The sequence below is a fragment of the Chiloscyllium plagiosum genome, unplaced genomic scaffold (assembly GCF_037043375.1).
Source record: "Chiloscyllium plagiosum isolate Xiang-an unplaced genomic scaffold, Cpla_swu_hap1 HiC_scaffold_12, whole genome shotgun sequence".
NCBI classification, from domain to species: Eukaryota; Metazoa; Chordata; class Chondrichthyes; order Orectolobiformes; family Hemiscylliidae; genus Chiloscyllium; species Chiloscyllium plagiosum.
This window is the reverse complement of record NW_028270150.1, coordinates 36,579,846-36,707,272: the sequence shown is the minus strand read 5'-3', so window position 1 is coordinate 36,707,272 and position 127,427 is coordinate 36,579,846. Positions and strand designations below refer to the sequence as shown.

At 40.3% G+C, this 127,427-nt stretch overlaps 1 protein-coding gene, 1 long non-coding RNA gene and 1 other non-coding gene across 4 annotated transcripts; 2 read left to right on the top strand and 1 right to left on the bottom strand.

The window, feature by feature from the left end:
• Positions 1-7,118: 7,118 nt before the first annotated feature.
• Positions 7,119-125,775, bottom strand: tfg (trafficking from ER to golgi regulator). 2 transcript variants are annotated; one of them, XM_043701129.2, is made up of 8 exons: positions 125,646-125,775; positions 90,478-90,678; positions 89,036-89,119; positions 65,622-65,768; positions 61,053-61,220; positions 44,347-44,487; positions 11,353-11,436; positions 7,119-7,972 (listed from the first exon to the last, which is right to left on the bottom strand). In XM_043701129.2, exons 2-8 carry the CDS (start codon positions 90,665-90,667, stop codon positions 7,593-7,595), a joined length of 1,194 nt encoding a protein of 397 aa, XP_043557064.1. In that variant the 5' UTR covers positions 90,668-90,678; positions 125,646-125,775; the 3' UTR covers positions 7,119-7,592. The 2 variants fall into 2 exon arrangements, with proteins under 2 accessions (XP_043557064.1, XP_043557065.1); XM_043701130.2 differs by lacking the exon at positions 11,353-11,436.
• On the top strand, positions 17,274-56,195 carry LOC148148516 (uncharacterized). Its single transcript, XR_015758830.1, has 3 exons — positions 17,274-17,396; positions 54,489-54,585; positions 55,659-56,195. It is a non-coding gene; the product is annotated as an uncharacterized LOC148148516 (long non-coding RNA).
• trnak-uuu (transfer RNA lysine (anticodon UUU)) lies at positions 46,654-46,726 on the top strand. The gene has a single exon. It is a non-coding gene; the product is annotated as a tRNA-Lys (tRNA).
• Positions 125,776-127,427: the final 1,652 nt, after the last annotated feature.

Below are 127,427 nucleotides of genomic sequence, written 5' to 3'. Positions count from 1 at the left end.
TGATTGGTTGAATATCAGAATGTGAACACACCTCACATGATAGAAAAGTCCAAAAAAGCTTGAAAGAATTCATACAAGACCCAAGTTCACCTGTTCAACCACTGAATTGAAGAATAACCATTACTGTACAGACAACAATGTCTCAGCACTGCAAAATCAAAAGGACAATGCTACTGGTCTATCAACTTTCTGATCTAGACTTTTGATCTTCAGAATTTGGTTTCCCATGTTTGTGTCCTTGTTTTACTAATTACACAGGTACTGAACTGTTTGTCTTTTGTCTGGCTTGATTGTCAGAAATCTCACACCAGGTTATAGTCCAACAGGTTTATTTGTGTGCTTCCCTCTCACTTCACTTGACGAAGGGGCCAAACTCTGAATGGTTGTGATTTCAAATAAACCTGTTGGTCTATAACTTGGTGTTGCATGGTTTTTGACTTTATCCACCCCAGTCCAAAACCAGCACCTCCACATCATGGCTTAATTGATTTTGTTTGTCTGCGTGCATATTGTTTAATTTGTACAATTGCTATTTCATTTTCGTTGTTCTTGATTATTGATGCAGTTTTCCAGTGAAGTGGATATTTTGGACCAGAACAAAGCAAGACAGGTGTGAAGTTGTGAAAAATAAAAAAGGTCAGATACCAGGTTTTCCATACTAAAATAATGAGAAGCAGCTGAACCCTTCTTGCAGTTGGAAGAGCTATCCGTGACAAATTTGCAAGTTTCAAGTAAACAAAAAAAAAACAGCAGGTAGAAATATGACAGACCAGGTACTCCAAATAGTGAGGCATCAGAGTCAGTTAAGATTTAGTTGAACTCTGACAAAAGAATTTATAAACCAACTAGCTTTTCTGAAGAGGATGAAGGTGAAAATCGAAAGCCTAAGTGTTTCCACAGCAATGAAATTGGACAATGATTCCGAATGCAAGAACTTGCACAGGAAGGCTGTAGGCATTACTGGAAGTCATGAAAATAAATCTGAAAAGGAGCTCAAAATGAAAATACCACAGGGAACAGGAGGTAAAAACTGCTGAGTGCAGGTAAGGCAAATAAAGTAAATGAGACATATGAATGGCTGTATATCAAAAGGAAAGATAACCCCCTTTTCCTTCAAACGATGCAACTGAATCCATAATTATATTAAAGGACTAAAGGTCTTTTTCTAGAGTAGGATATAGTTTGCCCCCAGGCAGTTCACAAAGTCAAGGCGCTAGTAAATGGACAGTTGGTGAATATAGTTTATTATCATCTTATAAAGTAAAATTTGAATGTGACTAGTTATTTCAAACAGAGGCAGCACGAGTTGTTAAGAAATCATAGATGCATTTGACTTACTCTTTAGAAATAAGACCATAAGACATAGGAGCGGAAGTAAGGCCATTCGGCCCATCGAGTCCACTCCGCCATTCAATCATGGCTGATGGGCATTTCAACTCCACTTATCCGCATTCTCCCCGTAGCCCTTAATTCCTTGTGACTTCAAGAATTTATCAATTTCTGCCTTGAAGACATTTAGCATCCCAGCCTCCACTGCACTCTGTGGCAATGAATTCCACAGGCCCACCACTCTCTGGCTGAAGAAATGTCTCCGCATTTCTGTTCTGAATTTACCCCCTCTAATTCTAAGGCTGTGCCCACGGGTCCTAGTCTCCTCGCCTAACGGAAACAATTTCCTAGCGTCCACCCTCTCCAAGCCATGTATTATCTTGTAAATTTCTATTAGATCTCCCCTTAATCTTCTAAACTCCAATGAATATAATCCCAGTATCCTCAGCCATTCCTCATATGTTAGACCAACCTTTCCAGGGATCATCCGTGTGAATCTCCGCTGGACACGTTCCATGCCAGTATGTCGTTCCTGAGATGTGGGGACCAAAACTTGGCACAGTACTCCAAATGGGGCCTAACCAGAGCTTTATAAAGTCTCAGTAGCACATCAGTGCTTTTATATTCCAAACCTCTTGAGATAATTGACAACATTGCATTCGCTTTCTTAATCACGGACTCAACCTACATGTTTACCTTTAGAGAATCCTCAACTAGCACTCCCAGATCCCTCTGTACTTTGGCTTTACGAATTTTCTCACCGTTTAGAAAGTAATCCATGCTTCTATTCTTTTTTCCAAAGTGCAAGACCTCGCATTTGCTCACATTGAATGATTCGGCTGGAGTGAAATGTATACCTTCATTTATAATCATGACAAGTCCAAATCAGGTTAAAGAGTCCTAACAGTTAAAGGAACAATTTCCAGGTATTTTCCCATACATGTGGTGCTAAATAAAGTCCATCATAAGAGGTCAAATTAATACCACAAACAGATGTTAGAGTATCCAAAACATTGGAGAAATACATCAAACTCTCAAAGCAATGATTACAATCTATTGTCATGAACGTCCACAGGATTGAGACAAAGAGATGGATTTCTTACGCTCTGCTACCAGAGAGTCCATAAATAAATCTACGGAATTTAGTCCATTCAAAACTGACATGTGGTCATGAGGTAAGAGCTTTATTAAATTAATTAGATTTTTTAAAAAGGCAAATAAATGAATCCTCAATATTGGATTACATGTTCATGTATCAGCAGACAAACATGCTATAATTCAAACTGTTCAAGGAGATGAGCTATTTAGTGCTATTATCTTTACAAGGTGAACCTCTGAAAGGGAAAAAAAATCACAACACCAGGTTATAGTCCAACAGGTTTAATTGGAAGCACACTAGCTTTCGGAGCATCGCTCCTTCATCAGGTGGTAGCGGAGGGCTCAATCCTAACACAGAATTTATAACAAAAATTTACAGTGTGATGTAACTGAAATTATATATTGAAAGTCGATTGTCTGTTAAGCCTTTCATCTGTTAGAATACCATGATAGTTTCACTTCTTTCATGTGTAAATCACAAAACCTTTTTTTAAAAAGTTGCATTCTCGGATTAGCTGTTAACAATGGTGATAGCTAAACAATATGTTGAAATTGTTAGCCTTCTGTGTTCTCAGTCTATGCCATGATGTTTAGATTGATTCTAATCTAAAAAGTGAGATAACGGAGTTTTACATGAATTTATGCAGTTTTTGAGCAAAGTACAATGTAACCCTGCAATCCTTGTACTTTGCTCAGAAACTGCATGCATTCATGTAGAACTCTGAGCTCAAAAACTGCATGAATTCATGGAAAACTCCGTTATCCCACTTTTTAAGTTTAGAATCAATCTAAATATCATGGCATAAACAGAGAACACAGGGGGCTAACACCTTCAACATATTGTTTAGCTATCACCATTGTTAACAGCTAACCCGAGAATGCAACTTTTTAAAAAAAAGGTTTTGTGATTTATACATGAAAGAAGTGAAACTATCACGGTATTCTAACAGATGAAAGGCTTAACAATCAATTTTTCAATGTATAATTTCAGTTACATCACACTGTGTAAATATTTGCCATAAATTCTGTGTGTTAGGATTGAGCTCTCCACTACCACCCGATGAAGGAGCAACACTCCAAAAGCTAGTGTGCTTCCAATTAAACCTATTGGACTATAACCTGGTGGCATGTGATTTTTAACTTTGTACACCCCAGTCCAACATTGGCATCTCCAAATCATCTCGGAAAGGGAGATTCAATGGTCCAATAAAGGTAATTAGGACAGTTATTAACAGGACTTATCTGGTAGATAATCAAGATTACAGGTAGAAGAATCCGTAATGTTGCAAAAATGTTGAAGCAATATCATCAGAAGGAAGAAGACAAGAAAGAGCAAGTATGTCAGGAGGTAAGAGTAGTGGAGGTTGACATGGACAGCAAGAGTGACGTAGGATGAGAGGTTATGATTCACAAAATGAACCTCCTACAATTCAACTTACCAATATACAGAAATATTGGGACATATGTATAACACATGTTCATACTTAGCCGAAAATCAATTGGAAGGTTACTTAAAAAATTCAAGGAAATCGAGATACACCTGGATGTATTATGTTAGCCAGACATGATGTAGATTTGAGAGAATCAGTCCCAATGAAATGCTATCCTTAATAGTTAAATCCAGAAATACAAACTCAGGTAGAAATAGTAATTCAATACATTCTAAACAAAACTGATTGAACCAGTTGAACTTCACAGTAGTGTTACTTCACAGTAGTTCTGCATTGATTACAGAAAAGTAAGTGTAACAGCAAAAATGGACTTGTACCCAATTCCTTGGTTGGATGATTGTATTGATAGGGTCAGCAGTGCTTCACTTAAGAGTTATAGAGATGCACGCACGGAAACAGACCCTTCGGTCCAACTCATCCATGCAGACCAAATATCCTAACTTAATCTAGTCCCATTTGCCAGCACTTGGCCCATATCCCTCTAAACCCTTTCTACTCCTATATCCATCCAGATGGCTTGTAATTGTACCAGCCTCTACCACTTCCTATGGCAGTTCATTCCATACATACACCACCCTCTGCATGAAAAAGTTGCCCCTTAGGTCTCTTTTATATCTTTTCCCTCTCACCTTAAACCTATACCCTCTAGTTCTGGACTCACCCACCCCAGGGAAGAGACTTTGTCTATTTATCCTATCCATGCCCCTCATGATTTTATAGACCTCTCAGCCTCCAACAGTCCAGTGAAAACAGCCCCAGCCTATTCTACCTCTCCCTGTAGCTCAAATCCTCCAATCCTGGCAACATCCTCATAAATCTTCTCTGAACCCTTTCAAGTTTCACAACATCCTTCCAATAGGAGGAAGACAAGAATTAAGATGAATCTATTAAAGGAATACTGACAAGTACCACTGACATCAAAAACTCATGAAATATAGACCTTTGACATAATCTATATGATATAATAATGTATAGTGATGCCCTCTGGTTTAAGAATGCTCTAGATGCATTTCAAAGACTAATGAATCAAGTCATAGCTAAAGTGCCATACAGTGCATCTTATTTAGACAGTGTTAGAAACACAAGTACCTGGGAAGAACATGTAAAGCAACTAGAAGACCTATTTAAACAACTACAGTTAGCCAGCTTAGTAATTAGCTTGCCAAGAGTGAATCTGCAAAAGCAGGGCATGGGCAAGGGCAAGGGCAAGTGCAAGTGTTACCAAGAACAGCAAAACTGAAGACTCAAATAAAATTCCCTGTTCCTAAAACTAAGCAGGAAATCATGAGATTTTTAAAAATATGTAGATTTTATCTGAAATTTGACCCTAACTTCAACCGACAATAACAGACTGGTTATGAAAACAGGCAACAATGGTATAGTCAGCAGATTGCCAATCAGCCTTTGGGAAACTGAAAGCAAGTCTTCTAAATGAACAGCATGAATGGCATTGGCCACCACGACAGTATGAAGTATGTTAAAATGGTTATTAATGCCAGTGACCGTAGGTGGGGGTAGGCACATTGTTATTGAGAGATGAAGAATCAGCAATAGAGAAGCCAGTTCTGATGCAGCTTACTGATTCAACTATTCAATGTAAAAACTTCAATTGCAGGAAAAGATAGTGTTATAACTGATCATTATCAAGAATGTGATTATATTGAAAGAGTTGAAGAATTTGGGAAGTAAATAACAAGGAATTGTTGAAATATTGCTTAAGGAATAAATGGGGATAAGTAACAAATTTTGTTGTGTTAGATTTTCTCAATGAAACACATCTAAATATTGAATTTCATTTTGTTTAAGGGTGGCACTATGTAACACAGCACATTTTTAATGGTTTGGAATTATAAACTGAAATAGAAGTGGGATTTCTATAACTGGATACCAGGAAATCTGTTTACAACTTGAAAAACAAGTATTACATTTTGTTGAGGTGTACAATACAATTTTTTTTGGATACTAAAGTGGGAGAAATAAAGAATGGACAACACCTAAAATTGTTTTGAACCCAATCCACAAAACAGTACCTGGATCTCTGAATTAATAGTCCATGATAATACCACTCGGCCACAGCCTCCCTGTAGTTATTTTTGTAACTACTAAAACAACTTTGGTATGCTTTTGTCCTGAATAGCAGTCAGGCAAAGTTGGTTTGTGGTGCTCTCATTGGGATTTTTACACATTTTGTCATGTCCCATTACTACACAAGTATTTTTTGCCAGTACATTATTCCCAGTTTAAATCACGACAATAATTTGAAGTGAAGTTATTTTAGATCAATTTAAACTCCTGTGTAAATTCATCAGATGTTATAACACTTTATTATTAAATGAAGATTGAAGACTAATGCTGCTTAAAACTGAGAAAAAACATACATACATGTGAACATGCAGATTCATTCATATACACATGTAAGAACAAAACTTGAACTTTCATAAAATTAAGGTGTCCCAATGCCAATTACATCCAATTAAATATTTTTGAGCTGGAGTCACTGTTCATGTCAAGAATGCATACCTCCTCTTTTTTTTTTACAAAAGTTGCAAAAGCATATATATTTGCATCAAAATAAACTGGGCAAATACTTCAGTTTAATTGTACAAGCCAAAACAGAATTGAGCCACAAGAGGTGTAGCAGCGAAAGTACAGCAGGTGTCTCCTTGGCTTCCATAATATCCTCTATGCCAATACTGCATTTTCTGAGCATATGCCTCAAATAAATGCAAGGGAGGAAATGGAATTAAATAAAATTAAATGTTCAAAAAATGTGCAAATGCTTTGCTAGAAGCTTAAATATATTTCCAAAGAGGCTTTGGCAGTTTGATGGGTTAGGAAAGTAACACAGCACAATTATGTAGTGAAGTTTAGAACTTTAGGAAGTTGGATAAAAATTTTACAAGAAAATACTGGAAAAAGAATGACTGCACTTTGGGATTTGATCAAGGACTCTGTCGGCATTAAAGGTGCGATGAGAAACAACTTCATCTTTCTGTGTGAATACAATCTGTTTCACTTTGCAGAGGAAAAAGAAAATTGATGTCCTGATCAAAATGGTCAAAGACAGGAGACGACTTCTCCCCAACCTGAGATCAAAGTATCAAAATTTGAAAGCACACCAATCATCAGAGAAATTCTTGTTCTTTTTCCTGAAAACTAAATAAATTAACAAAATACAAATGTTATACTGAACACAAATTAGAGCCCAGACAAAAACATAAATAAATGTTTAAAATAAAATTATAAGTTTCAACATCTTTATTAGTTTCTAAGTGGATGTTACTTTTTTGTACATGTTAACTTCTAATCTCAATTTAATCAGGATATCACTTAGTACATATCGTTATTCATTTAACAATAAAAATGAATCACATCCATGGTCTACTTCCAAACTAGAGTTAAATTTCTTTGTTCTTTCGCCAAGGCAGTCTACAAAGTCAAAATCACTTAACACATTTTTAGGTTGTGTCTCAATAAAAGTTCTTATGCTATGATGCTGATACGTTTGAAAGCAGAAAATAGGAGAAAATAAATCTATTTGGTCTCTTTCCCCAGCGAACGAAATCCATTATTCTGAAGCTACTACAAGGGCTTGCTCTGCTTTAGATTATAAATTGATTTCAATCACGTAGTTTTGGACTCTCTTTGCATGGATGGAAATTATTACCTAGCAGCTGTAAGTAGACTTGCAGCTTTTCCAGCATCCCTAGAGTCTTACCGATAGCCTGGGCCAGGTTGGGTATAACCCTGAGCGAATGGGAGACGATTTCGTGCATATGGATTAGATGCAGACGGTGGTGGTGTCACATTGCTCCCTGGGGATGGTGTGAAACCCGGCCTTGGTTGGTAAGCCCCTTGTTGATTTGGACCTATACCAGGCTGGGAGGTAGGTGGCATTGTGTAGTTAGCAGGCTGAGAAGCTTGTGTTGTATAATTTTGTGGTGCATAGGAGCCCCCTTGGTACTGCTGAGTAGGCTGTGATGGTAATTGCTGGGCTTGAGTGGAGAATCCAGGTGCAGGAGCTTGGGATGCTTGCTGATTGTAAGCTTGGAACTGCTGAGCTTGCTGCTGGGAGGTTGGTTGTTGGTTATAACCTAGAAGAAAAATATAAAAATAAGTGAATGTCACCATAACTAATACACCAACAGAATAAAAAGATTCACCGAGTACAGTTTCACATAAGCAATTTTATTGATCTTGAATTTGTTGGCAGGGTTAAACAAGGGCACTTGCTGCTCACCTTGATACAAACCCTGCTGAGAGATTCAGCAATTTCCCTGGTGAGAATTTAAGTTTTAACACCATGGGCTACAACCAACTGTTATCTCTCTTGGAGAAACACCTGAATGAAACAAGTGCCAACTGATTCCTAGTTGTATGCCCATTAAAAGCAACCACATTTAAGTCAATCTCACACTTAGAACAATTTCTTGCACAATCTTTTTCAAAATGAAAAGTGTGAACAGCAAACGCTGCTGGTTTGATAAACTGTCAGTTTGTGTTCAGAATCATACCAATTCTGGATGGTCTATGCTATGCAGTAAATATGTCTAGGTTCAGTAAATTCCAGCTCAAACAATTATCAAAAAAATTGGATTTTCACTTTTATGCTATTCTACTATTATTTGGAGTAGTCCTAAAAGCTCTTCAAATTAATGAGCATTTGCAATTCTGTGTATTATACTTTGGGAAAAATATTAAGGATCAGTTATACTCGAAACATCAGCTCTTTTCTCTCCTTACAGATGCTGCAAGACTTGCTGAGATTTTCCAGCATTTTCTCTTTTTTGGTACACTTAATAGATGTATTCAAAATGAGGGACACTAATACAGCAGAACAATCTCACACACTTAGAACAATTTCTTGCACAATCTTTTTCAAAATGAAAAGTGTGAACAGCAAACGCTGCTGGTTTTCCTGTGGCAAATTGACCAGTAACTAGAGATTACCAGAGGAGCAAGCAGGACTTCTTTGTTTAGAGATAATAAGTGTGTTCAGATCTGGAAAATGCCAACTAAAAAGGGGGATGGAAGCACATCCTTTAGAATTTGCCTAAGGCAATTGGCCATACATTTGCAGGACCAACTGCAGGGTTGTAGGAAAAACACTGAGCAATAGGGCTAAATTAGACAGCTCTTTCCAAGAACTGGTACAGACAATACAAGCAAAATGACTTCCTGTTCTGTTAGGAGATTCCATAATATTCCTTTGAAATTCAGCTAGCATTATGCAGGCTGAGAGGCTTTTTGAGCGACAGGTCAAGGTGACCCGATGACCCACTGACCTTGAAAAAGTTGCCTCAATCCTATATTCTATATTCAAGAGTTCAATGCGTCAAGAGTCTGAATTCAATCGGTGTTTCCAATGTAATATTCTGACATGATGAAGGCTATTCCCAAACCCCTGACTTTGTACTCACCTTCCATCACTTTTTTTTGTACTGTAATCTTCTCCATATGTGCTTAACTAATAGGAAGTACATAGGTGCAAGACATGTCTGGTTCTGAAGGTTTAGCAGGAACCCAGACAACAAATGTATCCTTTGCAAGTACTGCTGGCTTGTAAAAATGTCTTCTTTATATTGAGCTAGTTTCATGAGCCAACAAGTAAAAAGCCCTCAGCGTCCCCATAAGTGCTCACAAAATTCCAAGCAGTGATTTCTCCTCATTCATCTTGATCATTGAACAATGAGGTATCCAAGAAACATGGAGGGTAAAAAAATAACTATGTACACATAGGACAGTCAAGACAAGTGCAAGAATCCACTAACACAGAGTGTGAGCCAGTTGAGGAAAAGTAACTGTAATCAAGCTTTTTCTTCTCAGACCTCACAATCAATCTTCAAAATTGACATTTTTTTAATTGAATTAACGTTACTTTTAAAGCAAGACAAACTACAGCTAAAAAGGGAGCAAATGAAACATCTCATAATAACTCAACATTGTTCTGCCAGGCTAAATAATAAGAAAAGCCTTGGGCATTCATGAATTGAAATTACAAAGAATCTAAGCAGGTGGAAGAGTTGCAATGAATATTATTCCTGATATAAACGTTGAGTTACTATGAGATGAGTCTGAAACTGCCAGTCTTTGGTTTGAACTTTTGCTTCCTTCTGAATGTGGTACTTTAAATTTATTTGATTAGATTAGATTAGATTCCCTACAATGTGGAAACAGGCCCTTCAGCCAAACAAGTCCACACCAACCCTCCAAAGAGTAACCCACCCAGACCCATTTCCTTCTGACTAATGCACTTAACACTATGGGCAATTTAGCGTGGTCAATTCATCTGACCTGCACATCTTTGGACTGTGGTTTATAATTCCAAACCTTGCCTTTTGATTGCTAGATTGACAGATTATTTGATAAGTCCAGCAACTGGAATGTTTTGAACATTACCATCAACTCTTCAAACAGCACACAATAATTATACTTCATTTTGTCACCATATGCTTTACACTCGTCTACATTAAATTTGGTCTGCATCATGTGCTACCCTATATGCAGTTAGAAAGCAGCCAACCCTTAAGGAAAGGGACTTACTCCATGATGGCGTCCATTCTCTGCAACATGAAGAGTTGTGAAGTTAACACACAACCACTGATGACGAAAACAGTACCGGAAAAATTACTTGGATGGGGTCAAGGTTACACTTGTTAATGCTAGCAATATCAGCACATTCCTGGCAGATTTGGCTCAGTTTGCCTTTTTTTGGAATAGTAATTTTCAATTATTTTAAAGCAACTCAATCATGTGGACAACTGGCTATCCTGGCTAAAAATACTTAACAGTAGTTTTAATGATGTATCTACTTAGAGCTTTGTTTAAAAAAAGTGCTCCAAGTTCACCACACAAAAACATCAAGGAATGTCTTTTGATACAAAGAGAGAGAAAAGAAACAATTCAGCTCAAATGGCCAACTGCAAAGTTCCATAGAAAGCTTTATTACTAATTATAAATAATATTAGCATAAATTCAAAGTCAGACTTCCACACACATACATGAAACTGCATCTTAAACTATTTTGCTTTTAAATTGGCAGTCAGTAAAAAAGAAGTCTGTCCACAAGTAAGTGATGCAGGCACAATGATTTAATATCAAAGTAAATACCTTAGTATAGGTCCTTTGTGATAGAAAAAAACCCTGCTACATTACCTGTTATTCTGTTCAATGAGATAAGAGTTATTTTCATGTAATTGAGCCAAAATGCAGCTAATCTCTCCCTCTTTATTGTACTTTGTCATACTCAACTTTTTTGTGAATGTTAGCTTAAATGTTTATTATGCCACATGTTAAATTGCTCATTTGTGCTTTTTTAAAAAAGAAATACTTAGCTAGATTTCTGCCTTTTTTAATTTTTGAGCTCAATGATACTAAACAACAAACAGTTAACAAAAGCTCCCCTTTGATAATTCCAAAGAATTTAAAACTCAGCAATGCTGACGACTTTCTTCCTTTATTGCTGCGTCCTCACCTGGGTACTGCAGTCCATACTGTGCCTGGGCCGGTGGTTGTTGAGGTGCATATCCTGGTTGCTGGTACTGCTGATACATTTGACCTATTTAACAAAAAGTAATTGAAATCACACACCACCATTATGTAGTTAGAATTAAGATTAGGACTAGGACTACATTTGCACTGTGACTTTAACATTAAACTGAACCGCAAACCCACACAGAATTCCACCTACCTCCACAGTGAAGGATTTTTTTTTAAGATTAGATTCCCTACAGTATGGAAACAGACCATCTGGCCCAACAAGCCCTCACCGACCCTCCGAAGAGTAATTCACCCAGACCCATTCCCCTACCCTATAATTCCCCTGACTAATGCACTTAACACTATGGACAATTGAGCGTGGCCAATTCACCTGACCTGCACATCTTTGGATTGTGGAGGAAACAGGAGCACCCAGAAGAAATCCACACAGACACAAGTGAGAATTTGCAAACTCCACAATGACAGTCATCCAAAGCTGCAATCAAATATGTGAGGCAGCAGTGCTAACCATTGTGCTGCCCCATGCCCACCTAAAAATGAGGTCTCAATCTGGTCGAACTACAATATGGGACTACATGCATGTTAAAGGGCTGGAGAAGTATGCAATAGAGCAAGGCAATCCCACAACTAACAGATCAAAGGTTTGCACCTACTACATCCAGTCATGAATACTGGTAGACAAAAGAATGGACACAGACAATACAAACAACCTTGCAAATAGAAGATTGCAACTTCAGAATCAACATATTCATTTATTTATCTCAACTGGCCATAAAATCATGCAGAATAATAAACAACAAACATGATACAGAGACCACACAAATATCCTTAGCTACAACGTTGGGAGAACCCAGCATGTAGTGCAAAAGGCAAAGCTGAATCAGGTTCCTAGCATCACAGATGCCAATCTTCAGCCAATTTTATCTACCCTACATGATATTAAGAAACAGCTAAAGGCAATGGAGCGCGCAAAAATTGTGGGGTCTGACGACATCCTGGCTATTATACTGAAGATTTGTGCTGCAGAACTAGCCACACTATGCTAAGCTACGACACTGCAATCTATCCAAAAATCTGTTAAATTGCCCTGACATGTCATGTCCACAAAAAGCAGGACAAATCCATTTGAATAAATTAGTAATCCATCACTCAACAGCAAAGTGATGAAATGGGTCATTAACAGTACTATTAAATGCCTCCGCTTCCCATGCTCAATTTGTATTCCACTGGAGCAACTTGGCCAAGGCTCATTTGGTTGTACCTTTCAAATTCACAACATCTACCGTCTAGAAGGACAAAAGCAACAGTGCATGGAAACACTATCACCTCCAAATTCCTCAAGTCATTCACAACCTTAAATTTAAACAACATGCTAATTCTTATTTGACCAGTCAATTAACCCTCATTTATTCTTATCATATATAGTGTTGTTTTCACCAACATAGCTTACTTAACATTCAGTCACATTAAATTCCATCCTATACTGCTTGTAGTTCACTTAATTTGATCAGATTTTCTGAAAGTGCTCTCTCATCGTTCAATGGTCTCCTCATGCAATGGTATCAAAAATATGATTTATATAACCCCAGACGTTAACAATTGTTTCAGAAAATTCAGGCATGTGAAATACTTTTAGATGTAGAGCAAACTTAATTTTAACTGGCACCTTATGTACCAGCACTCTTGATAAAGTGGCAAAAATTATACACCTCGGATACTGAAGTTTGCTATATTATTCTGTCCAATTATTATAGATTTTTGAAATTTATTTACCACATTGTAAACATACTTGTTGTTCAACTGAATGGCCACACAATATAGTTAATTGAATTTTGAGTGTTTATTCAAATATAATGATCCACTAGAATGTCTGAACAGTCAGTTGAGGGTGTGAGTGAGAAAGCTCTTTGCTGTTAAGTTTTATTTGAGTGATTTATGCTGTAGATAAAGTACAACAATGACTCCCTGCATTATGTTTCTAATACTTAGTGTATGTTTTCACATTGATTATGTGGACCCCTTCATTACCTGGAATATTTGTTCAACTGGCACAATCCTGGTTCGAGAGGTGCCAGCTAATAAAATTGCTTTGTTATGTGCATGTACACATATAATTATTAGAATTATTAAATATGGTTAAAATGGTGCTTTCGCAGCTCCATTCATGGCTAGTCAGCAATTACCAAATGTACATATTGCCACAAAGACACAGATTTCTCACACACAAGTCAAATACTAGGAAGAAGAAAATATCTCCAAATCGTTGGATCAAGGTGCTTCACCAGCATCCAAAATCTTTCCAAACAAGAAACAGTCATCCATCTGTCATCAAGTATTCACTAGCTCCATTCAAATTTACCTACTGAAATAGCCAGCACTGTTTCCACACATTCAGCATATAAATACTTGCAAAATGAAATTGAAAAAAAACATGAGTTACCAAACTTTTCCTCTAACTTATTTCCCACTCGTCAAGTTTGATTCTTGTATCATATGGAAAACTAGGAAAACAAAATCTATAATGAAAATTATGATAAGTATTTGGGGATTGACAACAAAATGGGTCAACAAGTAGTTAACAACAATACCAGACATTTGAGTAAACAGAGGTTCACGACCAAATTAGATAGCTATGAAACTAGAAAATAACAAACCTTTATTATCCATTACTTTAAACAAACTCAGACACGAATTAAAAAGGCAGAGAAAAGGTCAAAAAGAGAAAGAGATTATCACGATTTCTATTTGATTTGAGCAAGCCAATTAAAACACTGAGTTCAAATTGTACGAGTTTATTGTTGACTTTTCTACAGAGTACAGCTTCAAGCGACTGCCAGTTTCATCGCTTCTACATTACTTGATTTTTTTTCTCGTGGCGTTCTTTACTGATTGACTTCTAAACATAATCACGTCATACAGCAAAGCTTTTAAGCTTTTAATTGTGTATTTAATCTCCTGCTTCTCTCATGCCAGGTTATTCTGATTTGTGTTTTACTCCTCAGGTCTAATGTTTAGACGCTCTGAAACAAAATGTTGACTGGTCATTTCCAGAGGATCATGGTGGGCAGTTTTGATCTTCATACACAAGGAGAATATTGAAGAAAAAATTTTACAAGACATTTACCATATCGATATGCTGAAACTGTCAGGTAAGATGGAGCAAGATGCACCTGGAGAAGCTTGTGCATGAGTTTGGAGTAAGGAGCTTATTTATTAATTAGCACATTAATGAATCAAATTTTAAAAACTAGGAGAAATTCTTTGAACAGAGTGGTCAATATGTGGATCTCACTGCCATTTGGAGTAGTTAAAGCAGGTATCAATTTTACTTTTAGGGGAAAGCTTGAATAATACCCAAGGGAGAGGGGAAAACAGGGTCCTAAAGGCAGAACAGACAAAAGTTTATTAGAGTGCAAGAACACATTACATGTTTACTGCAATTCAATTTATTTCGTGAAAAGATTTCCATGATACCTGCTTATTCTTAAGATAAAATAGATTTAAGCAACTTGAATTTCACCAAGCACATTTTGGAATGTTGAGAATGATAATTAGATAGATTGGCCCAAGAGTGTTGAACACCAAGTCCAGTGCTGATTGAAATTACTTTGTATGTAGAGCGGTGGCTGTGACAGAATTGTTGTATTGTTAAAAAATGACAAGATGAAAATGATTGATCTGCTGAGGAATAAAGGAATGTATTTTCCATGATGAGACTTAGGGTCCAGCATTTCTGGATCATCTCATACCCTGTGAATGCTATGATGGTTCAAAATGGGGTCTGGAATAAATAGGCCTTGGTCCTAACAGAGGGTAACAAGCTTTAAATCTAAAGATGCAAGTTTCTTGAAGAGAGAACATGCATTTGTATAGTATTCGATGTTCCCAGACAATCCAAATTGTTTCACAACCAATTAGGTGGCTCTAAACTGCAGCCATTTTGTAACATAAAGAAATGCCAAAATCAAACTGCGCACACACAAGATCCTAAATTTAACAGCATAGGAAATCAGGAGGCTCTGCTTTCTGTGATGCGAATTGAGGACTTGCCAAGACAGAACTCCCTGATGACATTTTTCAAATTGATTTTTTTTCCCCCTGTGTACCAGAAGGTTAGTTCAGGGTTTCAACCAAATAAAACACATCCACCAGTGTAGCACTGCCTTAGTACTGTACAGAAGCACAAGTCTAGATAAGGCATTGTGTCTCTGCAACGGGTCTTGAACATAACCAGGCAAAAGTGAGGACTGCAGATACTGGAGATTAGAGTCGAGAGTGTGCTGCTGAAAAGGCTCTTCCTGATGAAGGGCTTTTACCCGAAATGTCGATTTTCCTGCTCCTCGGATGCTGCCTGACCTGCTGCGTTTTTCCAGCACCACACTCTCAACTTGAACATAACAATGTGACTCAAAAGGTGAGTGTACCGCAAAGGCATCACTGAGACCAAAACTTACTTTAATGGTTGCTGGAATAACAGTAATATTGTGTGATGGAGATGTGCTCCCTCATTTATACTTAGAGTCATAGAGCTGCACTGCATGAAAACAGATCTTTCAGTCCAATTGGTCCATGCCGACCAGATATCTTAATTTAATATAATCCCATTTGTCAGCATTTGGCCCATATCCCTCTAAACCCTTCCTATGCATATACCCATATGATTAGGAAAGGTTTAGAGGGATATGGACCAAATGCTGGTAAATGGAACTAGATTAATGGAGAATATTTGATGGCAAGGACGAGTTTGACCGAAGGATCTGTACAGCTGTCCCTCCTGTAGAGTTCTATGACTTCAAATATAAATGCGGAAACTCATTAGACCACATCTCCATCACACAATATTACTGTTATTCCAGCAATCATTAAAGTAAGTTTTGGTCTCAGTGATGCCTAAGCTTTCACTCTTACCTTTGAGTCAAATGGTTATGTACAAGCCCTGCTGCAGAGACACAATTTCTACTGTGATTGATATGCTAGTTAAATTAAGACACATGTCAGTACAAATGGTATTCTGTACTATGCAAACACAACACTGAACATTGATAATCTTGATCAAATCAGTTAGTCCAATTAATTCATCTGGATTGAATTTATACTGTGTGGTTCATTTATCCCTTCACAACACATCATAAATATCATGACCACACAGCTGGAAATTATAACAGCAATCGGCACCGTTTATTAAGTCTGCACTGAACACTACAACATTGGTCTTAGCACTTTTGAGAATTTAAGACTCTCAAAACCATAGCAGGATAATTTGGTAAGTCATAGTTTAAACATGGAGGCTGGATAGCTCAGTTGACCGGTGCCAACAATGCAGGTTTGATTTCCAGTTTGTCCAAGTTAGACTTAGGATCTTCCTCCTCATTCTGACACAAAGTGGAAGGTAATGGCAAACCACCACTGACAAAGTAAATGCCAAGAAAGCAGCTCAAGAGGAAGCAACAGCAGACAATGAGCCAGGAATCTGCCATGAGACAACAACGATTGTATACTGAGTCAATTTCAATGGTACTATTTGTTTTCTTACAAATATTAATCCCAGGTAACCAATAACTTTGAGGATGCTGCAAATTTTAATTAAGAATAGAAGGGGATCTTCCTCTCCTCTCATGAGGCGAATGCTGCACATTCACCTCTAATGTGGACCACATTCAAATGGAAATTAGACATTATGTTGCATTAATTCTCCCTGCTTCTACCACATAAACATTTTAACATCCATGTTATACTGCGCAGGCCACTGCAGAAGCAGTCAAAAGTTTGACCTTTTGGGTTTGGGTCATCCGTAGTGCTGCTACCAGCTCAAACAACCACAATTATCGTCCTTTATACAATGATGTTACTACCTTCCATCCCTAGGGTAAATGCCAAGCTGTTGTCTCCTTATCTGAGGAAGAATGTTTGGGATATGGAGGGATTGCACAAAGGATTACCAGACTGATTTCTGGGATGGCAGGACTGAAGTGTGAAGAGAGACTGATTCAGTCAAGACTGTATTCACTGGATTTAGAGGTATGGGGGGGATCTCACTGAAATGTATAAAATTCTAATGGAAGTAGACAGGACAAAAGCAGAAGGACTTTCCCAATGGCAGGGGAGTCCAGAACCAAGCATCACAGATTAAAAGTATGAGATAGGTCAGTTAGGACTGAGGTGAGGAGAAATCTCTTCACTAGAGAATGGTGAGCCTATAGAATTCTCTGCCACAGAAAGTGATTCTGTCTAAAGCATCAAATGTTTTCAAATCAGGATTTAGATATAGTTCTTAGCACTAAAGAGATCAAAGGGTATGGGAAAAACCAGGAACAGGATACTGAGTTGGATGATCAGCTATGATCATAGCGAATGGTGGGGCTGAATGGTCTGCTCCTTGTATCTGCCTTTCGATGCTTTAGCATTGATTCCATTTCCTGATCACTACATTCCAAGTCAGAAATCTATTGTTTAAAAACAACTGTCAGAATTGTTTTGAGGAGACCAAACAACTAATGGCATCAATTTAGAACAGTGCTTTGGGAGCAAAAACCTAGGAGATATGGTACTGATATTTGAATCTTAAAAAATAAAATCTATAATATTAAAAATCATTTTTTATGAGTTAGGTAAATACTTATATCTGCAGTCTTTTTCTTGTTTACACACCTGTAGTTTGTGATTTGCATGCAATTCCATAACTCAAAATTTTACAGTCAAGATATGACTTGGCCCAAGCATTCTGTTGAAGAAGTTACAGGTCAATGTCAGACAAAACCAGATGCTCCAGATGGTGGTTAAAATAAAGCAGGGGATTCATCCATCGTATTTTCACTGGACATCTGAGATTCTAAATTGCAAGTGGCAAGAACACTCATCCAACGGTGAATTGAATCCTTTTTAAATATGAAAAGCTGACAGTATGCTAATAAACATTAATGTTGTGTCAGCCCTCTGTCCAACTCCTGAAGCAACTCCTATTCTAGAAGGCCTGCTCCTTCCCCAAAAGCAGATAAATCTATCTGAACAAGGAACAGCAAAGTCTCTCATGAATTCATAGAATAATAGAATCTTTATTGTGGAAGGAGGCCATTTGGCTCATTGAGTCTGCACTGACCCTCCAATGAGCATCTACCCAGACCCAGGTCCCCACTTTATCCCTCAAATCCCACATTTACTGTGGCTAATCCACTTAGCCTGCACATCCCTGGGTGCTATGGGGCGAAATGTTATACCTGAAACATTTTCTTCTCTTTCTGATGCTGCCTGTCTTGCGTTCTTCCAGACTCCTGCTCGTCTGCTTTGGATTCCAGTATCTGCAGCTTTTTTTTGTCTCTAACAGGACAGTTAGCAAGGCCAATCCACCTAACCTGCACATTTTTGGATTGCAGTTGACTGAACTGACTGAAGTCATAACAGCATTTCCCTTGAGTGGCAATGCTGTTGTATTGTACAGACTCCTGACTAAACCAGTGTACGGGCAAAGCTAATTCATTTTGAGACATGCTTTTAATACCTGGAGATTAAAGAGGTGCACAGATCACTTACAGGGCTTTTGCATTGCTTTCCTTTCACAAAATGGAGTTGATGGGTCACTGTTACAGACTAGAAGTGTGTGTCCAGCGAGTTCCGACAGGAGTCAATGTTAAGCCGCTTGCTGATTGAGGTTTATCTAAATGATTTAGACTTAAATCTAGGAGATGACACAAAAACTGACGGAATGATAAATAGTGAGGAGGATAGCCTTAGATTACAGGAAGATATAGACTGGTCAGATGGGTTGATCAGTGGCAAATGGAAGTCAGTTCAGATAAGTGTGAGGGGTTACACTTGGGTATGACAAATAAAGCAAGCTTAAATGATGAACAACAGAACCTTGAGAAGCACAGAGGATTACAGAGAACTTGGTGTGCATATACACCAGTCCCTTAAGAGATCAGGTAGGTGGACAATGTAGTTAACACAACACAAGGGGAGTCCAGAACTAGACAGCATAGGTTTAGGGTGAGAGGGGGACAAATTTCGAAGGGACCTAAGGGGCAACTTTTTCACGCAAAGGGTGGTACATGTATATAATGAGCTGCCAGAGTAAGTGGTGAAGGCTAGTATAATTGTAACATTTAAAAGGCATCTGGATGGGTATATGAATAGGGAGGGTTTGGAGGGATATGGGCCAAGTGCTGGCAAATGTGACTAGATTAGATTAGGATATTTGGTTGGCATGGACAAGTTGGACCGAAGGGTCTGTTTCCATGCTAGACATCACTATGACCCTATGACTCTACGAAATGCCTTCATTAGCCAAGGCATAGAATTTAAGCACAAGGCAGTTCTGCTGAAAAGGTATAAAACACTGGTTAGACCACAGCGAGAGTGTGTGCAGTTCTGGAATCCACACTATTGGAGTAATGTGACACCATCGGACAGGGTGCCGAGGAGACTTATCATGATGGTGCCCAGATTGCAGAATATCAGTTATGAAGAAAAATTGGATAGACTAGGGTTGTTTTCCTTACAGCAGAGGAGATCAAGGGACGACATGATTGAGATGATGTATAAAATATGAGCATAGGAGAGCATAGACAGGAATAAACCTTTCCCCAACATGAAGGGGAAATAAAAGAGCATCTTTTGCAAATTTCTTACCAGCACTTCATTACCTTACCTAGAAATGGCTCAATGCCAAGCTACGCTTTAGAATACCCTTTGCTTAAATGGATTCAGCTTGACTTCAGCTTCCAAGAAGTCAAATATGCTAACTTGATATGCAGATTCTACAGCTAATTTTACATTTTGAAAAGTAATCAGCTAATGGAAGTGAGAGAAGACTGGTGTCATGGAAAAATCCCTGGCACATGATGCAAACTTATAAGCCAGAAACTGGAAGTTACATTGGCAGTCAACCAGGACCATTGATGCAGGGTTTACAGCAAAAAGATCTTTTACAGATTAGACTATGGAAAGTTATTTATTGAAACGGATTAATTTTGAACAAAACTTGCTCCATCAAAGTGACCATGTGATTTGTTTTATTAGAAACAGAAACCAAATAAATTGTGACCTAAAATATAAATTATCAAGTATACTGTCACTTGATATAAAATATAATTGATTTAAACCAGTGTTGGCCAAATCAGATCAAACACTTAGATTAGATTAGATTAGATTAGATTAGATTAGATAGATTAGATTACTTACAGTGTGGAAACAGGCCCTTCGGCCCATCAAGTCCACACCGCCCCGCCGAAGCGCAACACACCCATACATTTACCCCTTACCTAACACTACGGGCAATTTAGCATGGCCAATTCACCTGACCCCTGCACATTTTTGGACTGTGGGAGGAAACCGGAGCACCCGGAGGAAACCCACGCAGACACGGGGAGAACGTGCAAACTCCACACAGTCAGTCGCCTGAGGCGGGAATTGAACCCGGCTCTCTGGCGCTGTGAGGCAGCAGTGCTAACCACTGTGCCACCGTGCCACCCAGTGGCATCTTTTTCACACAATCCAAAATAGACAGAAATGGCAAATCAAGTGTACTATAAATCTTGGACATGAACATGATTACCCATTAGCACTTGATAAGAACTGGGGACATCATAATTTACTGAAAGCAAATACAAACAAGAGCCACTTGACCCTTCAATCCAACTCCACCACTTATTAAGATCAAGGGAACTCTGATTTTAACCTCAACCCTGCAGTCCTGCATGCCCTTGACAACCTTTCATTCCCTTGGAGGTCAAGAATCGATAAACCTCGGCCTTAAAAATAATAAAAGATTTTGCATCCAAAGATTTACAACCCTCTATTTACTTTTCCCTTGTCTTAAATGTGTGACCCCTTATTTTTAAACCGTGACCCCTATTTTTAGATTATCCCACAAGAAACATCCTTTTCACCTCCAACTCCATCCAGTCAAGTCTCCTCAGGATGTTTCAATTGTCACCTCTGACTCGTCTCGAATCCGGGGGATACAAGCCTAGCCTGTCTACTCTTTACATATAAGGCAGTGCTGATTTGTGCAATATTTATGTATTCTCTCTTTTAGCAAGTATATTTTGAGCTTCATGCCAACTTTCATCCACAGAGTATATCTTGACAAAGTTCCAGAAATTATTTCGACCACACAATTGCATGGCAAGTCATAATTTTGTTTAAGGGTCCAAAGAAAACTTCAATAAACAAGCTCAGATTTTGAAAACTGTAATACAGGAAACCATATTATTAACTTAGTTTCTAAATGATTAAGAGTCAATGACCAACACGATTTGGAGATACTGGTGTTGGACTGGAGTGTACAAAGTTAAAAATCACACAATAGAGGATCCAAGAGGGCAGCGATCTGAGAAGATCACACTGCAGAGCTCCGCATTGCTTTACAAGTGGGATGAACCTTTAAGCCATCCAACCCAGGCCATCGCGATATCTTGGGACTCCGGAAAGATCGTGGAGTCCCAAAAACTTCTAAACATTAACTTATTTGTGTTTCCAGCCATCCAGAGATGTCGAAAAAGGGAGGAGGTGCATCTGAGGCAGAGTCTGCAGCACAGCCTGCAGGATCCTCTGAGTCGAGTACTTTCCAGGCCCTGTTGAATGAGTTCTCGAAATCTCGCGAGGTGCTGGGGAAACGAAATGAAAAGAAGCTGTCTCCAATCTCTCTCATGCTGCAGAAGCATAAGCAACAACTGGGAGACCTGGAGAAGAGGATATGGTGGAGCACAGGGTCACAGTGGTGGAAGCTGATGCCAGTTCATCCAAGGATAGGATCCAAGCCCTGGAGACGCAGGTCCGTAATTTGCGTGACCAAGTGGATGATCTTGAGAACAAGGGCAGGAGAAAAAGAACATTCGGATCATTGCTTTGTCTGAGGGTAAGGAAGGTGAGCAGCCTGCGGAATTTATTGAGGATTGGCTGCCGAAATTCCTTGACTTGGAGGCTGGCACAAGAGGATTGAAGATAGAGAGGGCTCACTGCGTTGCAGAGTGGAGATCAGGCCTGGGTCAACGTCCTTGTCCTCTCCTGGTGCGGTTCCATCATTACTGAGATAAGGAGAGAGTCATGGAGGCGAAGCATCCGAAGGTCCTAATTTACGAGGGCTCTAAGATCATTTGCTTCAGGTCTTCTCAGTGGCGGTGATCCAGAAACAAAAATCTTTTAGACTGTGTCAAAAGAAGACTGACAGAGCTTGGGTTTCAGTACTCCGAGGTATCCAGCAGTGCCTCGGATCACTTTAGATGGAGCCATACATCTCTTTGACATGTTGGAGAAGGCAAGAGACTTTGTGGACAAACTAACCTAATTTGAACAATTTTAGCATATATAAAGAGTGTTGTTTGTGTATGTCTTTATCGTTTTGGAAAAGAAATGGAAGAAGTCCAATTGGAGCTTAGTCTTTCTTTTTTTCGCTATTGATAATAATTTGGTTTAAACTATGTTTGGCGGCAGTTGAGATGTACATTTTCAGTTTTTAAGTTAGGATATACCAAAGGATAGGGGTATTTATTCCCTTTTTTTTCAAAGAGAAAATGTTTTTATTCATGATGGTATTCTTATGGGGTGTTTATTCTTTTCTGCTTGTGTTTGCAGTGCGGCTCTTGCTAGGAGAAGTGAAGGTGGTTGGGATGTCTAGATGCCTACTTATGGGCAGTTTGGGATGGATATTTGCCCCCTCTAGACAGGGGGTGAGTTCCCCTACTCAGCGATGTTGGCGCTTTATATGTCGGTTTGTTTTTTGGATTTTGTTTTTTTTATTCTCAATAGTTTTGTTAAATGTAGTGGTTTTACTTTATGCAGTTTTTCTATTTGGTGGATCATGTGACACTAAGGCTCAGCTGTTTGTGGTTCAGGTTCCTCCTCTCTGGAATTTAAATGTTATTGCAGAAGATTATGGCTAATGATTTGATTAAATGGTGTACCTGGAATATCATGGGAAGTCACTCACTGATTAAGAGGAAGAAGGTACTCTTGAGTCTAAGAAAGAAGGTGAATATTGCTTTGTTACAGGAGACACATTTGGATGACAAGGAGCATTTGGAGTGGCTTTGACTGAGTTTATTTTTCATCACTGAATACCAGAAGTAGGGAAGTGGCTATATTGGTTAGGAAGAATCTCCCATTTAAAGACCCATACGGGAGGGTTTGTAATTCTTACAGCCCTGATAAATGGGGAAGAATATGGTGTTTTAAATGTTTATTGCCCTCCAGCTCATCCCCTTAAATTTTTGGTAGAGGCTTATTCTAAACTGATAACTCTCGAGTCCTGGCACATCATTATAGGGGGAGATTTTAACTGCTTCATGGATCCCACAATAGACAGGTTGCCTAAATATCCTGCGATACCCTCTGTTCAAACTAAACAGTTAGTGGGCCTGTGTGGAGAGTTAGGGTTGGTGGACATCTGGAGGCGTCTCCACCCTACAGGTAGGGATTTTATATTTTTCTCCAATCTGCACAGATGTCACACCAGGATTGATATTTTTCTGACCCCTGCAGTAACCCTGGATTTGGTGGCATCTTGTGCGATTGGTAATATTACCATCTCTGATCATGCTCCAGTGTACCTTATGGTTAAGATTAAGGACATTACAGTGGGTTCGAGGTACTGGCAAATCCTCAAGGATAAGAAGTTTGTGGAGTATTTCTCTCGGGAATTTCGGGTGTTCGTAGACATCAACACAGGCTTGGTTGATAGCTCATCCGTCCTCTGGAAAACTACCAAAGCCTATGCTAGGAGGTTAGTTATTTCATATTCCGCCAGTAGGAAGCGGCAGAAGGGTGAGCAGTAATGTCTCCTTGAAGCACGGTTAAAAGCAGCCGAGAAGGCCTACTTTGACAGACCCTCGTTGGTCAAACTACAAAGGATTATGGCACTATGGTCTGCATTAAATTCCGTGCTCATGCAGATGGCAAAGAAGGAGCTGGTTTTGCAAAGCAAAGGTTATATGAGCAAGGTGACAAGCCGGACAAATACTGTTCAAAGTCCATTTTATCCAATTATCTGGAAAAATTAAACAAGATCTTCAAAGATGGGAGGCACTTCCAGTCTCGTGGTTGGGTCGGATAGCACTTATTAAGATGAATATTCTCCCCTGTTTGCTATACTCTATACAGATACTTCCCCTGATTTTCAATAAGCAAACACCCAGGAGACTGAATGGCTGGTTCAGCTCCTTAATTTGGCATCATAAGTGGCCCCTCATTAAATTAGCCAAACTGCAACTGCCTCTCAGACTGGGGGGAGTGGACCTTCCAGACATTAAAAATGACCAATTAAGCTCGCTTTTGTCCTACATCAGTGATTGGGTTTGTGGAGATCCTCCTTCAATATGGCTAGCTATCGAAGCCTCCCAGGCAAGGTGCCCCCTTACCAGTTTGCTGTTTTTGTACAAAATGAGGACAGTTAGGGAAGACTGCCATAACCCAGCAGACATCAATACTGTTAAAGCATGGAGGGCAATTCTGCAGAGGGAAGGCAATATTGGCAAAACATCTTTGTTTACGCCTATAGTGGGTATGCTGGGTTTTCAACCGGGTATGATAGATTTAGGATTTAGACATTGGGCAGCTAAGGGTGTGTCTTGCATGGGTGATTTATTTGAGGGAGATGTAATGATGTCCTTCGATCAGTTAGTATGGAAGTACGAGTTATCTAACCGAGATCTCTTTCGTTTTTTTTTCAAGTTAGGGATTTTATTCAAAAAAAAAATACAGAGAGGGTGCTAAGTGCTAAGGTTACCCTTTCTGTCTGAGGGTGCCTCCTCAGATGAGTTTGATCGACTCTGCAGGATATGGGAAAGAGAGCTGGATGTTGAAGTCTCCTAAGAGGCATGGGAGGATATTTGGGAGAATGCAAGGAAGATATCAATTTGCAATAGGACTCATGCTTTACAGTTAAAGATTCTCCACAGGGTCCACTTGCCTCCAGACTGTTTGTCAAAATTTAAACCAGGGATATCTTCAGTATGTCCCAAGTGCAAGGGTCTGTACGGGTACTCTTACCCATTGTCTCTGGTCTTGCGATAGGCTTCAAACATATTGGAGTGCTGTGGCGGGCACATTGGAGAGAATTTTGGGTGTAAGGGTGGAGAAGGACCCTCTCTCTCTCTCCTTTTCGGCCTGCCCATTGTATTTCCTGCAGACGCACATAAGATAAAACGTTTCAATATTCTCACGTTCTGTGTAAGAAAGAATATCTTGCTAGGTTGGATATCCGAAAACTGCCCCCCAGGCCTGTTGGGTTGGCGGAAGATTCTTATTCCCCTGGATTTTCTTACAATATGGTACACCACAAAACTGAGAATTTTTATAAGACATGGCAGCCCTTTTTGGAATACCTTGACACAGATTTATCTGCCACGTTAACAAGGGCTTTTACATAGCCGTAACAATTGTGTTTCTCGAGTCCAATATCTAGGGAAGAGGAACTGTGAACATATGAGCATTTTGTTTGGCTGGGCTGAGTTATTACTATTTATTTGCTTCTTGTTGGTTATTTATTTATTTAGTTAAATAGCCAGTTTGGGGTTTTTTTTTAAATTCTATATTTATCTATATATGTTTATACATTTGTACATGAGAGTGGGTTGGGGATATTTTTTGCATTGGTTTATTTTGTACTGTTTTGAATTGTATTGTTTTGTACTTTTAATATTAAAAAAATCTATTTTTTCAGTAAAAGTATTTTTTTAAAAAATCACAACACCAGGTCATAGTCCAACAGGTTTATTCGGAAGCACTAGCTTTTGGAGCGTCGCTCCTTCATCAGGTGATTGTGGAGAATGGACTATAAGCTGGTGTTGTGTGATTTTTAACAGTGATCAACACAACATCCAAGCACAAGACACTTTGGGATCCATTGGCAGCAGAGTCCCTAAAAAGACAAAACTACGTTGACCACAATGGCTTACGGCAAGCTGTTAGATTGGATAATGGTCACCCACTAAACAATGCACAATACGGAGAGCTTGGTGGTAGAAGTAGACCTGTTGAGCAGCCAAAATTAAAGTACAAGGATTAATGCGAGTAAGATATAACTTTATGGCAGCCTGACTTAGATAGGTGGAAATGGTCAGCACTGATATTCCTACAGGGTAAAACTGAAGTGTGACAAATTGTGCCTCCATATTGCCTCAGAAAAGTGCCGTCTCTGGAAAGAACATGCAGCAGTCAGCAGCTGCATTAGTGACAGATGACCTATAATTCCCCTACTGCAACTGACAGCTCCTTACTTGAATTGGACTGCTCCCTCTTGAAGACAAGCAGTAGGTATGAATCAGTGGCAATGGTACAAGGCCAAAAAACAGGTTAAACTGTGCTTTGGCAGGAAGAATAGAGGAACTGAATATTATTTAAATGGAGAAAGACTAAAGTGCAGCATGGAGGGATTGGGAGTCCTTGTGTATGAATTACAAAAAGCTAGCATCAAGTTCAACAGGTAATGGGTAAAGCAAACAAAATGTTGGCCTTTATTTCAAAGGGAATGGAGTATAAAAGTAGTGATGCTTCAGACCACTGCTGGAATACTGTGAATAGATTTGGCCCCTTTATCAGAGTGAAGATATCTAGCATTGAAGGCAATCCGGAGAAGATTTACATATCTATCAGGTATGGAGGGACTGATTTAGGAGATGTTGAATAGGTTGAGCCTGTTCTCACTGGAAGTTAGAAGAATGAGTGATGATCTTATTGAAACATACAAAATTTTTAATGAACTTGACAGAGCAGATACAGAAAGGTTAGTTCTCCTGGTGAGAGTATCTAAGACCAGACAGTATAATCTCAAAATAATGGGTTACACACTTAAGATAGAGATGAGGAGGATTTTCTTTCCTGATAAAGTAATGAATTCTTTACTACAGAGCGCTAAAGAGGCTGGGTCATTAAGTTATTAAAGACTGAGATAGATTTTTTAATCAGTAAGGGCTTCAAGGGCTATAGGAAAAAGGCTAGAAAGTAGAGTTGAAGATTATCAGATGAGCTTGCAGAATTACATTTTATTTTGCTCAAAAACTGCATGAATCCACGTAAGATTCTACACGCCCCTTTTTTAGAAATAGAAATCAGTCTGAACATTGGGGCACAGACAGCCAGACTTTAACCTCACACCTACAATGAATTATCTGAGCTGACATAGCACCTATTGTTACCGTTCACTTGAGAATGTAACTTTAAAAAAAGTTTTGGGATTTACTTAAGAACAGAAACCAACATGGCTATTAGATTAGATTAGATTCCTTACAATGTGGAAACAGGCCCTTCAGCCAAACAAGTCCACACCAACCCTCCAAAGAGTAACCCACCCAGACCCATTTCCCTCTTACTAATGCACTTAGCACTATGGGCAATTTAGCATGGTCAATTCATCTGACCTGCACATCTTTGGACTGTGGGAGGAAACTGGTGCACTCGGACGAAACCCACGCACACGGCGAGAATGTGCAAACGTCACACAGTCGCCCAAGGCTGGAATCGAACCTGGGTCCCTGGAGCTGAGAGGCAGCAGTGCTTACCACTGAACCACTGTGCTGCCCAAGTTCAGATTTCACTTCCTCCACGGCTGTGTCCCTCCTAACCTCTGTAACCTAATCCAGTCTTACAAGTCTCCCAGAATACTGTTCGTCCAATTCAGGGCATTTGTATATCCCCTCAGCATTCACGACCAAACTTATTGCAATTTCTGTCTGAAAATTTTTGAATTTCCTCTTTAAACTCATCCTCCATGAGAGACTTAAACAATCCAGGTCTTCTTCAATATATCAACTCAGTTGCATCACACTGTAAACTTCTGCTATAAATTCTGTGTCTTACGATCTTATACTCCATAACCACCTGATGGAGGAGCAGCATTTTGAAAGCTAATGCTTCCAAATAAACCTGTTGGACTATAACCTAATGTTGTGTAATTTTTAACTTTGTACACCCCAGTCCAATACCAGAACCTCCAAATCGGATCAGCCATAATCTCATCAAATGATCAAGTTTGCTCTATGAGCGGAATAGTTTTAAAAAAAGACTAGCTCAAAACAGACAACAGTCTTGAAATAAAAGAAAACACATAAATCTAATGTTTAAAACAAAAACTGAGAAATGTTATATACTCATGTTCCAACAGGATTCTTTAATTTTATAAGTTGACTGAACTGTTTTGGTTTTTTTTAAGTGTATGTGGAAGGGACACATAATTATTATTTTATGAGACAGCATTATACTGGAAATACAAAGAAAAGGAAGTGTGGATTTTTGTACATGACAAAAAAAATTCTATTCATCGGGATCCTCACAGAGATGGTGAGGATTACAAGCAACATGCTTCATATTTTCTAGAATTTGTGTGCCTGCATTTATACTGATTTATAAATGTTCACATCCATGAAAATTCAAAACAGATTGTAATATGCATTTCCCTATAACTGGGTGGGGCATTCTATGTGACTGTGACAAAGGTTAAACTATTCCACATCATAGTTCTCAATCTTTCAGTTCCTTTTGTCCAGTTGACCCCACTATCATCCTCCAACAGCTTTAGCCTGATTCTACTCTTACCTAACCATACCAAAACAAATCACCTCTGATGTCTTATTTTCTTCCACCGTTACCTCTGCTATCTGCAATAGGATCTATAGTTAGCTCCCCCACTATTTCTCATTTACATGCTGCCTCTTGATGACATAACTTAAAACATAACAGTTTTCACATTATAGTGACCTTGCACAACTATAAGTTACCACTAGTTTTCTGGCTCTTGCATTATCTAGATTAACTAAAATTTCCTTGAATTAAATATTGGAAGGCCAAAGCTTCGGTTCCCACTATAAATTCCATCCCACAATCAGCTGCTGTTCTGACAAATGTGCAAGCTCAGATCTGCATTTATTTTCATTATTTCCAAAATATTTCCATTCAGAATTTGCTTTCTCCAATTCAAACCTTCTAAACTACTGTACATTTTACATCTATTTAAATTTTTGACTAAGAGTTAACAAATAACAATAACTCTGAATTCTGAAGAAGGGTCAGAAACATTGTTTTCTCTCCACAGGTGCTGCCAGACCTGCTGAGTTTCTCTGCAATTTCTGTTTTGTGTATTCTATTGGGACAATCTTGTTCACACCTTGCATTTAAGACCATAAAACATAGAAACAGAAATTATGCCATTCAGCCCATTGAGTCTGTTCTGCCATTCAATCATGGCTGATAAGGTTCTCAACCCCATTCTCCCATAACTCTTGATGCTCAAGAACCTATCTATCTCAGTCTTAAATACACTCAATGATCTGGCCTCCAAAGCCATTTGAGGCAATGAATTCCAGAGATTCGCCACTTTGTGAACTCCGCTCATCTCCTAAAAATGGGATGCCTTATTATAGTAATCCACACTGCTCCTAGGATGTGTGGAAAATTTAGTCAAGCCCCCTCCCTCACTTCTTCCAGCACGCTGATTAGAATATCACCAGGATTATCCGAATTAAAATGAAACTTTTAGCCTGGGAATCATTTTTTGACAAGATGCAATGTCAATTCACTCTATTTAACAAGACATCTTTGCCTGAAAGTTTATACTTACTGAAATACTGTTGCAGTGACTTTAACATTTTGGTGGCAAATCACTATCAACTGACAAAGTAGAACAAATGTGATTCTGGACTTCATTGTTAGTAACAAAACCAGGCAATTGGTTGAAGTAATCGTGGAGGAGCACTTTTCAGACAGTGAATAAAGCTCCTTTGATTCAAGATTGTTATGGAAAATGACAAGGATGGGCCTGGAATCAAAGTTCTAAATGGGGGGGGGGGGGGGGGGGGGGGGGGAGCGATTTTGATAACATCAGGTATGATTGGGTCAAAGTGGTCTGGGAGCAGGTACTTTTAGGTAAATCTGTGTCACAGTAGTGGGACACATTCAAGGAGGAAGTAGGGAGACCAGGATCAACATGTTCCAATAAAGACAAAATGTGAGACCAATAAATCCTGTGAATTTTGATATCAAGGGATTGGATGAAGAGAAAAAGGGAGACCACGGCAGAAACTGAGGGCTCAAAGCAAAAGGCCTAGAGGAATGCAGAATGTACAAAAGGAAACTTAAAAGGCAAATCAGGCAAACAAAAAAATGGCAAGCAAGAATAATGGCAGGCAAAATAAAGGATAACCCTAAATTACTTTACAAGTACCCTAGAACTCTGTGGGAGGCTAGAGAAGTGATTGCTGGGCCTCTTGCTGAGATATTTGTATCATCGATAGCCACAGGTGAGGTACCGGAAGACTGGAGGTTGGCTAACGTGGTGCCACTGTTTAAGAAGATGGTAAGGACAAGCCAGGGAACTATAGGCCAGTGAGCCTGACGTCGGTGGTGGGCAAGTTGTTGGAGGGAATCCTGAGGGACAGGATGTACATGTATTTGGAAAGGCAAGGACTGATTAGGGATAGTCAACATGGTTTTGTGCGTGGGAAATCATGTCTCACAAACTTGATTGAGCTTTTTGAGGAAGTAACAAAGAGGATTGATGAGGGCAGAGCAGTAGATGTGATCTATATGGACTTCAGTAAGGCGTTCGACAAGGTTCTTTCCAATAGGAAGGAGACTAGAATTGCATGCAATATTCCAACAGTGGCCAAACCAATGTACTGTACAGCCACAACATGACCTCCCATCTCCTGTACTCAATACTCTGACTAATAATGGGAAGCTTACCAAAAACCTTCTTCACTATCCCATCTACCTGTGACTCCACTTTCAAGGAGTTATGAACCTGCAATCCAAGGTCTCTTTGTTCAGCAACACTCCCTAGGAGTGCTAAGATTTGCTTTCCCAAAATGCAGCACCTCACATTTATCTGAATATAACTCCATCTGCCACTTCTCAGCCCATTGGCCCATCTGATCAAGATCCTGCTGTAATCTGAGGTAACCCTCTTCGCTGTCTACTACACCTCCAATTTTGGTGTCATCTGCAAGCTTACTAACTGTACCTCTTATGCTCACATCCAAATCGTTTATGTAAATGACCAAAAGTAGAGGACTCAGCACCGATCCTTGTGGCATTCCACTGGTCACAGGCCTCCACTCTGAAAAACAACCCTCCACCACCATCCTCTGTCTTCTACCTTTGAGCCAGTTCTGTATCCAAATGGCACGGGTTGGACCGAAGGGTCTGTTTCCATGCTGTATATCTCTATGACTCTAAGTACTTTAAATAAGGGAAAGAGGAAAGCTCATTAAGAACCACAGTGGCAATTTCTGTGTGGAGCCAAAGGGTGAAGGTGAAGCTCTAATTCAATATTTTGTGTAGGCGCTCACAAGTGAGGTAGACAATGTAGGTATATAAATCAGGGAGAAGGACTGTGATAGACTTAAAGAAATTAGCATAGAAAGAGAGATGGTTTTGAGCGGTCTGGCAGGCTTAAAAGTAGATAAATCACCATGGCTGGATGAAATGTATTCCAGGCTGTTGAGTGAGGGACATTGGTGATAGTTTTCGATTCCTCTCTTGTCACAGAAGAGAGGCCAGAGGACTGGAGGACAGCCAATGAGGTACCATTATACAAGGAAGGAGTCAGAGATAAGGCAGGAAACTACAGGCCAGTCAGACTAACCTCAGTGGTGGTGACACAATTGGAAGCAACTCTGAGGGACAGAATTAACCTGCAATTGAAGAGGCAGAGATTAATCAAGAAGAGTCAACATGATTTTGCTCAAGGGAGGTCATGTCTGGTCAATTTAATTGAAATTTCTGAGGAGGTAACCAGGTGTATAGATGAGAGCAATACATTCAACATTCTACTTGGATTTCAGCAAGGCTTTTGATAGGATCCCAAATGGATACTGGTAAAAAAAGTAAGAGCCCATGGGACCCAAGGAAATTAGGCTAATTTAGACTTGAATCATAGGAGGGCTGATCTGTAAGTTCACAGATAACATGATAATTGGTGGGGTGGTAAATAACAAGGAGGATTGCCTTAGATTACAAGAGGATATAGATAGACTGGTCAGAGAAAATGGAATTCAATCCAAATAAGTATGAGGTGAGGCCAACTGCTGGAAAATGAAGTTAGAATAGTTTGTTTTTGACTGGCACAGAGTCAGTGGGCCATAGGCCTTTTTTTTGGTGCTGTAGATCTCTATGACTCTATTACTCAGCGCATTCATAAATCAGAATGCGCTTGTTTTCAATGAGCTGAGAGTTTTGGCCAGAATAAACACTGAATTTGCCATTTGAAATCTTCCAAAGTCATGGCCAGGACATCTCAACTTACAATTTAACCACCCTTAGTTGATATGTACCTTTCTCAACTGTCAATTGTAACATCATGCCATGAGTGCTGAGCATACATTGTACTTTAATTCATGTCTGAGGAATAGCCAAACAAAGCAATAGCTGTCTTCACACGAACATTCCATTTTTCCCCTCCTTCACATTTCCTTCTCATCATGCCTCTTTGGCTAGTAGCATTGAGTCTTTGTCTCATAAACCACGGTATAGCTGCTGGGGGATGGTATCAAGATTCATTTTCTTTGTAGCAGCCAAGAGTACTGAATAGTTGTACTCTGCAATAGAGTTAATGCTCATATGAAAGCATGGAAATAAATTGGCTTCAGGACCAGGTCAAGACTATAAAAGGAACATAGCAGCTATGTTCTACACATTAACCAAATAATACATGAACAGATAGTCGAAACAGGAATAATGCAACAATATCTGCTCAGTAGCATAAAATGAAATGTTTACCATCAATTCTATCATTATTCAGTGCTGACTGATAGGTCGATCTTCAGAGGCTTTTGAATCATTAAATACTAATGAATCTGAATGAATGGCTGAGATCTACATAGAGATATGATGGAAACATATGCAATGGAAATACACAAACCAAATTCTATTGTCCTCCTGCTTATCAAGCAGTGTAGGAAATGCACTTCAGAAAGGAAATGTTAATATCTTATAGGTAGATTCTATCAGTTTGCTTCTTACTTGGCAAGGTGCTCTTACGCATTATTCTATCAGTAAATACATATCGGAGCTTTACATCATCAAAATGAGCAACTTTGCTAACTAAGATTCAGGAGAACTTTTCTTTTACATATGGTTGCCAGCATTAATTGCTGTTAATAGTCAGCTGCATTGCTTTGGATCTGGAGTCACATGTAGGCCAGGCCAGGTAAGAACAGCAGATTTCATTCCCTAAAAGACACCAGTGAATGAGACTTTTTTTTAAAAAATGGCAATTGACTATGAGGTGAGTTTTTATCAAGTGAATTCAAATTTTACCACCTATCATAGAGGGATTGGAACCCACGTCCCCAGAAAATTAGCCCAATATTCAGAATTGCTAGTTTAGTGACATTGCCACTAAGCCACTATGTCGCCTTGAAGTTGGTCATGGTCCAGAACAGGCATCCCAGTGTTTCCATTACAAAAGAACTTCGATTATCTGGCATTTGATTATCCGAATATCGGATTATCTGGCAAGATCGCAAGATACTGATTCCCGGCTAAACTATGTTATCTGGCATTCAATTATCCAGAATTCGATTAACCCGATTGAAATACTGCCTGCCCCTGTCCTTCGGATAATCGAAGTTCCTCCGTACTTGATAATGCAGCTCGGGAGTATGTTAACATTCTATATTAATGCCCAATAAGCCATGTACAAAAACATAAAGTTTTAGGTCAGCCAGTAGTCCAATTGCTTATGAACACAAGCTGGAACACTGGGAAAAGCATTAATAACAACCCAGCAATTCAGCTGTACTTTAGAAAACTTAGTACCAAAATTCCATCTTCCAAATTACTATCTGAACATTTCTCACAAGGCGAGGTCTGTCAGGCTAGGTTTGTATCAGAAGTTCAGATGGGTAAGAAGTAACTTGATTGAATCATAAAAGATTCTGAGGGTTCTTGACCGGGTGGATGCGATAAGAGTGTTTGCAAAATTACTTGGTTGATGAATTCCACTGTGTACATCCAGCTCTGCACCAACTCCCACATGTTCTTCACTTCATCTTGCATGCTAATCTACATTTTTTTTCCATTAACAAGCTGCCTTCATCATCAATTTCAGGGTATTGCCACAAATGAGAAACAGATCTTAAAAAGCAGGAGAGATTCAAATTGCAAGTTAATGTCTGGAGGCAGGGCAGGCCCGGACTAACAATGCTTCCTTGAGTGCAAACATCTTTATAAAGAAAGCTGTCCATTCCAGGATATTCTGATGGCAGTGAGTAGCTTCAGGTATGGTGAATAGTAGATACTTAATGAGGTAAATTTGGTAAGATATGTAAAGAAAATTTGCTAGGCCTCAGAGATAAACCCAACAAAACTGGCACTCAGCCAAACAAAACCATCATGCCATGTTTCACCATCACTCTCATTGTCAAGCTTGCTGTCTATTTTGATGGTCGTATGTATTCCTGGATTACCATTGAAATTCAACCTTGAGTTTCCCTGAAATAAAATCTATATTCAGCTGTTTTCTATAATGCTAATGTTGATGCAAAGAAAAAGCAAATATAAAATCCCACAATATCTTACACACAGCTGGATGAACATTCAGCTATCTCGCCTGTGTCAACTCACCTGACCTTTTCCCAAGTCTGGACTATCTACTTGATATACTACTTGTCTATCAAGTATCTTATATTCATACATAGCATCCTTAACATTGTAAAAACGTCTTAAGACCCCCCACAAATGTCAAGTATTTTGCCGAATCAGAAGTTATATGACGACAGGTTTATTTGAAATTACAAGCTTTCGGAGTGCTGCTCCTTCCTCTGCTGAAGTTAGGTGAAACACGCTTCATCTGATGAAGGAGCAGCACTCCAAAAGCTTGTGATTTTACATAAACCTGTTGGACTAAAATATGGCGTCGGGTGACTTCTGTTTTTGTCCACCTCAGTCCAACACTGGCACTGCCACATCAAGTCTTTTGAAGGACAACTGTTTTTCAAGAGACCACTCAAACAGTGGAGGTAAATGTGAAGGGGTGTAAAGGTTTAAAAGTCCTTGACTAAGAAGGTTGTGCACTCTGCCACCAAGTAAGGCTGGAAGAGATTGCAGAGTAGGCCAGGAGATTTATGCATTTTTTTGGCAGTGGGTGATGGGTGGATAAATCAACTGAATGAACTGCAGATGAGGACAAACAATGTAGATTAGGATGCAAGAGGAAGTGTAAAGCATGTGGGAGTTGATGCAAAACTGGATGTACACAGTGAAATTGATCAATCAAGTAATTTTACAAACATAGACCTGACATATAGATAGATACCTTCGAAAGTTTAGTGGCATCAGAATCCCTGTAAGAAGTCCGAAGGTCTGTTCATGGCAGATATTTCACACTGTTCTTCATTTATGTGTTACATCACCAGATCCCTTTATTGTATAATCAAGTATATAAAAAAAACACTTCATTCAACTTACACAGGGTATGTGATTCCTTTTTGCTTTGTATGTCATGCAGACTTCAAAAAGTTTTTGTTTAAACTCAACAGATGAAGTGGCATATTTTAAAGATCTCGAAAAACTTGGTCAGTTAACTAATTTTTGGATACAAATAACTTACGTTGAACAGTGCAGATTAAATTCCCGCACCGGTTGAGGTTACCATGAAGGTCCTGCCTTCTCAACCTTGCCTGCAGTGTAGTCACATATAGGTTAAACCATCACTGACTTTATCTATCTAAGGAGTGAGCAACCCTATAGTCCTCTGGGACTATTGCGACTTTGTCTTTAAAATAATAATCACTATTTGTCCAAGTGGTCTTGTGAATACGCAATGTTTTTATGCATCCACAAAAATCTTGTTTCTCAAATACTTTGCTGCAAAATTGTCAAGAAAAATCTGACAAAGTCGAGTGTGTGGTACTGGAAAAGCACAGCAGGTCAGGCAGCATCCGAGCAGCAGGAAAAATTGACGTTTCAGGCTTAAGCCCTTCATCGGGAATATCAAGGGCTTATGCCTGAAATGTCGATTCTCCTGCTCCTCGGATGCTGCCTGACCTGCTGTGCTTTTCCAGCACCACTATCTCGACTCTGATCTCCAACATCTGCATTCCTCACTTTCTCTGAAGGAACCCTGACACACTGACAATGGAAATTTTAAAAAATTTACAGAAGGTTTGATACAATATAAATTTTGATTCCATATACCTGCAAAGTGGTCAACCTTACCACCGCCCCCCCCATCCACACGATACTTTCTTTTACATTTGTATGTCATTAAGCGAAGACAGGTAAACCTGTTCAAGTAAATTGCTACAATAACCATGCTGTGAATATGAAGGCATGAACCCCGCATAACAAAGACAATTTCTTGCAGATCACAGAATCCAAAGTCAAATAGCAGTGTACTCCTGGAAATAGAACATAGAACATAGAACAATACAGCACAGAACAGGCCCTTTGGCCTGTTGTGCCAAACATTTGTCCTAGCTTAAGCACCTATCCATGTACCTATCCAATTGCCGCTTAAAGGTCACCAATGATTCTGACTCTGCCACTCCCACAGGCAGCGCATTCCATGCCCCCACCATTCTCTGGGTAAAGAACCCACCCCTGACATCTCCCCTATACCTTCCATCCTTTACCTTAAATTTATGTTCCCTTGTAAAACTCTTGTACCGGGGAAAAAGTCTCTGACTGTCTACTCTATCTATTCCTCTGATCATCTTATAAACCTCTATCAAGTCACCCCTCATCCTTCTCCGTTCCAAAGAGAAAAGGCCTAGCACTCTCAACCTATCCTCATATGACCTATTCTCCATTCCAGGCAACATCCTGGTAAATCTCCTCTGCATCCTCTCCAAAGCTTACACATCTTTCCTAAAATGAGGGAACCAGAACTGCATACAGTACTCCAAATGTGGCCTTACCAAGATCCTATTCAGTTGCAACATCACCTCACGACTCTTGAATTCAATCCCTCTGCTAATGAACACTAATACACCATAGGTCTTCTTACAAGCTCTATCCACCTGAGTGGCAACTTTCAAAGATCTATGAACATAGACCCCAAGATCCCTCTGCTCCTCCACCTCACTAAGAACCCTACCGTTAACCCTGTATTCAGCATTCTTATTTGTCCTTCCAAAATGGACAACCTCACACTTGACAGGGTTGAACTCCATCTGCCACTCCTCAGCCCAGCTCTGCATCATATCTAAGTCCCTTTGCAGCTGACAACAGCCCTCCTCACTATCCACAACTCCACCAATCTTCATATCGTCTGCAAATTTACTGACCCACCCTTTGACTCCCTCTTCCAAGTCATTAATAAAAATTACAAACAGCAGAGGACCCAGAACTGATCCCTGCGGAACTCCACTTGTAACTGGACTCCAGGTTGAATATTTACCATCTACCACCACGCTCTGACTTTGACCGGTTAGCCAGTTCTCTATCCAACTGGCCAAACTTGCCACTATCCCATGCCTCCTGACTTTCCGTATAAGCCTACCAGGGGGAACCTTATCAAATGCCTTACTAAAATCCATGTACACTACCACCCACTGCTCTACCCTCATCCACATGTTTGGTCACCTCCTCGAAGAATTCAATAAGACTTGTAAGGCAAGACCTACTCCTCACAAATCCGTGCTGGCTGTCCCTAATCAAGCAGTGTCTTTCCAGATACTCATAAATCCTATCCCTCAGTACCCTTTCCATTACTTTGCCTACCACCGAAGTAAGACTAACTGGCCTGTAATTCCCGGGGTTATCCCTATTCCCTTTTTTGAACAGGGGCACAACATTCGCCACTCTCCAGTCCCCTGGCACCACCCCCATTGACAGTGAAGACGAAAAGATCATTGCCAACGGTTCTGCAATTTCCTCTCTTGCTTCCCACATAATCCTAGGATATATCCCGTCAGGCCTGGGGGACTTGTCTATCCTCAAGTTGTTCAAAATGCCCAACACATCTTTCCTTCCTAACAAGTATCTCCTCTAGCTTACCAGTCCGTTTCATACTCTCCTCTTCAACAATACGATCTCTCTCAGTTGTAAATGCTGAAGAAAAGTACTCATTCAAGACCTCTCCTATCTCTTCCGACTCAATACACAGTCTTCCACTGCTGTCCTTGATCGGACCTACCCTTGTCCTCGTCATTCTCATGTTTCTCACATATGCATAAAAGGGCTTGGGGTTATCCTTGATGCTACCCGCCAAATATTTTTCATGCCGTCTCTTAGCTCTCCTAATCCCTTTCTTCAGCTCCCTCCTGGCTATCCTGTATCCTTCCAACGCTCTGTCTGAATCTTGTTTCCTCAACCTTATGTAAGCCCCCTTCTTCCTCCTTACAAGACATTCAACCTCCCTCGTCAACCAAGGTTCCCTCACACGACCATCTTTTTCCTGCCTGACAGGTACATACATATCAAGGACACGTCGCAACTGTTCCCTGAAAAAGTTCCACATTTCAACGACATCCTTCCCTGACAGCCTGTGCTCCCAATTTATGCTCCTCAGATTCTGTCTTGTAGCATCGTATTTACCCTTCCCCCAATTGTAAAACCTGCCCTGTTGTACGCACCTATCTCTCTCCATAACCAAGGTGAAAGTCACAGAATTGTGGTCACCATCACCCCAAAATGCTTACCCACTAACAAGCCCATCACTTGTTTGAGGTTATCTTGTATGAACTGCACCAAACTGTACCAATTTCCACTGAACATCTTGCACCAGTGCCAATGTTATGATATAGTGCCCATTTTCTATTTCTTTTATCACATTTCACTTGGGGATGGAGGTAAAGGCTTCAGTTTTTCTAACAGCAGCTATGCTGGGTGTCAAGGTTACCACAAGCACTGTGTGGTCTGCAGGTTGCAATATTGCTATCTTTTGGACTTTGTTGACATTATTATTCAGCATGGACAGAACTTTGGAAGCCTCTTCAACAGAGTTGTTGGTTCACATGCTGTTGTGAAACTGTGTTTTAGTTTGAGTTTTTTTGGGTGATTGGAATTCCTATACATTTTAGTTCAGTGCCCGATTGTGGCATACAGTTTACATATGTCACAAAATGCTGGCCACTGTCTTGGTGAGTGAAACATGTCTCATTCAAGAACTAGATTTTCCACTGAACTTGTTGATGACTGAAACTTTTCTTCTGGAGTCAAGCACTTGTAGATGCTGCTGGCAAGGTACATCTGCTTCAGACTTGTACCCTTCTTCTTGAAGAGTCTCAATATATGTAATCATTACAAATATCCCAATCAACAGATAAAACAGCAGGGCATAAGAGGCCACTTTTAAATTCACAACATTAAGTAATTTTCATGGAATAAAACAAACAATCAAATGTTAACAAATAGGGGCTCAAAATGCAACATTGTCAGCACACATTGTTGTAAAATAAAAACAAATTTTGTTCCAGCCATGCTACTTTCCTAACATTAAAAGCAACTCTATGCTTTACTTATTGAAAGCTTTGACCAAACAGAAAAGCACAACAATTACGCTGGTGTTTGCTATAACCAATTTCGGGACTGGAACACTATATCAATTACGGAGCCAGTTTCAGGCCAGGAATTGGATGTCAAATAATATCAATACATATTCCTAAAAGTTGTAAAACTGTTTTCTATACCTCAATTAAATAAATGCTTTTAAAGTGCAAGTTTTAAAAACTGAGCCATGAAAAGTAGAACGTTTGACCAAAATGTATTGGTTATACTCTTACCTTCACTTTTGTTATTTAAACTTGGTCATTTCAACCATCTCAAGTCACAGCCAGTGAATTCAACATCAGGAAAAGTAATCTGCCAATGGTGGCAGGAGTGACAACTTGCTGAAGTGTTGTCTCCAGCCTAGAGGAAGTGGTGACAAGGGTGGGTGTTTATAGTGGAGCCAAAGAGGAAAGCTTTGGTTTTCCCAATATTTAGCCTCAGGAAATTGCACCTTCCCAACCCTAGGTATTAAACAGGAAATAATTAAGAAAGTGACAGTGGACAAAATGAGAAATATGGCAAAGAGTGAGTGGCACATACATAAACTCTGAATAAGCAATGCGGAAACCCTGCACTGTATATAAAACTCAACATAGTTCCAAAAACAAACCCTTCTTTGTCCATAGAGAGTTGAAGGAACAGTCTTCATTCCTCCAGCATTAAATGCAGGACAGTAACATAGTGGTAATGTTACTGGGGAGACAATCCTGAGGTGCACAGTCAGACTCCAGGGATTCAAGCTCAACTCCCATCATGGCAGCTGAGGAAACTTTAAGTTAAATGAGAAGTTATGCAAAAAGAACCATCAGTATTGATTATGGAATTACTAGACTCCACACCTCCCCCTACCTCTCCCCCCTACCCGAAAAAAATCCAATTAGTTCATTTACATCCTTTACAAAATAAAATTTTACCTGGTCTGCCTTCAGTGGGGGCCCAACCCACAGAAACATAGTTTAAGTGCCCTATGAAATGACATAGCAAGCAATTCCAATGTACTAAACTGTTAAAGATGTAAAATAAAGGGACTGACCCAGGTGCCAGAAATGTCAAAGACAGACTCTGTTCAGACTACACTACAAAGACCTTCTCATTGGCATGTGTTCCCAAAATTGAGACAGCAGGGCTACAGGCTTATTAGGCAACAGCTGAGAGTCATACTTATCCTTAATCGTACCTTAAAACCAGTACTCAATACACATACATCACCATGGTTGTGTACATTCTGTCCTAACTAAGACAGAACTACCAGAGGTGGAATGCTGTAGTTTACAGAGAGAAAGGGTGGCTTTATATGCAGAAATAACATGTGATTGATGGAGCTAAGTGATCCCACATCAGATCAGATCTAAACTCTTCAGGTCTGCCATGTTCAGTTGTGAATGGTGGTGGATAATTAAAAACAAACTAGAGGCAAAGACTTCACAAATAGCTCAGCCCTTAATGATGGCAGTAGCCAGTTTATCAGTGCGAAGGATAAGGCTAATGCATTTGTAACTATATTCATTCAGAAGCACTAAGTGGATAATTCACCTTGGTCTCCTCAAGATGCCCAGCATCACAGATTCATACCATGTGAAAGAAGTGGATGAAGACATCAGACCGAGCAAAGACTTTGGGCCCTGACTGCATCTCGGCTGTAATATTGAACTCTCGCGCTTGAGAACTAGCAGCACCATTAGCCAAACAATTCCAGTTATAAAACAGGTATCTATCCAACAATGCAGAAATTTTCTCAGGTCTGTTCAGTCCACAAAGGGCAGGACAACACTGATCCAGCCGAGTATCATCTCATTAGCTTACTTTCAATCAGGTGTAAAGCAAAATAGATACCATTAACTGTGCTATCAAGTGACATCTATTCAACAACAGCCACTCACCAATGCACAGTTTGGGTTGTATCAACAGCACTCAGCTTCAGAAGTCATTACAGCCTCACCCATGGGGTAAGATGGCATCAATAAGTCCGAGCAAAATTGAAGTCAATGGCATCACAAAGTAATCTCTTCAATTGTTTGAAGTCATAGCTTGCACAAAAGATTTTGGAAGCCAATCATCTCCAGAGTACTGTTGCAGAAGTACCTCAGATTAATGACCTAAACTCAACTATCTATAGCTACATCATCAACCAAAATCACAGTTAGTGCAAAGTAATTTAGAGATTAAATATGGATTTCTAAATAATCCAAAGAGTTTCAATGCCTTATTTGTAACCCCATCTCTTGTAAACAATTCAGTTAGGGATGGGCAATAAATATTGGCCCAACCAGCAATGTCCACATCCCACAAGTACTGAGATAAGGAACAATAGCTCTCAAATAGTTTAAACAAATAGTGCAGCAACACACCATTGCACAAATGCAAAGATATGCATCACAGAAGCGATTATCACCAAGACTGCTTGTTCTGGCACATAAAACCATGCACATGTAGATGTCTCTAGGCTGCAATCTTAAACATCAGTTTGTGTTGGGAACTTGGACTCAGCTTTTGAATAAAAGCCTTTTATTTTTATCAATGGATTATCTGAAAAATGTCACATTGTTGAACAAAGATATTTTGTCGAAGCATTTCGCCTTGCACTATCAGGACAATTTGCAAGAAAACCAATTAAATAGGAAAACCACCATGTTTACTGTACGAGAAGACAGCATTGATAAGTTAGTAAGTGGACTGCTTGTTATATTCTCCTTGGTAATGCCTGTACCAACGCTGACAATTGACTTAACTACCAAGATGTTTTCAAGAAATTAAATCAGATAAGTCGACTCTCATTATTTAAAGCATTGCATTGAGAAATGAATTAGCAAACACCTGTTTACTTTTTTGAGTTGAAAAAGGCACAGTGTGTTTGTACTATTTCTGTGGGCAAAACAAAGAATGTGTATTAATTTAGGTATCTTGCAGTTCACACAAAAATACCTCACGACAAGCCAAAGTGACAATCTAAATTGGTGCTGAGTATAATTCTTCGCGTGTACAGAGGAACCTCGATTATCCGAATACCAATTATCTGAAAATTGGATTATCCAAAGAAGATCTCGAGGCCCCAATCGAAACATTACATCAAAGACCTGTTTCCAACAGTCATCGTGTCTTTTGTTTACACTGATTAAACAGGCACCGTCTTCAAATGACTGACCTCAGCCTCGCTCGCTCTCCCCACATGCTTTCCCTGGAGTTCTACAGAGGGGTGTACCCTAAACCCCCCTTCCCCAGATAATCTCTCCAACATTGTCCTGTACAGGGCAAATGTGGAACCTGTCAAAAAGTTGCAGTAAAAAGTTGTGTGTGTGCCCGTTGCTGGGGGCGGGGGTTGGATCGGGTTAGGGAGCTGGGGGTGGGGTTGGACAGGGTTGAGGGGGCGGAGGCAGGCGGGGGGGCGCGGTGTTGGGTGGGGTTGGGGGGGCAGTGTTGGATGGGTTGGGCGGCGAGGTTGGATGGGGTTGGGGTTCTGGGGCAGGCGGGGGCGCGGTTTTGGATAGGGTTGCATGGACAGGCGGGGGGGCAGTGTTAGTCGGGGTTGGGAGGCTGGTGTTGGACAGGACTGGGGGTGGGGTTGGATGGGATTCTGGGGGGCAGTGTTGGGGGCGGCTAGTCTCCTGAACGGGGAGCAGACTTTAAACAGAGCTCCAGAGGAACGGTATTTAATCGATTAACTGAATAATCGATTATCCGAAAAAATAGTTCCCGCCAATCTCATTCAGATAATCTAGGTTCCCCCGTACAGAATTATCCAGCAACTGTTGTCCAATTTAGGATTGCCAGCATATTTCTTTTGCTCTCAAACACACATCTCTGGATATACCAAGATTCCATCCTTGATTACACACCTTAATCTTAATTAGATGCATCATTCTAACATCACATATAGGTATTAAGTAATTTTCAAAATTTATTATGATGACAGCCAGCTCTGCATATTTTCCATCTCCACAGCCCTCAATCCACATCCTGTGGCAACACTTATATTGCTGAATTGTTTGCCTGACATTAAATCACCCAGAGTCATAAAGTCCGCCTATAAACATTATGATGATCAAATTGACCTCTGTTAGCTCTAATCTGTAACTCTGTAGCTTTGCCCGATTCTGGTTGTCCTACACTCTGCTCACCGAGATTGAGTCACATGCTGTAAAACCTCAGCGTGCTTCCTCTCCCATCTAACACGCTCCCTTGCTGTTCATCTCTCATGATTCAAGCTTCCTGTATATCCTCTGCTTTCCACACTCTGAGCAGGACATTCAGCTAACCTGATCCTTCAAATACTTCTTTGAAGATTATTTTGTTTCTTCTTTCTTGAATTAAGGGTCATCTTAAACATCTCAACCGCCAAAGCTCATTACCCTGATTTTGCTTTGATCATTTGATGTCTTTATTTCCTCTGAAATGCATTCTGATTTTGATGACAGCATATATAAGTGCAAGCATGACTGAAATAAAATCCTAAACAAAAATTGATTTATTTTATAATTTTAAAGTCACAAAGTTTATGGGGTACTTTGGTATTAATAGAGATTTGTTAACAAGGGATTGGACTCTTTACCTTCCATTTGACCAGCCTGAGGTTGAACCGCTGTGTAAGATTGTTGATGTTGTGGAGCACCAGGCTGATGAGCTGCAGATGAAGAGGAGGCAATACTGTCAGGTGTTCCAGATCGTTCATCTACTGGAGCACTTGGAGGGCCTGAAAAACAATTGTTTAATGATGCTGAGCAAAAATACAGTAATCAGTAGCAAAAGCAGAATTTATATTGCAGATATTCTTCCCAAACTTCTGCATAACCGAATCTACATCAGAAAAACATACAATTTACAACATAGAAAGAGGCTACTAAACCTGACCAGTCTTTGTCGGCAGTTGCTGTCTATTTGAATAGCTCCAACTCTTTTCTTTAATCTCATTAAGCAGTTAAAAGTTAAATAACAGTCATTGTCTGATGTGAAAAAATAACTGTGTGGGTGGGTTAGATAACAACATGCAATTGGCAGGCATTTCTTGGAAAATGGTGACACAATGTTGTTCCTTGGCATATTCAGAATTGCAAATGAGGACACTATAAAAGCTTTACTTATTAGACCGATATATTTTGATGTTGTGCCCATACTTCTTCAGCTGTCATCTTAGTTCATCAAATTACTCCTAGCAGTGCCAGTTCACTAGTATTTTAATCCATATGTTACACTACTCTGAATAAGTCCTTCAAAATATGGTTTTCTCTGAATACACATCGATTCAATTACCTAAATAATTTTATGATATTTTATACTGCTGAACAGAGTTCTTAGTTATACAAATATTTCAAGATCAAAACACACATTTGAGCAAGCCATTAGCAGGACCACTGTTGGTATCAATAAAGATTCATCTAATCATGTGATTAAAATCACTGCAGCCTACATTGACAGTGACCCTGGATACTTAATAATAATGCTGGAATAAACATAGAAATAGACATGCCATTAACTAAATTAAACTCTCAATCTCCATATGGTTTTGTAAGTAATCAATTTATATTTATGAAAATCTCAAGACTAATTTTACATTTGATTGAAATTTTCATATTTTTGTAGATGGAAATGCAATACCTTTACTGTTAACATTTTTCCAATTACCTCTTCTTAATATGAATTGCAGAAGGAGGTATTCAAACTTAAATTTCCTTTAAGATGTATGCTTTTTTGCATTTCATTTAGTTAACACAAAATAATTTCATGCTACTTTCTAAGATGTACGATTGCTGAATTGGTTCACATTTAAATGTACTATACTTGCAGAATATTTACAGATCAAACCATCCAGTTGAACAAATAATTAGTGGGAACACTAACAATGTTGGGAAAGATTTGCTTAATAATGTAATTCAAATCATTGTAACCCACAATAACACTACTAAGAACCCAAGTGCTGAAATTTAGATTAAACACAGATGCAAACATGCCATACATTAAATTCTAATTGTTATGGAAGGAAAAGATCATGCAGAGATCTTTTTATTCCAAGGAATATTTTAATAATTCTAAAAGAAAGATTGGGCTTTAAAAGATCCTGATTTTTTATTACAAGAACCTTTACACATGATAGGTTACCAGCTATGCACCATATCCATGTATGACAATGGCATCCTTCTGACCTTGTACTTTTAGAACACTGAATTTCTATGGTTCTTAAAGTATTCTGGCAGTTATTTGGTCAAAAATTGATGGTCTAAACAGGCTGTATCTCATCACACAAGCCACTGAGGCTCCAATCCAAAACTAACAAATATTAAATCTGTTAGACAAAGCATCCAAATTATTGACGTCTTTCAACGTTGCAAGTAGGCTCCAGCAATTTTGTTTAAACTGCTCCTTCTTTCTACAGATCTATAAACAATGTTATGCTCCCAATGAGTATCAGGCTATTCTTTCAAAAGCCTCTCTACAATGACAGGGTTCAAATGATCTTTGAAATGCCAGTCTAGTTCAAATTTCAGGCCAATTTTATAAAACATTAAAGGTATTCGTTTGTTCACAGGTGGCACTAACTGGTTATGTCATAACCAAATCAAATGAACACAGGTGAAAAAATTCACAATGATTCACCATATCCAAGTTTTATCAAATACACATATTTTAAATTTGGTGCTTGTCTAATCTGTGTTAAACCTGAACTTCAATTGTTTAAGGAATTGCAAATTACTGTAATATTTTTACATGATTTCAGTTCAATTGATAAACCTGATGAGCCAAGTCAAATATGCAATTCAACATTTTGGTTTAAAGTCCAGTGGACTTGAATAACTACTTCTTATAGCTTTCCACCTTCAAATAAATCACCAATCTAAAATACAAAAGTTTACTTGCAACAAGAGCCCGGATAGCTCAGTCAGTAGAGTATCAGAGTTTTAATCTGAGGGTCCAGGGTTCAAGTCCCTGTTTGGGCGTTCACTTTGGCAGCACCGTGGCTCTGTGGTTAGCACTGCTGCCTCACAGCACCAGGGACCCAGGTTAGATTCCATCCTTGGGTGTCTGTCTGTGTGGAGTTTGCACATTCTCCCAGTGTCTGCGTGGGTTTCCTCCGGGTGCACCGGTTTCCTCCCATATCCCAAAGATGTGCAGGTTAGGTGAATTGGCCACGGTAAATTGCCCATAGTGTTAGGTGCATTAGTTAGAGGGAAATGGGTCTGGGTGGGTTACTCTTCAGCGGGTCGGTGTGGACTTATTGGGCCTAGGGCCTGTTTCCACATTGTAGTAAATCTAGTATAATCTAGTACATAAAAAGGGAGTTGGTTTAGCTCAGCTGGCTGGCTGACAGGCTTGCAATGCTGATTGACGCCAATAGCCTGGGTTCAATTCCCACACTGGCTGAGCTTACCATGAAGGATTCTCCTTCCCAACATCTTCCCTCACTGACACGTGGTGGCCCCCAGATTAAACCACCACCAGTCATCTCTCTATGCTACCTTACAACATTAATGAATGGTACAGGTATAGAACATCCGAAATCCTGCAAGTGAGGTTATAACTTGGCATGGAGTAATCAAAATCAAACCGGGTTAAAAAACTACCTACAGCTATCCAGAACATTTAGAATTTGATAAGTATTAAAGCTTCAGCCTCTGGTTCCAATACAATGCAGGATTTTCTTCCAAATATTTTTTTTAAAGAGTGCAGGAATCCAAGCAACTTTTAAAATTAGTTAACATTTTAAACATATTTGCACCACGTAAAACAGAACTGATTTTTAAAAAATCTTTGAAAGAAATGCTGCCATAACTGATATCTAGGAAACCACCTACAATCTGTCATTATATAAATAAAAGAGTAAAATGAAGTTATTTATAGTTGTAAAGATATTTAACAGACATTCTTCATCTCAAAGGGGCCCAAACCCTAATACCAAGGGGATGAATATGGAAAGAAATCCAGATGATGCATTTAATGTTTCTGCCTTTATCATTACCTCTTCAAAGCCTGACAAATCAGGAAATTTATATACATTCTTAAAATGTATCACAGCTAATGATACCCACATATCCAACTGTCCAAATGACTGCTGACGTTCTGATTGCACAATATGGAAAGATTTGTAGAATTCAAATTGGTTACTACAGCATTTTAGTTTGAATTTCTGAATGATACTTAAAGTGAACATGCTGTGTGAATAAACATTTTGCAAATTATAGACTTCTTGAAGGGTGGTGTATGTTTGAAACTCTTCCATACAGCAGTGAATGAGATAGATATTTGAGTGACTAATTTTACAAACACAATCCAGGGAAACACAGTTTGTAAAACTTGCACCTAATTGGCTCTCGTTTTATCCAGTATAACTTCAATTTTTCAGAACATCCACAAGGTATAGTGCAACTGCTAATAATAATTTGAATTATTTCAAATTTATGTCTGCATCCAGGAGAACATATTAAATGCAAATATTGATTTCAATATAATCTTGTTTCCAGATTTATCAATTTCCTTACCATGAGAAAGTTAGCAAATCAAAGCACACACCTTTTACAGTTGTTCTAATCTAAACAGTCGAAACTTGTTTTTTTAATACTCTTAGATGCACTTTGCCCTTCAAAGGAAGGTCATTTAATTGGGTTTAAAACCAGTTCATGCAGATGGAACAGGAATCATGATCTTAAGAGACGCTGATTGCCCAAAGAGTCCAAACAATCACAAAACTATTTGCATGTCTGAGTAAAACACCTCACACCACGATGTTTGTTCCTGGATCCTCTTGTTCTTGGATTTACCTACCAGGTCCACCTTTCTCATTAGGAGATTAAAAATAGCAGATCATGTTCAAATTCAGCAAGAACTTAATTGCAAGAGAAAACTAACAGAATTAGCTTTTGCTAGTCTTGAAAAGCAAGTGACGGAAGGCAGTTAGCACTTACTTTACAACAAACAAGACTGACCAATATCATATACTTAATCATACAATGACAACTTACATGTCTGAGTTAAATCAGTTTGATCATAGACGCTGCTTTGGATATCAGGAGCATCTCCCTGATTTTAACGTCAAGGTCTTGATATGAGTGTTGCTACCCTCATGTTATTCAGAAATGGCAGTACTTATGACATTTTCATCTTGTGGATGATTTGACACACTCCTTACAGGCCTGGTTGCACTCGGTACAGCCATTTCCTGACTGACTCTCAATTTGTTGTGTCGCTTTGGCAATTCTCCAATTAAAGATGCCAAACCTATATATTGCAAATTGCAAGTTAATTCCCAAATCAATATTTAATTTCCTTTTTTTAAAGGAGATTTCCTTGCCCTATTTATTGACTGACATCACAGATTTCCCTTCATTGTTTTAAATGTACCAGATCTCTTCAACAAGTCACAGCAGACAACTATTCAACTGCACTCAGAACAGTCACAAGAGTATTCAGCATGCAAAAGAAATAATATAAATGAAGAGGGTGCAATGTAGGTTAATGAATAAATAAAACTACTGTATAATGGGACATCGACTGATAAAAATGTATCCTCATCTAGCAACAAAATTCCTCACCATTTTAAATTTAAAAATCATCTCAGGACAGGGAATGATTTTTCAAAACAATTGCCACTATCCCAAATATATGCATTAAATCAACAGATTGAAAGAAATAAGAGAGAACAGTAGGTACTGATGACAAAATAACAGTAGACAACATACACAACTAAAATAAAACTAGAAAATGTTGGAAGCCATCAATGTGTCAGGCAGCATTTGTGAAGTGAATACAGAAATCAATGTTGCCTGTGCAAACTGAATCCCAACATTCCATCCACAGATGCTGCCTGCCCGGCTGCTTCCGGAACATTATGTTATTCATTTGGACTTCCAGCATCTGCAATTTTTTGTTTGCTTTTGTTCATACACAGCTGAAGCTGTTAGGCTAACATTTACATCTTGACCAATGTTATTATGGGTCCCTTGAGCCATCACGGTCAATAACTGTAGATAAAACTTATGACAAGAGAAAGTCGGACAAAAGGATGTTAAAATTTCTTTGTCAACACGGACTGTAGAAAACTGTCATTGTGAAATGATTTTTCTTTCCTTTTCCGGTCTCCATCCTCTTGCCATCCCTTGATAGCTCAGCTAAAGGTGGGTGGAGGTAACATTTTTATTCTGTTTAGTAATTTGTAAACAATACAAGCAAAAATTAATGGACAGATTGCAATGAAACTTAAGTCCAAAGCAACAACAGACCATTTCTGGCAAAAGTGCAAAAATATTGGGATTTGGACAAATTAACTATCTTTAAATAAAGTGTTTTGTGAATCGTTTTATTTAGAATTTGAGTGTTGTTTTAAAATGCTGTAGAATAGCTCAGCCGTTTTGGAAGAAATTGCTAAATGTGAAAAAACACGAGCAAAGTTTTCATAACCAATTGCTGGATAAGATGGCTGGAAGATTCCTCAGTAGGATGAAAGCTCACCAAATACAACAATGTATTTTTTAGTTTTGTAGTAACTGAACAAGGTCCTATGGCACAGTGATAGCATAGCTTCCTCTGAGCCAGTGACTCCAGGTTCCACTTAACGACTTGCTAGCCATGGCAAGTGCATTCATGATGTGGCTAAGCAGTTCAATTATCAGCCTTTCAATCCTTCCTACATGACTAAAGGCAAGGTATAAGAACAAAATAGTTTCCTGGTCAGCAATACAAATGTAAAACTACGACAGGATTTTGCCAAGCATAATCATGAACCAATCCAATGGAAATCTATGGTAATCAAAACTCATTTTAAGGTAAGGTCCCTGAACCAGGAAATTGCTAGTGCGCCTGCAAGGCTGGAAAAGCCTCATGGAAGGGCTGCACAACTGTCATAATGATCAGTTAACAAAGTGGTGGGGTACGAGATTAACAGCGTGCCCTCCATTTGTTTCAGTGGAGTGCAGTCCCTACAGCTCCTTGAAAGTGGAGTCGCAGGTAAATGGGATAGTGAAGGCGGTGTTTGGTATGCTTCCTTTAATTGGTCAGAGTATTGAGTACAGGAGTTGGGAGGTCATGTTGCAGCTGTACAGGACACTGGTTAGGCCACTGTTCGAATACTGTGTGCAATTCTGGTCTCCCACCTATTGGAAAGATGTTGTGAAACTTGGAAGGGTTCAGAAAAGATTTAAATGATGTTGCCAGGGCTGGAGGATTTGAGCTATAAAGAGAGGCTGAACAGGCTGGGGCTGTTTTCCCTGGAGTGTCGGAGGCTGAGGGGTGACCTTATAGAGGTTTACAGAATTATGAGGGACATGGATAGGGTAAACAGACAAAGACTTTTCCCTGGGGTCGGGGAGTCAGAACTAGACGTCATAGATTTAGGGTGAGAGGGGAAAAATATAAAAGACACCTAAGGGGCAACTTTTTCACGCAGAGTGTGGTACTTGTATGGAATGAGCTGCCAGAGGATGTGGTAGAGGCTGGTACAATTGCAACATTTAAGAGGCATTTGGATGGGTATATGGATAGGAAGGGTTTGGAGGGATAATGGCCGGGTGCTGGCAGGTGGGACTAGATTGGGTTGGGATATCTGGTCGGCACGGACGAGTTGGACCGAAGGGTCTGTTTCCATGCTGTACATCTCTATGACTCTATGTCCATGAAAATGGAAAATGCTCACTCACAAACAGTATATGAATATCACTTGGCAATAAGGTGGCAGAATTTACATATTATATTCAGCCTTAGACATGTGTACACCAACAGCCTACAAAACGCTCTCATTTTTCAATGTGCAGTCCTTGAATACAACATATATATCTGTGCATCAGTTTCATATGCAAAGAGATAACAGTTCCAAATTCAAATGTCAACTACATATTGGAACTGGAAGGCACAGGTTGAACTGTATAGTAAATAATCCTGACTGAAGCAATGAAAAGCTTAAGCTTTTAACTCCCAAGTCTTCTACTTGCCCACAGTCAGTTGTCCTTTCAACAGGATTTAGTAACAGCAACTAGTCAAGAGGGTACAATGTGAGGTAATAGGAAGTCATCACCATTGAGCAAAGGAATATTTCCAGCACACACAAACTGCAAGGAGGCAGATTTCAGGAGAGTCTGACAGTAAACCGGGGACTGGGGGTTAATAAGCCGAAGTTTTCTTTGTACCGCTCAAAGGAACACTCCTAATCCAACAAGAAAACAGAAGCTAACTAGAAGAGTTGAAGAGCTGCCTCTTGGAGTCTTACTCTGCTCGCCATTAATTTGGCATGAAAGCCAGAATAACTTTATTATTATGGTCCATAGTCATAATAAGCCAATGACATGTCGCTGGGCCCAAAGCATGATTTTCTTGCAGCCTCTCAGAAGATCAGACGAATACTCACTGTGGAAACAGCCCATCATTTTGCCCTTAATATTTTCTAAAAGATGATTTCTGCAAAGGCTATAAAAAAATCAGCTCTGCATAGCTATTTCGCTTAAGAATGTATAACACTGATGTCGGTTACACCCAAGATCTTTCAATGGACTGAAATGGTTTCTGAAAGGGAAAAAAGAAATATGGTTCTAGAATGACCATAGATTGAGGAAAGATTCACACTGTGGAATAAACAATCATCTTCACTGAAATTACCATTTCTAAAGAGCAAACAAGGCAACTGAGCATCAAGAAATTTTCTTCAAATGGTTAATTCACACAGAATAATAAATTCACCTTCTGGGAGGTGAAAGGCTAGTCTGCCAGTTGGTGAGCTTGGAAAGAATCTGTAAAACATATTGTCTTCAGCAGAGCATTGAGAAGAACACTGATTCATAAAATACCTGAAAGGCGTTCTCTCTCTCTCTCTCTCTGGTTTTCCATCAACTTGAAGAAAACAGTGCCCGACGATAAAGCAAATTGGAAAAACAACTATTCAACGAGATTCAAAAATATCTACAGAATCTGCTACTATTGCAAATGCAATTCAACAATTATTCAACTGCAGCCTCAGAGTCTAAAACCTCAGTAACTCTAAAGACTTCCAAACTGTCTTATTGTTCCATGCCTGTACCAGACACTGTGCCTTTCAAATTTAATACCCATATTTGTGCTGATGTTTAAAGCATAGTATTTTTATTTTTTTTTCAAATCAGAAAATAAAACTCCTCTTTCTCTAAATAAAATCTTGGTTACTGGCTTCTTCATTGGCTTGAATTGGAGCATGATGACTACATTTTAAATAATAAAAAATATTAATTGTGACCAACAACAGGTTAAAAGAGTGATCAGAATCCCCTTGTCACATGAATAGAATAGAAATAGAATAGCAATGTATTGTCAAATGTATTTTTACAAAAAAAAGTGAAACGTTTTATAAGTTGCCATACCATGACACCTGTATTAATGACATAAGTCACAGAAAGGAAGAAAAAAAGTAAAAATTAAGACAAAGTTGATCACAGTTAACTTCTAAATGAAATGTATGAATCACAGATTGTTAGTGTGCAAGCACCAGAAGTAATCTGGAAAGCTAATACAATGTTGCATGCTATTGCAGGATGAATTGAATGCAAGAGTCGGGAGGTTACGATTCAATTATACAGAGCATTGGTAAAACCACTTCTGAAGTACTGTGTACTATACTGGTCACCATAATTACAAAAGGATGTTATTGCAGTGGAAATAGATCAGAGAAGGTTTACTGTATTAAAGCCTAGAATTAACAATTTGCCATGTTAGCAAAGGCTAGACCCGCTAGGCCTAAATCTTCCGGAGTTTAAAAGAATCAGAGGTGACTTTAGTGAAATATAAATGGTCCTGAGGGGAATTGACCAAGTGCATGTGGAAATGGGACTTCCTTGTGTGAGAGAATCTGCAATGAACCCGTCAGTGGTTATGACAATATACTTAAGTCAACTGGACAGCATGTTACAGAAACGACTAGCAGCACTAATTCAGACTGAAAAATGCAATTGCAAAAAGCAGAATCCAACCTGGTCATTCACCACCCCATTAATCTACGCTCGATCATTAAAGTGATCATCAAGGGTGCGATCTAGCAGTACTTGCTCAGTGATAACTTTTTCAATGACAGGTAGCTAGGTTTCTTCCAGGGTCACACACCTCATGAAATAGTTGGGCTGGATCTTCCCATTTGGGTCATGACAGTTTGACTTCATTCTTCATGGTTCCCAGTTAGCCATTCCTTTGTTGACAAGCTCTCTTTGGCAGCCAATGGTTCTACATCTCTTTTTGTCTGGAAAATGCTTTGTTACCCCAGAAGGCCTCACTGCCTTACCTTCTCGCTTCCTCACCAGTCAAAATGACAATTCCACATTTTCTGTTTGGTCACTCCTAAAATTCACTTTGGTCTGATGATTTGACCACTTTCAGGGATAAGTCTGCCCATCAACCCTGTGTATTTTGAGTGGTCTAGAATTGAGGTAACTAGGCACCTCTGGATGAGGGTCTCTAACGTACAGCTGGAGATGAGGTATATTAGGAGTGGAAGTAATCAGTCTAGGAACACGATTTTTTATGCTGTTGACTGAGCGGGAGAGAGGGGTTGAGCAAATGGGATGTGTTTTAGGGCATCCCAAGCAAAAGACAAAGAGAGTGATAATGGTGATAAAGGAAAGATAAAGATGAAAGATCGATATAAATGGAAACGAGGAGAAGATTCATAAAAAAGTATAAAACCTAGCATTTTCCAGTTTACTTCAGTTCCAGAGTCAAACTGGAATTGAAGCACTAACCCCGTTTCTCTGTTCACAGGAACTGCCAAACCTGCCGAGTTTCTCCAGCACTTTTCTCCCCCCCCAAATAATGCCTGATGTGACCCAGCAAGACGAGATGATGAATGGCATATCAGGTGAGCACCAGAAATATTTCAATCTATGAGCTTGTACTTATGGGAGCAAATCTATCATTGAGAATGACTAACATGAAAGTAAAGAGTTTAACTGTGATAAATACAAAGGTGGTGGGGAGGTGGTTGACCGAGTAGACTGGTAGCTGCAGATGCTAGATTGTTGTAAGTTTTCAAGTGAGTAACGGGGAAGATTTTCTTTCAGTAGACACTGAAACAAATGTAGTTATAAGGACGATGACAGTACTGAGCAATCCAACAAAGTCATCAAATAAGGCTTATTCATGATTGAGGCAGCAATAACAAAGAAATCATGCAGGTAGCAAAATTGAGGTGATGGCAGTAATTATGAGTGGCAGCATTCATAGAGGGAAAAATTATGGAAACACAAGACAATATGAACTCAAAGAGACCAAAGCAAATTCAGATGGAGATTGAAATCACCAAGTTATTTGGTGCAGAATGAATGGGTGGAAAGCAGTAAGGATATTGCAATAAGGAACTACCATACATACTCGTGTAATAGTTGATTTCATGCAAAAGTCGACCCCCTATTTTTGGCCAAATAACCTGGAATTTTCCATAGATCTCGTGTAAAAGTCGACTGTAGTTCTTCACAGATAACAGATCAATGTTTATGAGTCAGTGTGCTGGTCTTCCAGTCCACTGGCTGTTGTGTTCCACTCCAGGTTTTCAGAATTACCACAATTCGTTTTTCCCCATTATTCTTTTAGAGACCAATTGGGCTTCTGCTAATGATACGGTATAAATTTTGGCAGTCATGAATTTCAGCCCCTCAACAGTCAACCACATAAATTTAACCTTGAAAAGTATTAAAAAAAATTTGATTACTCAAATATATATGGTAGATAAGTTCAGACTCAACAGGAGGGGACCAAACTGAGACAATGCCAGAGGGAGGAGAGTAGCCCACTTTGTCAGAAATTTCCTATCTTACTTTCTAATTCTAGGTACTTTGTGCTTCTCCTTCTCAGAGCCATTATTAGTAATATCAATTTAATGAAAAGAAACTTCAAAATATGTTTAAAATCATAAAATAATTCTTCTTTCCACAGATTCTGCCAGACCTGATACTTCTTTCCAACATTTTCAATTTTTACATCAGAAGTTCAACATTGCACTAATTTGCTGTGCTAAACTCTATCATTTTTCAGAGTTAAATTTAAATCTCAAATATTCAAAGTCATCAATTTAACTTTTGATAACGTCAATGAAAATAAACTAGCATAATAAGTAATAGAACAAGTATCAGCAAAACAGCATCAAACTCCCTAAAAAAAAAACTAACAATTTGGCTCCCCTCATTTGCTCGGAGCTCCCAGATGCTACTTAAGAACGGCAAGAATGAAAAAGATCATTATTTTTAGATAAAAAAAACAGAAATTGCAAGAGAAACTCAAAGTCTAGCAGCATCTGTGGAGAAAAAGCAAAGTTAATACTACTGGTTCAGTGACCCTTCTTCAGAATGTTTGATGCTGCCAGCCCTGAGTTTCTCCAGCTATTTCTGTTTTGTTTCAGATTTTCAGCGTTCCCAAGTCTTTGTTTTATTATTGTCAGGTAACTCGCTAGCACATGGCTAACAAGTTGATGTTGTGGCCATAATGGAGACACGGGTTTCACAGGGGCAGGAATGATTGCTAGATGTTCCAAGGTTTAGAACGTTTAAAAAGACCAGGGAGAGTGGAAAAAGAGGAGGGGGGGGGGGCATTTCTAATCAGAGAGTGCATCACAGCTACAGAAACGAAGGTTGTCAAGGAAGATCTGTTTGCTGAGTATGGGGGTGGACGTTAGGAACAGCAAAGGAGCAGCCACCTCATGGGAGTTTTCTACTGACCCCCTAATAGCAGTAGGGAGATCGAAGAACTCATAGGCCAGCAGAATTTGGAAAAATGCAGATGTAGCCACGTTGTTGTTATGGGCAACTTTAACTTTCCCAATATTGACTGGAGCCTCTTTAGTGCAGATGGTTTGGATGGACCAGTTTTTGTCAGGTGTGTTCAGGAGGGTTTCCTTACTTAGTATGTAGACAGGCCGACGAGGGGAGAGGCCATTTTGGATTTGGTGCTCTGCAACGAGCCAGGACGGTGTCAGATCTCGTGGTGGGAGAACACTTTGGTGACAGTGACCATAACTGCCTCACATTTACCATAGCCTTAAGAGAGGGAAAGGAACAGTTACCATGGAAATATATTCAACTGGGGAAAAGGAAATTATGACGCTACCAGACAAGAGTTGGGAAGTACAGATTGGGAGCAATTGTTCCACAGAAAGGGCTCAACACACGTGTGGAGACTGTTTAAGAAGCAGTTGTTGCGAGTGATGCACAAATGTGCTCCTTGGAAACAAGCAAGAAGGGGTAAGATTAAGGTGCCTTGGATGAGGAGAACAGAGGAGCTTCTTGTCAAAAGGAAGAAGGCAACTTACATAAGGTGGAGGAAGCAAGGATCCAGCACAGCTTTACAGGATTACAGGTTTGTTAGAAAGGAGCTCAGAAATGGACTGAGGAGAGCCAGGAGGGGGCACGAAAAAGGCTTGGTGGGAAGGATTAGGGAGAACCCAAAGGCATTTTACTCATACATAAGGAATAAGAGAACGATCAGGGAGAAGGTAGGCCCGGTCAGGGATAGCATAGGGAACTTGTGCGTAGAATCTGAGCAGATAGGGGAAGCCCTATGTGAGTTTTTTGCTTCAGTTTTCACTAAGGAAAGGGACCTTGTTGTGAATGAGAACTTTGAGAAGCTGGGAAATAGGCTTAAACAGATCAAGATTGATGAAGGTGATGTGCTGGAAATTTTGGCAAACATTAAGATTGATAAGACCCCAGGACCAGACCAGATTTTTTTAAGATTAGATTAGATTACTTACAGTATGGAAACAGGCCCTTCGGCCTAACAAGTCCACACCGACCCGCCGAAGTGCAACTCACCCAGACCCATTCCCCTACATTTACCCCTGCACCTAACACTACGGGCAATTTAGCATGGCTAATTCATCTAACCTGCACATTTTTTGGACTGTGGGAGGAAACCAGAGTTCCCGGAGGAAACCCACGCAGACACGGGGAGAATGTGCAAACTCCACACATTCAGTCAGTCAGTCGTTTGAGGTGGGAATTGAACCCAGGTCTCTGGCACTGTGAGGCAGCAGTGCTAACCACTGCACCACCGTGCCGCCCACTAGGTTGCTCCGGGAAGCGAGAAAGGAGGTTGCTAAGCCTTTGGCAAAGATCTTTGCTTCCTCACTCTCCACAGAGGTCTTACTGGAGGATTGGAGGAAGGCAAATTTTGTTCGTCTTTTCAAGAAGGGGAATAGGGAAATCCCTGGCATAGTCAGTCTTACATCTGTGGTCAGCAAGGTTTTGGAAAGAATTCTGAGGGATAGGATTTATGACTATTTGGAAAAGCATAGCGTGATTAAAGGCACTCAGCATGGCCTTGGGAGGGGCAGGTCATGACTCACTAATCTTATTGAGTTCTTTGAGGAGGTGACGAGACAGGTTGACAAAGGTCGATCAGTGGATGTGGTGTATATGGACTTCAGCAAGGCATTTGATAAGGTTCCCCATGGTAGGTTCATTCATAAAGTCAGGAGGTATGGGATACAGGGAGATTTGGCTGTCTGGATTCAGAATTGGTTGGCTGACAGAAGGCAGAGAGTGGTTGTAGATGGAAAGTATTCTGCCTAGAGGTCAGTGGTGACTGGTCCTTCAGGACTCTGTTCTTGGGCTTCTGCTCTTTGTAGTTTTTATAAACGACTTGGATGAAGAGGTTGAGGATTGGTTTAGTAAATTTGCAGATGACACAAAGGTTGGAGGTACCGTTGATAGTATAGAGGGCTACTGCAGGCTGCAGCACAACACAGACAGGATGAGGAGCTGGGCTGAGAAATGGCAGATGGAGCTCAACCTGGATAAATGTGAAGTGATGCATTCTGGAAGGTCGAACTGGAATGTTGAATATAAAATTAAAGACAGGATTATTGGCAGTGTGGAAGAACAGAGGGATCTTGGTCTTCAACTGCATAAATCCCTCAAAGTTGCCACCCAAGCAGATAGGGTTGTTAAGAAAGCATATGGTGTTTTGGCTTTCATTAACAGGAGGATCACGTTTAAGATCCACGAGGTTTTGCTGCAGCTCTACAAAACCCCGGTGAGACCACATTTGGAATATTGTGTCCAGTTCTGGTCGCCCTATCATAGGGGAAGTATGGAGGCTTGGGAGAGTGTGCAAAGAAGGTTAAGCAGGATGCTGTGCTGTACTTTTCTATGTTCTATGAACTGGAAGGCTTGTCTTACGAAGAGAGGTTGACTGAGCTCAGACTTTTCTCTCGGGAGAGAAGAATGAAGAGAGGTGACCTGATCAAGGTATACAAGGTAATGAGAGCAAGGATAGAGTCGTTCACCAGAGACTTTTCCCCAAGGCAGGATTGACTGGCACGAGGGTGTTAGTTTTAAGGTGTTAGGAGGAAGGTATAGAGGGGACGTCAGAGGTAGGTTCTTTCCACAGAGTTGCGAATGCATTGCCAGCAGTGGTGGTGGAAGCAGAGTCATTAGGGACATTTAAGCGACTGCTGGACATGCACATGGACAGCCATGAATTGAAGGGTGCGTAGGTTAGGTTATTTTATTTTAGATTAGGAATAATCCTCAGAACAACATCATGGGCTAAAGGACCTGTTCTGTGCTGTACTTTTCTATGTTCTATGATCTATGGCAGTCAGACCCTTTTCATGTATCCCACATAAATTACAAAGTAAGTTGCTAACTTTTGTCTTACTCCCTCGTTTTCTTTTGGATACCTTGAAAACCTTCACACAATTGTACCTAAAACTAATCTGGTCAGTTTTGTGACTGAATTAACCATATTCTACTACAGATCATTTTCCACAGCAAACAATGACAGCTGTGAATCGTTTTTAACAAACGTTTCTAGACAGCACTTCAGCAAAGCCTCTGCCTGATCCCATTTCGGGGTTCGGCATAGATCCCCTCAAACAGTTTTTTGGGGCATAGCTGACAAATTTAATAATTGCACAAGACAAAAGTAGCAGCAAGGGTGAGAATAAGTGAACGATTACACCAACTGATCCAAGTTTTCCACAGTGGAATTTGAGGCCACAAGATCAACTGGCCATTCAAACATCAATGCAACATAAATTTTATTGCCACAGAAATAAAAATTCCAGCACTATAAATTCAAGGACCATATGTACTTCTCCAGCACAATCTCTCCATATGTTCAATCAATAAAAATGTTCACAGTTCATAATTCTTAGGCTTTAGTTTGTTTATTTAATTTCTGTATAGTAACTAAACATATGAACAAAAAAAAGACAGTTCCAGTTGTGTAGACAATATATTGTCTGAGGGACATGGACTTGCAACTGATTTACAGGGTGCAGGCCCCTAAATAACAGAGCTAATAATGAGGTACAGAGATTTTACAAGAATAAACAGATATTTGTAGAAAGTACAGGTAGTTCTCATTGAATGCCATAGCTGTGGTCCAGTGAAAGCTCGCTTAATAGAATACCGCTTAATATAAACAACTGGGCCAATGGGAAAAGTGGGATTGGGGGCAGACCAGCAAAAATATCACTCACAGTCGCTCAAAAATCATCCAAAAAAGGCTAAAACAAAGTACAGCACAGCCAGAATGAAGGTTGGAATCCAAATAATTAATGAAACAAAAGTAAATTTAACACTTTACACTTAAAGAATGTAAGAAAGCTGCTAGCTCTCTCAGAAAGCTGCTCCATCGGCAGCTGACATTGGAGCATGTGCAGTGCGGAAAGACGACCACGGTGGACATCGCACATGTGCAATATGACACGAAGACCAGGGCTGACATCAACGCATGCACAGTACGGCAAGACGACCACAGTGGACATCGCACATGTGTAGTATGACATGTAGACCAGGGCTGACATCGACGCATGCACAGTACAGCAAGACGACCACAGTGGACATCGCACATGTGCGGTATGACATGTAGACCAGGGTTGACATTGGCGCATGCACAGTACGGCAAGATGACCACGGTGGACATCGCCCATGTGTGGTATGACACGAAGACCAGAGCTGACATCGGAGTATGTGCAGAATAGCGCGGAGATTTCAGCACAGACATCGGCACAGGGGCAGAATGAAGCACGTGAACCAATCCCCACTGGAATCACACCACTGCAAACAGAGGCTAGCATTCTCAAAAATACTGTTGCTCAATTCTTCAGCGACATTCGAGCCAAATCACATTGCCTGAACATGCGTTATCCAGGAACTACCTGGACATATTTTCAGTATCCAATACAATGAAAGTTAAATTTGAAAATTATTTTGCAGTTTTTATCATTTTCTTTAGCTGGCTTAATGTTTGTAAAGCCAAAACTATGGGATTATAATGTAAATTTTGTTTTTAATTACTACCCTAAATCTAATCCAATAAACCCACCTGAAACCTGGTCTTCAGTCAGGCCAAATGATGACATTACATTCTTGTTGATTTCATCTTGATTTTTTAAAGGATCAAAGGCAGACATGCTGGCAGCACTAACAGGAACTGGTTGTTTAATTGTAGAGTCTGGTGCCAAAGGCTTTCCATCTCTTCCATCAACTGCATCTGTTACAAAGTACAAAATGTAAAGGATGCTTTGACTATTTACTTAAAAAAAAGGTACTCAAATATTGAAAGACAATAGATAGTTTTCCCATCTGCCTTTACAAAAAGACAAACATTATTTAGCACTAAGGAAAATCAATAATTGGTTGTTTCGATGTCAAAGAAAAGACATGTGGACAGGTCTCTGAAAAACAAAGAAAAAACTATAGGTATGGCAAGTTACGTGAACCTTGAATGACCAGGGATGTTATGACTTTGGTCAAAAAGAGAAAGGAAACATTCATAAGGTCTCGGAGGATAGGAACTGATGAGGCCCTTGAAGTATATAAGGAAAGTAGGATAGAACTTCAGCAGGAACTAGAAGGGCTAAAGGGGGTCATGCAAAGTCATTAGTAACCAGGATTAAGGAAAATCCCAAGGTGTTTTACACAGATATAAAAAGCAAGAGAATAGTCAGGGAAAGGATTGGCCCAATTAAGGATAAAGGAGAGAATCTATTTATGGAGTCAGAAGAGGTAGCTGAGGTCCTAAACAAATACTGTGTGTTGGTATTCACCAAAAATAAGGAATTAGTGGAGGATGAGCTCAGGGAAGGGAGTGAGCATTTCTAAGCCAAGTTGCTATTTAAAAGGAAGAGGTGTTTTGCATCTTAAAAAGTATTAAGGTAGAAAAATCCCTGGGTTCTGATGGGATCTATCCCAGAGTATTGAGGGAGGCAAGAGAGCAAACTGCTGGAGCACTGACAGACATCTTTGTATCCTCTTTGGCCACAGGTGAGGGATCAGAGGACTGGAGAATACCCAATGTTGTTCCATTGTTTAAGAAGGGTAACGGGGATAATACTGGAAATTACAGGACTGTGAGCCTCACATTGGTGGTAGGTATAATTATTGGAAAAAATTCTCAGGGACAATATCTATATGCATTTCGAAGCAAACGGACTTATTAGCGATAGACAGCATGGTTTTGTGGTGGTGGTGTTGGGGGCAGGAGGGACATGCCTTACTAACTTAATCAAGTTTTTTTAGCAGGTGATGAAGATGATTGATGAGGGAAAAGCAGTTGATGTTAGCTACATGGACTTCAGTAAAGCCTTTGTCAAGGTCCCTCGTGGCAGACTGGTATAAAAGATGAAGTCACATGGTATCAGGAGTGAGCTGGCAAGTTGGATACAGAACTAGCTTAGTCACAGGAGCCAGAGGATAGCAGTGGAGGGATCTTTATTGGAATAGAGGACTGTGACTAGTGGCGTTCTACAGGGATGAGTGCTGGGATCTCTGTTGTTCATGATCTACATAAATGATTTGGAGAAAAATGTCACTGGTCTAATTAGTGAGTTTGCAGATGATACAAAGATTGGTGGAGTTGCGGATAGTGAGGAGGATTGCCAGAGGATAAGCAGGATATAGATCAGTTGGAGGCATGGGCCGAAAATTGGCATTTGGAGTTTAATCCAGAAAAATGTGAGGTGATGTATTTTGGAACGTCAAGGGCCGGCCCATCACAGAAGGTGGCACCACAGGTAAATAAGGTAGTAAAAAAGGCCTATAGTTTGGCTTGCCTTCATTGGAAGGGACATAGAGAGTAAGGAAAGACAAGTTATACTGCAGCTTTATAGAACTTTGAGGCCACACTTGGAATATTGTGTACAATTCTGGTCACCACACTACCAGAAGAAGGACGTGGATGCTTTGGAGAAGGTTTACCAGGATGTTGCCTGATATGGGGGATTTTAGCAATGAAAAAAGCTTGGATAGGCTGAATTTGTTTTCACTGGTACACAGGAGGTTGAGGGGTGAACTAATAGAAGTTTAAAAGATTGTGAATGGCATAGACAGAGTGGAAACTATGAGGCTTTTTCCCATAGTGGAGGGGTCAATTACTAGGGGACACAGATTCAAGATGCGGTGGGGGGGGGGGGGGGGGGGGAAGAGACAGTTTGAAAGAGATGTGCGAGGCAAGTTTCTCACACAAATGACAAATGCTTGGAATGTACTGCCAGAGGTGGTGGTGGAAGCAGAGACAATGGCAGCATTCAAGCAGCACCTGAATGAACACATGAATAGGAAGGGAACAGGATGGAAGGGCAAAATGCGTTGGCACAGGCTTGGAGGCTGAAGGGCCTGTTCCTGTGCTGTATTGTTCTTTGTTTTATCCCAACAAATGTCCTGATTGTCCAATATTCTCCTAACTGCAATCATATCACTCCTTTCAACAGAGATTAATTTGAAATAGTCAGATCAATTTTATCGTCTCCCCAACTCTCATTGGATAGGTCCATGCAAAGATGTTGGGTTAAAGTCACATCTGTGGCTTCCCTCACAGACTTCCTCTGTTCCTCCCTTCCCTCCACTTACAAATAATTTGATCATCACTGCATATCAGATATTCATCCAAGCAATAGAGATCCCAACTAAAAGCTATGCCAGGCTTCCACCAGTACCCAATTATTTTTAATCAGTGGCTGGCACTCCTCCATGTCTTTTCTTAGGAACAACACATTGGATACACTACTAAATATGTGATTCAACCACAGCAGTGTAGAACTTAAAGCTAAAGTGCAGTACTGTTTGTGCAGTATAGCTCATCATTTGATACGGTTTGTTAAATTGTGCCTTACAGTAATTGGATATGCTAAGTAGCTAAACTTCCTCATCAAGATTCAGTATTTTCCCTTTCCAAGAAATGCACCATCAAGGGGTACTAATAGCAGCCAGTTTTTTTTTTTTTTAAGAAAGTATACTACATTTTCCCAGCCAAAGATGCAATTCTTGTACTTACCTGCACTAAATTTCACCTAGTACTCATTCTGTCTACTTACTCTATTTGGAGGTCATTGGCTGCTTTTTCAAGTTTAATTTGCTCTGTTGATTTGGTACTGGTAGAGTGTTTCTGACTCAATGTCAGTATTATAAATTAGAAACCATAGAATTGAAAATGACAACCCTGGAAGCAGCATGGCCCCTTATTATGACATCAACAGCAATAACAAAATATTACTTCCCATCCTTGAGCTGATTTCTTACACATACTTTGACATTTTAATCCTTTAAACTCAATTAGCAACCTTTTTTGTGAACTTTAGGAAAAACTTTTACAAAGGTTAGATATGCTGTTTTGCAGCATTTTCTGCTGCACCCTTGCATTTCCTCAGAAGTATATGCTTAAGCAAATCAGTTTTTGCTGATATGATTACGGCTTTTATTAAAGGAAATTATAATTTTCAGATTAACTGACAACTGAAACAGATTAAAAAAAGAAAATTTGATTAAAGCTTAAAGTAACCATAAAATTAGATATGCTGCTCATTCTCGTTGTATTACAATGTTTGGTAAAATGCACAGCTACACAGATGTTTTCCCTCTGCTGTTTAAAAGGTGGGAGACAGTGAGGACTTCAGATGCTGGAGATCAAGTTGAAATGTGCAGCGGTAGAAAAGCACAGCAGGTCAGGCAATATCCGAGGAGCAGGAGAATTGATGTTTCAGGCATAAGCCCTTCATCAGGAATGAGCATAAGCTCTTCAGCATTCCTAATGAAGGGCTTATGCCCGAAACATCGATTCTCCTGCTCCTTGGATGCAGGCTGACCTGCTGTGATTTTCCACCGCCACACATTTTGACTGTTTAAAAAGTAGTCAAGTTAAATTGATTTTAGGTTCTATAATGCAGCTGTCAAAATCAATATATATTAAGAGTAAGAATCGAAGAGTATTGTTCTGAAAGGATGACTATTTTTCAAAGCTGCAGAAATAAAAAAACAAATCCATTTACACAATTTAATTGCAACAATTTCAATGATTCTTTCATTCCAAAAAGAATGTTAACACTGCAAGGACATATTTCTCAAAATACTCCTCTGAAAGTTTGTGTAGACTTGGTAAAAGTAACAGAACCAGCTATGGTGATTTGAAGGGGAAGAGACAATCTATCAAATAAAACTGATCTTACCACATGTTGGAGTGCCTTCTGAACATGCACAAATTTTATTTGAAAATAAAATCCTTTCTACTTCACTTGGATAACAGTTTAAACGTAAATCTAATTGTGCATCTCACAATTTTGCCGTTATTATTTTATCAGGGTATGAAGTTGTTAGAATGATGTGAAGCAGTGAATGAATTCAGATATGTTGCTTGGCACTAAAACTGTATTCTTCAATTGCTACTTTATACGGTGTTAAAGTCATGATTGCGTTTGCAGATCTGAGACTCTCAATACAAAAGGTACATAAGAACCATCAAATATTTCAGATTTCCATAAGGCTTGTGTTAATGTATTCAATGAAAAGAAAAAGGAACAAAGTACTGCTTTTACAAGACACACGGATTGTCGGCTATAGATATTGACACAAAGGATATTTCCTTTAAAGAAGCACAAACAACACAAATAATTCTACGTACCAGTTTCAGGGATGTTAGCAGAAAGACCTGGTTCACCGGGTGGCTCTAAGCTATCCAGCAGCCGGTTCACCTTATTCCGAAGTTCTATTAGTTCTCGACGAAGATATTTAACTTGATTAGACTCCAATGGTCGTGGCTGTCCATTAACTATTACAAAAATAAAAAAAGTCTCATTAAATTACTAATAGTGCTGTACATCATTTATTACAAAAAAGGAATATTGGTATAGTTAAATTTACCTATTGACACTCCAGATTTTGGGATTTGAACATGATTAAGCTGCATTAAAGGAATTATGTTTCAAGATCTCAAAATTATCGTTTATAAAATTGCACATGCATGCTTAGTACCAAAGCTGTGGAGGGAACCTGATTTAAGTATATTATGTTGTGGTATAGTCTTTACTCTGACATGTCAGCAGACAGTATCACTCTCCCAAGGACCCCAATCCAAATCTATGTAAAACTACCAACAAACCAAAGGGAATCCATACTGGTATACCTGAAAATACTTCTTCCCACACCCCCACCTAAAATAATTAGATTAAAATAATAGCAATTCAACAACAAGAGAACATCACATATCAGGCTCAACCGACTGTGCAACCAGGCGGCACGATGGCTCAGTGGTGAGCACTGCTGCCTCACAGTACCAGGGACCCAGGTTCGATTCTAACCTTGGGCAGACTGTCTGTGTGGAGTTTGCACATTCTCCCCGTGTCTACGTGGGTTTCCTCCAGGTGCTCCGGTTTCCTCTGGGTGCTCCAGTTTCCTCCCACGGTCCAAAGATGTGCAGGTCAAGTGAACTGGCCATGGTAAATTGCCCATAGTGTTAGGTGCATTAGTCAGAGGAAAATGGGTCTGGGTGGGTTACTCTTCGGAGGGTCGGTGTGGATGTGTAGGGCCTAAGGGCCGGTTTCCACACTGGTAGGGAATCTAATCTAATCTCAACCCAATGTAGTACATAAGAGGGCTGATGATCTCACTCCTCCACTAGGTCCATAGCCACCTATATGAAACCGTGCAAAGCAAGCCGATTCTCTTTCATGCATTTATTATTGCATTATTTCCAATGCAAGAATTCATTCTTAACTTCACAAAAGGGTTTTAAGTTACTTTGCAATTTTTATGGCATGGATTTGGGTTCAGGGAGAAAAGATAATCCTATTTTTCACCACCATGAAAGCAGACAACTTGAAGAAATGCAACAATACATTAAACATTTTATTTCTCTTTATACAACAGTCACAGTCTCCAATCATTTTAGTCATGATTTGGTCATCTTTTGTTTGTTGTCTCAAATCCTAACGTGAAATTGAATTGACTACTAAATATTGAGCACAAACTGTGAGTAAATGTATCACTTTTGAATTGGAAATATAGACACAAAAATTAAACTCTTCTACTCTGGAGGTCTCTAAATTACTTATGTATTACTACATGGAAATCATCTACTCTAACTATGAAAATTACATTGCAAATCAAAACATAGAATTCTTGGAAGGGATTAATTATCACAGTCCATATGAAAACAAATGCCTTGTACAGAATTTTTCACATATACAAGTTGAGGGACTTTCCACAGGAGAACACCTAGTTAATTCTCAAGAAAGAAAATGGACAATGTAAATCCACAGATTTCTCCATAAAGCATTACTACTGAAACATACAGAAAATAACTCATGACATAGCAAGCAGTATCAATTTTTGCAAAACAGTGCAATAGCTTATTAGACTTGTGTCCAATTCTCATCTACAAACTTGAACACATCACCATAATTCATTCTGACCTTGGAAGTCCACAGGCATTGAACTAAATATAAATGAGGATCTATTATAAAATTCTGATTAAAATGGGTTGTTTTTCCACAACATAGGCTGTGCAAACAATTTAAGATTGGTAATTTTTGGAATTGGAACCAAAAACTAATTTTCACAATTCCCTGACAAGAAAAGTTGGTGCAGAGACATTGGTCTTGTGCACTCAACTCTAGACTGAGAAATCTGGTGAAGTAGCGGTTCTTAAGTAATGATATTTGGTGGTGACAGAATTAACTTTTCACACAGAACAAACAAAAGTATGGTTAATATTGTGATGCTGGAAGACATGAAGTCTTGTTGCACATGAGGTGGAAAAGGACTATGAACTTGAAGTCTAATCAAAGCACAGATGCAATGTGCACACTAGAAAGTCATCAACCTGGCTAAAGACTAGCAAAGAGGAAAGCAAAGTAAACACATGCTTCAATTCTGCTTACATTTCTTAGAGTCATTGAGATGTACAGCATGGAAACAGACTCTTTGATCCAACTCGTCCATGCCAACCAGATATCCCAAACTAATCTAGTCCCACTTGCCAGCACCCAGCCCATATCCTTCCAAACCCTTCCTATTCATCTCCCCATTCAGATACCTTTTAAATGCTCTAATCGTATCAGCCTCCACCACTTCCTCTGGCAGCTCATTCCATACATGTACCACCTTCTGTGTGAAAAGTTGCCCCTTTGGTTTCTGCCCACTCTCACCCTAAACCTATGTCTTCTAGTTCTAGACTCCACACCCCAGGGAAAAGACTTTGTCTATTTATCCTATCCATGCCCCTCATGTTCATTGGGTTCAGAGTCAATGGTGAGGACTCTCAGGTCAGCTCTCTCTTAACCATGCTCCTATGACTACATGATGCTACGTCTGGAAGGTCTGCCCTGTCAGTGGGATAACATATACCAGGGATAGTAAAGGTGGCCTGTTATGATACATTTCTGTACATATAACTTTGCTAGAATGCTTTTTTTTAAATTAGTCTGTGAGGAGACTCTCCAAAATTTTGCACTAGCCCCCGGGTTACAACAAGGAGAACTTCACAGAGTCAAAAGGGCAGGGTTGGCTATCAAAATTGCAGATGTTCATGTCAATGCTGGGAGGTCTAGCTGGTTTCATTCCTTTCAAACTTTGTGGTGAAGAAATACAACTATGTGCTTTGAGAGGTTATTTCAGAGGGTATTTAAGAGTTCATTACATTGCTGTGGTTCAGGAGTCACAATTATGCCAAACCAGCTAAGAATGGAAGATCTCCACCCCTAAAGGGCATTAGTGAACCAAATGGCTTCTTAAAAAAACAATCGATAGTGGGTTCCTGGTCATTGTGGAGATGAGCTTAATTCCAATTTTATTAACTAAATTTAAATTCCACGAGCTGCCATGTTGGAATTTGAACCCCACATTCAGTGACATGAACACAGTGCCGCCTTTCCCTGTTCTTATATGTTTTTATGGATTCAGCGATTGAATGCCAAGCAGAGATAGTTAGATTGTCACTTGTTGGAGATGGTCATTGCTTCACAGTGAAATCTGTCCATGTCTTGCTGCATGTGGACACAGGACTGCTTGAATATCTGAGCAGTCGTGAGTGATACTGAACATTGATAATCTGCTGATGATTGCAAAGAAAATGGCAGAAGAATTGAATTGGTACTTCAGATCTGTGTTAACTGGGGAAGACACAAGCAATCTCCCTGAGGTAACAGTGGCTGAAGGACCTGAACTTAAGGGAATTTATATTGGCCATGAATTGGTGTTGGAGAGACCGTTAGGTCTGAAGGTTGATAAGTCCCCGGGGCCTGGTGGTCTATATCCCAGGGTACTGAAGGAGGTGGCTCGAGAAATCATGGATGCGTTGGCGATTATTTTCCAGAGTTCGATAGATTCGGGATCGGTTCCTGCGGATTGGAGGGTGGCGAATGTTATACCACTTTTTAAGAAAGGTGGGAGAGAGAAAGCAGGAAATTATAGACCAGTTAGTCTGACCTCAGTGGTGGGAAAGATGCTGGAGTCTATTGTAAAGGATGAAATTACGACACATCTGGATAGTAGTAACAGGATAGGTCAGAGTCAGCATGGATTTATGAAGGGGAAATCATGCTTGACTAATCTTCTAGAATTTTTTGAGGATGTAACTCTGAAGATGGACGATGTAGATCCAGTAGATGTGGTGTATCTGGACTTTCAGAAAGCTTTTGATAAAGTCCCACATAGGACGTTAGTGAGCAAAATTAGGGCGCATGGTATTGGGGACAAAGTACTAGATTGGATTGAAAGTTGGTTGGCTGATAGGAAACAAAGAGTGGTGATAAACGGCTCCTTTTCGGAGTGGCAGGCAGTGACCAGTGGGCTACCACAGGGACCAGTACTCAGACCGCAGCATTTTTACAATATATGTTAATGATATAGAAGATGGTATTAGCAATAACATTAGCAAATTTGCTGATGATACTAAGCTGGGTGGCAGGGTGACAGGGTGAAATGTGATGAGGATGTTAGGAGATTACAGGATGACCTGGACATGTTAGGTGAGTGGTCAGATGCATGGCAGATGCAGTTTAATGTGGATAAATGTATGGTTATTCGCTTTGGTGGCAAGAGCAGGAAAACAGATTACTACCTCAATGGAATCAATTTAGGTAAAGAGGCAGTACAGAGAGATCTGGGTGTTCTTGTACACCGTCAATGAAGGCAAGCATGCAGGTACAGCAGGTAGTGAAGAAGGCTAATAGCATGCTGGCCTTCATAACAAGAGGGATTGAGTATAGAAGCAAAGAGGTGCTTCTGCAGCTGTACAAGGCCCTGGTGAGACCACACCTGGAGCACTGTGTGCAGTTCAGGTCTCCAAATTTGAGGAAAGACATTCTGGCTATTGAGGGAGTGCAGCGTAGGTTCACGAGGTCAATTCCTGGAATGGCGGGATTACCTTACACTGAAAGACTGGAACGACTGGGCTTGTATATCCTTGAGTTTAGAAGACTGAGAGGGGATCTGATTGAAACATATAAGATTATTAAAGGTTTGGACACTCTGGCGGCAGGAAACATGTTCCCGCTGATGGGTGAGTGCCAAACCAGAGGACACAGCTTAAAAATATGGGGTAGACCATTTAGGACAGAGATGAGGAGAAACTTCTTCACCCAGAGAGTGGTGGCTGTGTGGAATGCTCTTCCCCAGAGGGCAGTGGAGGCCCAGTCTCTGGATTCATTTAAGAAATAGTTGGATAGACCTCTCAAGGATAGTGGTATCAAGTGTTATGGAGATAAGGCAGGAACAGGATACTGATTAAGGATGATCAGCCATGATCATATTGAATGGTGGTGCAGGCTCGAAGGGCAGAATGGCTTACTCCTGCACTTATGGTCTATTGACTCAAAATACAGGCCCAATTTACTTAGCTTCTCATCCAAGGCAGCAACCTAGTGAACCAGTCGAGCACTCATGGAAGTCTGAGTACCCAATAGCAACGCAAGTATTTTAACAGATTTCAAAACTAAATTTCACAAATTTGAACCAAGCAAAACCTGTCTAACTTTACCAAATAAAGTTATCAAGAACTATTAACTTACAAGAGATAAGAAAGAATGGAAAAGCTGTACTAAACATTTTTGAGAATAATAGAAATAAGAGAACTTCTAAGCCAGCCATATAGAAATGAAAAGCAAGGTCCATAGCATTTAAACTTTAGCAATTTTTTTGCATTCAAGGAGGCAATAATACAGCTGTTTGGTCCTGCTCAAATAAGCTTCACCCTCTTTAACATTTATTAGTTTCGCGTTCCCACAGAAATTGACAGCTAAAATCCAAATGCAAATTCAAAACCATAAACATTGCATTCTACATAAGCAAAATCAGAAGAAGTTTTTGTTTTAAATGGGACCCATTTTGAGTTATTCTTTGCAGCACTCATTACAAAAAAAAGTTTGTCAAAATAGCTACAGTACTTTAAAAAGACTGTCACAACGCAATGAGAATGAAGGGCATGAATAATCAGTGTAATCTTAAAAGCATTAAGCAAGTGCAAAAACCGGGCATCTGGAAACCAAAGATGCCAAAATACATAAATTGCCAAAAATAACACACGTGATGAGAAATCATAGTTAAGGACAGAGAGGTGATATTGGGGCAAATGCAAAATACTTCCAATTCTGAAAATCTTAAATAAAAACAGAAAATGATAGAAGTACTCCCCAGATATGTATTTGTGAAGCAATAAACTGAGCTTACATTTCAAGCCAATGACCCTTAACAAAACCATCCCTATTTCTACAGATGCTGCCAGACCCATCAGGTATTTCCATCAAGTTTTTCTTTTGTCCAATAACCAGGGCAAGCAGCCCATTTCCAATCGACCTGAAAAGATCAAAATTAGATTTTACAGATACTTTCAAATTAACTATTTTCAGTCAGAGAATGGGAAAAGGCTATATCATATGGTAATCAGTGATAAAATAACGTCAAATTAAAATGCTGGAAATACAGAACTCCTGCAAGGTTTGCACATCCGGAGCCCAAGAATACTTTATTTGAATCCAATAATGATTCCTAAAATCATCAGTGTGGCCTGAACCAGTGACTTATGAATTTGTCAACATATTTAAAACAGCAAAACAAGCATAACAAGGAAAACAGTTCAATGTAAATCCTTTTCAGAAAACATTCAGGTGCAAATAATATGGCTCTCATTCGTTTCATTGTAAAGTTGATTTTAAAAATTGTCATTCTTTGCAGAAGGGAGCATTCATGCATACAAGCCAGAAGAAATAAACTGTAAACTAACTGATAAAGAGGAGATGTAACATTTTATGACAAAGCTCAAACCAGTATCACAGCATCGTAATTCAATTGAAAGAATGAAATTGCTTGTTAAAATTACTCGTAATAAATTTCAGCTTCTAAAAGGAAATGCCCATCACTTCACAGGTTCAGTCAACTGAGTGCTGTTCCTTTAAAAATCTACAATGGAGCACTAAACGTTTACACGCCATGATGGCATATTTAGTCTGACATTGTAATTTGCTTGAAGGCAGCGGCAGTGAGCCCTGAAGGACCGATACAGAACTGAAACACAGCAATTCTTTTTGTTACAATGATCAGTATGAAACAAAACAGTAAAACAACAAACAGATAAACAAAATACAATTACCTACTACATTAAGTCAGAAAGAGAAGGGATGATTGTGGGCTGGAATGTCAGACCCAGGTTCAAGTCCCACTTGCTCCAATGGTGTGTAATAACAACTCTGAATAGGTTGATTTGGAAAAATATAGTTTCAGGCCAGCTTGGCCTTCTCTAGTGGCCTAGTGGTCAGGATCTGGTGCTTTCATCACCATGGCCTGGGTTTGATTCTAAGTTAGGGAATAAGAGTTAATGTAATCTGCCTATTTAAAGGACCCTCTGGTCGTACAGTCCCTACTCCTGAACAGAGAGTCCCAGATTCAAGTCCTACCTGCTCCAGAGGTGTGTAATAACATTAGGAAAAAATAGATTAAATAAAAATTTTCAAGACAGCTTGGATTACAATACCATGAGATTGCTTACCTTCTAAACAAACAATTTAAGATGCTGATACTTGATGAAAGCATGCAAGCCATTCTAAGTATTTGTCTTACACATGGCCCTGTAGGGAACCATGATAAAATCAACGGCTCATATAAGGCAAGAACTGCAGATGCTGGAGATCAGAGCCAAAAAGCGTGGAGCTGGAAAAGCACAGCAGGTCAGGCAGCATCCAAGGATCAGGAGAGTTGACGCTCCTGTCATAAGCCCTTCATCAGGAATGCGGGGGTGAGGGGCTTGAGAGATAAATAGGAAAATGGGGTTGGGGGTGGGAGCAAGGTAGCTGGGAAGGCGATAAGTAGATCTAGGTGGGGGTGATAGCGATAGGTCGGAGGGGAGGGTGGAACAGCTAGGTGGGAATGAAGTTGGACAGCTAGGTTGGTTCAAGAGGGTGGTGCCAAGTTGGAGAGCTGGATCTAGGATGAGGTGGGGGAAGAGAGATAAGAAAATTAGTGAAGTCGACATTGATGCCGTGTGGTTGAAGGGTCCCAAGGTGGAAGGTGAAGTGTTCTTCTTTCAGTCGTCAGGTGGCTTATATTTAGCAGTGGAGTCGGCCCAGAACTTGCATGCCCTTGGCAGAATTGGAGGGGGAGTCAAAATGGTCGGCCATTCAGCAGTGGGGTTGTTTGGTGCGTGTCCCCCAGAGATGTTCCCTAAAACGTTCTGTGATTTAGCATCCTGTCTCCCCAATGTAGTGCGGACCACAATTGAGAGCGACAGACACAGTAGATGAGGTGTTTGGATGTGCAGAAAAATCCCTGTCGGATGAGAAAGGGTCCTTTGGGGCCTTGGATGGAGGTGAGGGGTGAGGTGTGGGCGCAGGTTTCATACCTCCTGCAGCAGCAAGAGAAGGTGCCAGGAGTGGAGGGTGGGTTGGTGAGAGGTATGGACCTAACAAGGTAGTCATGGAGGGAATGGTCTCTGCAGAACGCAGATAGGGGTGGGGAGGGAAATATCACTCTGGTGGTGCGGTCTGATTGTAGTTGGCGAAATGGCAGATGATAATGCGTTGTATCTGGAATCAACCCCTATTATGTACACCTTGTGAAATTTAACAGACTCCTGGAGATATCAGACAGAAAAAAACCCAAATAACTGTGGATGCTGACGTAGGGTCAGTGGTCTGCTTTCTCTCCACAAATGCTACCAGACCTGCTGAGTTTTGCCTGCAATTTCTGTTTTTGTTCTTGTACATAGTGGCTTTACAGAGAATCACAGGAGATAATTTTCTCCTGGAACTGAGATGATTTACCTCAATGATCACAACCAACTTCCTTTGGCTAGGTGTGACCAATGGAGTGTTTACCCCTTAATTCCCAGTTATTCCAGTTTTGCTGGGGTTCCTTGCTGTTTCAATTGATCAAATGCTGCTCTGATGCCAAGTGTAGTCACTCTCAATCCCTGTTTAAGATTCAGCTCTTCTGCCCATGTGTTAGCAAAGCAGCAATAAGATCAGAAGCTATGGGGGCCTGCTGGAACCAAAAGTGAGTGGCTGTTGACTTAAATGCAGTTTGATAACACCATCACTTTGCTGATGTTCGAGAGTAGACCAATAGGATAGTGATTGGTTGCGTTGGATTTGTTCTGTAAGTCGTTGTGTTGTAGCATCACTATGTTGATATTTCAATTTGAAGTATACCTGGTGATACTCTGGCCGTGGTCTCTTGCACCACTTACTGATCCAAGGTTTCATCCCCTGACTTGGTGGTAAAGCAGTAAACATGCGAGACCATCAAGTCGCAGACTATGGTTGAATACAATTCTGCTTCTACTGATGACCCAGCACCTCAAATACTCAGCTGAGCTGCTAGATCTGTTCAAAATCTGTTGCATTCAGCACACTGGAGTGCCACACAGCATAATGGAGCGCATTAACAACATGAGGATGGGACTTAATCACCAGAAGGACTGTGCAGTGGTCAATCCTACCAAAAAGGTTATGGTCACATGCAACTGCTATGGATAGATTGGCAATATTTAAGTTCAGTGTACCTTTCTATTTTGTTGGTTTCCTAACTATTTGCCACAGACCAAGTCTAGCAAGCTACATTGATAACAAACACCAGACTCTCTCACCCAGAGTATGTTCTGTGTCCTTATCACCCTCAGTGCTTACTCCAATCCATGTTCAAGTTAGATGAGCTAGATGATTCATCAGCCTCAAAGAGGTTTCCTTTGACAAGTTTAAGCTTACGTCATGAGATTTCAAGGGGTCTGAAGTTAATTCTAATAATTCTCAGGGAAAGTAACACTCAGCTGTATATCACTGTGCCACCACCTTAGGTGTGTCTGTCCTGCTGACAGGACAACACATAGTCAGGGATGGTGACCTTGATGTTTGGGAAAGTGTCATTCTTATGGAATTATATCTTGCGGACAACATCAGGCTGTTGCTTAATGAGTCTGTGGGACAGCTCTATGAACTTTAGCACAAGCCCCCGGTTGTTAATAAGGAGGACTTTGAAGGCTCAATAGGGCTAGGTTTGCTGTTGTTCCCAGGGCCTATGCTGATGGCAGGTAGTCCACTAATTTTCATTCTTTTACTTAGATTTTGAAGCTATTCAGTACGACTGACTAGCTCACTAGGCAATTTCAGAGGACATGTAAGAGTCAACTACACTATTGAAATTAAATGAAAATTCAAAAGTATAGATTAAAAAATATCTCCCATTCCTATAAAAGAGATTGCAGACATTGGGTAGGATGAAATGCATCAGAGCTTTTAGGTAATAGAATAGTGAAATAGAAGAATTAGAAAAAAATTAGCGTAAAACAAGATTTAGAATAAAATTTGAATGAACTGGACAGAATAGACACAAAGAGTTTGGGAGAATGCAAAACTAGGGTTATAACCAAAACATAGTCAGTAATAAATCCAAAGGGAATTAAAGGAGAATTTTTTTTTTTAAACTCAACGTTAGATTGAGGTACTGGTTACGACAACAAGTGGCTGAGTCAAATAGTTTGTGTTTTCAAAGAAAAACTAAGTACATGCAAGAAAAGGGAAGCGAAAGATACACTGAAAGGCTGAGATGACATTAATGGAACAATAGGAAACTCATGAGGAATATAAACCATCAACACAGAGAAGCTGGTCTTACTAGTTTGTTTCCGTACTCTACATTGTGAGAATCACAAAGCTCATTTCACATGCATTAACAGCAGTCCAGCTGCATCTCAAGGCCAATTCTCAATTAAAGGTAATATCAGATGTCAAAAAATTGTTCTATTATTCCACAAATCAATTTTATGGTGTAGGCTTAACCAATAAGACATTATTTCTTGTAGGAGATTTAGACAGGAATAGAATACATTTCTCAGCTGTAATATATACAAAGCCGGCAGGATCTATGGGGCACCATTTTAAGGAATGAAATGGTTATCAAACAAAAATTTGGCTAGTGCTATTAGTGCTAGACAGAGAATCCAGTGTGAGCATATTCGGCAATATTTTCCAATAAATCCCCCTGCTGAGCAAAAGCAGGTCTCGTTATTCATATGCAGTACAGATGAGAGCCAAGTCACTAATGTAATTTTTATGGAAAAATGTAGATTGCTTGCAACTTTGTTGTGCATTAAAACATATAAAACAAGAGTTGCTCATATTTTAATTGACGTACAAGTTGCCTTTGAAACAATCTCTTTTATCCAAGATTTCTGTCAATAAAGTCATCCGGAGACTAAATATGTTTTATGTCTTGGGGTCATATTTTTAATATTAGACAAGTATTCACAACAATTAATGCATATACTATCCGTACTTTACCATCCACATGCTAGCTGGCTCAGAAAATTATCCATTATCTAATTTATTGTCAATCACATAGTTAATCAATTATCCTACTTAAAATTGGAATCAACATTATTTTAATAAACATTAGATGAATTTGAATGTTTACATGCTGACAAAATTATATGCATACTCAAATTTAAAGCAACATCCTCAAATGAGATCATTCAGCAATAAACGAAGCGTCTTTTAAATTTAACACAGCAAAAATATTTACATAGATGTAAAGCACATTTAAATATAACTTATAGCCAATTTTTATCTGAAACACACATGATTTTTGAACATTGAACACAATGAAGATTTTACTAGGTAGTATTAATGACCCAAACAAATCTTACCCCCCAACCTTATCATGTGCCATGAAAACCCTGATTATCATTGAACATATTAATATTTTCAATATGCTACTTTGGTACAAAACTAGAATTAGATGTGAAAATGAAGTTGGCTTCATTTGTCAGCAAAATAAACGGGCATGGTGTCAGTTGGATATTAAACTGCAGACAGTTCAGAAGAGATTTACCAGGATATTGCCAGGTATGGAAGGTTTGAGTTATAAAGAAAGGCTGAATAGGCTGGAACTTCTTTTTCACTGGAGCATAGGAGGTTGAGAGGTGACCTTATAGAGGTTTATAAAACCATGATAGGTATACATAGGGTTAATGGTAGGTGCCCTTTCCCTAAAATAGGGGTTTTCAAGGCTGGGAGCACATTGTTAAGGTGGGAGGAAAGAGACTTAAAAAAGATATGAGAAGCATTTTTTTTATATACAGAGGATAATTCGTGTCTGGAATGAACGTCCAGAGCAAGTGCTGGATGCAGGTACCATGACAACATTTAAAAGACATTTGGATAAGGACATGAATAAGAAATGTTTGGAGGGATATGAGCCAAGCTCAGGACTAGTGTAATTTGGGATTATGGTCAGCATGGACTTGTTGGATGGAAGGGTCCGTTTCCTTGCTGTATGACTGAGTATCAAGTTATGTAGAGGATCCCCAAGGTTCAACATGATTCTTCAGCAAGTGGCAAAGTCACGCAGGTCAAAAAAGATCCATAATAAAAATCCTCTGTCTGTGTAGACCTCACTGATTATAACTGATCTCAGAAGCCCTGCTTTAGAAATAGAAAAAAAATTGTTCAGCAACTGTATGCTATCATTTTATGCATCTATTGGGGTTGCAAGTGTGTAAAGGAGGAGGGTAGGATCCAATCCCCAACAACTGATTGACATATTGATGTCCACTATCAAGACACAAGAGCAATTGCCACTTGAAAGTGTTTACATAAAGATTTTTATGTGTATGCCAACTAAAGGGATACATGTGATAAAGCATTTCATTCTGACATTATACACAATGTGTTGTACCTGACCCCATTAGTCATTTTGCTACAAGTCAATGGTCTCCAAACTCTAAGCGCAAGATCATTTTTTTTTACATTTAAATGCAACCAAGGAGCTGCCCTGAAGAAAACACAGAATGAAGAATTTCTTTTTATTATTTTGTAGGTCTAAAACTAAGTACATATAATTGTAATTTTGTCCTGTACTCATTAAGTCTCAGTATGACATGCGATTTTGTACATTATCTGCCTGTGCCTTGAAGCCTGGGTTGCAGTCAGGTTGAGATGTTAGTCATATAAAGTCCATCAAATGGATATCTAAGGCAGGGACAGTATTGGACTTGAATATCGTTGTTTAAGAGAACACTTTCTCACAGGTGTATGTGGAGTCAAAGTGAACTTTCACTTTAAAACCATAGGATAACAGGAAATGGTCATTTTTCTGATTATCCAATACCAAAAATCATTATCCCTTGGTCTTTCTGTTCAATATAATTTTGCACAGTAATTATCTCTATTAACTCCACTGTTTTGTAAATCAAACACCTAACAGAATTTGTAGCCAACCTACGAACGTCTACTTGAAGAAATGAATTTGAGATAAACATGACTATCACATCTAATTCCTGAAATCACCTGTTGAAATTCCTCTGCTAACTTCCTCACGTAGGCAGAAAGGTTTTCTGGGTGTAACCATTTTTCTTTGTCTTTGATCTTTTTCTAATAGTTTTTCCAGGGAAGTGTTGCAGCATTTTATCTTTTAATCGAAAGGATCATAGATACATTTTTAATCTGAATACATTCACAGCACCGACAATATGTGCGACTTCTCTATCCCTTCCCTGCAGTTCACAGCTCAGTTCATTCAGTTTTGATACTATCTGTAAAGAACCTGAAATTGAGCAAACATGCATTGTTTAACAACTCACTGCATACTTTATTCCTCGATTTAACAGAAGTGATGCTTTTAAGTATCTTTGCAGGACCTCCCTCAACTTAACCACTTTCCAGAGAATTAGTGCACTGTAGGTCATTGAGTAAGGGTTTAATCAAGCAATGCTAAAGGTTTCTTGCTCTAACCAAGTTTACAATGGTAACAACTTCCATGACACGAGGAAAGATTATACATTATCTACTAATGTCTTGTATATCAGTATATTCCTATATAAAAAGGGAACTTGGTAAGACACCATACAAAGATGCACAGTAAATTCAGGGACATTTCTTCCTCTAATAGAATGTTACAAAGAAAGTTGATGAACTAAAGGCTATTTTCAAAAGCTGAAATCATTTTTCTTTCAGTCAGCAGCAAAAGACAAGGCCTGCACTGAAGCATCGTTCGTGTTTGCCATCTTCTGACAAAACACAAGAAAATATTCACAAACGCAAAGTACTTAAAGGAGTACTGACTGGTTGCTGACTATTTATTCAAACACTTGAAGAAGAAGAAGAATAATAGCAATGATGGAAGATATAGAATGTAGGGAAATAGATGGTGGCACCTTGCAAAATGTCCATATTACAGAGGAGGAAGTGCTGGATGTCTTGAAACGGTTAAAAAAGTGGATAAACCCCCAGGACCTGATCAGGTGTACCCTAGAACTCTGTGGAAAGCTAGGGAAGTGATTGCTGGGCCCCTTGCTGAGAAATTTGTATCATCGATAGTCAAAGGTAAGGTGCTAGAAGATTGTAGGGTGGCTAATGAGGTGCCAATGTTTAAGAAAGGTGGTAAGGACAAGTCAGGGAACTAGACACCAGTGAGCCTGATGTCAGTGGTGGGCAAGTTGTTGGAGGGAATCCTGAGGGACAGGATATACATGTATTTGGAAAGGCAAAGACTGATGGGGGATAGTCAACATGGCGTTATGTGTGAGAAAACATGTCTCACAAACTTGATTTGAGTTTTCTGAGGAAGTAACAAAGAGGATTGATGAGGGCAGAGTGGTAGATGTGATCTATATGGACATCAGCAAGGCATTCGACAAGGTTCCCCATGGGAGACTAGTTGGCAAGGTTAGATCTCATGGAATACAGGGAGAACTAGCCATTTGGATACAAAATTGGCTCAAAGGTAGAAGACAGAGGGTGATGGTGGAGGGTTGTTTTTCAGACTGGAGACCTGTGACCAGTGGAGTTCCACAAGGATTGGTGCTGGGTCCACTACTTTTCATCATTTATATCAATGATTTGGATGTGAGCGTAAGAGATATAGTTAGTATGTTTGCAAATAATATATGTAAATTGTGAATATAATATGTAAATTCTGCCACCTTACTGCCAAGTGATATTCATTTACTGTTTGAGTGTGAGCATTTTCCATTTTCATGGACATAGAGTCATAGAGATGTACAGCATGGAAACAGAACCTTCGGTCCAATCTGTCCATCTGACCAGATATCCCAACCCAATCTTGTCTCACCTGCCAGCACCCGGCCCATATCCCTCCAAACCCTTCCTATTCATATACCCATCCAAATGCCTCTTAAATGTTGCAGTTGTACCAGCCTCCACCATTTCCTCTGGCAGCTCATTCCATACACGTACCACCCTCTGCGTGAAAAAGGTGCCCTTTAGGTCTCTTTTATATCTTTCCCCTCTCACCCTAAATCTATGCCGTCTAGTTCTGACTCCCCGATCCCAGGGAAAAGACTTTGTCTGTTTACCCTATCCATGCCCCTCAATTTTATAAAGCTCTATAAGGTCACCCCTCAGCCTCCGAAGCTCCAGGGATAACAGCCCCAACCTGTTCAGCCTCTCCCTATAGCTCAAATCCTCCAACCCTGGCAACCTCCTTGTAAGTCTTTTCTGAACCCTTTCAAGTTTCACAACATCTTTCCGATAGAAAAGAGACCAGAATTGCACGCAATATTCCAACAGTGGCCTAACCAATGTCCTGTACAGCTGCAACATGACCTCCCAACTCCTGTACTCAATACTCTGACCAATAAAGAAAAGCATACCAAATGCCGCCTTCACTATCCTATCGACCTGCGACTCCACTTTCAAGGAGTTATGAACCTGCACTGAAAGGTCTCTTTGTTCAGCAACACTCCCCAGGACCTTACCATTAAGTGTATAAGTCCTGCTAAGATTTGCTTTCCCAAAATGCAACATCTCACATTTATCTAAATTAAACTCCATCTCAGCCACTTCTCAGCCCATTGGCCTAATGATCAAGATCTTGTGTAATCTGAGGTAACCTTGGCGTTTGGTATGCTTTCCTTTATTGGTCAGAGTATTGAGTACAAGTGTTGGGAGGTCATGTACAGGACATTGGTTAGGCCACTGTTGGAATATTGCCTGCAATTCTGGTCTCCTTCTTATCGGAAAGCTGTTGTGAAACTTGAAAGGGTTCAGAAAAGATTTAAAAGGATGTTGCCAGGGTTGGAGGATTTGAGCTATAGGGAGAGGTTGAATAAGCTAGGGCTGTTTTTCCTGGAGCATCGGAGGCTGAGGGGTGACATTATAGAGGTTTATAAAATCATGAGGGGCATGGATAGGATAAATGGACAAAATCTTTTCCCTGGGGTCGGGGAGTCCAGAACTAGAGGGCATAGGTTTAGGGTGAGAAAGGAAAGATATTTATGAGACCTAAAGGGCAACCTTTTCACGCAGAGGGTGGTACATGTACGGAATGAGCTGCCAGAGGAAGTGGTGGAGGCTGATACAATTATTGCATTTAATAGGCATCTGAATGGATATACGAATAGGAAGGATTTGGAGGGATATGGGTCAGGTGCTGGCAGGTGGGACCAGATTGGGTTGGGATATCTGGTCGGCATGGGTGAGTTGGACTGAAGAGTCTGTTTCCGTGTTGTGATTCTCTAATGATTCTAGTTGGTGGTCCGACAGTAACAAGGCAAGTCGAATCTTTGTCCGACGACTTCTTTCAGCAAGCAAAGCAGGACTTGAAGGACTCTGAATACTTCTCACAGCAGTTTGATGAATCCATTGACATGACTGATACAACCCAGCTGATTGTTCTTGTACACATGATTTTTAAAGACATAACAACTGAAGAAGACATTCTCCCCATGTTTCCCTTTAAAGTGAGAACAAAGAGGAGGATATCTACAATCAATTCAAAAGGTACATGTTTGAGAAAAACATTCCAGTCAAGAAATTGGTTTTCATCACAAACAACAGTGCACAAGCCATGCTTGGTGCAAATGCAGGCTTTGTTACATTTCTCAGAAATAATCCTGATTTTTCCTCTTTTGTCAGCCTTGGTTGCTTGGACATGAGAAGTGGGACACAGCAGCGTACCTGATAAACTTTCATCATTCCTTTAATTGCTCCTCATCCTACATAGATCTATTGAATAATAAGCAAAAAATACTACAGGTCTGCAAAAAATGGGCAGAGGACTGGATTAGCTGAGTTGCTGTCGCAGAGTCCGCGTGGACAGAAGACTGAATAGCCTCCTATATATGGCATTATACTGGCTTCATACATCTAGTATATATTTTATTCATTTGTTTGCATTGCCACCACAAAACTTACTTTGCCCTGCAACAATAGTCCATGTTGCCCAAAATGAACGACAATGAAACAAGCATGCAAAGACTGTTAAAAACATTTACTTTTCTTTAGCCACATAGCCTCCAGTAGTTAAAGTAAAGCAGCAGCATGATGGATCAGTGTGTGCATGGTGTCAGAATGAGGCAGATGATATGGTCAACTATCAGAGACACTGATGAATGGTGATCATAATCTGCATGCTAAAGACCACAGCTATAAATAAACTCGATAACAGCCAAGATACAATGGTGGAAGAGTCTCAACTAAATACTTAAGAAGAAAGATTGTAAATTGTTTACAACTGACATTATCAGGAGAAAGGAAGATAGTATACATACAGTCCATAATTTAGGTTTTTAAAAAAAGATTAACAAGGGCTGACATTTTCACCTGAATTTATTGATAGTAAGAGAGGAAAACCATTAGTAGAGATATGCTATAAGACCAGAACTTTCCTTTCCCTTATCTGAAGTCAGTAGCTAAGTTTGTAGATTATACAAAAATAATCAAGTTAGTACATTACAAAGTGGTAGAGAACAAACTCCAGGAGGACATAATGTTCTTAGAAATTAAAACAAAAATTGCTGGAGAAACAGAGCAAGCCTGGTAACATCGGAGAACAGAAAAAACAGATTAAACATGGAGTCTAAACACTCCTCTTCATTAATCATTTGCGCACTTATACTTAGAATATTATGCAGAGATCTGAATGCCACAATGCAAAACGAATACTGAAATTACTGACAAGAGAGAAGAGTAACTAGAATGGCTAAAACAATGAAAAGGTTAAATGATGATTAATTAAATAAATTCAGCATACTGCCTCTTCAAAAATGGGGGTTAAAAGATAATACTAACGTTATTTCCAAAATTCTATGAGTTCAGATAACATTGACATTAAAAAACTGCTTCTGCCTGTCAAAGTTCAACCAGGTGACACAGTCTTCACTGCAATGGAAAAAAATCAAAGCTAATCTATAGAAGCATAATCTCAGTGAGCAAGTGGTAAATCTATAGAGTCAAAGAGTGTGGTGCTGGAAAAGCACATCCTGTCAGGTAGCATCGAGGTGCAGGAGAATTGACATTTCAGGCATAAGCCCTTCATTAGGAATGAAATCTATACAGCACAAACAGGTGACAGATTCATTCAAAATATAAATATGCTTTGAGGTGACAGCATTTCAGTAGTGAGAGAAATGGCATACAGTAAAATTGGAATACCTCGAAGCAGTGGTAGGGCTGTTTTAGATTAATTGATAAGAAATTCATTGCTATGTTTAGTTAGCATCTCTGACATAAATGTTTTTTGAGACTGGCAAAACCAAATTGGCAATAATCTTAGCAAAAAGCTATTAGAACTCAAAATCCTTTACTTCTCATATTTTAAGGGTACCCTTATTTTGTCTTATTCAAAACTTCAGCTTTTTATTATGCAATACTACCCTCTAGTGATATGACACATAACATACATCTTGACACAGTATTTATGTGGAGTATTAACAAAATAATGTTTAAAGACTTATTTTTGCTGACTTCATATGCTTACTTTGATCATGTCCAGCTTCTAAAAAGCAAGTTTTCATCAGCATTCTCTGGATTACAATTTGCACAGAGATAATATATCACAAATTTGCTGAATAAGTGTATGCTTTAAGAGACAACCCAACAGCAAGATGTTCAAAGCTTCAATTCTCACATTGGACACTAATCAAACAAAATTTAGTTGATGCAATGCCAAATGAACTTGCTAAAATATACTGGATTACTAACATGTCTGGAGATTGTTAATAGATGGATGGTCCCACATAGATAATGTTAATTTTACTTCACATTAATGCACATATCCACAAAAGATTATAAATATACTCATTCTTTTTCTTTATTATAGAAAGAACCAAAAAAAAATCAGCAGCGCTGAAATGTACAGAATAATGAGATACTTCAATGTAGAAGCTTCCACAAACATCAGCATACATTCCTTGCTCAGGAGCCACATATTTTAAAAATCCGTAAGTTAAAATGTATTACTAAGCTGGACAGGCATAGTTAAATTCCATTTTGAATGGGGCCATTTTTGATAAATTTGGAAATGGCTTTGGCTAAGAATTATAATGCTCCAGAAATCACCTTCATTATAGCAAAGTGACACATACAAGTTTTACATGCCACAAATAAGGTTTTGACAAAAAGGAACATGCAAATGTGCATTTCCAATGTAGTTATAAACGTGGTTTGGATATGCCTTTAATATTGTACATTTATCATTTCCTGCCCACAAACAAGTGTAGTATTTAACAAGTTTAAGTGTAAGGGAATAACAGCGCCATTACACAAACATGTTTACAAGTCAAAATGTCCATTTACATGCTGTTTCTAGTCTTTGATAAATAGCAGCAGTATAAAACAAAGGCAATGTGGCCTAGTCAAGCAGTTGTAAAATCTAAACTATCAAATCTCTTCTCAAGCTTCTCTTTTCAGATGAAACAACTTCAGATTCCCCTATTTATGAAGGTCACTGAAGTCCCTCATCGCTGGAAGCTTTTCTGCTCAATTTGTAAAGCTTTCTTGTCTTTCCTAAGATGGATAGCCCAGAACAGGTGAGATCAAATTATCATTGTATAATTTCCTTTTTTTTATTCTATGCTTTCATTAAAAAAGCCCAGGATCTCATAAGTCTTATTAACTACTTTTTCACCCTGACCAGGCACTTTCAATGTCAACATGAATATACACTCCAAGTAGAAAAGTCAAAACAATGACATGACTTTGACTTATTTTTCAGAGTAACCATTCTGCATAAAATCCTCAAGCAATTCTCCTAATAAGTAAAATCTTTCACAATGCACATTAATAAATAATGATGATACATTATTCCATATTTTTAATTGCTTCTGCAGGCATTGCATCACTTCCAGATGCTTGTTTGCTCATTTATCAATGAATATGTTGAATTATTAATAAAGGAAAGCAACAAATTACAGACTTAACTAGTTTGGATTCCAGGGAAGAAAAGGGATGAGAGAAACAATCTGCATTACAAGATTAATGAGTGAATGCAGTTTAGAATTTGGTCAGATGTTTGTTTGTTTGTTTTGTGGATTTTGTAAAGCATTTCATTAGATTGAACGGATTAAGCTCTTGACCATGCGGAAACATTTTGAATAGACAACTCAAAAGACATTTGTTCATGGGGCAAAGAGGAACAAAAAGGGCAATCAAATAAGTCAGAAGAGGAGTTCAACGATAGTGTTGTTTATCACCAGTCTTCTTCAGTCTTTAGGATTAAAACAGGATGTGACGACACAAAATTGGAGGGCAAATAATATCAATTAGATTTGCAAATGACAATGCACTTGTACCAAGCACAGAAGAATGACATGAACTAATAGTTAAGATTGTAAATAACATATGACTTTGGAACGAAAATGAAAACTGACAAAACAAGTGGTTGCATATCTCAAATATTCATAGAAGGAAAAGAAATGCAATGTAGAATATTCAAGAATTTAGGAACAAAATTGCTGCAGATGGAAAATTTCTTGAAATAAGAGTAATGAAAGCAATGGAGAAAGGTTTTATATAGGAAAGGCAATAAAGATGGTAACGAGAAAGCTGATTGAACAACTCACAAAGTAACTTGTGAAGAGTTAGTTTGATTATAAAGTTAGATCACATGGGATCCAGTCAAATGGATATAAAATTGGCTTGAAGGTAAGCGACAGAGGGTAGTGGTAGAGGTTGTTTCTTTGGAATGAAAGTGCGTGACCAGCAGTGTGCCACAAAGATCAGTGCTTAATCCACTGCTATTTGTCATTTAAATAATTTGGATGCGAATACAGGAGGTATGGTCAGTAAGTTTGCAGATGGTACCAAAACAGGTGGTGTAGTGGACAGTGAAGGTGGTTATCAGTACAACAGGCCCTTGATTAACTGGGCCAATGGGGCCGAGGAGTGGCGGATGGAGTTTAATTTAAATAAACTTATACACTTAATAATAGGGCCTTGGGGAATGTTGTGACAATACTAATGGTTTTGTCCTTTTTTTGTGAAGAAAGATTGAGATAGAAGTACTGAGCAGTCTGCTCCAAAGCCAATAAAGTAAACAGCTTGAGGCCTTGGGCTTTTTTCTAAAAAAGCTGTAACAATAGAAGGGGTGGGGTCAAGCTCTCAGAATCAGATTTTTTAACTTTAGTGTACTGCCCTTGCTACTAAGGCCTTGAAGCTGGATCTGGAAGCTGTTTTTCTTCATTTACAGCTAAATACTGGTGCTTCCTGCTGCTAGAATTGCATGAGAGACAATCTATTTTAGTGAATTTGCCTTTGCCAAAGCTGTGTTTATGAGATGTTACTATATTGGAACAGTTGCTGTTTAATAGTTAAATAATCTATTATACTGTTAAGTCTTCAAATAGGGTTAAATTATTCTAATACTTAAGTATAGTGTGTGCTTAAATTGTTTTGCTTCAAGACTGGCACTTTGACCAATCAAATTGCACTTGGAATGCAACGCCTTGCACCTACCTTTAAAGTAATAAAAAAGTAGTTAAGGTCCAGACTATCTTCTTAATATATTTTGAGGGAGCTTGGTCTGGTCCATAAGAGTGTGGCCAAACAAAGAAAATGAGGAGTACTGGTGCATTGTTTCTGACAAATGTAGTCGATGGAAGTCATGACGTGTAGATGCCGGTGTTGGACTGAGGTGGACAAAGTTAAAAGTCACATGACAACAGGTTTATTTAAATTGCAAGCTTTCGGAGTGCTGCTCCTTCGTCTGACGGTGTCATGTGACATCTGACCTTGAAACTGGAGTCGCAGACAGACAGCATGCTTACCTTCAATGGTTGGTGCATTAAGTACAGGAGTTGAGAGTCATGTTGCAGCTGTACAGAGCACTGGTTAGACCACTTTAGAACTGCCTAACCAGTGCCTTTTTATAGGAAATATACTGTCAAATTTGAGAGGGTGCAGAAAAGATTTGCAAGGAAGATTTGAGCTATTACGAGAGGCAGAATAAGCTGGTGCTCTTCTCCCTGGAGCGCCGGAGACTGAGGGGTGACCTTACAAAGTTCATAAAATCATAACAGAACGGACAAAGATAGGTAATAGCTAAAATCTTGTTCCTAGGATGGGAGTTCAAAACAAGAGGCCATAGGCTTAAGGTTAGAGGGGAAAGACTTAAAAAGACCCGAGGGCTAACTTTTTCCACGCAGAGGGTGGTGCTTGTATGGACTAAGCTACCAGAGGAACAGGTGGAGGTGGGCACAATTACAACATTTAAAAGACATCGCATATGAATAGGGAGGGATTAGAGAGATGTGGGCCAAGTGCTGGCAAATCAAATCAGATTGGGATGTCTGGTCAGTATGAATGAGTTGGAACGAAAGGTGATGTATGATAACTAATATAGTTGATGCTTTTAGTAGCCAAATCAGTTAAGTTCATCTTTGGTAACCAAAATGGTTAAATAAATGTAAGAAATGTATGAGCATTTCATATGTGGATGATGATATTAAAATGATTTAAGTGCACACCCAACGAATACTCCTTGAAAGAAAATACTCAAGCATGCAAACTTTCAAAAGGAAGGCATCAGCCATGTTTTCTGACAAAAACAATATATCAAAGGATCAACAGTTTGACCAATATTCATTACCTCTATAGTTAGCTCTCTGACGTAGGATATGATGGGCTACTAAAGAAGCAAATATAGCACCTTAATGTTTGGTGACTTTATCTTTGCAATGCTTCAGTAATCCCAGCAAGCCATGACGTTTTGCAGACATTCATCAAGCAGGATATCCAGCACAGTTACCACAACAACCTTTTACCGATTACCTAAAATTGTTATAATTGCAGGGTTTTTTGGTCTGTTGTTATGTTACATCTGTTGTTATGAGATTAGATTAGATTACTTACAGTGTGGAAACAGGCCCTTCAGCCGAACAAGTCCACACTGACCCTCCGAACAGCAACCCACCCAAACCCATTCCCCTACATTTACCCCTTCACCTAATACTATGGGCAATTTAGCATGGCCAATTCACTTAACCTGCACATTTCTGGACTGTGGGAGGAAACCCATGCAGACACGGGGAGAATGTGCAAACTCCACACAGACAGTTGCCTGAGGCAGGAACTGAACTCTGGTCTCTGGCACTGTGAGGCAGCAGTGCTAACCACTTTGCCACCGTGCCACCCAATATATTTAGCTACTTCAAACATTTAGGTATATTTATGCACTGCTTTTTATTTATAGTCACCTTCAAAATTTGCCATTTGAGCAATTCACATATTAAATATTTTCAAGTTTCTGGATTACAGTAAAAAAAAGGATGCTTTAATCAACCTAACATGTAAAACATTACAAATATGTACTCACCAAATAATGTAAGTTTAAGTATTCTACTACACTGGATAGCAAAGGAGAGATCTGAACTATCAAATATGGTTATAAGATCGCCATCTGCAAAAAGAACAAAAAAGATTATTTAAGTATTACCAAGGACCAAATGAATGAAGCAGCACAGTCTATGCAACAAAAACAAGAAAATGCTAGACATAAATGAGTCAGTGAACATTATATTAAAAGTAGTGGGTCAACAATTCAGATATGTGTACACCTTCAGAACTGAAAACAAAGCAACTTTAGCTAGATTAGAAGAAGAGGAAGACAGGAGCCAAAAAAACATCAGAGACCCCAATTCATAGTGAAGAAGTTTGTTATTTGAACACCCTGCAAACCTCTTAGCAGAAATTGTCAGATGATATAAAAGGATCATCCATGAAGGGGATGGAAACTAAAATGGCAGGAGATAAGAATCTATCCAGGGGCACATGATAGGGAAATAGGGACTAGGACAAAAGACAGAATGGAAAATTAGAAAACTGAGACAAAGAGTTCAAGGGCTAGAATCACAAAGACCATTAAAGGAGACAGAAAACAAAACTTCCTCAAGGGCAAAAAAAGCAATGCTTGAGACACAGCATCAGATGAAACTCATCTAAAGGGGCAATAAATATTTTGAAAGGAACAGAAGAATGTATGTATTGTTAGTCTCTACCAAGGTAAGAACCTGTGAAAGATATGTATTTTAGTGAATGATTTAAAAGATCGTTCAAGATTTCATGTTTAAAGAAGCAGCATTGTTATATGGTTTTACAGGCAACCTATATTAAATTACAGAAATGATCCACAAGTGACTTTTAAAGCAACTGAGAATTTCATGCTAGTTATACATTACTCTGACCCTTAACTGAGCGAGTATGTGGTTATTTGCATGCTTGCTTTTTCTTTCTCAGCTGGGAAACTTGTAATCTGACTTTCAAGGCTGATTTTCATTGTGAGCGTTACATTGAAGAGGCCTGACAATAAAACACCTCTCTCAATTAAAGAGAACAAAATCAAGTCTATCTCTTACTACTACATCCCTTTTAATTCCCCAGCATAAATAGCTCTCTGTACAACTGTGTTGCTAAGTTGCTCCTTCTCTTTGAAGTGAATGCAGGCCCCATTCTTGTCCTCAAAGACTGCAAGAGCCTCATTCCTGTTGGACAAACTCAGGGACTGAGCTCCTCCTGAGCATCTGTTAACTTGTAACTACACTTCTAGTCACGACTATGGACCATGGACTAAATATGCTCTAGCTCTCCCTCCCTCTTGCATTAAACTCAATCTCTACTAGATCTATACTTGCAAACCAGCTGCGCAATATCTATTACTGATAGTAAATGAAAATAGTGCAAAGCCAACTGACTGGAAAGTACGTTAGTTTAAAAAAGGGCCAAACACTCTAGATAATTTGTGATAAATAAATCACCTACCTTCATCCTTGTACTTGATTGTGACCTCATCATTGCTCTGGAGTTTCCCACGAAACACCCGCTGCATCATCAGTACCAGCTCATCATAGGTGATATCCTCGTTGTGGATTGGAATCCGGCGAATGTCATCACCTAATTGAGCTTTAATGATGAGTTTCCCACTCAGATCCAGTTGCCCATTCATGGTCATCTTCTCTCAACCTAGAATGCACAAATCACTATTGGGTAACATGAGATTGTTAGGAGCAGGGTGTATGCAAGAATTTGTAGCTTCAGTAATCAAGACATACGGCATTTATTCCTGAAGTGTTAAGACAGACCAAAGCAGAGAGTGAGCAAAACACTGTCAGTCATTACAAGGAAGTCAATGGACACAGTGAGAAAATTCAACAGACTACAAACTGGCTACTGTGGTATTTATATTAAGACTAACAAAATGGTTATAGATAAAGACTGACCTCCAAATCTTACTTCAATCTTGTGCATAATGATTATCAAAATTGAACCTGAGATTTGTGTAATAGTAAACCCTAGTATATAATGTGAATAAATGTGATATTATTCTTGATCTAGCATGCATTTGTTCACTCACTTGTCGAAATCACACTAAAGCATCCCTGCATTCTCCTTTCAGTTTACCCTCCCACCCAGCTTTGTACTGTCTACAAACTTGGAGATATTACAGTTACTTCATCTAAAGTGCCAACCAATTCTCTATCCATATCAGTACGCTACTGCCAATTCTTTGATAATGGACTCAGAATTTTTCCCATTACCAATGTGAGGCTGATCAGTCTCTAACTTCTTTTCTGGATGTAGGTTTGCTTGCTGAGTTGGAAGATTCATTTTCAAACGTTTCGTTACCATACTAGGTATCATCATCAGTGAGCCTCCTGATGAAGCACTGTTTGTATGGCCCGCGTTCTATCTATGTGTTTAAGATTTCTTGGGTTGGTAATGCCAATACCTGTGGTGACACCATTTCCCGTGGTGATGACATTTCTTGTTCTTTTTCTCAGGGGGTGGTACATGGGATCCAAGTCATCGTATTTCTTGACGTGTTTACCACCCCCTGAGAAAAAGAACAGGAAATGGCATCACCAGAGGAAATGGTGTCACCACAGAAAATCATATCACTAACCCAAGGAAAGCTAAACACAAATAGAAAGTGGACGATACCACATGTGCTTCATCCAGAGGCTCACTCATGATGTTACCGAGTATAGTGACAAAATGTCTGAAAATGAACCTTCCAGCTCAGCAAGCAAACCTACATCCAGAACCTCAACCTGAGCTACAAATCTTCTCAAAACTCACTTCCTCTTTTCTCTCTACCTCCATTTTTTAATAGAGTTACATTACACTTCAATGCAAAAGAACTGTTCCAAAATTCAAAGAACATTGGAAGATGACCATCAATACATCCACTATTTCCAGAGTCACTTCCTTAAATACTCAGATGTAAATTATCAGGCTCTGGGGATTTATCAGCCTTTAATCTCATCAATTTCCTCAACACGATTTCCCAACTAATACCGATTTCCTTCAGTTCTTCCCTCTCACTAGATCTGGGTTGCCCAACATTTTTGTGTCCTCCCTTGTGAAGAACAAACCAAAGTATACATTTAATCAGACCGAATCTCTCTGTTCCTCGTTAAAACTTCCCGTTTGCAAGGGACCTGCATTTATCTTTCTTATAATTTTTTTTCTTTACATATCTGTAGAAGGTTTTACAATGAGTTTACGGTCCCTGTATGTTTATTCTCCTACTCAATTTTACTCTTCTTAATCAATCTGTTTGTCCTTTGCTGAAATCTAAACTGCTCCAAATCCTCAAGTTTGCTACTTTTTCATGGTCAGTTTGTATGCCCCTTTCTTGGATCTAATACTATCCCTAACTTCCCATGTTAGACATGGTTTGGGCACCTTTCCAGTTTTATTTTTATGGTAGATAGGAATGAACAATTGTCACTGTTTCTCCATGCACTGTTTAATGTTTACCAGTGCCGAGCAACCATCATACTTTCAAATAAGTTTCCCCAATTTATCATAGGCAGCACGTACCTCATACCATCGTAATTTCCTTAAATTCAGGACTCTAGTCTCAGAAGCAACTACATCACTTCCATCTTGATAAAGATTATGGTTACCCTTCCCCAAAGGGCCTCACACAGCTCGACTGCCAAGTATTCCTTTCTCATTACTCAATACCCAGTCTAGGACAGCCTAACCTCCAGTTGGCTCCTCAATATATTGATCCTAAAGACCCATCTCATACACACTCTGGGAATTTCTTCTCTTTGGCAATTTTACGGATTTAATTTGCCCAATTTCTATGCAGATTAAAGTTGCCTATAATCACAGCTTTTATTGAACAAATGCAATTGCTTTCTTCCCCCCGTGACAGCATCCCATCATGCCGTGGTGGCCACCCAGCGAAATGTGGCTTGGCGTGCTCTTGGCCCAGCGTGATCATCTTCCAGTGGTATGTGGTGGTCTCTTAGACTGGCATGCTTCAGCGTAGTCTGCCGGGCTCGCGGTGGTTCCAGAACGTTCTCCCAGCCTCATGTACCTTGAGGTGAAGCCTGGCACGATCTGGAGCCAAAGCCCGATGCAGACAGGAGGCTAGGTGCCAGCATGATCTGGGCTGGAAGACTGTTGTTCTGATTTTTTTTCTTGCTGCAATGCTGGTCTTTTTAGTTCTCTATATTTTTTTTAAGATCTTGTAACTGAAGCTGTGTCTTGGTACCACTGTACCTAAGATAGTGCAGTAAGAGGCAACTTATAAACTTTTCAGTGTACTCATTTGCGTTTGTGACAATAAAGCTAATTCAATTCAAATTAAATACACTCAATAGCCCCGAATCTATCTTTTTACATTCGTGTAATGTTAAATTTTTGTTATTTTTATTATTATAATGAAAAAATGTGGCATTTGATTAGATTAGATTAGATTCCCAACAGTATGGAAACAGGCCCTTCAGCCCAACTGACCCTCTGAAGAGTAACTCACCCAGACCCATTCCTCTACATTTACCCCTGCTTAATGCATATAACCTATACATTTCTGAACATTATGGGCAATTTAGCATGGCCAATTCACCTAAGCTGCATATCTTTGTACTGTGGGAGGAAACCAGATTACCCGGAGGAAACCTACGCAGACACAGGGAGAATGTGCAAACTCCACACAGACAGCGCGCCCGAGGTAAGTATCGAACTCAAGTCCCTGGCGCTGTGAGGCAGCAGTGCTAACCACTGAGCCATCGTGCCATAGAAATATTTAAAATTTCTTCATAAGGTTTTAGCTTCTAACTTAATTTATCTCAAGAGGGTTAGAATATAAAAGCAGCGACGTGCTTCTGAGACTTTATAAAACTCTAGTTAGGTTCCATTTAGAAGACTGTGTCCAAATTTGGACCCCACACCTCAGGAAGGACATACTGGCATTGGAGCATGTCCAGCAGAGATTCACATGGATGATCCCTGGAATGGTAGGCCTAACATATGATGATCGGCTGAGGATCCTGGGATTGTATTCATTAGAGTTTAGAAGGTTGAGGGGAGATCTACAGAAACTTAGAAGATAATGCATGGCTTAGAAAGGGCGGACGCTGGGAAGTTGTTTCCATTAGGCTGGGAGACTGGGACGTGTGGGCACAGCCTTAAAATTAGAGGGGGTCAATTTGGAACAGAAAAGAGGAGACATTTCTTCAGCCAGAGTGCTGGCCTGTGGAATTCATTGCCACGGAGTGCAGTGGAGGCCAGGATGTTGGGTGTCTTCAAAGCAGAGATTGATAAATTCTTGATCTCGCAAGGAATTAAGGGCGAGGGGAGAGTGCAGGTAAGTGGATTTGAAACACCCATCTGCCATGATTAAATGGCAGAGTGGACTCGATGGCCTTGCTTCAACCCTTAGGTCTTATGGTCTTAACCTGTCAACTTATTTAATCAGCTTTACAAGGGAACACGGTTGCATAGTGGTAATGCCACAGGTGAAGTAATCCAGAATTACAGGCTGCTGTCCTGGGGAAAAGGGTTAATTCTATAAATATATTTTTTAAAAATCGGAAAATAAAAGCAAGCGTAATGGGAACCAAACAACCGGTGCTGATTGTCATAAAACCACATTCGGGTCATGAATGACTTTTAGGGAAAGGAAATTTCCCATCCTTAGCAGATCTGGCCTCCACGTGACTTTTCACTGCCTTTTGGACAACTAGAGATGAGCAACAGATATTTTGTTTCCTTGCCACAGGTAGTCAGTGCGCCTGTAAACAAATCATGTCCCCCATGATCAAATTAAAAAGAGAATTACAAATCAAGGAATTCATGCTTTCAACATCCTGTATTGTCATATTTTCACAACAGCAATATGATTAGTCACCATGACTGCTGCAGGATGACTGAAAGATCTTTTCTTTGGTATCAGACTTAAACTACTGTCAAAAAAGAAGTCCACAATATAGACACCTTTCTCAAGGTAGCTCTCTTTTGGCGCAGCAACAAGCCACATTGTTTCACCTAAACCAAATCCATTTGTTTGGAGTTATGAAAAAAAAGGGTATGAAACAAAGTACTCTGAATTAACGTCACAAGCATCACTGCTCCAAATTTATATCAAGAACCTGGATTTAGAAACACAATGTAAATTAATAAACCTTGCAAATGAGACTAAATGCTAAAGGGAAGAGGAATAAAGTCGGCAACTTAAGAGGTTACATGATGAATCAACATGTTCATGGACTGGAATATGACGGATGAAGTTTTATGCACACACATAGAAGGAATGGCCCAAAGACTGTTATTAACAGAAATGATCAAACAGACCGAGAAATTTAAGATCCAGACTCAACAGATCCGGTCATTGCTTGGAAACCACAAACAGAATTCAAACTACATAACCAAAATATAGACCATAAAAAGCCACCAAAGAAGCTGTAATCAAAATGGATAATGGCCTGGTTAGATTATAACTTTAGTACAGTATCCAATTCTGGTCACAAAGATACAGGAGACATTTGAACATAAGGTGCAATGCAAAGGGCCATGAAGCTAATACCTTATATTAAACATTAATATCAAATTTTAAATTAATGAAAAAATATAGAACATTTTTTTGCTTAGCCTTGAGAATGGATAAAAAGAATGTGGAAATATGTCAGACAAAAAATGCTTCACAAACAGGAGAAATGGGTACAGTTCAAAAACTTCCAGACTCAAACCTCTTCTCCGCCCAAGTCACAGAGTTATAAAGATGTACAGCACAGAAATGAACCCTTTGGTCCAACTTGCCCACGCGGACCAGATATCCCAACCCAATTTAGTCCCACTTGTCAGCACCCGGCCCATATCCCTCCAAACCCTTCCTAGTCATATACCCATCCAGATGCCTTTTAAATGGTGCAATTGTACCTCGGGCAGCTCATTCCACACACACACCACCCTCTGCGTGAAAACGTTGCCCCTTAGGTCTCTTTCACATCTTTCCCCTCTCACCCTAAATCTATACCCTCTAGTTCTAGACTCCCTCACCCCACAGAAAAGACCTTGTCTATTTACTCTATCCATGCCCTTCATGATTTTGTAAACCTCTATAAGGTCACCCCCCAGCCTCTGACGCTCCAGGGAAAACAGCCCCAGCTTATCCAAACTCTCCCTACAGCTCAAATCCTCCAACCCTGGCAACATCTTTGTAAATCTTTTCTGAACTCTTTCAAGTTTCACAACATCCTTTTGATAGGAGGGAGACCAGAATTACACGCGATACTCCAAAAGTGGTCTAACCAATGTCCTGTACGGCCGCAACATGACCTCCCAACTCCTACACTCAATACTCTCACCAATAAAGGAAAGCATACCAAACACGATTTGGAGATGCCGGTGTTGGACTGGGGTGCACAAAGTTAAAAATCACAACACCAGGTTATAGTCCAACAGGTTTAATTGGAAGCAAACTAGCTTTCGGAGCGACGCTCCTTCATCAGGTGGTTGTGGAGGGCACAATTGTCAGACAGAATTTATAGCAAAAGTTTACAGTGTGATGTAACTGAAATTATACATTGAATAATACTTAATTGTTTGTTGAGGCTTTCATCTGTTAGAATACTACGATAGCTTCACTTCTTTCATGTGTAAATCACAAAATCTTTTTTTAAAAACGTTGCTTTCTCCAGTTAACTGTAATAATGGGTGTTAGCTAGACAACATATTGAAGGTGTTAGTCCCCTGTGTTCCCTGTCTTTGCCATAATGTTTAGACTGATTGTAAACTAAAAAGTGAGATAAGAGTTTTACATGAATTCATGCAGTTTTTGAACAAAGTACAATGTAACTCTGCAAGTCCAAATTCACCCCACAAACATATATGCGTGCAGGTGTGTGTGTGTCTGTCTGTGGGCTTGAGAGTGTGAGAGAGAGTGTATATGTGTGAATATGTGAATGCAGAGTGTCTTAAGTCAGTGAGGGGGTGCATGTGAGAGTGTGGGAGTGTGTCTCTCTGTAGGAGTGAGTGTGTGTGTCTGGGGTGGGGGTTGTGAGTGTCAGTGAGAGAGTGTGTATATGTGTATGCGTGAGTGTAGAGTGGCCGAAGTCTCTGAGAGGATGCATGTGAGAGTGTGTGTGTGTGTGGATGTCTGCGTGCGTGTCTGTGTACATGTGTGTCCATGTGTAGGAGTGCCTGTGTGTGTATGTAGGAGTGTGTGTGTGTGTATAGTGCAATGGTGGTCACCTATAGTGTGACATGAACCCAAGGTCCCAGTTGAGGCCCTCACTATGGGCATGGAACTTAGCTATCAGCCTTTGCTCGTCCACTTTTCGCTGCTGCCTGTCCCGAAGTCTGCCTTGGAGGATGGTTACCCGAAGGTCCGAGGTCGAATTTCCTGGACCACTGAAGTGTTCCCCAACTGGGAGGGAACCCTCCTGTCTGTTGATTGTTGTGCAGTGCCCATTCATCTGTTGCCGTAGCCTTTGCTCGGTTTCCCCAATGTACCATGCCTCAGAGCATTCTTGCCTGCAAATTATAAGATAGACAACGTTGGCTGAGTCACATGAGTACCTGCCACGTACATGGTGGGCTCCATGTCCACACTCTCTCATGTCTCCATGACAGGGTTCTGTGGAGTTGTCCTGAAAGCCTGGCAGGTTGCTATGGACAATGGTCTGTTTGAAATTTGGCGGTTGAGGGGATGGCTGTTTTAATATGTTTTGGGTGGAAGCTGGAGAAGTGTAGCATTGTAAGGTTGTCTGTGGGTTTGCGGTAGAGTGTGGTGCTGAGGTGTCCATCCTTGATGGAGATGCCCGTGTCCAAGAATGAGACAGATAGAGTAGCCCATGATGAGTTTGATGGTGGGATGAAACTTGTTGATATCACTGTGTCGTTCTATCAGTGACTCCTCGCCATGGGTCCAGAGGAAGAAAATGTTGTCAATGTACCTGGTGTATAGTACTGGTTGGAGATCCTGCATAGAGAAGTCTTGTTCGAACCTGTGCATGAAGATGTTGGCATATTGGGGTGCAAATTTGGTCCCCGTAGCTGTTCCATGTGTTTGGATGGAAGAACCGGTTGTCAAAGGTGAAGACGTTGTGATCGAGGATAAAGCGGATGAGTTGTAGGATGGTTGGTGATTGGCAGTTGTTGGTGTTGAATACAGTAATTGTGGGGGATTGTGGTGTAGAGTGTGGAAACGTCCATTGTGACGAGGAATGTTCCTGGTTCGACTGGTCCGTGGGTGCTGAGTTTCTGTAAGAAATCCGTAGTGTCGCGACAGAAGCTGGGGATCCCCTGTACAATAGGTTTCAAGATGCCTTCAACATAGCCAGAGAGATTCTCACACAGAGTCCCATTGCCTGATACGATGGGACGTCCTGGTGTGTTGGCTTTGTGTACCTTTGGAAGGCAGTAGACGTTGCCTACACGAGAAGTACATGGGATGAGGGAGCATCGGGAACTCTGAAGGACTGGATCCAAAGTCCTGATCAAAATGTTTAATTCACGGGTGTGTTCTTTGGTCGGATCAGCTGGTAGTTGCGTGTAGTGTTCCTGGTTGTTCAGTTTTGGTACACTTCCTTGCAGTAATCTGTTCTATTCTGAATGACAATGGTTCCTCCTTTATCTGCTGGTTTGATGACAATGTTGTGATTGGTTTTGAGAGTCTGGATGGCGTTGCGAACAGGTGATATTTTGCTCTACCTTGTGTCTGATGAATCTGGCATTTATATATTTCCTGACGGTTTGAGCACACATGTCAAGCCCAGGGCAGCAGCCCTCCGGTGGGGTCCAAGTTGACACCTTCTTTGGTCGCTCCTCTACAGATCCCTGTGATGACTGTTCCAGTTCATCAGTGGGTTCATTGGGACCACTGCTAGCATCTTGAAAGAATTCCCAGAGTTTCATTCGTCTGATGAACTCCTCCGTGTTTGCTGCAAGAACGAGCGGGTCCATTTTGGTGGTGGGGCAGAAGTTGAGACCCCTACTCAGGACTACAATCTCTTCCGGTCGAAGGGTGTGGTCTGATAAATTGATAATAGGCTTCCCCACAGTGATAATGTTGTCTACTGTGGTGCCAGGGTGGGATTGCTAATACTGATGTGAATGCCAAGTTTCTCCAGTTTTTTGTTCTTGATGTGCATATAAGGGGTGTGGTTTCGTCACCTTGCCTGTTTCGCAATGTTGCGTAATTCTACTGCTGTATCCTGACACCAAACACCTTCTTCACTATCTTATCTACCTGCAACTCTACTTTCAAGGAGCTATGAACCTGCATTCCAAGGTCTCTTTGTTGAGCAACACTACCCAGGATCTTACCATTAAGTGTATAAGTCCTGCTCTGACCGGCTTTTCCAAAATGCAACACCTCACATTCGTTTAAATTAAACTCCATCTGCTACTCTTCAGCCCATTGGCCCATCTGATCTCGATTAGATTCCCCACAGTGTGGAAACAGGCCGTTCGGCCCAACAAGTCCACACCAACCCTCCGAAAGGCAACCCACCCAGACCCATTTCCCTCTGACTAATGCACCTATCACTATGGGCAATTTAGCATGGCCAATTCACCTAACCTGCACATCTTTGGACTGTAGGAGAAAACCAGAGCACCCGGAGGAAACCCGCACAAACACGGGGAGAACGTGCAAACTCCACACAGACAGTCGCCCGAGGGTGGAATCAAACCTGGGACCCTGGTGCTGAGAGACAGCAATGCTAACCACTGAGCCACCATGCCGCCCCAAGATCCTGGGGTATTCTGAGGTAACCTTCTTTGCTGTCCACTACACCTCTAATTTTGGTGTCATCTGCAAATTTACTAACTATACCTATGTTCAAATCCAAATCATTTATATAAATGATGAAATGTAGTGGATCCAGCACCGATCCTGTTTCAACTAGGTCATCACTCATTCTTCTAAAGTCCACCATATAGGTTCAATTGTCAACAATTTCTCATAAAACAATTGCACCATCTCCAATGCAAACATAAACGTCCTTAGGTCCAGTTACCAAATTGTACATAGTATTTCAGATGTCGTCTCACTAAAACTGTGCAATTACATCATTTCCACCATTTCAAACCCATAAGGTGAAATAAAAGCAAATATGACTTTCATCTTTCAAGCTGCTTGCTATATCTGCCTGGAATCCACACAATTATCTAAAAATTAAATGGATACTGCAATTGAAGGGTGGAAAGGATACAGTTTGCTCAAAGTATGGAGAAATCAAAGATAACGTTTGGGTCTGGTGACCTGTCCGCAGAACTGCATAGAGTATCCAGTTCTGAGGAAGGGCACCCCAGGCCCAAAAAGTTAACTTTGATTTCTCTGCACAGTTGCTACCAGATCTGCTGAGCTTTTCCAGCAAACTTCTGGTTTTGGTTCTTATTTATAGCATCCACGGTTCTTTCGATTTTTGTTCAAAATGTTGTCAGTTCCAGCACTAATCTTTTGTTTAAGAGTGTGTGCGTACATTATAATCAGTTAGTGAGTTGTAATACAAGGAAATGACCACCATACAACCTCAATTCAGGCACTTATTATAATTTTTCTAAGATAAGTCAATACTTCAGATACAAAATTGTCAAACTCTTATTTCATAGAGTAGCAGCGATAGATGGTTAATTCAATCTCACCTTTGACCTCAAAAGAGAAAAGGAAAAATATCTTCACAAACTTGTCCCAATCACAAATGAACTTACTTTGGACACAAATGTTTTTTTTCCTTTTAGAGTCTATTTTAGACAAAGTCTTCCAGATAAAACTTCAGATTCTAGCCCAAGATTGTATTTAGTCTTTTGTTTCAAAATATATTGTTTCTCCAGAGATTCTCCCGCCATCTTCCCACATCAACCCAACACACTTCACCCTCACACCCACATTTAAATATAATCCAGGAAACACATCAATATATATATTGTTCCTCTCACTATTCCATGGATGGATTCACCAGCAAGCTAGATACCAATGAGGCTCTCTGCTGAAGGTAGCTTTAGACAATAGAGACAATAGACAATAGGTGCAGGAGCAGGCCCTTCGAGCCTGCACCGCCATTCAATATGATCATGGCTGATCATTCCTAATCAGTATCCTCTTCCTGCCTTATCTCCATAACCCTTGATTCTACTATCCTTGAGAGCTCTATCCAACTCTTTCTTAAATGAATCCAGAGACTGGGCCTCCACTGCCCTCTGGGGCAGAGCATTCCACACAGCCACCACTCTCTGGGTGAAGAAGTTTCTCCTCATCTCTGTCCTATACGGTCTACCCCATATTTTTAAGCTGTGTCCTCTGGTTCGGCGGAAACTCATCAGCGGAAACATGTTTCCTGGCGCCAGAGTGTCCAATCCTTTCATAATCTTATATGTCTCAATCAGATCCCCTCTCAGTCTTCTAAACTCAAGGGTATACAAGCCCAGACGCTTCAGTCTTTCAGTGTAAGGTAATCCCGCCATTCCAGGAATTGACCTCGTGAACCTACGCTGCACTCCCTCAATAGCCAGAATGTCTTTCCTCAAATTTGGAGACCTGAACTGCACACAGTACTCCAGGTGTGGTCTCACCAGGACCTTATACAGCTGCAGAAGAACCTCTTTGCTTCTATACTCAATTCCTCTTGTTATGAAGGCCAGCATGCTATTAGCCTTCTTCACTACCTGCTGTACCTGCATGCTTACCTTCATTGACTGGTGTACAAGAACACCCAGATCTCTCTGTTGCCCTTTTACCTAAATTGATTCCATTGAGGTAGTAATCTGCCTTCCTGTTCTTGCCACCAAAGTGGATAACCATACATTTATCCACATTAAACTGCATCTGCCATGCATCTGACCACTCACCTAACTTGTCCAGGTCACCCTGTAATCTCCTAACATCCTCATCACATTTCATCCTGCCACCCAGCTTAGTATCATCAGCAAATTTGCTAATGTTATTGCTGATACCATCTTCTATATCATTAACATATAATGTAAAAAGCTGCGGTTCCAGCACGGATCCCTGCGGTACCCCACTGGTCACTGCCTGCCATTCCGAAATGGAGTCTTTATCACTACCCTTTGTTTCCTATCAGCCAACCAACTTTCAATCCAATCTAGTACTTTGCCCCCAATACCATGCACCCTAATTTTACTCACTAACCTCCTGTGTTGGACTTTATCAAAAGCTTTCTGAAAGTCCAGATACACCACATCTACTGGATCTACATCGTCCATCTTCAGAGTTACATCCTCAAAAAATTCAAGAAGATTAGTCAAGCATGATTTCCCCTTCATAAATCCATGCTGACTCTGACCTATCCTGTTACTACTATCCAGATGTGCCGTAATTTCATCCTTTATAATAGACTCCTGCATCTTTCCCACCACTGAGGTCAGACTAACTGGTCTATAATTTCCTGCTTTCTCTCTCCCACCTTTCTTAAAAAGTGGTATAACATTCGCCACCCTCCAATCCTCAGGAACCGACCCCGAATCTATCGAACTCTGGAAAATAATCACCAACGCATCCACGATTTCCCGAGCCACCTCCTTCAGTACCCTGGGATGTAGACCATCAGGCCCTGGAGACTTATCAACCTTCAGACCTAACAGTCTCTCCAACACCAAATCCTGGCAAATATAAATCCCCTAAAGTTCAGGTCCTTCAGCTACTGTTACCTCAGGGAGATTGCTTGTGTCTTCCCCAGTGAAGACAGATCTGAAGTACCCATTTAATTCTTCTGCCATTTCTATGTTCCCCATAATATATTCCCCTGTTTCTGTCTTCAAGGGCCCAATTTTAGTCCTAACTATTTTTTTGCCTTGCACATACCTAAAAAAGCTTTTACTATCCTCCTTTATATTATTGGCCAGTTTACCTTCATACCTCATTTTTCCTCTGCGTATTTCCTTCTTAGTAATCCTCTGTTGCTCTTTAAAAGCTTCCCAGTCCTCAGTTTTCCCACTTATCTTTGCTATGTTATACTTTTTCTCTTCTAACTTTATATGTTTCTTAACTTCCTTCATCAGCCACGGCCGCCCATGCCTCCTCCTGGAATCTTTCTTCCTTTTAGGAATGAACTGATCCTGCAACTTCTGCATTATACACAGAAATATCCACCATTGTTCCTCCACGGTCATCACTGCTAAGGTATTGCACCATTGAACTTTGGCCAGCTCCTCCCTCATAGCTCCATAGTTCCCTTTATTCAACAGAAGTACTGTCACTTTCAACTGTCACTTTCTCACACTTACCTCCATGATTAGAAGTTTCAATAAAATGGGTGTGAAAACATGCTGAGACACAGTAGGTTAAATGATGAATTGTTTAATGCACTGATTAAAGATTTGGTCGAGACAAAAGATCAATGTTCCCAAAAATTTTATCATGCTAAGTTGTGACTTAAGCCAAACTGGTTACAATATACATTCACCAATGTCCACACAGCTTTTAAAAGAAATTACATTTTATTAAAACATAACTTTTAAACATAATTCAATCCCACAAGAATTTTATCTACCTGATGAAATTCTTTTATCAGTTTTTGCAAGTTGATTAAATTGCCCCCTTATTCTACTATATTCAAAGTGAAATTAATACATGCTCACCGAATTCATCTCTGCTATCATGCTGGAAAACTGGATGTAGGTTTGCTCGTGAGCTGACAGGTTCATTTCCAGACGTTTCGACACCCTACTAGGTAACATCTTCAGTGGGCCTCAGGTGAAGCAGTGTACATGATTCCTGCTCTCTATTTAAATGTTTGGGTTTCTTTGGGTTGGTGATGTCATTTCCTGCGGTGATGGCATTTCCTGCAGTGATGTCGTGCTGCTGATTTAGTATTTCAGCTAATGAACTTGAAATACAGTGCAGGAACTGTAACAAACGCTACATTAGACAAACAAGCAGAAAACTAGCCACCAGGGTATATGAACATGACCCTCTCTCACTAGTATCCTTACATACAGATAAGGAAGGACACCACATCGACTGGGACAACACATCCATCTTAGGACAAGCCAAACAGAGACAGGCACGAGAATTCCTAGAAGCATGGCATTCCAACTGGAATTCTATCAACAAACAGAGTTAGACGCCATCTACCACCCCCTGAGAAAAAACAGGAGCTGACATCACCAACCCAAAAAAAACTCAAACATATAAGTAGAAAGCAGGAATCATGTACACTGCTTCACCTCTGAAACGTCTGGAAATGAACCTCCCAGCTCAGCAAGCAAACCTATATCCAGAGCCTCAACCTGAGCTACAAATCTTCTCAAAACTCGCTAATGCTGGAAAACATTTTAATCGACAGAACTAGGTGGAAGATAGCATTTGAATAATACTTAGAGATGATATTGCTTCAGGAGAGCAGGATCTAGTGTAAGTTTGGGTGGACATGAGGATGAGTAGGTGGGAAAAGTCACTAATGGGAGTGGTTTACAGGACTAACAATAACCACAATGTGGGACAAGCTTTACAAGACGACATTCTGGGTGCTTGTGATAAGAAATAGAATAGAAATAGAAAAGAAATAGAAATTTATTGTCACCTGCACTTTTAAATGGAAAATACAGTGGGAATGTTTGTACAATGCCCTATCACAACATCTATATCAATCCTACATAGTAATAAAATAAATTAAGACCAAGTTCATCACAGTTCAGTTAACAGCTCCTAGGCCTGGGAAAGCTGGTTAAGAAACGATGGAATACCTAAAACACACAGCTGGGCCAAGATCACCATGCCGCGCTGCTGGAAGCCTTTGTTGAAGTCTCCTTTGGCAGAGGCTTCCAGGCCAGGCCTAGACTGCCACTCCTGAATGAGACTGCCTGCCAGAATATCTGGAAGTCTATGCTGAAGAAGACCCCACATGAGGATAAGACCTTCTCACTGGGTCAAGACCACTACACCAAGCAGAGACCACCACAGCAGGCCAATGGAAGCCACCCAATCGCTGGGCCAGGAGAAGCCTTTCACTCAAGTCAATAAAAAGATAGATAAATCTTGATAGTCACTGTAATAATTGTCTTAGCTGGCTACTCGTGGACTTGGAGGGATCGTCCAGACTCCATCTAACTCACCTCAAACTTCTAACAACTGGAACATTGTAAGACTGTAAGAAATAGTAACAGACGTAGGCCATTCAGCCCCTCAAGCCTACTCTAGCTTCCATAGAGGATGTTAAAAATCACGGGTGATATTAATTTCCATATAAACTAGTAAAATTAGATCACTGGTGGTAACTTGTATGAGAAGTTCATAGAATGTTTTCAAGATAGCTTCTTAGAACAACTTTTTTGGGAACCAACAAGGGTGCAATGTGAGAGGACTAACTTATGACCTCAAAGTTAACGTACCTCTCGGAAGCAATGACCACAATATGATTGAATTTTACATTCAGTTTGAAAGAGAAAAGATTGAAGCATAGAGAGTATTTTAAATCTAAATAAGGACAAATATGTGGGCCTGAAGCTGAATAAGCAGAAGAGTACCGGCATTTATCAACTAGGTGTAACATCAGTAGAGATATGTATTATATACTTCACTCAAGCCACCTCCACTCTAAACTCCAGTGGAAATGAACTGCACATAATTAAGGGGATATTTCAAAATGTACAGAATAAATATGAAGAAAAAATTTAATTGGAGGACCACAGAGGTGAGGGATGAACATAAAACTTAGGGGAAAAAAGCATGCAACTGCACAAAGAAGAACAGTAGGTGAGACGGTTAGTTTGAAAATAAAGAACAGCAAATAATGACTAACAGATTAAATTGGAGAAGGAAATGAAAGTATGAGAGGAAGCTAGCTACAACAGTACAAAGGGATAACAAGACTTTCTACAGGTATAGAAAAAGTGAATGTTAGTTGCCTAAAGAATGAAGATGAGGAAGTAATAGTGAACAAAATGAACAAATAGTTAGCTTGCCTTTAATAGAGAAGATAAAAAAATCATTCCACTTATAGGTGTAAATCAGGCTGTGAAAGGAATTTAACAAAATTATGATCACAAGGGGAACTGTTCTAAGCAAACAAAGGAGCTGCAGGCTGACAAGTCTGAGTCTCAATAGATTTCATCAGAGGATCTTAAAAGAGGTTGCTGGAAAATAACCATGAACATGCTATCCCTGCTACTTACAGCTGTCCACTTCCTCCCCCAAAAATGGCCTGACCTATCCCCACCCACCACCATCCTTCTCCACCTCACTCCATCCATTCTCATTTAAACAACTTCCTTTACTCCTCACTTCCTTCAGATCAATGGCGTTTACATGAGTATCCATATGGCCTCAGTCATACCCTTTGTGGGGTACATGGAACGTTTTGACTCCAGCCTTTCCTTCCTTGTCATCCATTTCCATATCTGGGAATAGACTGGTCACTGATAACCACTACAAATCCATAAGACATTGAAGCAGAATTAGGCATTTGGACCATTGTGTCTAATCCACCATTCAATCATGGCTGATACATTTCTCAAATCCACTATCCTGCCCTGATCCCCTTACCAATCCACAGTTCTTTGCATCAATATATTTCACAGATTAGCCAGACGTTGGTTGATAAAATTCTTCCATATCTCAGTTCTGTAGGATCGAATGGACTATACATCCTCACACCCTGCTTCCTGTAAGGAGTCCTTTCCATTCTCCCAGTTTCTCAGTTTCTGTTGCACCTATTCTGACAATATCATCTTCCACATGAAAGCCTAAGATGTGTTCACCTTTTTCTTCAACTGAGAATTCCCCGGTACCAATGCCCTTAGCCCTGTCTGACCCACCTCCTGCACGTCCGTCCTCACTCCTTCCCTTTCACAACAATGGTAGGGTCCCCCTTGTATTCAGTTTCTGTGCCACCACTCTCTCCAACCATAGAATCATAATCTGCCATTTATGCCATTTCCTGCAGGATGCCAACACCAAACACGTATTGCCCTCCCTTGTCAGTGTTCCACAGGGTCCATTCCCTCCAGATCCACTCCTGCTCCACTTCTAATACCTACCCACATCCCCATTGCACCTTCCTATGCAATCACAGAGATGTAACACTTGCCTGTTAACCTTCTCCCTCCTCACCATCCAAGGTCCCAGATAAACTGTTTAGGTGCATTCAATCTAACCCACTACTGTACATTCACTGCTCATATGTGGTCTCCTGTACACTGGGGAGATGACAGGCAGTCTGGCCGATTGCTTTATGGAACACTGCCAGCTCCTGTCATGAAGCAGGTTGTTTTCAGTACAGCCAACCTATTTTCAACCACTCATTGTCCCTGTTATCCCCTATCTTCTTCCCCGCCTTGTTATCCACAATCCCTTTGCCTGCCTATCCTTTTTCGTTCCTCTCTTTCTGCACTCTGATTCCATCTATTCACTCACTCCATTCCCTCCCAAGCTCTGTCACCAGCATAATTACCAACTTTTCCCAGTTTCTAGTTCTGAAGAGGAGTCACTAGACTTGAAACTTTGACTTTGTTTTCCCTCCACAGACGTTGCCAGAACTGCCGAGTTTTGTAAGCAATTTGGTTGTTTCAGATCTGCAATATCCACTGGAGTTCAGAAGAGTGAGAGATGACTTGTTTGAAGTATATACGATTCTGAACAGTCATAAAGATGTACAGCGCAGAAACAGACCCTTCGGTCCCAAACTAATCTAATCCCATTTGCTAGCACTTGGTCCATATCCCTCTAGACCCTTCCTATTCATATACCCATCCAGGTGCCTTTTAAACATTTCAATTGTACCTGCCTCCACCATTTCCTCTGGCAGCTTACTCCATACATGCATCACCCTCTGTGTGAAAAGGTTGCTCCTTAGGGCCCTTTTATATCTTTCTCCTCTCACCCTAAACCTATGTCCTCTAGTTCTGGACTCCCCCAGCCTAGCGGAAAAAAACTTTGTCTATTTATCTTGCCTTGACAAAATTGGATATGGAATGGATAATTCCACTTCTGGGTCAGTCCAGACTAGCGAGCACAGTTCTAAAACTAGGAGTCACCCTCTCAGGACAGAGATGATTCTGCATATTCTTGCATTGTGTAACTTTGGAAATTTCAACCTCAGAAGGCAATGGAGAGAGGGTAAAGTACTCTTTTTAAGAGGGAAACTGATAGATTCTTCTTAGGCAGGATTCTCAATGGTTATTGGGGGTAGATGGGAATTTGAATTTCAAAACACAAGCAGGTCAGCCATGATCTTATTGAATCACAGAGCAGTTTTGAATGGTCCACTGTTGCGATTTCAGGTGGTCATACGCAATCCTCATATACAAAAACAATGAAAAGTTTACATTTTTATTAATCTAAAGGGTGGCAGGGACCTATGTTTCATTCCTACAACCTATTATGCTTTTACAATCACCAAAGAGAATTCAAACAATATCAACTTGGTGTTAACAACATTCAGTGCTGTGAACTGTAACCAGTACCCAAGTACAGAAATATGGCAGCAATTCTTTAAAGCTATTTTGCCATTTGGAAACTAGATGGTGCAGATACTTATCATTCACTATAATAGAAAGAACTGCAGATGCTGGAAATGAAACAAAAACAAAAACAGAAATTGGTTGAAAAACTCAGCAGGTCTAGCAGCATCTGTGGAGACAAAGCAGAGTTAAAATTTCAGGTTCAGTGACCCTTCTTTAGAACTGGGTGAATTCAAAACATTACTGATTCAAACAGAAATAGAGAAAAGGTGACTAAAAATAGACATACAAGTGCAAATGACAGAAACTAGCAAAAGACTGTTACTGTGTTCCACAAGGTCACCATTTCTTGTACAGATTTCAGATTGTACAGACAAACTGAGTTTTTTTGGTGTCCTACATTTTAATTCTATTTTCTTTATTGAACGACTAAATAACAAACAGTTTCTGTAATTGTGTATCAATGTCAAATCTTTTTCTACAAAGGCAGTTTTTCTTTGGGTAGTTGATACCACATGGAATAGTTTGTCAAGCACTTCCTGGATTATTCCTACGCTAAATTTGATTATTCCAATGCTAAATTCAAATTAACACTTGGTGTTATGATCTTTGAGACGAGTAATGTGTTCAGTTTCCTTAAAAATCTAAAACCCCAGGTACTTAATAAAGATTGAAGCCTCATGTTTCAACTTAAATCAAAAGCATTTCACTACATCGAAAGCAAAGAACATGAATACTAATAAAGATGCTTGATTTTAAATTGTTGGTCATATTGTCGTTCCGTTTCTCTCTCGCTCTCGCGCTCTCTCGCTCTCTCTCTCTCACCCTCCCCTCAGTCGAAGCAAAACACTCAAACACAGTACAGTTTTACCTCTTTCATCTTTATTCTGGGCCCTGGAAGGAGAGAGAATGATCGCCCATTTGCAGAGACATGAGTTCTTGGTCATCTCTGGAATAGCAGTTTATTAATGAATTATATAGTCATTTTACAGGGAGGAGCATCCAGATAAGGCAACATACATATTGATTGGAGGAGAAAGTGAGGTCTGCAGATGCTGGAGATCAGAGCTGGAAATGTGTTGCTGGAAAAGCGCAGCAGGTCAGGCAGCATCCAGGGAACAGGAGAATCGACGTTTCGGGCATAAGCCCTTCTTCAGGAATGAAGAAGCCCTTCTTCATTCCTGAAGAAGGGCTTATGCCCGAAACGTCGATTCTCCTGTTCCCTGGATGCTGCCTGACCTGCTGCGCTTTTCCAGCAACACATTTCCAGCATACATATTGATTGGGTGACCGTTACAATCAGTGAGTGCCAATAGTAAAGTTTAAGCCATCTGCTGTTACACAATGAATACTTTTTGCCTTGTTAAACTGACCTTACATACTGAGTGCTTCCAATATTGTTAAATGGATCTATATAATGAATCCTTTTCCACCTTGTTAACTCATTACCGTTGTTTCACAAAACTCAGAAATTAACTCCTTCCCTACCTGCTCATACCCAATACACATTCTCAATGTTAAGTATGTTATAAGTGCAATGAACTCAGTGACTTATAATGGAGTCACAGAGATGTACAGCACGGAAATAGACCCTTTGGTCCAACTCGTCCATACCAACCAGATAACCCAACACAATCTAGTCCCACTTGTCAGCACCTGGCCCATATCCCTCCAAACCCTTCCTAATCATATACCCATCCAAATGCCTTTTAAATGTTGCAATTGTAGCCTCCACCACTTCCTCTGGCAGCTCATCCCAAACATTTACCCACCCTCTGCATGAAATATTTGCCCCTTAGGTCTCTTTTGTATCTTTCCCCTCTCAACCTAAACCTATGCCCTCTAGTTCTGGACTCCCCCAACCCCAGGGAAAAGACTTTGTCTATTTATCCTATCCATGTGCCTCATGATTTTATAACCCTCTATAAGGTCACCCCTCAGCCTCTGACGCTCCAAGGAAAACAGCCCTAGGCTATTCAACCTCTCCCTATAGCTGAAATCTTCCAACCCTGGCAACATCCTCATAAATCTTTTCTGAACCCTTTCAAGTTTCACAACATCTTTCTGATAGGAAGGAGACCAGAATTGCACGCAATATTCCAACAGTGGCCTAACCAATGTCCTATACAGCTGCAACATGACCTCCCAACTCCTGTACTCAATAATCTGACCAATAAAGGAAAGCATACCAAATGCCTTCTTCACTACCCTATCTACCTGCGACTCCACTTTCAAGGAGCTATGAACCTGCACTGAAAGGTCTCTTTGTTCAGCAACACTCCCCAGGATCTTACCATTAAGTATATAAGTCCTGCTAAGATTTTCTTTCCCAAAATGCAACACCTCACATTTATCTAAATTAAACTCCCTTGTCACTTCTCAGCCCGTTGCCCATCTGATCAAGATTTGAGTGCGAGCAGCAGCTAAGGTAAGACAGTTTGCTTTAAAATTACTTACCGGTAGCGGTGTTTTTTTCTCTCTTTACAGAAAGAGCGGGAGCAGCAGGGGGAAGTGACGAAGACCAGAGGGGCAGCCGGGTAGGTTTTTTTTCCCTTTAAAAGCGCGCAGGAGAAGAACCCGAGGCACTACAGAGATAGTATCTCCCACCCGCCCTCCTCCTCTAACCTAAATAATAAGACCCGTTGTGGTAAGTAGGTAAGTGCTGCATTTTGCTTGTTGTATTCTTTAGACCCAGTTTTTTTTTATATAAAAGTTTACTTTCAGAGGGATGGCAGTGAAGGCAGTGCAATGTTCCTCTTGCAACATGTTTGAGGTGAGGGATGCCATGGACGTCCCTGCTGATTACACTTGCAGGAAGTGCACCCATCTCCAGCTCCTCCAAGACCGTGTTAGGGAACTGGAGCTGGAGTTGGATGAACTTAGGATCATTTGGGAGGCAGAGGGGGTCATAGATCGGAGCTTTAGGGAAGTAGTAACTCCAAAGATGGCAGATAGATGGGTGACAGTGAGGGGGACTGGGAGGAAGCAGCCAGTGCAGGGACCCCCTGCGGCCGTTCCCCTCAAGAACAAGTATACCGTTTTGGATACTTGTGGGGGGTTGGGGAGACTTACCAGGGGTAAGTAATGGGGCTCAGGCCTCTGGCACGGAGCCTGTCCCCGTTGCTCAGAAGGGAAGGGTGGAGAAGAGCTGAAACTTTATTGCTGGAACAGCACAGCAGGTCAGGCAGCATCTAGGGAACAGAAGATTCGACGTTTCGGGCACATGAACTTAGGATCATTTGGGAGGCAGAGGGGGAGAAGGGTGGAGAAGAGCAGAGCAATAGTAATTGGGGACTCGCTAGTTCGGGGCACAGATAGGCGGTTTTGTGGGAACGAGAGAGACTCACGTTTGGTATGTTGCCTCCCAGGTGCAAGGGTACGTGATGTCTCTGATCGTGTTTTCCGGGTCCTTAAGGGAGAGGGGGAGCAGCCCGAAGTCATGGTCCACATTGGCACCAATGACATAGGTAGGAGGAGCACTGAGGATGTTAGGCAGGCTTTCAGGGAGCTAGGTTGGAAGCTCAAAGTTAGAACGAACAGAGTTGTTGTCTCTGGTTTGTTACCCGTGCCACGTGATAGAGAGTCGAGGAATAGGGAGAGAGAACAGTTAAATGCGTGGCTACAGGGATGGTGCAGGAGGGAGGGATTCCGGTATTTGGATAACTGGGGTTCTTTCTGGGGAAGGTGGGACCTCTATAAACAGGATGGTCTGCACCTGAACCTGAGGGGCACCAGTATCCTTGGTGGGAGGTTTGCTAGTGCTCTTGAGGGGGGTTTAAACTAACTCTGCAGGGGCATGGGAACCCAGACTGTAGCTTTAGGGTGCAGGACCTGGAGTGTAGGGAGGTTAGGAACATGGCATCAATTTCAAAGGAGGGTGCCTGTAAACAGGAAAGTGGCTTGAAATGTGTATACTTTAATGCAAGAAGTATACGAAATAAGGTAGGTGAACTTGCAGCGTGGGTTGGTACCTGGGACTTCGATGTTGTGGCTATTACGGAGACATGGGTAGAACAGGGACAGGATTGGCTGTTGCAGGTTCCAGGGTTTAAATGTTTTAGTAGGGTCAGAGGTGGGGGTAAAAGAGGGGGAGGTGGCATTGCTTGTCAAAGATAGTATTACAGCTGTGGAAAGGACGATAGATGAAGACTCGCCATCTGAGGTAGTTTGGGTTGAAGTTAGGAATAGGAAAGGTGAGCTCACCCTGTTAGGAGTTTTTTTACAGGCCTCCTAATAGTCCTAGAAACGTAGAAGAAAGGATTGCGAGGAGGATTCAGGAGAAGAGTGAAAGTAATAGGGTGGTTGTTATGGGGGACTTTAACTTTCCTGATATTGATTGGGAAAGCTATAGCTCTAGTTCGTTAGATGGGTCAGTGTTTGTCCAATGTGTGCAGGAGGGTTTCCTGACACAATATGTAGATAGGCCAACAAGAGGTGAGGCCATACTGGATTTGGTTCTGGGTAACGAACCAGGCCAGGTGTTAGAATTAGAGGTAGGTGAGCACTTTGGGGACAGTGACCACAATTCGGTGACTTTTACTCTAGTGATGGAGAGGGATAAGTGTGCACTGCAAGGCAAGAGTTATAGCTGGGGGCAGGGAAATTATGATGCGGTGAGGCATGACTTAGGATGTGTGGCTTGGAAAAGTAAGCTTCAAGGCAAGGGCGTAATTGATATGTGGAGCTTGTTCAAGGAGCAACTATTGAGTGTCCTTGATAAGTATGTACCCGTCAGGCAGGGAGGAAAGGGTCGTGTGAGGGAACTGTGGTTTAATAAGGAATTGGAATCCCTTGTTAAAGGGAAGAGGGCGGCCTATGTAAAGATGAGGCGTGAAGGTTCAATTGGGGCGATTGAGAGTTATAAGGTAGCCAGGAAGGACCTGAAGAGAGAGCTAAGAACAGCAAGGAGGGGACATGAAAGGTCCTTAGTTGGGAGGATTAAGGAAAACCCTAAGGCTTTCTATAGGTATGTCAGGAATAAAAGAATGACTAGGGTAGGAATAGGTCCAGTCAAGGATAGTAGTGGGAAGTTGCGTGTGGAGGCTGAAGAGATTGGGGAGACACTGAATGAATACTTTTCGTCAGTATTCAATCAGGAACAGGACATTGTTGCCGATGTGAATACTGAGTCACAATTAAGTAGAATGAATGGCTTTGAGGTATGTAGAGAAGAGGTGTTGGAAATTCTGGAAAGGGTGAAAATAGATAAGTCCCCTGGACCTGATGGCATTTATCCTAGGATTCTCTGGGAAGCAAGGGAGGAGATTGCAGAGCCATTGGCCTTGATTTTTATGTCCTCGTTGTCTACAGGAGTAGTGCCAGAAGATTGGAGGCTAGCAAATGTGGTTCCCTTGTTCAAGAAGGGGAGTAGGGATAACCCTAGTAACTATAGGCCGGTGAGTCTCACTTCTGTTGTGGGCAAAATCTTAGAGAGAATTATAAGGGATAGGATTTATGAACATCTGGATAGGAATAATGTGATCAAGGATAGTCAGCATGGTTTTGTGAAGGGCAGGTCGTGCCTCACAAACCTTATTGATTTCTTTGAGAAGGTGACTAAGGAGGTGGACGAGGGGAAAGCGGTAGATGTGGTGTATATGGATTTTAGTAAGGCGTTTGATAAGGTTCCCCATGGTAGACTACTGCAAAAAATACGGAGGTATGGCAGAGGGTGAGTTGGAGGTTTGGATTAGGAGTTGGCTGGCTGGAAGAAGATAGAGGGTAGTAGTTGATGGCAAAGGTTCATCTTGGAGTGCCGTCACTAGCGGTGTTCCGCAAGGATCTGTTTTGGGACCATTGCTGTTTGTCATTTTTATAAATGACCTGGAGGAGGAGTTAGAAGGTTGGGTGAGCAAGTTTGCGGATGATACGAAAGTGGGAGGAGTTGTAGACAGTGAGGAAGGATGTGGCAGGTTACAGCGGGATATAGATAAGCTGCAGAACTGGGCAGAAAGGTGGCAAATGGAGTTCAATGTAGCTAAGTGTGAGGTGATTCACTTTGGTAAGAGTAATAAAAAGATGGGGTACTGGGCTAATGGACGGATACTTGGTAGTGTGGATGAGCAGAGGGATCTTAGTGTCCATGTACACAGATCTTTGGAAGTTGCCACCCAGGTAAATAGTGCGGTGAAGGCGGCATATGGCGTACTGGCTTTTATTGGTAGAGGAATTGAGTTCCGGAGTACTGAGGTCATGTTGTATAAGACTCTGGTGCGGCCGCATCTGGAGTATTGTGTGCAGTTTTGGTCGCCATACTATAGGAAGGATGTGGAGGCACTGGAACGGGTGCAGAGGAGGTTTACCAGGATGTTGCCTGGTATGGTAGAAAGATCGTATGAGGAAAGGCTGAGGCACTTGGGGTTGTTTTCATTAGAGAAAAGAAGGTTTAGGGGTGACTTGATAGAGGTGTACAAGATGATTAGGGGTTTAGATAGGGTCGACAGTGAGAATCTTTTTCCACGTATGGAGTCAGCTATTACAAGGGGGCATAGCTTTAAATTAAGGGGGGGGTAGGTATAGGACAGATGTTAGGGGTAGTTCTTTACTCAGCGAGTCGTGAGTTCATGGAATGCCCTGCCAGTAGCAGTGGTGGACTCTCCCTCATTATGGGCATTTAAGCGGGCATTGGATAGGCATATGGAGGATAGTGGGCTAATGTAGGTTAGGTGGGCTTGGATCGGCGCAACATCAAGGGCCGAAGGGCCTGTACTGCGCTGTTTTCTTCTATGTTCTATCCCGTTGTAATCTGAAATAACCTTCGCTGTCCACTACACCTGCAATTTTGGTGTCATCTGCAAACCTACTAACCACACTAACTAGTCAGAGGTCAACAACTTTTAAACAAGGTTGGCTCAACTTGCTCATACGGCCCAACATTCACAATTTAAACTAGTCCCATTTGTCAGTGTTTGGTCCATATCCCTCCATATCTATCTATCCCATCCACGTACCTGTGTGAATGTTTCTTGAATGACAAAATTGTACTCGCTTCCACCACTACCTCTGGCAGCCTGTTCCACACACTCACCATACTCTAAAAAAAACTGCCCCTCTGGATCCTTCTGTATCTCCCCTCTCTCACCTTAAACCTATGCCCTCTAGATTTAGACTCCCCTATCATGGAGAAAAGCTGTCGGTTATCTATCTTTTCTATATCTTTCAAGATTTTTTATACCTCTATAAGGTCATCTCTCAGTGTCCTATGCTCCAGGGAAAGATGTCCCAGCCTATCCAACCTCTCCTTATAACTCAAACTTTGCAGGTAGAATCCTAGTAAATCTTTTCTGCACTCTTTCTAGTTTAATAGTATATAGTATACTACGGCGAACAGAACTGCAGGCAGTACTCCAAATGTGGTCTCACCAACATCTTGTACAGCTACAACAAAATGTCCCATCTCCTATACTCAATGCTGTGACTGATGAAAGCTAGCATGCCAAAGGCCATCTTCGCCACCCTGCATACCTGTGACTCCATTTTCAAAGAGCTGTGAACCTGTATCTCGAAATCTCTTCTATAATACTCCACAGGGTCCTACTGTTTTCTGTGCAAGTCCTGTCCTGGTTTGTTTTACCAAAATGCAACACCTTGCATTTATCTAAATTAAACTCCATCTGTCATTCCTCAGCCCACTGGCCCAGTCAATCAAGATCTTGTTGAATTCCCAGATTACCTCCTTCAATGTCCACTATACCACCAATCTTGTGTCATCCATAAACTTACTAACCATATCTCTAAATTCTCATCCAAATCATTTATATCAGTGACAAATAGCAGTGGACCAAGCACCAATCCTTGTGGCACACCATTGGTCATAAGCCTCCAGTCTGAAAATCAACCCTCCACCACCCTGTCTTCTACAGTCCAGCCACCTTTGTATCCAATTGTTTAGCTCTCCCTGGATCCCATGAGATTTAACATTACTCAACAATCTACCATCTGGTGCCTACTGAAGTCCATGTAAACAATATCTACTGCATTGCACTCATCCACTTTGTTGGACAATCCTTCAAAAAACTCAAACAAATTCGTGAGACATGACTTGCCACACAGAAAGCCATGCTGACTATCCTAAATGAGTCCTTGCCTCTCCAAATGCCTATAGATTCTGTCTCTCAAAATCCCTTTTAACAATTCACCCACCATGCACGTTACGCTCCCAGGCACTCCTCTCCAGCCTTTCTTAAATAATGGCACAACATTAGCCACCCTCTAGTCTGTGGGCACTTCACCTGTGGCTGTTAATGATACAAATCTAAACAGAAATCCCTAAATCCATGTTTATATGCATTCTTTAAACTTACAGACCAGGATTTTAATCAGATAACTATCAAAAAATCAGAAAATTAAGCAACTGATCTGAGTACTGCTTCAATAACAGTCAAGATGGTGGTAGGAGATAGTATAGTGGATTAACGCTGTTCTCTGCAGGAAAGAGCTCAAGTCCAGGCAGCTCTATTATCTGTCACTTGCCAGAGGTCACGTCTGCTCTAGGCGGAAGAGGAATTTGCGGTGAGGAGGAGAGGATCCAATGGTTATGGTCCATATCAGTATGAATGGTAAAGCAAAATCCTTTCCCAGTTCTACCAGAGGGAAGCTAGGAGTTAAATTAAATAGCAGAACTTCTAAGGTAACAATATCTGAGTTAGTACATGAACCATCTGAGAACTGGCATAGGATGAATGAGATCAGAGAAATAAATGTGTGGTTCCAAGTCTGATGTAAGAGAAGTGGGTTTCAGTTTGTGAGGCATGGGCTCCAGTTCTGAGGAAAATGGGATCTGAACTGATGGGGCAATCTACACGTGAACTGTGCTAGGACTGATGTCTCTGTAAACCACATACATAGGGTAAGTAGAGAAGAACATAGGAACTGGAGTAGTCCATTCAGCCTCGAGTATGTTCTAATATTCAATGAGGTCATGACTGATCTGTGGCCAAACCCCATATACTGTTATCCAAGATCACAACATCTTTGCTTAACAAAAGAATATGTATCTCAGATTTAAAATTAACTAATCTAGCATCCACTGCCATTTGTGTATGGGAATTCCAAACATCTAATAGCCTTTTTGTGTAGAAGTGCTTCCTAACATTTCTACTGAACAGTCTCACTGGCCCTAAGTGTCAGACTATGCCACCTAGTTCTAAAATCCTCAAACAGTGGAAATAGTTTACCTACCCTGGCTTTTCCTGTTAATATCTTGAAGACTTCAATAAGATCAACTCTTAACCTTGAAAATGCTAGAGAAAATCAACATAATTTCTATCATCTTTCCTCATAAATTAACCCTGAAGTCCAGGTCTCATTCCTATAAACCTATGCTGTTCTGCCTCCAAGGCCAATACGTCCTTCCTAAGGTATGGTGCCCAGAGGGATTTAAACAAAACACGAAGGAGACAAGGGATCAAACTCGATAAATGCAACACATCAAGAGATAGAGTGGAAGCAGGAGAAGATAATACTAAAATGGAAAGTGAAAGCTTGCTGAAATTATAACTAGGGAAGTATTGTGGTGCAAATGGATAGAGCTGCAGGTTTAAAAGTCTCCAGGTCCTGACAGATCTCATCTTAAAAGAAATAGTTAATGAGGTATTAGATACTCCAGTGTTAATTTTCAAAAATTTAATATACCAGAAACGTTCCATCCAACTTAAAAGTAGCAAATATGTCTCAAGAAGGGAAGACGACAGTAACTGTGGAATTATTGACCTGTTATTTTGACATCTGCTGTGGAGAAGATTTTAGAACCAATCATTTAGGAAGTTAGCAACTGGAAAAAAACTCAAGATGAAGGGAATGAAAACACAATGTCTAAATTTGCAGATGAGATAAAGATGATGGGAAAGTATGTTGTGAAGATGAAATAATGAGGATGCTGGAAGATACAAAGTGGTTGAATGAATGGGCAAAACTCTGGCACATGTGGGAAAATGTGAAGTTATTCACTTTGTCAGGAAGAATAAAAAAGGTAGAGTATTATTCAAGTGCAGAATTGCAGACAAACTCCAAAAGGATGCTAGGTATTCTTGTGGATCTGTCTCAATGAGTATAAGGAGGGATTAAGGATAATGGAATGCTATCCTTTATCACAAGAGGAAATTAACATAAAAGAAAGATGCAACTGCTTCAGCTATAAACAGCTGTGGTGACAGCACATCTTGAATATCTTATGTGGTCTTAATCCCCTTATTTAAGAAAATATGTGAACTTGTTCAAAGCAGTTCAGAGAAGATTTGCGACTGAAGGGAGATGAAGCTTTGGAAGAATATAGGGAATGTAGGACCAATCTGAATAAAGGAATTAAGACGGCTAAAAGGGGTCATGAGATATCCTTAGTGAAAAAGGTTAAGGAAACCCCCAAAGCCTTTTATTCTTATATAAGGAGCAAAAGGATAACTAGGGAAAGGGTTGGCCCACTCAAGGACAAAGGAGGAAAGATATGTGCGGAGTCAGAGAAAATGGGGGAGATTCTTAATGAATACTTTGCATCAGTATTCACTGAGGAGAGGGACATGGTGGATGTTGAGGTTAGGGATAGATCTGTGATTACTCGGAGTCAAGTCAGCTTAAGGAGAGAGGAAGTGTTGGGTATTCTAAAAGGCATTAAGGTAGACAAGTCCCCAGGTCTGGATGGGATATATCCCAGGTAACTGAGGGAAGTGAGGGGGGAAATAGCTGGACTTTAACAGATTTTTGCAGCATCCTTGAACACAGGGGAGGTCCCAGAGGACTGGAGAACTGCTAATGTTGCCCCTTGTTTAAGGAGGGTAGCAGGAATAATCCAAATAATTACAAACCTGTGAGCCTGTCATCAGTGGTAAGGAAGCTGCTGGAGAAGATAATGAGGGTTACTATATATGGCCCTCAGGCTTGGAGGGCCAAAGGGCCTGTTCCTGGGCTGTAAATATACCAACTGAGAAAAAATGGGCCCATCAGTGATAGGCATCATGGTTTTGTGCAGGAAGGTCATGTCTTAGAAACCCAATAGAATTTTTTTGAAGAGGTGACAAAGTTGATTAATGAGGGAAGGGACGTAGATGTCATATACATGGACTTCAGTAAGCAGTTTGATAAGGTTTCCCACGGTAGGCTGGTGGAGAAGGTGAAGTCGCATGGGGTCTAGGGTGATCAAGCTGATGGATAGAGAACTGGCTGGGCAACAGGAGACAGAGTAGTAGTGGAAGGGAACTTCACAAAATGGAAACCTGTGACCAGTACTGTCCCACAGGGATCCATGCTAGGACCACTGTTTTAAATGATTTGGAGGAAGGTGTAGGTTACCTGAGTAGCAAGTTTTCAAATGACACCAAGATTGATGGAGTAGCAGATAGTAAAGGGGACTGTCAGAGAATACAGCAGAATATAGATAGATTGGAAAGTTGGACAGAGAAATGGCAGATTAAGTTCAATCTGGGCAAATGCAAAGTGATGCATTTTGGAAGATCCAATTCAAGAGCGAACTATACAGTAAATGGAAAAATCTTGGAGAAAACTGACATACAGAGAGATCTGGGTGTTCAGGTCCATTGTTCCCTGTAGGTAGCAATGCAGGTCAAGAAGGCTTTCCTTCATCGGACAGGGTATTGAATACAAGAGTTGGCAGGTCATGTTACAGTTGTCTATGACTTGGTTCAGTCACATTTGGAACACTGCCTACAGTTCTGGTCACCACATTATCAAAAAGATGTGGATGATTTGGAGAGAGTGCAGAGGAGGTTCACTAGGATGGTATGGAGGATGTTAGCTCTGAGGAGAGATTGAGTAGATTAGGATTATTTTCACTGAAAAAACGGAGGTTACGGGGGGGACCTGATTGAGGCCTACAAAATCATGAGTGGTAGACTGGGTGGATATCAAGAAACTGTTTCCCAGAGTTGAGGACTCAATTACTAGGGGTCACAAGTTCAAAGAGAGGGGACATGCTTAGGGAGATACGTGTGGAAAGTTCTTTCTGCAGAGGATGGCAGGTGCCTGGAACATGAAGCCAGCAGAGGCAGTATGAATGGGAACGATAGCATCATTTAAGATGTATCTAGACAGATACATGAATGGGCAGGGAGCAAAGGGAATACAGATCCTATGAAAACAGGCAGCAGGCTTAGATAGAGGATCTGGATCGGAGGGTTTGGAGGGCCGAAGGGCCTGCTCCTGTGCCGTAATTTTATTTGTCCCTTATTGCCTAAAATGAGGGGATTGAGCGATCAGGAAAGATTGGATAGTTTTGACTTCTACTTAGCGTGAGGGATCATTTGAATGAAGTATATAAAATCCTGAATGGTCTTAACAAGGTGAATTTGGAAAAGTTATGCACTCTTCTAGGTGAGTGTTGTAAAATTGGGAAACGCCCTTTTAAGATAATAATGAAGGCAATTTTTATTCTCAAAGGGTTGCTCAGCTTTTGAACTCTCCACCTCAGAAGGCACTGGATGCATGGTCACTGAATATTTTTAAAGGAGGTGGTAGTCAGGATTCTTATTAGGCAAGGAAATAACAAGGTTAATGGGAACGTGGAACGCAGAAAACAAACAGGTCAGTCATGATATTATCAAACAGCAGAGCATGCTTGAAGGACACAAATGGTCTACATGCGCTCCTAATTCATACCTTCATATGTAATGCACTGAAATGTCAGTCTTGATATCGGTGTTCAATCCCTGGAGTGGGCATTAGACCTCTGACTCAGATGAGAATACTACCAACTGAGCCACGCCTGAAGTAGCGATCCTCCAGTTATTAAATGTCGTGTATATTCAGAGGAAATTCCAAGCACCGCATAAAATGCAAGTTTGGTACTTCTCAAATAAATTACCTTTCAAAAAACATATGAAAAATAACATCTGCTGAATGTATGGACCAACAACCTTGTAATCCCCTGAAACAAGATGAAGACTAGAAATCCTGACTTTCATCATGGCAACTCAACATGTTCACCCTATTTACTTCGGATTTCAACTTCAACCTCAATTTTCAGTCTGGAGATATATACACTATTAACATTTCAGTGGCTGATGTCATAGCGACACGTTAGTTTTGAAGTTTGGCTGGAGTGGGTGAAGGATGTGCATGGAGGGAGGAGATTAAAGTAAGGCTAGAGTGTTTAAACTTTGGCTCTGAATACTGAAAAGCCAACACTTTGAAATACAGAAAACTCACACCAATTTGTGACCATTTGCTTGACTGCACTGAAAGGACTAAAATGGCAAAGGTACTAAACCGTATTTTGTCTCTTGTTTTCACAGTGGAAGATAATAATTTCTTCACAAAAACTGAGTCAGAATCTGGCAGATGGAGTTTGATGTGGATGAATGCAAGGGTGCCCATTTTGGCCAGTAAAATAAAAGAGCAAATTATTATTTGAATGGGAAGTAGATACAAAGTGCATCAGTGCAGAGGGATCTAGCTGTCTTTGTGCATGAATTGCACAAAGCGGGTATGCCGATGTAGCGATTAATAACAAAGGCAAATGGAAAGTGGTTACAATTACATAAGATGAGATCACACCTGGAATACTGTGTCCAGTTTTGGTCTCCTTAACTTAAGGATGGATGTGGTGGCACTGGAGGCAGTTCAGAGGAGGTTTACCAGATTGATTCCAGGGTTGAAAGGGCCGTCATATGAGGAATAGTTAAATAGCTTGGGCTTGTACTTGCTGAAGTTCAGAAGAGAGAGGGGAGTATCTGATTGAGGTAAACAATGCTAAAGGGGATTGACAAGATGAACGTTGAATAGATGTTCCCCCTGTGGGATAGTCTCGAACAAGAGGGCATAGATATAGAGTGAGAGGAGGTAAATTAAAAACTGAGATGAGCAGGAACAGTTTCTATGAATCTGTGGAACTCTGCTCCAGACTGCAGTGCAGGCAGAATCAATCAACAGATTCAATATAGAAATAGACATATTTTGATGCAAAACAAGATAAAGGATTATGGGTAGCAGGCAGGAAAGTGGAGTTGAGATCAGGATAAGATCAGCCATGATCATGTTAAATAGTGAGCATGCTTGACAGGCTGAATTGCCTCCTCCCTCTCGTAATTCCTATGTTCCAATGTTCCTATGACTCATCTTGCCTCACTGAGGATTAAATCCAATATCGCCATCTGTATCAATAACTTGGCATATATGCAAAAGTAATATAAATAGGTATTTAACAGTATAAATGGACTCCACTGTGCATGAAATACAGCTTAAAAGCTTGGGTACGACAATGAAATATTTCTGGATGGAAGAATTTTTGATATACACTGCATATACTCATCCCAGTTTTGTACAGAAAGGTACAGATTAAACGTGATGGTCAGTTCTTGACAACATATGTGTCATACATAAATATTCATTTATCATCTGCGTCTGCTCTCTATTATGATTGTACACTATGCTCATCTGTACTAAAACATTATATTCTAACTTCAACAACACAATTCCAAAAATAACTCAAAGTCAAGGCAATATAATCAGTTGTTGTCTGATGAACTGCTGGGCTCTGAGGCAATTATTTCTTTTTAACTATTTCAATATTGTGACCTAGATAGTACTTTTGTAATATTTCCAGAGAAAAGCTTCCTTTATTCATGCTAAATTTTTTTGTCTACAACTTTAGCAAGATGTTAAGTATTAATAAGTATTAACACAGATTGGGAATATCTAACAACATCACTATCAATAATTCTAGGTACAAATGGACTATTGTTAAACCAGGAATCAAGTAATAAAATGGTGTGTACAAATGAACAATAGAGGATAGTGTATAAAACAAAATGAGAAACATGCCCCAAAATGCTGAAAAATATTCCAGTATTAAATTCTGAGTTTTTGGGAACACGTTCTCACCTCTCATTCACCATGACATCTGTACACTCATTCCCAAAGAAAATAAATCTGTACGTATAGTATGCTCAAATATACAATTACTACTATACTACTGAAGCTCTGAGTCATGTACAGCTTTTGCAAAGAGTTAAAGTGAAAGTTAGAATTGATAATTCTGGAATACTTAGTATTCTGCTCAATAGCAAACAATAAAAACATTGGACTCAAAGAACCGGGCTCACGTCAACCCAAATGCACTTCAAAGGGATGCATGTGGCATGAACATAGGACAACTGACCCAAATTCAAACTGATTTGACTCATCATGCTCCTTCAATTCACCTTATCCTCCATTATCAAAGCTTCACCAAATGTCCAAAATTGTCCATCTTTTAGATTAGATTAGATTAAATTATCGTTTGAGCTTGTTTTTAATCGGACCTATCTCTTCCAGAAGCAGTATAACCAAGGAAGTGAAATGCAATTTTATGACAATCTATGCATAAAATGTTATACTTGCATAACCATTTTAAGTTAATAGTTTAAACAGCCTGGATGTAAGCTTGCCCACTGCGCTGGAAGGTTCGTTTTCAGATGTTTCGTCACCAGACTAGGTAATAGTGAGCCTCTGGATAAAGCCCGGTTTCTATTTTTATGTTTGTGTTTCCTTGGGTTGATGATGTCATTTCACGTGGTGACATCATTTCCTATGGTGATGTCATCTCCTGTTCTTTTGTGTTTGTTGATAGAGTTCCAGTTGGAATGCCTTGTTCCTCATCCAAACAAGCAAAACACATCCAGAAGCCCTAGCCACTCTACTCTACATCAAAGACATCTCGGTACCGACTGCCAGACTACTCAGACCTCTTGGTATCATGGTAGTCCACAAACCCACCAACACACTAATACAGTAGCTAATGTACTTGAAAGATCCTATATAGACAACAAGCAAAACTAATGTCATTTACAAAATTCCTTGCAAGAACTGTAACAAACACTACATTGGACAAACAGGCAGAAAACTAACTGCCAGGATACATGAATATCAACTAGCCACAAAAAGACATGACCCACTCTCACTAGTATCCTTACAAATGGATGAGGAAGGACACCACCAACTGGGAAACACATCCATCCTTGGACAAGCCAAACAGAGACATGCATGAGAATTCCTAGAAGCATGGCATTCCAACCAGAACTCTATCCACACACACATTGACTTAAATCCCATTTACCACCCTCTGAGAAAAAGAACAGGAATTGACATCATAATGAAAAATGACATTGCCACAGGAACTGACATCACCAACCCAAGAAAACCCAAACACATAAATAGAAAGCAGGCTACACCACCAGTGCTTTATCCAGAGGCTCACTGAAGATATTACTGAGCATGGTGACAAAACATCTGAAAACTCAGCGAGCAAATCTACATCCAGAACCTCAAACTGTGCTACAAATCTTTTCAAAACTCGCTAAGTTCAAAGAGCTTGCTGATAGAAAATCATCTCATCAGGTAGAAGTTGCTGTTACTGGAGAATCATTATTTGACTGAAAAAAATACTTGTTTCCTCAATTACAGATACATTTATTTATTTAACGTTTTTGTTAGTTACTCAAACCTTCCCACTTAGCAGCAAGCTCCCTGTTTTCCACACAACCATTATCTATCACTTTTATACCAAACTCATCCCAAAAATCATTCCTCCATAAATCACATCAAACGTCCCAAAATCATTACCGTGATAAACCCCACTAAGTTCAGCACAAACCCTTCCACTAAGTACCAGTTCAAAAGCTTACACAGACCCATCCGTCACATCTGCGAAACTGTCTCGGAACCCGCTCCATCCAATAGTCACAACAAAAGCCCCCTCCCTCATTAGCCTCCCCCCACATCCCCTCCCCTGTTAGCCAACCCCCACATCCCCTCCCCTGTTAGCCAACCCCCACATCCCCTCCCCTGTCAGCCTCCCCCAGTCTCCCTCCCATTAGCCAACCCCCACATCCCCCCCCCCGTTAACCTCCCCCAGTCTCCCTCCCATTAGCCAACCCCCACATCCCCCCCCCCCCCGTTAACCTCCCCCAGTCTCCCTCCCATTAGCCAACCCCCACATCCCTCCACCCTCCCCCCTCTGAAGACGCCTGTGTTACTGAACCGGGACTAATTTACTTCCTGCCCGTTCGTTCGCATCCCCCACCCCCAACCCCCTCCATAGGAAGCCGCCACATCCTGAACCGGGCTCTCTCTGGACCCGGAAAGGTGGAAACGAGCGGCTCCAACAGGGAAAGGAAGACCCGAGGGGGCCGGTAGGTTGGTTGATGGGAGCCGGCCTGGGAGTAGGCCCGGGGCCCGCTCCCCACTTGGAGCGGCCTCCGCACCCACCCCTTTCACCGCTCACTCAATGCTGCAGCTCTGCGCAATGTGTATATGTGTGTGTGAGAGAGAGAGGTACAAACCTCTGGCTGTGTGTGTTTTTCTGAAGCGAGCTCGGTGCCTGCTCCTAGAGACGGGAACTCCTGCTCCTGCCGTTCCTCCTCTCCCGGGCCTGCCGTCTCTGGACGTGGCAAAACGCAGCGAGCATGCGCGCTCCAAACACACAGGTTGGCATTTCCCTCCCTGCATTTATCACTTTACCTTTTTAACATTTCTCAGGAAGTCTGTTCACCTGAAGAATTTCTGCTCTGTAAAAAAAAGATTCTTTATTGAATGGGGCTAATAGAAAATAAGAGCAGGCCATTCGGCTCTTGCAGCCTGTTCTATCATTCTGGCGGATCATTCCAACTCAGGATCTTTTCCCCACTTCCTTCACATAGCCATAAGAACTACATTTCACTCCATCTTGCCAACAATTAATGTTTTGGCCTCAATTGCTTTCTGTAGCAGGGAATGCCTCACTACTCCAGCGTACAAATTTTTTATCTCATCTCAGTCCTAAAGGGTCTACCCTATATCCTTTAACTATGATCTCTGATCCTGGACTCCCTGATCATCAAAAGCGTGCTGCATTTATGAAGAAGATGTACAGCACAGAAATAGACCCTTTCATGCCGACCAGAAATCCTAAATAGATCTACTTAAAAATCACACAATACCAGGTTATAGTCCAACAGGTTTATTTGGAAGCACTAGCTTTCATAGTGCTGCCCCTTCATCAGGTGGTTGTGAAGAATAAGATCCTGATCACAGAATTTATGGCAGAAGGAGTCCAGTGTCATGGAGATGTGATGCATTACTTTAGATTAAATCTTTCATCTTTTAGAATGGGATATGCTGGTTTCTGTTCTTTGATATGTAAATCCCAGAACTTCTTTTCAATTACATCCTCAAGATAGCTCAGCTTTTCTAACAATAGGTGTGAAGTCTGCCTGTGTTCCAATGTTGAGGCTGAGGTGAGGTGAAATTGATTAATCCTGCTTGGCCAGGATTTCGTCCAGCCTTTTGAGTATATTTAAGGGTGGGCTAGGCAGATATTTGAACTTCCAGGGAATCAGAGAATATAGGAATTGGGTGAAGTTGAAGATCAGTCGTGATCTTGCTGATCATTAGAGTAGACTCAAGGGATCATATAGCCTGCACCAGTACTAGGCAACTCAATTTTTTAAAAGTTAAAACTAGGACGCATTGAAAAGCTATGAGAAGGTTCGGTACTATGAGATCATTATAGTGATGACATCTCCAGAATCTGTCCAACCTGAATCAGCAACTCAATTCCATAGATCATTTCAAAGAGATCATCAGGAATGGAGCCATCATTGCTTTATGCAGGTATAATTACCAACATCCTTGGAGATATCTTGAGCTCGGGAACACAGGTACACTACATGCAAAGTAATGTGATGTGTCACGTGTTTACAGACAGAAGGACACAGTTTCTACTTCTAAGCCCAGTTTACACTTGACACAGAGGGAAGAAGTGAACACTAGTCATTTCAATTTATTTTAGGAAGTTATCAGGGCACTAGAACATTTAATGAAAAGCCAGCAAAACCAAGATATCCACTTGCCCAATGCTCTTATCATATTCCGACATTTTTAAAGGCACAGATAGTTTGAAATGCGACTCTGTAAATCATACAATGGAGAGACAGCCCCATAGTGCTCTTGATCTGAAAACAAACAAGTTCATCAAATGCTAAGTAGACTAGGTTAGGATGTTTCTTGATTCTGGATTAGTGGTGCTGGAAGAGCACAGCAATTGAGGCAGCATCCGAGGACAGGCAAAATCGACGTTTCGGGCA

What these genes read in the sequence shown, in the direction of transcription:
- tfg (XM_043701129.2), bottom strand. Translation starts at nt 90,667, where the DNA reads ATGACCATGAATGGGCAACTGGATCTGAGTGGGAAACTCATCATTAAA. An exon ending in TCAGGCTGGTCAAATGGAAG is followed by an intron (nt 11,437 to 44,346) that starts GTAAAGAGTCCA and finishes TTTGTTAAATAG; the next exon opens with GTCAAATGTATCAGCAGTAC. An exon ending in GTATGGACTGCAGTACCCAG is followed by an intron (nt 7,973 to 11,352) that starts GTGAGGACGCAG and finishes TTTTTCTTCTAG; the next exon opens with GTTATAACCAACAACCAACC.